Source organism: Saimiri boliviensis, chromosome 12 (genome assembly GCF_048565385.1).
Source record: "Saimiri boliviensis isolate mSaiBol1 chromosome 12, mSaiBol1.pri, whole genome shotgun sequence".
NCBI lineage: Eukaryota > Metazoa > Chordata > Mammalia > Primates > Cebidae > Saimiri > Saimiri boliviensis.
Genome location: NC_133460.1, coordinates 22,121,369 through 22,261,650, shown reverse-complemented (window position 1 = coordinate 22,261,650; position 140,282 = coordinate 22,121,369). Strand labels below are relative to the sequence as shown.

The 140,282-nt window shown below is 47.4% G+C and overlaps 7 protein-coding genes and 1 pseudogene across 27 annotated transcripts; 4 read left to right on the top strand and 4 right to left on the bottom strand.

The window, feature by feature from the left end:
- Positions 1-6,525: 6,525 nt before the first annotated feature.
- Positions 6,526-7,449, top strand: LOC101032318 (vomeronasal type-1 receptor 3-like). The gene has a single exon (XM_010340643.2). The coding sequence runs from the start codon at positions 6,526-6,528 to the stop codon at positions 7,447-7,449; it is 924 nt and encodes a 307-aa protein (XP_010338945.1).
- A 3,855-nt stretch (positions 7,450-11,304) lies between these two features.
- Positions 11,305-12,816, top strand: LOC101031792 (large ribosomal subunit protein uL10 pseudogene; annotated as a pseudogene).
- An 8,766-nt stretch (positions 12,817-21,582) lies between these two features.
- KRBOX5 (KRAB box domain containing 5) lies at positions 21,583-60,850 on the bottom strand. 5 transcript variants are annotated; one of them, XM_074382072.1, is made up of 9 exons: positions 60,712-60,811; positions 58,016-58,228; positions 55,335-55,480; positions 54,916-54,949; positions 47,677-54,480; positions 37,679-37,805; positions 37,081-37,176; positions 31,405-31,539; positions 21,583-30,863 (listed from the first exon to the last, which is right to left on the bottom strand). In XM_074382072.1, the coding sequence occupies exons 5-9, from the start codon at positions 47,710-47,712 to the stop codon at positions 29,599-29,601; spliced, it is 1,659 nt and encodes a 552-aa protein (XP_074238173.1). In that variant the 5' UTR covers positions 47,713-54,480; positions 54,916-54,949; positions 55,335-55,480; positions 58,016-58,228; positions 60,712-60,811; the 3' UTR covers positions 21,583-29,598. The 5 variants fall into 5 exon arrangements, with proteins under 5 accessions (XP_074238173.1, XP_074238172.1, XP_074238175.1 ...); XM_074382071.1 differs by lacking the exon at positions 54,916-54,949 and having other exon boundaries at positions 60,796-60,850; XM_074382074.1 differs by lacking the exon at positions 54,916-54,949 and having other exon boundaries at positions 40,347-54,480.
- A 13,390-nt stretch (positions 60,851-74,240) lies between these two features.
- Positions 74,241-88,785, top strand: LOC120367417 (clustered mitochondria protein homolog). Of its 13 annotated transcripts, none has more exons than XR_012512774.1 (7): positions 74,241-74,421; positions 76,816-77,031; positions 77,790-77,949; positions 78,106-80,832; positions 84,229-85,101; positions 87,450-87,584; positions 88,226-88,785. XR_012512774.1 is itself a non-coding variant. In XM_074382066.1 (7 exons), the coding sequence occupies exons 2-4, from the start codon at positions 77,011-77,013 to the stop codon at positions 80,247-80,249; spliced, it is 258 nt and encodes an 85-aa protein (XP_074238167.1). In that variant the 5' UTR covers positions 74,241-74,421; positions 76,816-77,010; the 3' UTR covers positions 80,250-80,322; positions 80,761-80,832; positions 84,229-85,101; positions 87,450-87,537. The 13 variants fall into 13 exon arrangements, 8 of the variants coding, with proteins under 8 accessions (XP_074238167.1, XP_074238170.1, XP_074238165.1 ...); XR_012512777.1 differs by lacking the exon at positions 77,790-77,949 and having other exon boundaries at positions 78,106-80,322; positions 80,761-80,829; positions 88,226-88,784; XR_012512776.1 differs by lacking the exon at positions 77,790-77,949 and having other exon boundaries at positions 78,106-80,322; positions 80,722-80,832; positions 88,226-88,783.
- Positions 86,923-87,856, bottom strand: AHSP (alpha hemoglobin stabilizing protein). Of its 2 annotated transcripts, none has more exons than XM_039478484.2 (3): positions 87,690-87,856; positions 87,490-87,564; positions 86,923-87,267 (listed from the first exon to the last, which is right to left on the bottom strand). In XM_039478484.2, the coding sequence occupies exons 2-3, from the start codon at positions 87,562-87,564 to the stop codon at positions 87,034-87,036; spliced, it is 309 nt and encodes a 102-aa protein (XP_039334418.2). In that variant the 5' UTR covers positions 87,690-87,856; the 3' UTR covers positions 86,923-87,033. The 2 variants fall into 2 exon arrangements, with proteins under 2 accessions (XP_039334418.2, XP_074238161.1); XM_074382060.1 differs by having other exon boundaries at positions 87,742-87,851.
- A 12,154-nt stretch (positions 88,786-100,939) lies between the features above and the next one.
- RUSF1 (RUS family member 1) lies at positions 100,940-119,907 on the top strand. The gene is made up of 13 exons (XM_003930029.4): positions 100,940-101,288; positions 101,464-101,578; positions 108,269-108,314; positions 109,431-109,463; positions 109,556-109,661; positions 111,982-112,083; positions 115,469-115,539; positions 115,618-115,802; positions 115,881-115,938; positions 116,367-116,437; positions 117,072-117,215; positions 117,323-117,400; positions 118,466-119,907. Exons 1-13 carry the CDS (start codon positions 100,989-100,991, stop codon positions 118,561-118,563), a joined length of 1,407 nt encoding a protein of 468 aa, XP_003930078.1. The 5' UTR covers positions 100,940-100,988; the 3' UTR covers positions 118,564-119,907.
- Positions 118,865-126,064, bottom strand: SLC5A2 (solute carrier family 5 member 2). Of its 2 annotated transcripts, XM_039477851.2 has the most exons (14): positions 125,925-126,064; positions 124,426-124,497; positions 124,246-124,350; positions 123,271-123,435; positions 122,888-122,993; positions 122,077-122,157; positions 121,712-121,941; positions 121,300-121,435; positions 120,947-121,054; positions 120,666-120,816; positions 120,382-120,550; positions 120,090-120,305; positions 119,170-119,296; positions 118,865-119,091 (listed from the first exon to the last, which is right to left on the bottom strand). In XM_039477851.2, the coding sequence occupies exons 1-14, from the start codon at positions 126,048-126,050 to the stop codon at positions 118,865-118,867; spliced, it is 2,019 nt and encodes a 672-aa protein (XP_039333785.1). In that variant the 5' UTR covers positions 126,051-126,064. The 2 variants fall into 2 exon arrangements, with proteins under 2 accessions (XP_039333785.1, XP_074238160.1); XM_074382059.1 differs by having other exon boundaries at positions 120,382-120,746; positions 124,246-124,497; positions 125,925-126,051.
- Positions 126,065-131,452: 5,388 nt separating this feature from the next.
- On the bottom strand, positions 131,453-137,546 carry TGFB1I1 (transforming growth factor beta 1 induced transcript 1). Of its 3 annotated transcripts, none has more exons than XM_003930030.4 (11): positions 137,480-137,546; positions 136,130-136,245; positions 135,952-136,004; positions 135,709-135,851; positions 135,446-135,533; positions 135,227-135,332; positions 134,925-135,119; positions 133,511-133,684; positions 133,170-133,251; positions 132,724-132,872; positions 131,453-132,099 (listed from the first exon to the last, which is right to left on the bottom strand). In XM_003930030.4, the coding sequence occupies exons 1-11, from the start codon at positions 137,490-137,492 to the stop codon at positions 131,833-131,835; spliced, it is 1,386 nt and encodes a 461-aa protein (XP_003930079.1). In that variant the 5' UTR covers positions 137,493-137,546; the 3' UTR covers positions 131,453-131,832. The 3 variants fall into 3 exon arrangements, with proteins under 3 accessions (XP_003930079.1, XP_010338952.1, XP_074238159.1); XM_010340650.3 differs by lacking the exon at positions 137,480-137,546 and adding an exon at positions 137,233-137,455; XM_074382058.1 differs by lacking the exon at positions 133,170-133,251 and having other exon boundaries at positions 131,904-132,099.
- Positions 137,547-140,282: the final 2,736 nt, after the last annotated feature.

Below are 140,282 nucleotides of genomic sequence, written 5' to 3'. Positions count from 1 at the left end.
CTTCAAACCATAGAAAAAGAGACCTAAGAAATGACACCCATCCTTCACCCAGGAGGTGAAGGCCTCCTGGCAAAAATCTTTCACCCTATGCTGTAGGTTAATAGGAGTGAACAAATGTTCTGTCTCTGACCGATTATGGAGCAACAAAGCTACCATTAAAATTCCTCATCCACATTGGCCCTTCATGTTTTATACCTCAAGGCATAAGCTGTCCATGTATAAGGTTGGCTTCAAAATACCCCACGAATAGGCCGAACATGGTGGCTCATGCCCGTAATCTCAGCACTTTAAGAGGCCGAGGCAGATGGATCACCTGAAGTCAAGAGATCAAGACCAACCTGGCCAACATGGTGAAACCCCATCTCTACTAAAAATACAAAAAATTAGCTGGGCATGGTGGTGGGTGCCTGTAATCTCAGCTGCCTGAGAGACTGAGGCAGGAGAATTGCTTGAACCCGGGTGGCAGAGGTTGCAGTGAGCCAAGATTGTGCCATTGCACTCCAGCCTAGGCAACAGAGCAAGATTCTGTCTCAAAAACAAAACAAAACAAACAACAAACTACCCCACAAATAACAGTAAGCCTTATGGGTTTACACAAAACTCCTCTTCCAGTTCTAATGCTCACAGAGGCATAAGCAAGGAAAAAATTAAGAGAGGCAAGAATCTTACCATAGCAGAGAGGTCTTGATCTGATCTTGAGAAAGCTGTCCACAACTACAGTATCATCTGCTTCTGGAGAGAAACTTTCCTGGTTAGCTGTACCTTAGTTCTCTACTGGGTGTGCAGTTTTAAAAGTCTGGAAGAATTACTCCTAAGCTGTGAGGTTATGGACCCAAGATTCAAGGTCCCAAGTTTTGTTACAGAGTGGTGGCAAAGACAGTCTTTCTCTGATGTTGTGTTCAGAAGACCCGGTGTCTGGGTTTTAGATTGTGAAGGGTTTGATTGTCCTCAGCTGGTGGCTCATGAACGCTTCCTTTGCCAGGTGAAAACACTCTGGCATAATACATTAAAGTTCTGCAGCATTTAGTCACATCAGCGTTTAGGAATGAAAGATGCATGAGGTTCTATTATTAGGGGCATAGGCCTTCCAGTGACTATTTCATAAGTAGTCAACTTACGTTTTCCATTGGAAGTGGATCTGATTGTCATCAATCTGCAATATCTTTGACCAAGGCAATACAATTAATTCGATTAGCTCTGACTAGTGCTATTGTCTCTGTAATAGCTTGTTTATCTGTTCTACAACTTGTTCAGTGAAACGAGCACTTCTTTCACTGGAGATTTCTCCAGAAATGTCCCATGAGAGAAATACATTTCCTAACCACCTTTTCGCTACTGTTGTAGCATCAGCCTTCTTGCATGGAAAACCCTTTACACAGCCAGAAAACATGCATTGAAAATGACAGTTGAATGACATTCCTCTGTAATTGTTCAAATGGCCCAAAGGTAGCAGAAATATATCTAAAGTTTTGATTGTCTTCTCAGGATTATGGGTTTAACATACCAAATATTGGCCACATACATTTGTTTTGGATTATTTTATTTCTTCCATGGAAGAGTCCTAAAGTGTAGAGCTATAATAAGGAAAGCTTTTAAGGACTCAGGAAGGACTGGGCAGCTGTCCACACTCTCCATGAATCCACACTTAACAGTGAATTTATATTCTCTTAAATGTCAGTCGTGTTTCTCCAAATCAGGTATTTGCGCTGTTTATTAAATGGGTTACCATTTGACTCAGATAATGAAGTTCATTCAAATTGCATATGTAAATGACTTCAATACTGGCCAAATCTGGCAGAGTATTTTCTTGATATTCAATTAATTCTTGTCCTGCTTGGGTTAGCAGTTTTATAAAATAGTCAAATCTCTTCATTAGAGTTCTGGAACTTCTTACCTGGTCCAAATGAAATGACTTTAAAATTATCAGAAAGTTGTATTCAAGAGTGCTTATCAGGGTTCGTTCTAGCCTTCCATAAACCTCCTCGAAGACACAATATTCTAGGATTTTACTGGCTTGTGAAGACTTTTCAAAAAGTTTGTAAGACTTAAGCAATTAGCTGTGGAAATGACTTAAAATAGTCGTAAAGACACAATGGACAAGAAAATTTGATTATTTCTGTGGCCTACAATTATTTTACATAGTAACCACAGTTATGACTTATAACCTATCAAGATATATGTTAAGAATCAGAATTTTAGAAATCTCATGAAAAGTTGGAACATATATTAATAACATGTCCATAAAATATAACTAGAATAAGATTAAACATGTATTATTAGATAATGCTTCCCACATAATTTAAAATAGCATTTAAAATGTGATTTTTGGGAAGGCTGTCAAGTATATTAAAGGCTTAAAACAATAGTTCAAAATAGAATCACAGGTCACTGAAAAATAATAGTCATTCATTTAGACAAAGTTATAATTAAAAGGTTTTTAAAAACTGAAATGGTTGTTTTTTCTTTTTTTTTTTTTTGTAGACAGAGTTTTACTCTTGTTGCCCAAGCTGGAGTGCGATGGCTTGATCTCTGCTTACCACAGCCTCTACCTCCTGGGTTCAAGCGATTCTCCTGCCTTAGCCTCCCAAGTAGCTGGGATTACAGGCATGCACCACCACGCCTGGCTAATTTTATATTTTCAGTAGAGACAGGTTTTCTCCATGTTGGTCAGGCTAGTCTCGAACTGCCAATCTCAGGTGATCCACCCACCTTAGCCTCCCAAAGTGCTGGGACTACAGGCATGAGCCACCACACCCGGACTTTTTTTTTTTTTTTCATTTCTAATTGTCTGTGGATTTTTTTGTTTATTTTTCAAAGCAATACATTTTTAAGGTCTTCAGAACACTAGCACATGGCATTATATTTGGGTCAAACTCAGCAAATACATTTCTTCAAAGGTTATTGACTTCTGAATATTGTTGAATTACACCCAATATTGTGAATGACACCCAAACATTTGATGTCATTATTTTTCATTTGTATAAATCTATTTTCATGTTTTCCAGAAATCTTTCCACGAATTTTTTACTAAATTTATTAGTCATAATTTTCTGTAGAATTCTGCCCATTTATTTTTGCATTGATGAACATAGTCACGTGACATTCTGATTCAATTAATGTGATTACTTTCATCAATGAATTTCTTAATATTGAATCATACTTCCCTTTATAACATAAAGGGTAATTGATTAGGCATTAATATACTGATGCAATGGTTTCTAACATGTAATATTTTTACTCTTAAATGTATATGTCCTGTTTGTCTCTAGTATTCTATCAGGCTAAATCTAGGCAAGGTTCTGGTGATAACCTTTACATACCCTTCCTAAAAACTTTTCAGGAAAGACTGACCTCTCTATAACTCTTGAGTAGTTTAAGTAACATTGGTTTATTGATTACCGTATTGGTAGAATTTCCCTCTCAACTACATAAACTTGGTGCTTGTGTGTGTGTGTGAGGAAATTCCTTATTAAATGTCTGGTTTTTTTTCTCTAAATATTGCTCAGTTTAGAGTCTGTCTATTGAGTTACATTTTGACAAAACATATATTCCAAACACACACACACACACACACACACACACGTATATATGCAATCTACACGTGCCTATCAATGTGCATTGAGTTACACAGGTGTCTCTATTTTCTTTGTCAATGTTGAACCTCACGTTCTTCCTGTCACTGTAATCTGTTGACAAATCCTTCTCAAGTTACTTGTGTGATCCCATTTCTCTATTTATAATTGAATGATAGTTCATCTAAAGAATTTGGGGAGTAACAGAAAATGTTTCAGTAAAAACACACCCCAGGAGGCAGAGAATCCAGCACCCACTGGGCTTCACTCTCTTCCCCTTCTGTCTCAGACTCCACAATTTCTGCTCCCTCCAGGAGAGCCCCTGTCTGCCTCAAAGGATCACAGAAAAACAGGCTCTCCAGGAACGGTCATCTCTCTGGAGGTGTTACAGGGAAGTTGTCATTGTTTTTGGTAATTGTAACGGGGACTAAGTTTTTCAAAAACATTTTTAATTCCCCAAGTCTATCATTGCTGCCACAGGTAAAGTATAATTGCAGTTCTGTGGGGAGATGACGTCACAGGATCCTGAGCCCATATCTCCAACCTGGCTGCCTCCCTCCACACACTCGCTGACTGTCCTGACAGTCACTGGTTGTACAGCCTGGCAGCAGGGAGGTGCCTGGTGGGTGTGTTACATTTTGGTCTATGAGGGAGCATCTATAAGGGGAGCAAGTGTATCAGGAGGTAGGATAAATGCTCTGGTGTGGAAAGGAGACTCCACTGGGCAAGGAACTGACCAGTGCCAAGGCCATGTGGGAAAAAGGAAATAACCGCTGGGTCATGAGCTAAGTGGTGGAGAGAGAGCAAAGTTCTAAGAACATGGTCAGTGCCCAACTGCAGCTTTAACTTAACGAAATCCTCATGCTTGTCATTGTTGGTTTTTAACACAAGAAGCCAAAAATCTGCTTTGATTTTTTTTTTCTTTGTTTTTTTATTTGAGATGGAGTCTTACACTGTCACCCAGGCTGGAGTCCAATGGCATGATCTCGGCTCACTGCAACCTTCACCTCCCGAGTTCAAGTGATTCTGGTGCTTCAGCCTCCCAAATAGCTGGGATTACAGGCACCTGCCACCACACCAGGCCAATTTTTTATATTATTAGTGGAGATGGGGTTTTGCCATGTTGGCCAAGATGGTCATGAAGTCCTGATCACAGGTGATCTGTCAGCCTTGCCTCTCAAAGTGCGGAGATTATAGGCCTGAGCCACCATGCCTGGCCCCCAAAATCTGTTTTTGTTGATTTTTCTTGTCTAAGATTTCCTTGCCCGTAAATGGGAATAATACGTTTTCTAAAAAAAAGTTTCCTAGAATAATTTGGAAATTAATCCACTAGTTGTTCTATCATTTCCACAAGTCGGAAAGATTTCCAGGATGAGTGGGAGCATTTCTACAGTTACTTCATGCCTGTGAGAATGTATAAGATGTCACTGATTAAATTATCTTGTTCTCAAAAGTATGAAACCTAGAGCTTTAGCGTACTCTGGACATATCAAGGACCTGGTGGAGCCTGTGATGTGAGGTGACAGGAAAGTCTGGTCTCTGCGAATGATGAAAAGACCATATTCTTTCATGACGTCATGGGAGGAGCAGTCAAGGAAAGCTATCTTGATGACTTTAGGTTTTCATATTGGAACAAAAATCATGGACTTCAGTAATTTTCAGAAGTAAATTATTTAGTAATATTTACCCTGTCTTCGAAAATGTTCTAAAGCCATTCTTAGGCTCAGTACTGACACTTAATTCAATGTTTCCTACCTCGAGTTTTCCTTTTACATGATATACGTATATCTTAATATATCAAATGATTCTGACATTGAAATAATTTTTCTTTTTGGGGGGATGGAGTCTTGCTCTGTCACCCAGGCTGGAGCACAGTGGTAGGATCTCAGCTCACTGCAGCCTCCACCTCCAGGGTTCAAGTGATTCTCCTGCCTCAGCCTCCCAAGTAGCTGGGACCACAGGCACATGCACCATCACGCCCGGCTAATTTTTGTGTTTTTAGTAGAGACGGAGTTCTGGCATGTTGGCCAGGCTTGTCTCAAACTCCTGACCTCAAGTGATCCATTCACCTCAGCCTCCCAAAGTGCTGGGATTACAGGCGAGGGCTGCATGTCTGGCCTGAAAAAAATGTCATTTGATATTTTTGTATTCATAAACCAGTACCAAATTTTGCTGTAATTAATGACAACCTGGTTCTCTGTTGCAGTGTTTTGTCTCCTACTCACGTCCCTTGTCCCCTTGCTTAGCAACAGACATTTTTCTATATCCTCTTAGTTAAGATGGGAAAGAATCTTCTTTTTGAATTTCAACGTGAAATCATTAATGCATTCAATAAATTTCATTTGGTCTTGTAGGATATTATTCTTTTAGGATTATATTAAATCAATGTCTTTATACTCTACTTGGATTTCTGAATCATTATAAGTGATAATTGTTCATAAAATAAGCAATTAGATTTAAATGAGAAATTGCCATAATCAAAAAATTTTTTTAAAAAAAATATAGGTTTAAAGAAAGTGACAAAATAAACAAAACTTATGAAGCATTAGAAAATCATAGCTATGTCCAAGGGTGAGACACACAGTGATTAAGCACATTGTCCAATTTTGATTCCACGTCTTATAAAGAAATTACTTTAGAAAAGTCATCAAGCTTCCTTGTGTAAGATCTCCTTACCTGTAAAATGGAAATAATAAAGCACTTATACCACAGAATTACTGTAAAAGTTATATGTAAAACAGTAACAGAGTACTCTTCTCATGGGGCTGTATATGTTTTTTTTTTAGAGCAAAACTCTTATTTAAAAAACAGGGTCTAATAAGAAAACGTCTAAGTTGGAAACAATGGTAAGTGGACCATAGTGGATTTTATTTGCAAAAGTGAAACAGACTTCATGTTTCCTCGCAGGGTTGTCTCACTTTGAATGTAATTACCAGTCACTGAAAGATGACAAATGGCCTCCAGGGATTTGGCAATAGGCATGATCTTCCTATCTCAGATGATAGTCGGATGCCTGGGGAATTTCTTTCTTCTTCACCACTATAGTTTCCTTTGTTTCACCAGAGGTGTGTTACAGTCCACAGATCTGATTCTCAAGCACCTGACGGTAGCCAACTCCTTGGTCTTACTCTCTAAAGGAATCCCACAGACAATGGTTGCTTTTGGATTGAAAGATTCCCTGAGTGATGCTGGATGCAAACTTGTGTTTTATGTTCACAGAGTGGGCAGGGGTGTGTGCATTGGCAACACCTGCCTCCTGAGTATCTTCCAGGCCGTCACCATCAGCCCCAGAGAACTCAGGTGTGCACAGCTCAAACTACATGCTCCCAAATACACCGGGTCCTTCAACATCCTGGTCCTGTGCTGGATTCTGAACATGCTGGTAAATGTTGCTGTTGCTGTACATGTGACTGGCAAGTGGAACAGCGTAAATGGCACAAAGGCCAGTGATTATGGATATTGTTCCGGAAGAGGTGGAATTCCACATTTATCATACATTGTCTTGTTATCATTCCTTGATGTTTTGTGTTTGGGACTCACGACTGTGGCCAGTGGCTCCATGGTTTTGATCCTGCACAGGCACAAGCGGCAGGTCCAGCGCATTCGTGGGACCAACCTCTCCCCGAGAGCCTCCCCTGAGTCCAGAGTCACCCAGAGTGTCCTGGTCCTGGTGAGCACTTTTGTGTTGTTTTACTCGCTCTCCTCCATCTTTACATTACACATGTCTCTTTTTCCTAATCCCAGTTGGTGGCTGGTGAACACCTCTGCACTGATCACTGCCTGTTTTCCCACAGTCAGCCCCTTTGTGCTCATGAGCCGCGATCCCAGGATACCCAGGCTGGGCTCTGCCTGCTGTGGGAGGAATACAGTTTCCTAAGCTGGGCAGATAGTTCTCTGATTTATGTGGATTGTCTTCTTTCTGTACAATGAGTGACCATTGATTGATTTCTTCCTGCAGAAGATTAGGAACCACATTTCAGCAGTCAATTGCAAAGTGTGTGTAAGATCCAGAGTCTCTCTTTGCCCTTAAAGGATTTTTCATATATCGTAAACCACAGTTACTGATTAAATGTTTTGCAAAAAGCTTTCATATTCATTTGGTTAATGTAGCAATGGAGAAGTTTAGAGGCAAATTAAGCATTAAAAGTGGATCTCTGGTAATTTGGAACAATGGTAGCTTTAAATTAATTAATAAAAAAATGACATGGAATTAACTGGGCACAGAAGAGTAACATAAGTTTAATGAAATAAAGAAGCTTAAGTGATGATCAATGAAGGTGAGAAGAAAGTCATACTTCATACTCCTTTTTTTGTTTTGAATTAATCTTTATTTTTTCCCATTTTCAAGTTGTAGAATTTTCTTTTTGTCCTTGATAATTATACTTTATTTTAATGAAACTAGTCTTTGGTTATTAAAAAAAAAATTCTGTCCCTCCATAATGTTCCTGATTCGTTCAGAAGATCCTATGTTCATGCTCCTTATATTTTTACGAATATTTCCTCTCTTTAGTTTTGCACAGCATTCTCTCCTACTTCACCTGAAAGTCCAGCCTTTTAATCCAGAGTAATTGTATCCAATTTGGTATTTATCTCACACATTCTGCTGTTTATATGTTTTTGTAATTTATACTTAATATTTTGAGTTTAAAATGTTTGCTATTTATATGATGCTACTGTTGTTTCTTCTGTTTCTGAATGAAATCTATGTTTTTGAATAAAAGAAAATAAAAGTTTTGAATAAAAACTTTTCGAAAAGGTAAGAAGGAAAAACAGCAGTTCTACCACCAGTAGAATCTGGGACAGAGCTGGAGGGAAAATAATGTATCAGGCCCCTCAGGATGTTAAAGACCAGGTTTGGTCATTTTACTTTAAATTCTTTTTTTCTTTAATGAATGCGAGCTTTTCTTTTGTTGCAATACCAAAAGGTCATACTTCTAAAAGCAGCTACAAGTAATCTTTTTCTATGAAAATGATGTGACTTGGTGCCACAGCTGAACTTTCCCTAATAGCAGCAGTATCGTCAGTCCCTGGCAGAAAAGAAATGTTAATTTTTGGCATCCCATGGGCTCCTATTGAAGCAACTTCATAAAGCACGCAGATAACTATTCTGCTGAAGTTTCAAACAAGTACAAATGATCACTGTGCTTGAAGATCTTGTACCTTTCAAAATATACACAAATGATGGCAAATTCACAAATAATAGCAGGTCCTTGATTTGCAATAAAATCATAAGGCAGAGGGTTGGCAGTGAAAAGAAAAATGTTTAGAATGGAAAAAAAAATTACAAAATGGTATTAGCATTCACAAAAAAGATCATGCGGAGATCAAATCCATGTTGATTAAAACATTGAAAGTTCAGCTACAATCCAAAGAACTCTGTCCATGAGTCCAAAGGCATGCATGCCAGCTGATGGAAATGCGGGATTCCTCTGACAATATCTTCTCCAGAGCTGAACAGTAATGTCTCACTGGAATAATCGCGAAAGGGTCAACGAGCTGCCACCACACTTCTTTTTTGTGATTCAAAATAAAAGAAGCACAATCACAGCATCAGAGGCGTTGGAACCAGACCGACCCCATCTTCCATGAGGGCTAGTAAAATGAGGTTGGACTTGCTGGGCTGCATTCCTGGAAAGTTAGAGTTTCTAGTTTCTGGATGTTTATGGTTAAGGGAACAAATTAGTAATGTTTCTTAAACATACTCAGACTTGGGCGTGTCCAGATATCCCGATATCTGGAGAACAAAGGCATTTCTAATTTTGCTTTAAAGATAATAATATTGATTCTTGCAAAATATAGTAATTAAAGAAATTAATCCTGTATCACAAACCCTTGTAGCAAAGCACATCTCCCCAAGATCTTTTTTATCCTCTATACATACAAGCGTGGTACCGAGATGGGCACCTTCCTCCTCTTACTCTCGGGAACGCCCTGATTGGTCTATGAGGTAGCTGTTCTTTTACCACGGTGCTTTCTTAATAAAGTTGTTTTTGCTTCACACTGTAGACTCACCCTGAATTCTTTCTTGTGTGAGATCTAAGAGCCTTCCCTTGGGGTCTTAGGACAAAAGAAATTACAGAAGAGTGGACAGAGAAAATACAGAAATTCACAATAGCCACCAGTTACGGTGGGTCACGCCTGTAATAGCCCTTTGGGAGGCCGAGGCGAGCAGATCATTTGAGGTCAGGAGTTCGAGACCAGCCTGGCTAACATGGGGAAACCCTGTCTCTACTAAAAATACAAAAATTAGCTGGGCATGGTGGTGTGTACCTGTAATCCCAGCTATTTGGAAGGCTGAGGCAGGAGTCACTTGAACCTGGTAGGCGGAGGTTGCAGTGAGCCAAGATTGTGCCACTGCACTCCAGCCTGGGTGACAGAGGGATACTTCAGCTCACACACACACACAAAAGAGGGGAATTCACAATGACCTGGTGGAAGGAGCAGGGCTATCCTGCCTTCGTGTGCTCGAGCTGTGTCTACATCTGCACGTTGGCAGCATTCAGCCTCCACAGCCTCCACAGCCTCCCCTGGGCAGCATTTGGTTCTGAATGGAGCTAACGGAATTCATGCCATTCAAAGATCTCCTGGGCTGTGTGCACAGGTTGTTGGCACTCCCATCCTGCTTCAAGTAATCCGCCCTCGGCTTTTAGGCTGAGGCTGTTCTGCAATACAGAAACACAACCAGAATCCACTCATACTTACAGTCAAGTTATAGAAGAGTACCAGGGAAGGTTCCAAAGCTCAACTCAGGAAGTTCCACAGAATACTCTCCTCGATATGGTGAATATCCACTGAAGCCAAGATGAAATTTTATTTTTCACTGTGTTTTTGTTCCTGGAAGTCAAGTGTCTTACACAGTCTGAAAAGAAAATTCAGGCCAGGTGAGGTGGATGACTCATGCCTGGAATCCCAGCACTTTGGGAAGTCGAGGCAGGCAGATCACCTGTGGTCAGCAGTTTGAGACCAGCCTGGCCAACGTGGCGAAACCCCCTCTACTAAAAATACAAAAATTAGCTGGGTGTGGTGGCAGGTGCCTGTCATCTCAGCTACTCAGAAGGCTGAGGCAGGAGAATCGCTTGAACCTGGGAAGTGGAGGTTGCAGTGAGCCAAGATCATGCCACTGCACTCCAGCCTGGGTGACAGAGCGCGACTCGGTCCGCCCCTCCCCCCCAAAAAAAGAAAGAAAGAAAAAAGGAAAATTCCAATTGTGATTGTTTCCTTTCTTTGCTTCTGGTTCTACAGAGACACTCTCTTTTCTGAACCACCAGGAAGGTATAAAAATTGTCCACACCCAGAGCCTATAACCGGTAGTCACTCCTCATCAGTGGAGTCACACATGCAGCTACTTCTGGGTTGAGAACCTTCCATGTTATGCAAACAGATGACTCTCCAGACTCACTGTCAGGAGTTATTGTTTGCAGATTTCTTCTCATTTGGGCTGGAGGCTTCACTCAAAATTTCACACACTGAAAACTGGCCCTCTGGTCACCTTGTCTGAGCCCCGGCTGGCGTGGCAGCCCCTCTCTGCCCTGCCCTGCGCTCCTGCCCCACAGGCCTGCAGCTGTGCTCCCCACCCAGGCTAGCACGAGGGTGAGGGCAGCAGCGGGCATTTTACCTTAAATTCTAAAAAGAAAGTTAGTTCTGTGAAATCTGTGATATTTTTGTGGGAGGAGAGTCGTACATCTCAAACTTGTTAAGGTAAAAATGCACGCGGTGGTGTGGGTGGAGCGAAATGAGCACAGGACTGCAGGAAGAAGTTTTCATTAGAATTCGACTCCCAGCTGAGGATTATGAGCCTCATCAAGAAAACTGCCGAATTTTCGGGACCCTGTGAGGGTAGAATATGCTGTATTAGCAAAAATCTCAATTAGCCTGTTCAGAAGAAATAGGGTGACCTTGGGAAGTGAAGCTGTGCTGGAACCAGTCACCGTCCGAGGAGGAGCCTAAGCCAGGGACCCTGGGGAGACTTATACTTCCATTTTTCTTTTTTTGTTTTATTCTATTTTATTTTTCTTTTCTTCTTTTCTTTATTTTTTCCTTTCCTTTCCCTTTCCTCCTTTCCCCTCCCTTCCCTCTCCTTCCCTTTCCTTTCTTCTTTTCTGATGGAGTCTCCATCTGTGGCCAGGCTGGAGTGCAGTGGTGCAATCTGGGCTCCACCTCCCGGGTTCAAGCAATTCTCCTGCCTCAGCCTCCCGAGTAGCTGGCATTACAGATGTGCACCACCTTGTATTTTTAATAGAGACGAGGTATTACCCTGTTGTTCAGAATGATCTCGGCCTCCTGACCTCGTGATCCACCAGCATCGGCCATCCTAAGTGCTGGGATTACAGGCACAAGCCACCGTGCCGGGCCTATGCTTCCATTTTTCTATGGAGTTGGTGGTAATTGCTGCCTTGAAATAGTCAAGGGAGCCAGTTTGAAAGAATCATAAAACAAACAGGGTAGTCATGTGGCTGAAGTGAAAAATTTCCACCGACGTTTTCTTATTATTGCTAGCTAAAGCAGGGAAAATGTATTGAAAATTCAAAAAGTTGAAAAATACAATGCAGAAGTTTGGCCTAATGGACATATATTGAACCTGGGCTATGAATCACATTATTCAGCAATATGGAACAATTGAAATAATGTAATCACAGAGGGAGTTTGTATTCCAGGGGCACCATTGAAATCCTGAGTGATGTGCAGCTGGTCAAGACTGGAGACAAAGTGGGAGCCAGTGAAGCCACGCTGCTGAACATGCTCAACATCTCTCCCTTCTCCTTTGGGCTGGTCATCCAGCAGGTGTTCGACAATGGCAGCATCTACAACCCTGAAGTGCTTGACATCACAGAGGAAACTCTGCACTCTCGCTTCCTGGAGGGCGTCCGCAACGTTGCCAGTGTCTGTCTGCAGATTGGCTACCCAACTGTTGCATCAGTACCCCATTCCATCATCACTGGGTACAAACGAGTCCTGGCCTTGTCGGTGGAGACAGATTACACCTTCCCACTTGCTGAAAAGGTCAAGGCCTTCTTGGCTGATCCATCTGCCTTTGCGGCGGCTGCCCCTGTGGCTGCTGCCACCATGGCTGCTCCTGCTGCTGCTGCTGCAGCCCCAGCTAAGGTTGAAGCCAAGGAAGAGTCGGAGGAGTCGGACGAGGATATGGGATTTGGTCTATTTGACTAATCACCAGAAAGCAACCAATTTAGCCAGCTTTATTTGCAAAACAAGGAAATAAAGTCTTCTTTAAAAAGTCAAAAAAAAATATTTTAACGAATGTAAAATATTTTAATCATAGAGATTAACCTTGCTACTAACAATATTTTGAAGTAGTTTTTGAAGCAATTTTAAATACTAAACCTAAACACTGAGCAATATTACTAATTAATATTTAGAACTTTTCAGATGAAAAGACAGTAACAATTCTTCGTATTCAAGTTGTGCACTGTATATGCTCAAAAGTAGTTAGAATTAGATGGCTAAAAATTCAAATACTGCAATAGAAGATGCCTGACAACATGTGTTTTTGACGTCAAACTCTGAAGCTAAATTTCAAAAAGAAGCTTAGCCTTGGCCAGGGGAGGTGGCTTATGCCTGTAATCCCAGCACTTTTGGAGACCAAGGCAGGTGGATCACCTGAGGTCAGGAGTTCAAGACCAGCCTGGCCGACATGGTGAAACCCCATCTCTACTAAAAATACAAAAATTAGTCAGGCATGGTGGTGGGTGCCTGTAATCCCAACGGAGACAGGAAAATCACTTGAACCTGGAGACAGGAGAATCGCTTGAACGGGGGAAGAGGAGGTTACAGTGAAACCAGATTTCGCCACTGCTCTCCAGTTTGGCCAACATAGCAAAACTCTGTCCCCACCAAAATTAAAGAAGCTTAGCCTAATGTGTTATCATAAAATATAATGTAGGTAAAAAATTTAGAGCTAAACTCCCTCTCAAAAACAAAACAAAACAAAACTTAGCCAGGCATGGTGCTACATGCCTGAAGTCCCAGCTAATTGGGAGGCTGAGACAAGAGGATCACTTGAGCCCAGGAGGTCAAGGCTGTCTTGGCGACAGAGTCTCAAACAACAAAAAAAATCACTAATCCATTTGTGTTCTCTCTTTGTGTTTTAATTGATGATAGCTATTTTTTTAAGTTGGAATTCTTGCACAGGCCATGACTGTACAGCTAAATGAAATTTTAACAAACTGAACCCCTCTCTGCATGTACAACATAGGTTGCAAAACAGAACATCGTCAGACCTCAGCCACCTCTTCGTGCCCTTCCCAGTCACTACCCCAGGAGTAACCATGACTCAGACTCCTAACAGTACAGCTCACCTGTAGTTTCAACTGTTTTTTAGCTTATATACATGGAATCATATAGCATGGCTTTGTTTGTATGTAGATTTTGAATTCTACCTGTTTGGAAACTTACCTGTATGGGTGCATGTTACTGTCATTCATTCATTAGAATGGGTGATAGAATTATTAGATTGGTTGCAGTTTGTTGTTGTTGTTGTTGTTGTTGTTTTTGAGACGGAGTTTCGCTCTTGTTACCCAGGCTGGAGTGCAATGGCGCGATCTCGGCTCACCGCAACCTCCGCCTCCTGGGTTCAGGCAATTCTCCTGCCTCAGCCTCCTGAGTAGCTGGGATTACAGGCATGCGCCACCATGCCCAGCTAATTTTTTGTATTTTTTAGTAGAGACAGGGTTTCACCATGTTGACCAGGTTGGTCTTGATCTCTTGACCTCGTGATCCACCCGCCTCGGCCTCCCAAAGTGCTGAGATTACAGGCTTGAGCCACCGTGCCTGGCAAAATATACATCCTTTTCATCAGCACATGGAACATTTCCAAGAGAGACAACATGTTAGGCCACAAAACAAGTCCTAAAAAATTTACAACAATCAAAATTATATCAACTTGAAACAATCAAATTATCTCAGATCATAGTGGAATAAAGCTAGAAACCAATGTCAAGAGGAACTTTGGAAGCTACATAAATATATGAAAATTCCTGATCAATCACTGGGTTGATAACAAAAATTAAGACAAATTATTTTTTTTTAATGAATGCAAACAAAAACATAATATACCAAAACCCGTGAGGTAAAGCAAAAACAGTGCTAACAGGGAAGTTTATACCATTAAATTTTACATCAAAAAGGGAAAACAATCACAAGTTAACATCCTAACATTACAACTTTGGTTACTATTAACAGAAAGAGAATAAACCAAACCTAAAGTTAGCAGAAGAAAAGAAATAACAAAAATCAGGGCAGAACTAAAGGAAATAGGGACCAGAAAATAAAAAGGAAAAAATAAACAAAAATTTCATTCTTTTAAAAGAAAATTGATAAATCACTAGCTAGACTAACCAGAAAATATCCAAATACACATAATCACAAATGAAAAAAGAGACCTTACAACTGATACCACAGAAATGCAAAAGATCCTCAGAGGCTATCACGAAAAACTGCACATGCACAAACACAGACGAAATTGATAAATTCCTGGAATTGCTTAACCTATCAGGATTGAACTAGAAAGAAGTACAACTCCTGAACAACCAATAATGAGTAGCATGATTGAATTAGTCAAAACAAACAAAAACCCCCAAAACCAAAAACAAAACAACCCCCCTCCCCATCAAACTTCAAATAACAACAGCAAAAAGCTCAGGACCAGATAGATTCACAGCTGAATTCTACCAAACACACAAGAAGAAGTAATGCTAATTCTCCTGAAACTATTCCCAAAAAAATCAAGGAGAAGGGAATTCTCCCTAACTCATTCTACAAGGCCAGTGTCACCCTGATACCAAAATCAGACAAGGACTCACAAACTACAGACCAATATACTTCAACAGATGCAAAAATCCTCAACAAAATACTAGAAAATTAAACCCAATAGCACATAAAAAAGATGATGCATTGTGATCAGGTGGGACTCATACCAGAGATGCAAGGAATAGTTTGATATACACAAAGCAATAAATGTGATACATCACATAAACAGAATTAAGGACAAAATGATACGATTATCTCAACAGATGGAGAAAAAGCCTTCGATAAAATTCAGCATTGCTTCATTTAAAAATCCGAAACAAACCAGTTTTAAAAGCAACATTTCTCAGCGTAATAAGCCCATATATAACAAACTCACAGCCAACATCATACTTACTGGGGAGAAGTTGAAAGCATTTCCCTTAAAAACTGGATCATGACAAACTGGATCATCACCACTGTTACTCAACATAGTACTGGAAATCCTTGCTAGCATAATCAGGCAAGAGAAGTGGCCATACTGGCCAAAACAATCTATAGATTCAATGTAATCCTTATCCAATTCGCGATGTCCTTTTATTCAGAATTAGAAAAGAAGTCCTAAACTTCATATGGAACCAAAAAAAAAAAAGATCCTGATATGGAACCAAAATAGCCAAAGAAGTTCTAAACAAAAAGAACAATGCCAGAGGCTTCAAATTATCCAACTTCAAATGATACTATGAGGCTACAGTAATCAAAACAACGTGGTACTAGTATAAAAATAGACATAGATCAACAGAACAGAATAAAGAGCTATGAAACAAAGTCACATCCAATCAACCATCCAAACAACCAATCTTTGACAAAGTCAACAAAAATGTACGCTGGGGAAATGACACCCTCCCTATTCAATAATGGTGCTGGGAAAATAGAATAGCCATATGGAGAAGAATAAAACTGGAACTAGACCTCTCACCATATATAAAAATTAACTCAAGATGGATTAAAGATGTAAACATAAGACCTGAAACTATAAAAATTCTGGAAGAAAGAAAACCTATGACAAACTCTTCTAGACATTGGCAAAGAATTTATGACAAAACTCTCAGAGTCAAACACAACAAAAACAGAAGTAGACCTGATTAAACTAAAAAGTTTCTGCACAGCAAAAGAAATACAGTAACTAGACAACCCACAGAAGAAAACACTGCAAACTATGCATATGACAAAGGGCTGATATCCAGAATTTATAAGGAACTCAAACAACTCAACAAGAGGAAAACAAGTGACCCCATTAAAAAGTGGGCAAAGGACATAACAGATAGACATTTTCCAAAACAACATATGCCAGTGGCCAATAAACATATGAAAAGATCCTAAATATCATTAATCATCAGAGAAATACAAATGAAAACCACAATGAGATATCATCTTACATGAGTCAGAATGGCTATTATTAAAATATCTAAAAGCAACAGATGTTGGTGAGACTGCAGAGAGAAGGGAACGCTTATACACTGCTGGTGGAAATGTAAATTAGTACCTTTATGGAAAACATTATGGAGAGTTCTCAACTAAAAATAGAACTACCATTAGCTGCAGCAAACCCACTTCTAGGTATATAGCCAAAAGGAGATAATCATCATATTAAAAAGATATCTGCAATCTACGTTTATTGCAGCACTATTCACAATAGTCAAGATATGAAAGCAACCTAAGTGTTCATTAACAGATGAATGTATAAATAATGTGGTACACGTACAAAAATGGGCTACTATTCAGGTGTAAAAAAGAATAAAGTTCTGTCATTTGCAGCAACATGGATGGAACCAGAAGGCATCACATTATGTAAAATAAGCCAGGTACAGAAAGACAAATTTGGCAGGTTCTCACTTATTTGTGGTAGCTAAAAATTAAAACAATTGAACTCATGGAGATAGAGAGTAGAATGGTGTTTGCCAGAGGCTGAGAAGCCCGCCCATCCCATAATCCACTGATGGTTACCAGTGGGTGGGAGAGTGGGGATAATTGATGTGTACAAAAAAAAAAAAGAAACAATAACATATAGTATTTGCTAGCACAGCAGGGTGACTATAATAAAAAATAATGTAATTGTACATTTAAAAATAACTTAAAGAGCATAATTGAAGTGTTTATAACACAAGGAAGAAATGCTTGAGATAATGAATCGCCATTTATCCCTATGTGATTATTACACATCATATATCTGTATCAAAATATTTCATATATCTTATAGACATATAACACCTACTATGTTTACCCACAAAAATTAAAAATTAAAAAATTAAATATGGTACACATATACCACAAAATACTCAGCGGTAAAAAAAAAGAGAAATCATGTCTTTGTAGCAACATGGATGAAACTGGAAGCCACTTTCCTTAGTGAAATAACTCAAGAAGAGAACGTTCAATACTGTTTGATCTCATAAGTAGGTGCTAAACAATGGGTACTTACTGACTTATAGAGTGAAATAACAGTCACTGAATCCACAAGAGGTCGGACGGTGGAAGGAGAGTGAAAGCTGAAAAATGATTGGGCAGAAATTTCGCTATTCGGGTGATGGGTACACTAAAAGCCCAGACATCACCACTATGCAATGTATGCATGGAAGAAACTGGCACCTGTGGCTGAGTGCAGTGGCTCACGCCTGTAATCACACCACTTTCGGAGGATGACGTGGGTGGATCACCTGAGGTCAGGAGTTCAAGACCAATCTGACATAATCATGACAAAATTATGACATAATCATGACATAATTATGACATAGATAGGAAGTTTCATTAATAAACATGCATTTATGGTAAAGTGATTTTAACAAGGGGCCAAGAAATTTCTGAGTCAAGAAAAGTCTTTTCAACAAATGATACTGGAAAATTGGATACTGGTCTGCAAAATAATGACACTGGACTCCTAACTCAAATCACATATGAAAAACCAACCAACCAACCAATGAACAAAAGTTAAACAGATCATACACTTAACTGTAAGTGCTGAAACTAAAAAATTCTTAGGAGGAATATTAAATTTTTGTAACCTTGCATTAGGTAACAATATTTTAGATTTTACACCAATGAATAATCAAAAAGAGAAAACTATGCTTCACCAAATTTAAAATGTTTTCCTCTTCAAATACCATGAAAACATAAAAATGGAGGTCACTGAATGAGAGAAATCTGAGATGAGCACAGAACTGAATCACAATCTTCACCAGCACAGAAAGGATTCACCACTGTGGGAAACAGCCTCACTTATGGAATATCATGAAGACAAGGGAGGACAGTTTCTGACCTGGTGGGTTTATTATGATATATTTTTTTAAATTTTTATTGCATTTTAGCTTTTGAGGTACATGTGAAGAACATGCAAGATGATATGTTTTATAAGACTAAAAGTTATAGACAAATGTTAGAAGAGCCTGAATCCCTCCTTTTCCTCTAGAAACCACCCAATTTAGAGTAATGGTGGGAGGTCTGGAAGAGCAGTGGAGCTGACTGCTACATAGAATACTTGGAGAAAGTTAAAACAACAAACACAGGGACAACATGCAAAGATACTCATGGCCTATTGTAAAGTAAAAACAATGAAAAAGTGTTTTCTCTGTTATTTTTAGAAGTATGTGGACAGGGACTTTGCACCTAGCCACGTCAGGTGCACTGGGGACTAATGGAGGCCAGATTCCTTTGGGAATGGGATTATTGGCCACTAAACTGGCAAAATATAGGACAGAGCCCACGGGAGTCTCTGTACTAGGTTTGGGCCCTGGGCCCACCCTGGTCATCTCAGGCTATTGTCTGTGTTGACCCTTCTGTGCTCACTCTCATGCTTGCCCAGCAGTGACCCATGGTTGATAACGTGTTGCTACTGTCTTTTGTCCAAGGAGATAGAGTTGGACCTACCAAACAGCTCTTCACTGATCTCCTGCATGGAATTCTGCAAATAGAGTACCCAGCAAATTGATTGAGAGGTTTTAGTGGGCTGCTTGGCTGTTCCCACAAGGAAATACTCTGATTAAAGTGATACATTCTAGGTCAGAAACAGAGGAGCATCTCCATGAACTTCCAGCCACGGCAAAAACCACATGACAGCTTGAGGGCTCAGAATCAAATCTGAGCAAACAAGCTTAATCCCCAATACTCACCTTCCCATCCTGCCAGTCATGACCTGGGGTACGAATGCAGTAGAGTTCCAGCACCTAACAAGGAGTTCTGCTCCTTCCCAGGAAGAGCCTCACCTCACCTTCTGCTCCCCACCCCTACACACATATATGGTGATGAGGAGAGGGGATGAGGTTGTCCAGATGGGATCTCGAGGACTGGCATGGAAAGGGCTACCCTGTGGTTACTTTGGGGTACCTCTTCCCAAATGGCCTGAAGCATGGATGTTGAGAGATCAAGAGCTGAGGCAAATTCTGCATCTTTAGAAAAGACTCTCACTGAAGCAAGAGCTTTGAAAAGTTGGGATATAGCAGAACATCTTGCTCTCTTGACAGTCTCTGGTTAACTAAGCTTGATAGGAGACTGTCTTCAGAAATCTCAGTGCCTGGTTATCAAAGTTCTAAGTTCTGTTGGGGTCTTTCACCAAGGAAGTGAGGCTACTTCTTCAAGTTTTCATCATTCTCTTACTAAGACCTACCCAAAGGCTTCTCTCGGATGCTGACTGCTCATCTTCCTTCCCCATGTTATTTTATTACCTGCACACAATTATGCAAACACAGACCCCTCTCCCCCAGCCTCTGAGAAGACTCAGTGAAGCCTGGACTATAGGTTGAGGACAGCTAGGTCAGAACCTCCTTTTAATACATTGACCAGTTATGTCATCCTAGATATGTCATTGTGCTTCTCAGGGAATCCATACTCTCCCAACCTGTGCAATGGAGATCATGGTAATTACCCAGTTCTAAGAGAACTCATCAGGAGTTACCTAATTCTAAGGGAACTCATCAGGGGTATGTGAATTAATACAAGGGGTCATGAGTTGGTATCACATGTAGCTAATGTATAAACACAGAGATGGAAAACTTACATGTGGTGGGACAATTCAGACACGCCTGGGGTTTATCAGTTGCATGTTGGGAAAATTGCTTCCCCTCCTAGTCTCATTTTTCAAGATCCAGCATAAGGGAGTTGAAATTAAATAAACTTTTGATATTGTCATTCTGAGGCAATTAACCTTCCAAGGTCTTCTCGTTCTATTTAGAATCAGGTCCATTTGTCTCCCCTTGGCCTCTGTGTTGAGCAGTCTACATGATGGTTCACGAAGATCCCCATTTTCCAGTATTCACACCCTTTGTAACCAGTAAGTGGTTAGTTACTCACCTCTAAGCAAAAGAACATAACTAAAGATATAGAATGCCCCTTCCAAGATTTAATTACTAAAATATTGTCAGTTACCTCTTACTTTCTCTCTCTGGTGCCCTTAATTCCTTCCTTCTTTACCCCACCCCTCGTGGCATATACTTTTCTATGTAGAAGGAAGCTCCAATGATTTGAACTTCTCTACTTACAGGCCTGTGTGACAAAGAATGGAGGGAATACCCTGAACAACAGAAAGGAACCTAGGCCTGATTCCAAACTGAATGATGCCACAACTAATCAGTTTGAGCTCTGGAAACCTATCCTTCCCCAGTTAAGCCATAGTTGAGACCACAGCTCATGAGAAACTTTGAGGTACAAACCTAAACTAGATTTTCTAGGCAGTTGGCATAAAAGACTCAGGAAGTATAATGTAGGTGAATGAAGTTTGGGGACAATCAGTGAATAACCCAAAGCTTCATCTGTTGTAGGACTGAGAATATAACTAAAACTTCATTGAGTCAAAAAAGCTATTCCATCTAAAGGAAAACAGTGAAGCATGCCATTTGACATTGAATTTTATCAATATGACACATTAGCCTACCTCATCTTTTTAATAAACATTTAGAGAGCATAGGAAAATAAATGTGAATAACATACACAAAATAGTTCAGTAAATGAAGAATAGTATGAACAAATAGAAATTAGATGAAGCAGAGTGGTTAGTACTTAGAAGCCCCTACAATGTGCTAGGGATTATTCTAAGCCATTTACACATGGACTTAATTCCTGAAATGTGTATAATACAGAAATTCATGAAAAATAACAAAATGACCCATTTACAATCATATAACATTAAGACCACAATAAAAATAAAATGTTTTGGTGTACAGCAATTAAATGAACATAAACATGCTAAATAAGTTTATTAAAGTTTGATGGGTACATCTGTCACCAGTAAAGAGAAGACATACGTTATATTCCAATACCAGAAGAGAGAGGAAAAAAAAAGGTGAAGTGTATACCTAACAATGTCACGAATTTTATAGCAGAATGTCATGAATTTCTGATAGCAGAAATTCAACAGGTCCCTATTTTCTAGGCAACTAGAATGACACTAGAAATTACAAATTATAACCAACAAGTACTACCTACCCACACACAAATTTCCCTTGTCTCTTTTAATTTATAGAATAAGTGTAAAATCCAAATCGATTCTTTTGTAAATTCAGAAACATGCTGAAAAGGATACAGAGTGATTAAAGCCAAAAGACCTGAATTCAGGTAAATAATATTATCAATAATATTATCAATATTAACTTAATGTTATCGAAAAACAGTAATTCTGTTTTTCGATACAGTCTGGCTGTATCTAGATCAATTCTGTTCATTGGCATGAAGTACATAGTTTCAGAAGTGTGCGAAAAACAAATTTTTAAGTATCAAAAAAAAAAAACAAAACACTACTGTTTAGAATTCCTATTACCACATGGTATATTTGAGAGGAATGTTCTGAATGAAGATATCTCATGAGATATCTCATAAGATGCTGCTGTATGCGGCACGATGTCTACTGATATATTTTACTCATGTACACTTTGGATACTTATGCTTTTAGGAAAAAATGCTATATATTATTAAATATTTTAATATAGGCAACTGAAAAATCCTCAAGAAGTAACAAGAAACTTTAAGTTGCTGAATGGAGTTAAAGGAAAGTATAAGAACTTGACAGGAGCAGAAGTAAATAAAGAGAATGAGCCAGAGACAAACTAGGAAAAAATGCTTCCTTCAGATACTGACTGATCACAAGGATGTCAAATCTGAAATCTGTGTGTATGTTCATCTTGTTCCCAGGGAAAATGGAAGAAACAGTGGAAATCATATGACTACAGACACCTCAGATACGGTATCTCCCAAAAGTGAAAACCAAAGGAAAAACTGAGTGACGTAATATAGAAGAAATATCAGAAGAAAAAATATGCGACAGCTTTGCACATTGGAATAATATTTAAAACGTTTAAATGAATACAATGAAAAGTAGACAATCAATATCTATTTTTGTGGAAAGAACAAGAAACTAAAGTCTAAAAGCCACATTAAAATATAAATAATATAAAATTGAGTTACTAGACAAGGTATAGGGTCACCACTAAATTAAACAGAGACGATAAGAGGATTAGTGAACTAGAATAATGAGCAGAATAAATATATCCAACCACAGCTGAAATAAAATGTCATAACATATGTTAATTTTAATTAAAGACTAGCATGAGGAGCAAAACATGCCTAATTGTTGCACTAGAACAATGAGTATGAATTGGCCACAGCAAATAAAGCCAGTCAGATCCAAGGATTGGATAAACAGAATCTTTCCCTCCTTGGGAGTAGCTAAAAGTGCACATTTCAAAGGGCATGGATAGAGAGGGGAATAAATTGTTCCCCTTCCTGCAATCAGTATCATTATGCCTTTTCTTGCATAACTGCTCCAAGTCCAGTAACTAGTCTATTAAGAGGCTTGGATGGGACTCAGGGTCAACTCTGCCTGACTCCAAACCCGTGAACTCCATGAGCCCTTGAGGTTCTGAAGAGTGCCACTTCTGCAACAGAAGCAGGATTCCTTAGACATTCTCATCCATCTATTACTCTTCACTATTGGGAATAATCTCCTTTGGACAATGCTTCTGACGCAACTTGGAAGGTCTTCAAATAATCTGAGAAAGTGTCTGAGAACTGAGCTTTGGACGTCAAGGCCCAACATTATTCATTTCTTATCAACAGAGAAATCGGAAAACATATAAGAACACACTCCACATCTTTGCAAATTCTCACATTTGCAAATTCTTTTCATTTTAGTATGTTCCAGTTATTTATGCTTTCAACAAAGACTAAATCAAATTACTGAGCCTGAAATAGCCTCTTACTTTAAAGGCAAGTAATATAAAAAACAGATCAGTAGACAGACATTCCCTACTGCTGCAATTTCCAAGACTCCAAATACAGGAGTAGTCATAGGGCAAATACCTGCAGCACACATAGATATCACACACAGCTAACGCATTCCTCACCCTGAAACAGTGGGTCTCACCCCTGACTCCACATTAGAGTCACATGCAGGGGTTTTACAAGTCCTAAAATCTAAATTGCAACAGACCAATAAAATCAAAATCCCTGGAGTAGGATCCAGACATCAGTATTATTTAAAGTTCTCCGGGTGATTACAGAGTGTAGCCAAGCCCCCAAAGTACTGCTTTAAGCCAAATGTTTTTGGTGTACTAGTTGCAAATTGTCTCTTGAATGAATATAAAATGTTTACCCCTGAGCTGCCGCCTTTCAGTCATACCTGTATTAAATCTACTCATCTTTTGCAGGAACTGACCTTTGCTACTCCTTTTGTTCCTGATCAACATGCTCCACGTGTACTGAGTGCAGACTGTGCCCAGGGTCCTGTGCTAGGTGTCCTGGCCTTCAGAGCATCACTGCGGGGAAAAGACTTTGCTGGGAAAAGTTTCATCTCAAAAAATCAAAACCATGCCACTTACCAAATTAAGGCAAAAATGGAAAGACCCAAGAGGTGTCCAAAAGATCAGGACATTGATACTTTAGAATATTCAAACCCATCTGATAATGCCATAAGAGATCGTGTTCCACTTCAGGACAAAAGAAAACACTGACAATATTCTGATAGTGAGCTAGGATTGTTGTGCAAATATGTAATATTTAACTTTTTTATTGCTATACAACATGCATACAGAAACATTCATGTAACAGAGACTTTACATAACTGAGGAGTGGAAGCAGCTTTACTCCTGCCCAGAAAATAACTTTCTCTCTCCCTCCCTGTCCAAAGGTAAACAAGATACTGAGCTAACGTTGTAAATGAATATTGTACATTTATACAAACGCTATTAACACTTAAAAATCAAATGGGATATAGATCTGTTACCCAACTTCAGCTTCTAATCATGTACCACTTCTGCTTCATCTATACTTTAACCCTTTCCCTATCCCCACCTGCTTAACTTTTTAAAGATATTTTTTGTGAAGATGTACGTACATTGCAAGGCATAAACCTTAAATGGAACTTTTAGACAAGTAAATAGACCCATATACACTTCACCCTTTTCAAAGCAATACTTTTATCATCCTCAGAAAATTTACTTGTCTTCTGTCCCAGGTAATTTTTTTTTCTCAAGCAGAGATTATCTCTGTGTTGATTTCTTTCACCATAGGATTATTTTGCCTGAAATATAAAATATACAAATACATAAAGTACAATTTTGTGTCCAACTTTTCTCTCATTGAGCAGGTTTATGAATTTTATCCAGAATGTGTGCTTGTTTTTTTGTATCCTGAGCTGTATTTTGTTCTAAATGCTATAAAATTAGTTCATTTTCTTACTGATGGACATTTCGGTTGTTTCTTGTTTGGGGCTATCATGACTAAAAGATAAATATATTCTTGTGCAAATATATATTTTATATTTGATTCCTTTATTAGCGTTTATGTTACACTTCTTTGCATTTTTTAGTGGTTGCTGCAGGGAATAAAATATGAATCTTTAACATATCGACCAAATCTACCTTTAGAGTTAATACTATACTGTCTTAAATATAAAACATAAAAACTTTGCTACAGAACAGTTCCATTTACCTTCCTATTCCTTGTGTTACAAATTTTACGACTACAAATTATAAATCCTACAATAGTGTTATAATTTGTTTCAAATAGTCACAAGTCTAAGAAATTAAGAAAAAAGGTATTAATATTAGACAGTAGATACTTAAAATATGCAAATACATTCTTTCTTTTTTGATACAGATTTCTGCTCGTGTCACCTGGGCTGTAGTGTAATGGTGCGATCTCAGCTCATGGCAACCTTCACCTCCCAGGTTCAAGCGATTCTCCTGCCTCAGCCTCCCAACTAGCTGGGATTACAGGCACCTGCTGCCACGCCTGGTTAATTTTTGTATTTTTAGTAGAGATGGGTTCTCCCCATGTTGGCCAGGCTGGTCTCAAACTCCTGACCTCAGGTGACCCACCTGCCTCAGCCTTCCAAAATGCTGGGATTACAGGCATGCACCATCGCAACTGGCCCAAATATATTCTTTAGTGTTTAAGTTTTTCCTGAAATGTTTGAATTCCTCAGGGAATCTTGCCTACAGTAATTATTACTGTGATGTTCTAGTGTTGATTTATTTTGCATTATGTAACTACATTGATTTGTATTTTGAATACTTTAAGATTTTCTTCCTTCTTTCCTTATGTATTTAATCTCTTTTATATCAGTAGAGATGTGTGAATATTACTTTATTCTCTGGGCCATAATCCAAAGCTATCATTATTTGTTGCTCATATTGTTACAGTTTGGACCATTGGGAGGTCTTTCAGGTTGACTCCCTTTGACAAGTCCCCATCAATTTTATTTAGCACTTTTTCTTTGTGGCTTTAAAAGATACTCTAGCTCAACTTGTATTTTCCAGTGTCAGCCCTAGAATCATCCATTTTTACATGCAGCCTTGGTTCCTTTTAATGAATGGTGTTTAGAAACCGAGACAGTAGATCTAGGTACATTCATTGATACTGGATGTCACTGCTTCTTGGCACTCAAGAGTTTAGAACTCTTATTTATCTCTGAATATTCTATCTATCATCTATCTATCTATGTATCTATCTATCCATCCATCCATCCATGCATCCAGGTATGTTAGACATGGGTTCATCTATCCATCTTTCTATCTCCCTACCTACCTACCTACCCACCCACCCATCCATCAATCCATCTATTCAGATATATTAAACATGGGTTCATTCTGATGCTTCTAACTTTAGGTTAGGACCCCAAGATTCATTCTAGCATTCACCCTTTAACTTTTGTGAACTACACTGAAAACAGCCTCCATATATTATATAATAATGTAAAATAGTTTCAAAATATCTAATTCATATCCTTGTGGGAAAATAAAATATTACTCAGTATAATACAATGTTTGTGTAGTCTTACAGCATTAAATCAAAATAGTTTTCAAAGTGACTTAGATCTGGAACTTTTATCCCCATCCTCTTCAGAAGGGTTATGTCTACAGGTAGATGACAGATCATTTGTCTCTTTGTTTTTAGACAGAGTCTCATTCTGTCGCTCAGGCTGGAGTGCAGTGGTGCAAACCTGGCTCACTGCAACCTTCATCTCCTGGGTTCAAGCAATTCTCCTGCTTTAGCCTCTTCAGTAGCAGGGATTACAGGTGTGCACCACTACACCCAGCTAATTTTTGTATTTGCAGTAGAGACAAGGTGTCACCATGTTGGCCAGGCTGGTCTCAAACTCCTGACCTCAAATGATCCTCCCACCTCAGCCTTCCAAAGTGCTGGGATTACAGGTGTGAGCCACCATGCCCGGCCAGATGTCAGTTAATTTGTAATACAATGAGATTCATTTGTCATTGTGTGCATTACATATGAATTTCACCAGCATCCTGGTTAATTTTTTTAAATTTGCATTAGGTAAAATTTACTTTGTGGTGTACAGTTCATTGGGTTTTGACAATTGTGTAGTCACATATCTACTTCCACAGTACCAGACTAAACTGTTTAATTATTCTCCAATTTTTTTCTTGTTGTTGCCCTTTGTAATCAATACCTATTTTCCTCCCATTCTTTGGCAACCAATAATAATTTTTCCATCCCTCTAATCTTTTATGCAATGTCATATAATAGAATCATATATATAGCCTTGTTGATCAATAGTCTTAATTTAGAGAAATGTATTTAAGATTCATACATGTAGTAGTGGAGATCAATAGTTTGTTCTTTTTTATTAACAACACAATTCTTTCATATAGACGTATCTCAGTTTATTATCCATTCACCTACTGAGGGACATAATATTTATTTCCAGCATTTTGCAAATATGAATATACTGGCAAATATCCACCAACAGGTGTTAATCACTAGTTTTCAGTTTTGTATAATAAATGCCTAGGGTTGGGATATCTAGTTCAAATAATAAGTTTATGACTAACTTTATTAAAAAAAGGTTAAACTGTTTTCCAAAGTTACTATGTCATTTTGTATTCCTAATTTGAGTTGCTCCAAGTCCTAATGAGCACTTGGTATTCACATAATTCCAATTTTGTTACCATTTTTACAAGTGTGTGATATCTCACTGTGGCTTGATCTCATTTTTTTAAAGAATTCTGCTGAATACAGAATCTTGTATTGATATTAGGTTTTCCTATCTGAACTTAAAAAATGTAATCATCATTTACAATTATTACTTTTTATGATATATTAATATTGCACTTATATCATTTCTCTATTTATGTAATCTGTTGCTTTGTCCTGGTCGTTTTCAAGATTTTTTATTCATCTTTCACACTACTTTTACTGCAACTAAATGGTCAGAATTTTGTATTGTAACTAAGTAGATCAATGTAGAGTTACTAATGTCTTCAGATTAATATCAAAGCACCATTAATTTTGTTTTTGTTTTTGTTTTTGAGATGGAGTCTCACTCCATCACTCAGGCTGGAGTGCAGTGGTGTGATCTTGGTTCACTGCAACTTCTGCTTCCCAAGTTCAAGCAATTCTCCTTCCTCAGCCTCCTCAGTAGCTGGGATTACAGATGTGCACCACCATGCCCAGCTACTTTTTGTATTTTTAGTAGAGAGATGAGGTTTCACCGTGTTGGCTAGGCTGGTCTCGAACTCCCAACATCAGGTAATCTACCCACTCAGCCTCCCAAAATGCTGACATTACTGGCATGAGCCACTGTACCTGGCCAACAATTATAAGAAAATCATATCATTATTCTTACATAAATCATAGGCAAGAAAAAAGGATTTGTGTGGGATGGTCTGAACCCAGAAGACATTAGATTTACGAGGGAAAAATTCAGTGTACAACAGAGAAACTGACTTTGCTTTGAGAATTTGCGAGGTTTCTAGTTTGGTAGTAAATCAACAGTTCTCACATTTCCGGTTGTGATCCATGATTTTCTTTTCCATTTGAAGACAGGTACACACACATGCATTTCTGCCTGTATAACACCTTTTTCTATCTTGATACATCTGTATATTCCATTCAATGCAAGTTAAGGCCAAGAAAAACCTCTACATGTTCAATTGCACTGAAAAAGGGCATATGCAAAGAAAAATATTTAATAAAATTTCATTAACAGTGATTCAGGATTTTAAAAGTATGGATTTTAGGTATACTCCCATATAATCTTTATTATAACTGTCATAGTACACCAGTAGCTACAAAAAGCAGAAATATAATACAGTAACAGAAAAAATACAATATAGTTACTATGAGAATATTATCAATATTATTGGAAGTTTAAGTCCTCTGAAAAATTTATATTAAGTATATTCATGATCTTTCAGATATGAATTTTCACTTTTCTCTGGTATCTGTGAAGACGTTATTTTTAACATGTCAAATAATATTCAAAATTACTACTATATTGTACTACAGAAGTATGTCAGTATTTTAAATAACTGATCAGTTTTTTTCTACTTAAGGAACAACTGATGTAATAAATAATTTCAGAATATTCCACTTAATAATGCCCTAAATACATACTTATGCTTACACACATTACTGTTTTATAATTCAAACACAAAGAGCATCTTTCTTTAGATTTTCTTCATGCATTTTACATCTGCCATTAAACTTCCATGAAAATAAATTGATGCTAATGATGTTCACCTATCATAGAAGGACTTCTCATAGCTCTGATGCAGAAAAAAATAGACTATATGTTTTTATATAAACGCTAGACCTTAAGGTATAACACCTAATTTGAGAATTGAATTATTGTTTGCTTTAAACAAATCTCAAATGTTTTCAATACAAATAATGTGCTGACTGCATAATAATTTAATCTGTAAAGTCTGTTTTCCTATAAACTCTATGGTGATTCTTAAGTTCTCAATTTTAGATAAAACTCTTTCCACATTTATTACAACTACAGAGGTTCTCTAGTATGAATTCTCTTATGTCGAGTAAGAGTTGAACATCGATTAAATAATTTGCCACATTTTTTACACTGGTAAGGTTTCTCTCCAGTATGAATCATCTGATGTCGTCTAAGGTTTGAAGACCGGTTAAAGGAGATGCCACAATCCTTACATATATATGGTTTCATTCCAGTATGAATTATCTGATGCGCAACAAGACGTGAGGAACGAGAGAAAGATTTGCTACATGCTTTACATTTGTAAAGTTTTACTCCAGTATGAATTCTCTGATGTTTAGTAAGTGATGAACTACAGTTAAAGGCTTTGCCACATTCTTTACATATGTAGGGTTTCTCTCCAGTGTGAATTCTTTGATGTTGAGTAAGGCGTGAACTGCAATTAAAGGCTTTGCCACATTCCTTGCATTTATATGGTTTTTCTCCAGTATGGATTCTCTGGTGGACAATAAGACTTGAGGAACGGGAAAAAGATTTGCTACATGATTTACATGTGTAAAGTTTTTCTCCGGTATGAATTCTCTGATGTTTAGTTAGATACGACCTACAGTTAAAGGCTTTGCTGCATTCTTTACATTTGTAGGGTTTCTCTCCAGTATGAATTCTCTTGTGTTGAGCAAGGGCTGAAGACTCTTTAAATGATTTACCACATTCTTTACATTTGTAAGGTTTCTCTCCAGTATGAATTCTCTGATGCACAAGAAGATTTGAAGAATGAGTAAAACATTTGCTACATGCTTTACATTTGTAAAGTTTTTCTCCCGTGTGAATTCGCTGATGTCTCGTAAAATAAGAACTAGAATTGAAGGCTTTGCCACATTCCTTACATTTGTAGGGTTTCTCTCCAGTATGAATTCTTTGATGTTGAGTAAGGTGTGAACTATGGTTAAAGGCTTTGCTACATTCTTTACATTTGTAAGGTTTCTCTTCATCATGGATTATCTTGTGTTTTCTTAGACTTGAGAATTTACTAAGAATTTTCTCACCATTATTATATTTGTGTGACTTTTCTCCAGTGTGGATTCTCTGAGGCTGAGTATCTTTTGATGACTGGATAAAAGTTTCTACACACTTTTTACATTTGGCAGACTTCTCCTGAACATGGATACTCTGATGAATATGGTTGGTATATTCATGAAAGACTTTCTCACATTTTTCACATTTGTAATGGTTCTGTAGGAAATGAGTTTTCTGATGTCTTCTAGGGCTTATGCCTCGGCTTACTGTTGTATCAGATTTATTGTACTGATTATTCTCTGCAATACAAATATTCTGGTAATTATTCATGGTAGAGTCCTGTTTAAAGGCTAAGTTTTATTATATGTGTGATTTTTTCCCAAATTATCTATTCCCTGACATTGATTAAGCAATGATGAATGAATGAAGACCTTCCTATATTGATCACAGGCAGAACAAGGTGTTATTTGTTGGTGAAACAAACTTTTAACAAAGGACCCATCAAATTGATTGTATTTAGAAATCACCTCTTCATTTTTAAATCTCTCCTTTTCAAAAATATTTGACTGATAATTTACTCCGGTTCTATATTTTAATTGATTCACATGATTATTTGAAACATGGACTAAGTCACTATTCAGATTTCCTTTCAAAGAAAAGGTATGTTTCAAAAATTGATGTTGAGATTTAGTTACAGAAACACATGGTTTAGAAAAAACAACTGACATAGATTGAGTTTTTTCACGTTTTTGACCTCTTGTACACTGATGTTTTTGTTATAGGTAGTTGTCCTACATTTTGTATGTCCATTATAACAGCCGTTGTGACCTTCACACTTACCGTCACTTTCACACTCTTTCCTTAAGTGTAAATTCTGAAGGCCACAGCTCCCATATCCATCTAACATCACTTTTTGGAAAGATGCTTCTATGTGCTTCTTTCTCAAGAAGTCTTGAGTATCACGAGAAAACACATCTGAAAGATACCAAAAGTTTTGAAAATTCCAACATCTAAATTTAGGTGAAAATCCTTTATAAATCTAATATACAAAATTATACCAAGTTGAGAACACCATGATAGTTGAATCAAAAACTTGAGGTCCCTTTGTTTTCTCAGTTGATATGTTAACTTAAATACAACAGAGTAACTAAAGCCAGTTGAGTTTGCAGCACCTAGGTAAACTCAAAGCCAAGAATGGTCACACTTAGAAGAAAGAAACTTTGTTGTATTTGTGCACCATAGCACAATGCAGTTATACAAAAACTTTCATATTCTGTTTTACCCTCAGGGAAAAAAAAAGAAAAAGGAGTGAAACATATGCCCAAAGTTCTGGGTTGTTCTGGGGCTGTCTAAAGACTGGTCATTGCTTCCTTTAATATGTGATGCTGAAGAAAATGGTGATAAACTTGAAATGACATGTCAGGTCAACAGAGAACAAAGACGAATGCTTATTACAACAACAGAGAGACACTCACCAAAGGGAGAGATTAAAGGCTCTTAAGAGAAAAAATGCAAATCTTTTTAATAGGAAAATACACACACGTAGTCCAGAAAAGACACATCCTGACAACAGTTCGAAAAATCTCCCAGAATGACTAGAATGCCTAATGGGTATCAGTTTTCCAATATACAAATTCATTCCATAAAAGATGGAATAGGTAGCTCTCTTAATTGATCAAAATGCCAATAAAACCACAAGGCATCAAAGTAACCAAAAACAAGGCCCAATCAAAGGACCAATATTAAAGTGAATCTAAAGAAGCAGAAATCTATTAACTAACATATTAATATGCAAGTGAAGCTAGAGAAATAGAAATCTATTAACTAATTACAAAATAATTTAAAGTATCTTTGTCTTACAGACAAGGTCTTGCACTGTCACCAGGCCAGAGTGCAATCATAGCTCACTGGAACCTTGAATTCCTGGCCTAAAGCAGTCATCTCACCTCACTTCCCCAAGTGGCTAGGACTACAGGAGGGCACCATCACATCAGAATAACGTTTTTAACTATTTTTCAGACAGGATCTTGCTAAGTCACCCAGGCTGGTCAAGGATTCCTGGTCCCAAGGAATCCTACAGCTTCAGACTCTCAATATGCTGGGATAACACCAGCAACTGCACCTGGCATTCTCTCTCATTTAAAAAATGAGGACATTAAGACAAAAACCATACAAAATGACAAGGATATACTACATACTGATAAAGGGTTCAATTTAACAAGAATACTTAAATATGCTAAACACCTATCCACAAAACTTGGGAGCACCAAGATTCATAAAACAAGTACTTCTAGACCTGAGAAAAAAATTAGCGATATAATAACAGTGGGGTACTTCAACACCCCATGGACATCACTACATCATTGAGGTTGAAAATGAACAAAGAAATTTTGGACATCAATTCCACATGGCCAACTAGACCTAATAGGCATCTACAGAATAGACCAATTAGACCTAACAGACATCTACAGAACTCCACCACCCACCAACCACAGACCACACACATCTTTCATATGCACATAATGTTGAAAAGCTAGAGGAAATTGATAAATTCCTAGAAACACACAATCTCCAAAGATTGAATAAGGAAGAAACTGAAACCCTGAACAAACCAGTATCAAGTTCTGATATTGAATCAGTAATAAAAAACCTACCAACCATAAAAAAGCCCTGGACAAGATGGATTCACAGCTGAATTATACCAGAAGTATAAGGAAGAGCTAATATCAATTCTACTGAAACAATTCCAAAAAAATAAGGAAAGGGGAATCCTCTCCTCTCATCCTTGAGGCCAATATCATTCTGTTACCAAAATCTGGCAAAGACACAATGAACAAAGAAAACTACAGGACAATATCTCTGATGAACATGGACACAAAAATCCTCAACAAAATAACAGCAAACAAAATCCAGCAGCACACCCAAAGTTAATTTACCACAATCAACTAGGCTTTATTCTTGGAAAGTAATGATGCCCTAATGTATGGAAATCAATAAATGCAATTCACCACATAGAATTAATACTTAAAAAGCTCGACACAGTGGCTCACACCTGTAATCTCAGCACTTTGGAAGGCCAAGGTGGGCAGATCACCTGAGGCCAGGAGTTTGAGACCAGCTTGGCCAACGTGGTGAAACCCTGTCTCTACCAAAAATACAAAAATTAACTGGGTGTTGGTGGCATATGCCTCTAGTCACAGGTACTCAAGAGGCTTAGGCATGAGAATCTCTTGAACCCGGGAGGCGGAGGTTGCAGTGAGCACTCCAGCCTAGGGGACAGAGTGGGGTTTTCACCATGTTGGCCAGGCTGGTCTTGAACTCCTGGCCTCAAGTGATCCACCTGCTTTGGTCTTCCAGAGTGCTGGGGTTACAGGTATGAGTCACTGCATCTGGCCTTCAAAGTTCTATAAAACCACAAAAGACTCCAAATAGCCAACACAATCATAAGAAAGAAGAATAAAGCTGAAGGCGTCACACGTCTTCATTCCAAACTATTACAAAGCTATACTAACCATGACTATTACACTGACCTAAAAAGACACATAGACCAATGGGACAGAATAAGGAAACCAAAAATAAACCCATGTGTATACACTTAGCAATCTTTGACAAGGGCACCAAGATACACAAAGGGAAAAGTACAGTCTCTTCAATAAATGATGCTGGAAAAGGTGAATATTTATTCATGAGCAAAAAGATGAAACTGAACATTTATGCCATATATAAAAATGAACTGAAAAAGAATTAACATTTCAATGTAAAACCAGAATCTGTATAATTTTTAGAAGAAACATAGGGAACAAGCTCTTTGACATCAGACTTGGTATTGATTTTTTAAATTTCACACCAGAAAAGCACAATCAACAAAATCAAAAAACAAAAACAAGTGGGACTCTATCAAACTAAAAGTGTCTGCACAGCAAAGGAAACAAAGAACAACATGAAAAAGCAACCTAAGGACCGGCCTAAGGACTGGGAGAAACTCTAATCAGAGTTTCATATCCAAAATACGTAAGAATCTCACACAACTCAATTGCCAAAAAAAGTCAATCTGACTTAAAAATATGCAAAGGACCTGATTAGAAATTTTTCCAAGGATGACATACAAGTGACAAACAGGTTTAAGAAAGGTGCTCAACATAATTAATCATCAGGGAAATGCACATCAAACCTCAATGAGACATCACCTCACATTTACAGAGAGATACCACAATGAGATATCACCTCATGAGATATCACCTCATACTGTTAGAATGGCTATGATCAAAGACACAAGAGATCACAAATGTCGGTGACTGTGGAGAAAAGGAAACCTGATACACTGTTGTGGAAATGTAAATTGATCCAGCCATTATGGGAAAAAGGATGGAAGCTCCTCAAAAAATTAAAAATAGAAGTACCATATGAACCTTCAATCACATTTCTAAGTATATACCTAAAAGAAACACAATCTGGCAGGCGCAGTAGCTCATGCCTATAATCCCAGCACTTTGGGAGGCCAAGGCAGGCAGATCACTTGAGGCCAGGAGTTTGAGATCAGCCTGGCCAACATGGGGAAACTCCGTCTCTACTAAAAATAGAAAAAAATTGCCGGGCGCGGTGGCTCACGCCTGTAATCCCAGCACTTTGGGAGGCCGAGGCGGGTGGATCACGAGGTCAAGAGATCGAGACCATCCTGGTCAACATGGTGAAACCCCATCTCTACTAAAAATACTAAAAATTAGCTGGGCGTGGTGGCCCGTGCCTGTAATCCCAGCTACTCAGGAGGCTGAGGCAGGAGAATTGCCTGAACCCGGAAGGCGGAGGTTGCGGTGAGCCGAGATCGCGCCATTGCACTCCAGCCTGGGCAACAAGAGCGAAACTCTGTCTCAAAAAAAAAAAAAAAAAAAAAAAAAAAAATAGAAAAAAATTACCCAGGCGAGGTGACACACGCATGATCCCAGTTACTCAGGAGGCTGAGGCACCAAAATCGCTTGAACCCGGGAAGCAGAGGTTATAATAAGCCAAGATGGCACCACTGCACTCCAGCCTGGGCAACAAAGTGAGACTCCATCTCAAAAATAAATAAAATCGGTATGTTAAGGAGATATCTGTAACCCTATGTTGATAGCTGATTACTCAAAATATATAGTGGAATGTTATTCAGCATAATGAAGAAGGTAATCCTGCCATTTCTGACAACAAGGATGAATGAACCAGGTGGACATTATGGTAAATGAGTAAGATAAAGAAACACAAATACTGTATAACATCAGTTATTTGTGGAATCTTAAAAAGTTGAACTCATAGTAGCAAAATGTAGAACAATAGGTCCCTATAGCTGAGAGGTGGTAAAAATAGGGATACTCTGGTCAAAGAGTACAAACTTTCATTTAAAAGATAAACAAATTCTGGGGATCTGATGTATAGCACTGTGAATACAGTTTACAATACTCTTGTATACTTGAGATTTGCTAACACAGTAGATTTTAAATGTCCTCTCCACAAAAACCTGGCAACTATATGAGATGATTAATGCCTTAATTAATTCCATTGTATTAATCATTATACAACATGTACATATATAAAATCAAATTATCAGGATGTAGCCCTTAAATATATATAATTTACAAGTGTGGGGAAAAAAATCCATATGAAAGAAGGAAGCAAAAGAAAAAAGAAAAGAAAAAGAAAGAAAATGAACATAAAGAATATATTATCACCAACCTTCACACTTAACTAGACAAAACTATAAAATACTATTAACTTATAAGGTTAAGAGTTGAGAGGTTACTATATACTGGGCAACGTTCCAAGCTCCCCAAAGACATTCATTTAGTTAAGAATTCTACATAATAAGTAACATATTAAATGATTTTATATCTGTGGAATTTGTGCAAGTAGAGCTTATATTTCTAATCTGAGTCTAGGCTAGGAAAGATGAAAAGTTGAAGTGAAATACATGATCAGTTTTTTTTTATATTTAGGAAGATGCTTCGTGCTCTAATGAAATTACTGAGTCTCAATTTTTGTAGGATCATCTTGGAAACCACTGTAGGATTAGAAATTCAAATATCAGAAAATACGTGACATCTGTCCACAGAATGCCTGGAACTTCTTAAAAAAAAAAAAAAATCCCACTGTCCATCACTGCCCTCACACACTTCTGACATGAGGCAAGGCAAAAACAGAACTTTAAAAGTGGTTTCACATAGAGGCAGAAATATGTACAGACTTTCCCAGAGCCCCCAAATCAATGGAAGAGCAGTCAGGTTACACAGGCCCTCACAGGCCAAGGGAAGCACTTTGGCTGTCACTGTGAAATTTGATGGTGGATTACAGAAGGTGAAGGAAAATCATTAGATAATTTCAGAGCATGAGACAGAAGATGTCCCTCTGTGACAGCAAGAGAAATAAACTCAGGCATCTAAAAAATCACTTCCACTGGAGAACTTCCCAATCCACACGTCAATGTCTGGTTCTTTCCTGACCTCTGGACCTCTCACCCATGTCATCTATTCATTCACTCCCGCCTACCTGGCTGGCTGGCTACTGTCTCCGCACTCTTCACATTCCAGGGCTCTTTCCTTTGCTCCAAAAAGGTGATCAGGTCCGGCTTAGAGACAGTAAGACCTGTTTTATTAGAAAAAGTCACATGACTCTTTATTAGACTCTTTATTAGAAAAAGTCACATGCTGGGAGTTCTTTAATTGCCAACTCAGTAGGGTACTCAATAAAGAGGGAACATTATAGAGGATTCTAGAAAATTACTTCCCCAAATACTGTTTCCTGTCAGCTTCTTTAAAATATTCAGGAAGCATTTTCAATATGGGAATCCTGAGCTTCACTTCCAAGTATGACTGAATCAAAAATAAGGAGAAGGAACTGGATTTTAAATTGTAGGCAATTAGAGTTTACACGACTCAATTTCTAGAATCACCACTAAACTAGAGTGAAGTTTGTACATCACCTCAAGAAAGAAGGCAAATGCCAAGATCAAACATTAGGAAATTTTTTTCTCCAACAAACCCATAATTTTTTTTTCCTTAAGCTCCCAAGAGACATTCTACAAAAGGAAAGAAATAAAACCCTTAGTTATTAGATATTAGATATTACAAAGACAAGTGATCCTCACCCAGACAAACCAGGTTTCTGTAGTTCTCTAACATCACATCCCCATATAAATTCTTCTGATTTGAGTCCAAGTGTTCCCACTCCTCCAGAGAGAATTCTATGGCCACATCCCTGAATGTCAACAGTCCCTGAAATAAAAATAAATAATACACTGACCCAAGAGGAAATAAGAGAATTAAGAGAACTGACTCTGATTTATATGAGTGACCTGAAATAATAAGATACTTTTAAACACAGTAATATTTTCTAATGTATTCTCTAACTCTGTGGAAAGAGAATGACATGAGATCCACAAAACCAATGTAGATACTATGCCTATATGGAATATAAAATATAAAACTAAGGCATCAGGGCTGGGCATGGTGGCTCATGCCTATAATCCCAGCACTATGCGATGTCAAGGTGGGTGGATCACCTGACATCAGGAGTTTGAGACCAGCCTGGCCAACGTGATGAAACCCTGTCTCTACTAAAAATACAAAAAATTAGCCAGACATGACGGCGGGCTCCTATAATCCAAGCTATTCAGAAGGCTGAGGCAGAAGAATCACTTAAACCCAGAGGTGGAGGTTGCAATGAGCCAAGATCGCATCATTGCACTCCAGCCTGGGCAACAAGAGCAAAACTCCGTCTCAAAAAACAAAAACAAACAAACAAAAGAACCAAAAAACTAAGGGCTCAACACAGGAATATACATTTTTGAGAGCTTTATTTACATCATCCACAATCAGTTGTGTGTAATCTTCAGGTGGAAAAGTCATGTAGGCATACTTCTCAAAGTCTATTGTATTCAAAAATAAACTGGAGAACTTGGTCAAATGCAGACTCTGATTCAGAAGATCTGGGGTTGGGACTGAGTTTCTGCATTTTTTTTTCTTTTTTTTTTCCTTTTTATTGCATTTTAGGCTTGGGGGTACATGTGAAGAACATGCAAGATTGTTGCATAGGTGCACACATGGCAGTGTGATTTGCTGCCTTCCTCCCCATCACCTATATCTGGCATTTCTCCCCATGCTATCTCTCCCCAACTCCCCACCCCCTGCTGTCCCTCCCCTATTTCCCCTTGACAGACCCCAGTGTGTGATGCTCCCCTCCCTGTGTCCATGTGTTCTCATTGTTCAACACCCGCCTATGAGTGAGAATATGTGGTGTTTGGTTTTCTGCTCTTGTGTCAGTTTGCCAAGAATGATGGTTTCCAGGTTCACCCATGATCCTACAAAGGACACAAACTCATCGTTTTTGATGGCTGCATAGTATTCCATGGTGTATATGTGCCACAATTTCCCTGTCCTGTCTATCATCAATGGGCATTTGGGTTGGTTCCAGGTCTTTGCTATTGTAAACAGTGCTGCAGTGAACAGTGAACATTCGTGTGCATGTGCCCTTACAGTAGAATGATTTATAATCTTTGGATACATACCCAGTAATGGGATTGCTGGGTCAAATGGAATTTCTATTTCTAGGTCCTTGAGGAATCACCACACTGTCTTCCACAATGGTTGAACTAATTTACACTCCTACCAACGTGTAAAAGTGTTCCTATTTCTCCACATCCTCTCCAGCATCTGCTGTCTCCAGATTTTTTAATGATCATCATTCTAACTAGCATGAGATGGTATCTCAATGCAGTTTTGATTTGCATTTCTCTAATGACCAGAGTTTCTGCATTTTTAACAAGCTCACCAGTGATACCAATGCCTCAGGTCCAGAGGCCACACTTTTGAATAGCAGAGAGGTAGAACACTGAGGAAACAATTCAGGGATGTTGTGGAATTGAGAGTTTTATGAAATTTACAGGATGTAACATAATAGCAGGAGTAGTAGAATCTTTCTTGAACATTTACTATATACTAGATGTCATCCTAGCAGTTTTTCATGTATTGATAAAGCCATAAAAGTAATCTATGTGAGAAATAATAGTCTTCTTCCTCTTACATAAAAATATCTTGCCAACCCTCCCTGACTCAAGCCTGAAAAAAACTTTTTTGCCAAATAGCTAGTACATAGTAGAACTTGTATTTTACCCCAGTATCTAACTTAGCATTCATTTTAAAGGGACATGCAGGTCAACGTGCAGAGACAACCATAAAAGCATGTTCAGAGCAGGTGTCATAACAGAGAAGAATGATGAGAGCAGGAAGGCAGCAACACAAACTGATCAAATGCTGCTGACGTCATACGCACACACGTACACAGAAACGGTAACTATACATACCTGATAAGTGACAGGACATTTCTTAATAAAATTAGGTAATATTTTAAATCGTGTTAAAAATATAAAACTTTTCGTGAATGATCCCTTTTTCTGTTTCTTAAACTATGAAGACCAATGCATACAATGATAGAAATTAAAAGAAGAGCTTGTGTTTCTTTTTTTTTTTTTTTTGAACGGAGTTTCGCTCTTGTTGCCCAGGCTGGAGTGCGATGGCGCGATCTCGGCTCACCGCAACCTCCGCCTCCTGGGTTCGGGCAATTCTCCTTTTTTCCCCCCGAGTTTTTGTTTTATTTATTCTATGTGCTATGTTATATTTTAGAATTTTAAGACAATAGATGTTAATTACATGTTAATTGTTATCTTCCTCTGAAAATACAGAGAATAAGGAGAGTATGCTGTGACATGAGTAGAATAAAATGGAAACCTACAGAAACAGGCTTGTTTCAGAACTTACAGTTTCAAAAACTGGGATCTATAGTCAACAAATGTGACAGCCTCTCCAAAACAACCTACAAGCAAAGGGAAACTAAAAAAAAAAAAAAAAAAAAAAAAAAAAAAAAAAAAAAAAAAATGTGAGTCTCCGGATTAAACAAGATGGTTTATATGCATCTCTCAGTAAATCTTCCCTCCTAGATACTCATTAACAACAAAAGAGAAATATAACTAAATAGTCAAGGAATCTGGCCGAGAGCACCTGAACCACGTGAATGAAGTTAGCATCAGCTGTAATGAGTCGAATTGGTATCAGTGCTGACTCACAGATGGACCAATAATCACTACTGTGATATTAGTAGGGGAAAAAAGTAAATCCTAATCTGAACTTAATAAACAGAACCTGTGGGGGAAGATACAGGTGGCCATATTTTTTCAAACTGGCCGTGTGACCCTACTTAGAAGCCTGGGCTGAGACCTACTTAGCTAAGCATTGTCTCTCAAGTTTCACATGCATACACATCATTTGGTATTCTAGGGCCTGTGCTAAGTAACGTGATTCTGCAGGTTTGGAAAGGTTCCATGAGGTGGCTTCTTTAAGACTCATTATCAACAGCACGCAGCTAGAGGAAGTGAGCATAGCACACACAGTGTGTCTGCTGTGATATTCTAATCACAATACAAATACTTTTCATTCACAGCGAGGACCACCAACTACTGTCCTGAAAAATCACATCCTTTGCCAGCCATTTAAAGTCTACAGAAGGCTGGAAAAAACAGTAACATCTTAGTCAGCATTTGGAAAACAGCATGGATACCTGCATTAAAGCAGTGTTTCTGAGCTTGTACTATGTGCTCATCGTATGTACTGTGCTGGGAACATCACATGGTGTGAGTTAAGCCACATAAACCCCTGGGATGTGGGTACTGAGTATCCCATAATTCCCAGCAGGATTTAGATCATGGCCCCAGCCTTTCCACTTCTTCTGTTTCCCTGTCACTATAAAAGCTAACTATACATGGACGGGAGGGATACGGAAAGGAAGGGTGAAGTTTAGTTCATGAGGATTTCTCACTGCTGTCTTTTCGTTGACTTTATTACAACTTGTGGAGCAACTACTGGATCCAAAGGAATGGAAAAAATGTTGCCAGGTGGGATGTCTCTAGAAGCACTATTTTCAATGAAAAAAAAAAATTCAGGCCCCCATATTGTCCTTTGTTCCCATTTATCTGCTTTGTGGTTTGGGGAAAATGTGAGCACCAGCTCTGGAGAACCAGTAAGAGCAACCACTCAGAGTCTGATCTCCAACAAACGGTTCTGTGAGCGTAGGCTCCACGGTGGGACCAGACCTGAACCAAGCTCAGAAGAGGATGGATTTGGGCAGGGCTGGGACACAGCAAGGCTAGGGGCAGGGGGCAGGCCCTAGGCTTCCCATCTCTATGTTGCTGGTTTATTTTCAGTCCTGTCTTTCCTAAGCCTGACCACAAGAACTTGACTCCCAGAGTTTTTCTGATTTTAACTGTTTCATTCTTAACTATTTTGTAAATACATTAACAAGCAATTTAATCAAAACGCATAGGGCTTTCTGAGAATATTACATTAAAAACCAAGTTAAGAGAAAATCAATAGAAATAATCATAACTCTTCTGTCCATGGGCAGCCCTTCAGGTGGTGACATCAGAACTCACAATGTGAACATAATGGCAATGTCCCAAATCAAGCCTAAGTTCCCTGTACACGTCTATTCTTGCTCCTGACCACATGATGCTGAATTTGGCCATTATCCTTCTGCTCTACACTGAAAGTTGCTGGATGGTAGGGACTATGGCTGCTGCATCTGTTTTTCCAATGGACACATGAAATGGAAGCAACTGGTTTACTTGTCAGTCTGAGTCTCCAGACCTCCTCTCTGTTCTTCACCCACATATTAGAAAACTGGAGCAAAGCCCATTTGGACACCAAATAAAGAGATTCCTTCTGTAAGTGGAGGGACAAATCCTGGATGCCTCATTCCTTTCCCTCTCAGATGGGAAGATTAGATCCTATGGTCAGCCTGAACTCAGCCTGCACAGGACATCACCATATGTGTCTCAAGGATTCCCAGGTATTGGTGAAAGAGTCCCTGGTGATCCCGTGCTGATGCCCCAATAGTGATTTGGGCAGGAGAGACTCAGGTGACTCTGACAGAAAGTGGAACTGCCCCAGTGGAGCCACAGATCCTGGATCCAGGTGTAATATTACCTATACCTACCTGATGAGCTAACTCTTGGGTACGAGAGAGGACAAGATGATCCTACTCCAGTAACACAGCTCACAGGAAGGTGTAGCTTCATTCATGGCTCTGGACAGTTGTGGCCCTGCCCTCCCTCTGCTAAGGTGTTGCTTTACACTCACAGATTCTGTCACCAGATTCTGCTTAGACCAGAAGACCCTCACAAGAACTGCAGCACCTCACTGGATAAGATCTGGATAACTTGAAGGAACCCACACAAAATGTAGGACTTTACAAGGTCTACGGCAATCTCTCATAATGCAGAAAATGTCCCCTGGATTTTCTATACATCCTCGGTCCAGAGTGTGGCCATGAGGATTTGTCTTGAGGATCCCAGGTGGAGACCAGCCTTTATGTGCAGACTCCAGGTGGAATCAACCTGGCTCTGCATTCTTGGGTGTTGCTGTGAAGACAGAAAAACTCGAAGAGACAGCCCCTCAGGAGGGCTGCTCTCACACATCCTGAAGAACCCCAGGAGCTGGGTCCAATATTTGGAGCTGCAGATTTAGGTGCTGGAGGGACAGGGAAGTGGCAGGCACCCTCTGCACATTCGTGGGCATTTGGGCAAGAGGATGAGGGGAATGTTGAGAGTCTCAGGTCTATTCAATGCACATGTGTGCCTGGTTGGATTCTAGGGCCAATGGTCTCTGAATCAGTTTCAAGACTGAAGAGGCCAGAGGCATGGAAAGACAGAGCTGGAATAGCTAAATGATGCCCCGAGAAATATTTTTGTAGAAATCTGTCTGAATCATTGTAGAAAGAATTAAAGATTCCAAACAAGCAGAGAGACCATTCTGTCTGCAGATGTGGGGGACAATGGACAGTTTGCTGCTCAACTCTGTTTGTGACTGGAAGTCTTACAGGGAAAGGCCCCTCTAGCATGAGGCCTGGTAGGCATCTTATGTTTCATAATGTTTGGGGAAATATAATAAATACAGAATCACTAGAAAAACTATCCACAATGGTAGAAAAAAAGAAAACTGTTTTATTACACAATCAGAGCAGAATGTGAAAGATATTACAGGCAATCTGCTAAGAAACTGGAAAACACCCACTCATGAAAATTCACTATAATTAGTACTCAAGTGGAAGACCAGGCAGCACCCTTTGTCAGAGTTCAAGCTAAATTCACTTAGGAATTGGGAGGCCATTTTTTAATTGGCTATATTTAAAGGAAAAATCAACTTCATGTCTTAGTGACAGGTAAATTTGCCACCTGGAGCAAGAACCTGAAGGTAGATGCCTGCTCTCCTAGAGACACTGCGAGATATGGCTCTACCTTCTTTGCTGCTTACATCAATGATTCCCAGTTCCTAGAGAAAGAATGTCCTGCATCAAACAGTCTGGCAGCCTGGCACAGTGGCTCACCCTGTAATCCCAGCACTTTGGGAGGCTGAGGAGGCCATATCACCTGGGGTCAGGAGTTTGAGACCAGCCTGAACAACATGGTGAAACTTCCTGTCTGATAAAAATACAAAACTTAGCCCAGCACGGTGGCTGGCACCTATAATCCCAGGTACCTGGGAGGCTGAGGCAGGAGAACCGCTTGAACCTGGGAGGTGGAGGTTGCAGTGAGCCGAGATGATACCACTGCACTCCAGGCTGGGCAACACAGAAAGACTCAAAAAAAAGGCCAACAAAAGACAAAAGGTCTGTTTAGCTGTTAGAATGATTTAGAAGTATTTCTAAAACTTACATATAAAAATTTTCTAAAGTAAATGCTTCAAGAAAAGGAAGGAGAGAAACATGTCTTCCCTTATTTTCAAGGGTTAATCTCATATTTCTAATTTGTCTTTGTTCTTAAAACTGGGAGATCTAGGGGCCTAATCTTGAATTCATGGACATGTGAATTCTAGCAGGCGCTAGATTCAGGCACCTGAGGGTTGGCCTTGGACACACTGTGTGCACCTGAAAAGGGGTTTGTGGGTCAGATATGGTGGCTCACACCTGTAATCCCAGCACTTTGGGAGGCAGAGGCGGGTGGATCACTTGAGCCCAGGAGTTCGTGATGAGCCTGAGCAACATAGTGAGACCCTGGTCTCTACAAAAATTAGCCAGGTGTGGGAGCACACACCTGTAGTCACAGCGATTCAGGAGGCTGAGGTGGGAGGATCACATGAGCCTGGGGAGGTTGAGGCTGCATGATCAGGCCACTGCACTCCAGCCTGGGGGACAGAGTGACACCCTGTCAAGGTTTGTGGGGAAGTAAAAGGCAGAAGGGAAGGTGCTACTAAGAACTCACGCATGGCAGGCAGTGCAGAATTGGTGGAAGGACTGGTTTGTGCCACAGATACTGGCCCAGGTGGTGCAATGCTCTGACTTATTCCTGTGTCCATGCAGGCAGAGATTATGACTGGGTGGTCCAGAAGCCTTGGTTGATGGAGGGACTGAGTGTGGGTTGCTCCTCCAGTTTCAGGGTCTGGGAGCAACCATAAGCCAGAAGTGCTCTAGGCACTTGTGTGGGAATTTGGGCAGGAAACTCTAGGAGCACAGGTGCTATGGGCACAATTTCCTGAGGGTCATGTCTTGTCCTGGAAGGGGCATGTGTTCAGGAGTGGATGGAATTATGTGGTGGCAGCACAGTGGGGGCAGGGCTCTGTTCTCAGAACTTCTTCCCTTTCTGTTCTCAGTTGCCTCTCCCTGGGAGGAGCCATGGAATCACAGGACTCTGTGTAGGGTGACAGCCTGTGTGCAGGGGAATAGAGCCTCCCTTCTGGAGACACCCAGAGTCTCTCTCCAGCGTGGGTCCCTGTGTTGTCTTTTTTCTGACACTAAATGTGCAGAGTTTGCTGAACACCAGCCAATTCCCCAACACCAACTGGTTGTCCAACAACTCAATTCTGACACCCCCAGAGGCAGCACAGACCCCACAAGGTCAGAGTTCAGTGCAACGACACTGCCCCCACTACAGATGCCAGTCACAATCCCCAGGATCCATCTATACTTCAGAGCTACTGCCTATAAATTGGGGCCTCCCATAATCCCCCACTCAAGTTCATTCATTTTATACAAGGACTCACAGAACTCAGACTGTAATTGCATTGGCCAGTTTATTATAAAAGATACAACTCAGCCAAATGGAAGACATGTATGGGCAAGAGAAAGCGATGGGGAAAGATGGGGTGGACGGGTAGCTCTGGTAAGCAGCTGTGAGGAAAGAAATTCCCCTTCCTTTGTGTTCTCCAAGGGCAGCTTACTGCAAAGAATCACTCTTCCCTTTATGACTTAAATGATGTTCCCTGTTTTAGGTATCACAAAGCCACAGACTCTATTTCCTCTTTTTTCCCCCTCATAAGCAATTAAAGAGTTTTGTCTTTGGTGGTCAGAATAAAATATGTGTTAACCAAACTTGCTTAAGTTTCTCTCTTTCGCCAGGTCCCTGAACTTTGTCCCACGCACAGCCTGAGCCAACAGTCAACCCCTCTTTATGCCCCTCCTAAGAACAGGCTGACTTAGGGTGAAACATTCTCTGACCTGAGATCGGATTTTGCTCCAGAGTTGTGCCCTTCCCCTCCCAACTTTAATCATATTTGTTCCTCTCTATGAAAGAAAGGTCTTTTCTGCCTAAACTGTGAGATCCACAAAAATCTTACAGTTGGTGCTTTCCTCCTCATGCAATACTCCTTTAGAATTAAGGAACTTCTTACCTAAATCCAGATGCTTTATTTGACGAAGTCAAGAAACAGCCCCAGGACACTAACAATTCCACCCTCAGAAAGAGCCTCCCAACCTCCCTTCCAGCCCAATCTCAACCACATCTGCCTGCAAATCCCCTGCTTTCCAAAACTCTGCAGCTTCTCCCAGTACAAAGGGCTCCCTCCATGGCTGCTGTGAACCTCAGGGACACCTGAAGGGGACACTCCCTAGGAGGAACTAACTGGGCCTCAGTGACCTCCTTTTGCAGGCTCAAAGAAGACTGAGGTCTACAGCTTCCCAGTCAGGGTTATTCCACGTACCCGCTTCTCCCTTCGCGGGCTCTGTCCCTCGGGTGCATGGAGGTGGGCTGCCTTCTTCCATCTCTTTAGCTCTCCTCAAGCATCTAGTGAGCTCTAAAACCTACCCCAGGATAGCAAACGTCAGGCCCTCCTACACTTTCCGGGCACTGCACACCTTCTGGAGAGTGCTGCCAATCCCACGTCAACTGAAGGGACAGGGCAGGTGCCCAGCAGTCAGATGTTCAATGACCTAACAGGAAAATAGTAAAATCACTCAAACACAGTTTCTATAGAAAGGAAGGAAACTGTACTGCACTTACACTTTACGCCTCAACAGGAAAAGCTGAAATACCTCTTTCAGACAATAAACATGTCATTTAATTACTTCCATAACAGCAGACCATTTAGTATACGTGAACACTTCTAGGGGTTGCTAAGTCCTGTCTCACAAAATTTGCCATTAAACTCGACATCCAGATAGCTGCAGAATATGGAGCACAGGTATCCACTGCCACAATTCCTCCACTCTGCGAAAGAGAGGACCTGATGTTCTAATGAATGTTTGTAATCGGCCAATTAATCCAGCGCACTTTCTGTGGAAATGTATTCGTTTTCTACAGCCATAGTGGAAGAGAGATTGTCCCTATTCCTTTTCGCTGGCAGCATTCAAAAGCTAAGCCCTGGGATTTTGAAATCGCTGCTACAGAGGACCCCAAACCGCAAACCACGGTGGCAGGCTTCCCATTTCACCAATCGCTGTTTGCCCAAACACACCCTTTAACGCCTCAAGGGTGACTCTCTATAATTTGTAAAAGGAGCGACTAGGGACCCCACGGGGCACAGTTTCTTCCCACACACGAATCACACCCGCACCGGGGTCTCCCCTACAACCCTTCAGTCCTCACGGCACAATCTGGGGAGACGCGGGGCTGCAGCGCGGAGCTGCCCGGAGACCGCTCCGGCCAGGGCCGGGGTTGCCCCGCGGGGTTGGGACGGGACGCTCGGGGTCCCGGCTGCTGGCCCAGTAGCCACCGTGCAGCGGAGGGGACCGAGGGCCGAGTTGCGCCCGCGGGGACTCGAGCTGACGGCGGGAAGGCCCGGTGCCCCCATAGCGGGTTCCCGCCGCTTCCGACCGCCCAGCTACCTCCTCTGCGGATACCCGACGCGGCACATTCACCATTTCCCAGTTTCCGGGAAGTCCTGGCGTCTTAGCTATGGATCTCCAGGTGCCTGCAGCTCACAGGGTAACAGAGGATCTGTTTATTCTCACACCGCGAAGCCTCCTGGGTCTCCCGGATCGAAGGACTCGGAACCAGGGTGAGGCGACCCAAGATCTGACTGCAGCCAACAAAGGCCCCAGCCAGATACCGGAAGCCGCCCCTGCTCTCAGGCTGCTCCTGATTGGACGACCTCCACCCCAGCGCCCCTGGTTGGGTAAAGCTCCGTGCCCCGCCCCTCATTAGTTCATCTTTTTTTGAACAGGACACAGGCTCTTTGAGGTGCGGTCGCCTGCCGTGGGTATTACAGCTAATTTGGGAGTGTGCTAGGGCTTGAAATGCACTTGCTTTCCCTTACCTGGTTTTGCTTGTATAAAGAGTCTTATTAGCTAATTAAGCTTAACAAGGAGGGGATTTGGACAGCTTTAAAACAACTTTAATGTTTTAATAACACAGGAAAGACCCACATCCCATCCCTTAGCACCTCTCTCACCACACTTTACCGCACGGCTCAGGACACAACTGTGAAGACTGCAGATGGAACTGCTGGGGTTTGGGGAGCATGCAGGAGGCTTCAATGGCCAAGGCACTGGTGGTTTCCCTTGGGTGTCACTTAAAATCTTAAAAAAGTCAGGGACATCTTTTTTTCCACTTGGCTCAGGGAAACTAACAGGCATGAGGATTGTAGTTTCTTTTTTCTGAATTTCCAGGCAATAAAGGACTATCCAAACATCCCAAAAGACATTCAATTATAGATGAGGCTGACGGCCTTCCTGCTCTGGAGAGGGATGGCGTGGCAACAGCCACCAGCCGCAGTGAGATGAGACAGCGCCACTGCAATGAGCCTTTAATTTACCCTCTTGTAGACAGGGCACCTCCACACACCCACTTCTTACTTCGCAGGCTCTGTCCCTCAGGTACATTATGGTGGGCTGACTTCTTCCCATCTCATTAGCGCTCTACAGGCATCTAGTGAGCTCTAAAACCTACCCCAGAATGGCAAACGTCAGGTCCTCCTCCACTCTCCCGGCACTCATGCCATCTAGGGAATGCTGCCAACCCCACCTCAACTGAAGGGACAGGGGCACATGCCCAGTCAGATGTTCACTGACGTATAAGGTCCAGCATGTGGGCCGGGCGCGGTGGCTCACGCCTATAATCCCAGCACTTTGGGATCACGAGGTCAAGAGATTGAGACCATCCTGGCCAGCATGGTGAAACCCCGTCTCTACTAAAAATACAAAAATTAGCTGGGCGCGGTGGTGGGCGCCTGCAATCCCAGCTACTCGGGAGGCTGAGGAAAGAGAATTGCTTGAACCCAGGAGGCGGAGGTTGCAGTGAGCCGAGGCCGCGCCACTGCACTCCAGCCTGGCGCCTGGTGATGAAGTGAGATTCTGCCTAAAAAAAAAAAAAAAAAAAAAAAAAAAATGTCCAGCAAGCCCAGGGCCTGGCCCCACAGCCTAGCACCCCTCCCCAACCTGGCCTTCACTCCAGCCTTTTTTCTTCTGTCACCAATGATGGGATGTTCACCTGTGCCACAATCCCATGAGTCTAGTGACAGCCAGGTAAACCCCAACTGAGTGCCTGTGACTCCATCCTCTTACCTCCCACTCAGGTGACAGTACAAGCATAACCTTCAGTGTGTCCTAATTTATACAGATTCCTCTCCTAGTAACCTGACAACAGCCCTCACAATCCAATGAGACTGGGACAGCAGGTTCCAAAACCTCACTTTATTCCAATGTGAAATGAAGACATGGTGGTTCAAAAATGAGAAAAAGTTCCTCATCAGCTGTGGGGGTGCTCCACTTGCCAGCTATGTCCACCCCCTCTGAAACAAGGTGTCTGGTGACACTACAGCCATAAGCAGCTCTCTGCCAAGCCCCAGGCAGAGGTCACAGCCTAATGTGGCTCCCTCAGGCTCACAGGGTAGTAATCTCCTCCCCCAGTCCAGGCTCCAATAGCAGGCACAGACAGGGGAAGAGAGGGTGCAGTCCTGGCCTGTGGGGTCCCCTGCCACCCCCAGAGCTAGTCTCTACAGAAGGTGCTGTGTGGCCAGGAGCGGGGCTCCACAGAGAGGTGACAACCCCTCCTGTGTCTGTAACCTTTCCCCAGGATCCGTGATTGGGCCCTGGTTCCCCAGATCCCTTACCCACCCCACCCTCCCTGTGTCAGGCAGCTCAGGTTAAAATGGGGAGAATGATATATTCAAACTGCAGACCCCAAAGTTATGTCCATCTGGGGTGCGGGGGGGGGGCAGTCAGAGCCTGTGGCAGCACCTCGTTAGGCCTGAGGGCAAACAGGCCAGGGCTGGGCACAGGGACATCTAGGGGACCACCACTGACAAACCCATCCCCCTTGGCCTACAGCTACTGCCAGGCCAATCATGATTAATAAAACTACTGCAGACTTCATCCTGCCACAAAACTAAAGTGCACCCCAAACCCCAGCCCTGCCACAGGGCCCCGGCTCCCCATCTTTTTCGGCTTACGACGTAAAACATTAAGCCAGGTTGGGCCTGGGAGTTGTGGCAGTAAAAGCAGCAGCCATAATGTCAACCATGCAGATGAGCTGAGAAATCCCATCTGCACGTCATCCACTCAACTGTCTCAGGGCAATGTACAGACTGGGAAGGACAGATCAATACTCACGCCCTCCACATCCCTGCTGGAAGATGGGGAGGCTGAGGGAAATATGGGGAGCCTGAGGGAAAGATGAGGAGCCCAAGGGGTCCCTCGGCTAGGAACTGAAGACTGTACACTCCATTCACCAGTCTTCAATTAGGCCTTTGCATTGCATATTCACTAAACCAGTGCAAAAGCATCGTTTAGGAGGGCATGCAAGCTGGCATCCCAGGAGGATGGTAGGGGTGCAACATGGAAGAGGGGCTCGCCTCCTCTTCTGATCTGCAAGCCTGCCCCCTTCTCCTGGAGTCTGCATCACCGATAACAGGGCCGCTGACTGTCCCTCTGTCTCTCCCTCTTGACCCCTGCAAGCTCGAGGGAGAAGGTTCCTTGGCAGCCACAGGACCCACCTCTGGGCCAGCTGACTCAGCCTCAATGGCCATAGGCTCCTCAGCCCTAGCTCTGTTTTCTTGATTTTGAGACAGGGGTTCACTCTATCACTCAGGCTGCAGTGCAGTGGCATAGTCATGGCTCACTGCAGCCTGGATCTCTCCAAGCGATCCTCCCACCTCAGACTGCGAAGTAGCTGCACCTACAGGTCACACCACCACACCAGGCTAATTTTTGCACTTTTTTGTAGATGGGGTTTCATCATGCTGCCTGGGCTGGTCTCCAACCCTTGAGCTCAAGTGATCCGTCCGCCTTGACCTCCCAGAATGCCCTATCCCTGTTTTAATGGACTCCTGGAACTGGTGGTGCTGCACCACCTCTGTCTTCAGATTCTCCTAGTCTTCTGACAGGAGAGGAGGTGGTTGACAGACTGGGCCAGGGCCCGCGGCCCACCTCTAGCTTGGTTAAACTCCCACTTGAGACAGAACAGGGTCTGTGCCATATTCAGTGAGACGTGTGGAACAAGTGCTTCCCTCCCAAAAGCAAAAAGATCCCTAATTGTTGGCAGTCAGGATTCCATGCACGTGACTCAGCCTAGGGCCCGGCTGCCTCTCACTCTCACACCCAGTTCCAATCGCTGCACTCTGTGGCATCCCCACTACCAGATTAGGTATAGACAATGGGTATGGGGCAGGGCTGCTGACATCCCTGGCTGACCAAACCCCTTTCCCACAATGAGGGAAGACAAGGCGGGAGGTGAGGGCCTCCCAAAGGCAGCACTGCTTGTGTCAGCACCGCAGGAGTCCTCAGGGCCTGCTCCTAAGGCACACTTTGCACTGGAGCAAGAGGCAGCTGGGGAAGGAATAAAGCCACTCCTTAGGAACTGAAATGGAAGATCATCAAGAAGTATTGTTAAATGAAGTAAACAATAACCTTCATCCGTGGCCTGCCACAATTTCAAAGGAAAAAAGGGAGAGAAGATCACATGTGGTATTTCTAGAAGCATTCACAAGGAACTTCTCACCACTGGTTGCACTTTTCAATTTTGGGCTATGTCAGCATATTACATATCTTAAAAATCCAAAGGCTAACTTCTAAGTAGCAAGCTGTGGAGGGGCCTCAGCAGAGAGGAATGAGGAGGATGTCACTGATGACCTGGAGCTGCTGTAAGATGCTGACCATGTTGGGAGCTGTGAACCGAGGGGCTGTGGGGATGAGCTGAGTGAGGCTCATCCTAGTTGGGCTGGGTGGGAGCTGGGCTCCACCCAAGGACACACCTGGAGGAGCAGGACGCTGGCATTGCAGCCGACAGGTAGATTCCATTCACGGTGCCCTGCTGGGCCATGGCCTCCTGGGCCAAGTCCTTGAGGTTCTCACACAAAAACAGGGGAGAGAGCAGAGGCAGGAAAAGATCAGCTGCCCACAGGTGCAGTTCAGCCCACCAGCCCTGGCACAGCCCACCTGGGCCTAATAGATGCTGTCAGCTTCCTTCTCCTGCTGCAAGGCCGACCAGAACTCAGCTTTGCTCCCACAGACCCAAACAAGGTGGTGGCTGCCAGATCTCTCCAGAAAGGAATAAGACAGCCAGAGTAGGGAGGTGACAGATAGGGGGGACCCATCAGGCCAGGACTCTCAACAGAGACAGGAATGCCTCTGGCTTCTGAAAAAGAGCTACTTGTCTGTAGGACATTTAACATGGTCAACTCCTAAGCGCGAAACAGCAGCAGCAGCAACACTTGGGGACTGTGACCTTCACAACCACCCAGCAACTTCCAAATGCTCCTAAGGAGAACAGCATAGCTCAGCTGGGCCACTGGTTTGACTGCTCGATAGTTTGCAACCGACTCAAAGGCAGGGCGGGTCGGGGATGGGGAAGGGGCTCTAGTTAGTGTGGCCAGAGGGAGCCCTGCTTCATGGTGCAGAGCTTCTCTCCTCAATGATACAGCCCCAGAACCACCCAGGGTGCCCGTGCCCCCAACAGGGTGCAGCAGCTGCAGCTCCAACCTCACAGGGCTGCTCCTCACCTGTGTTCCACGAAGGCATCCCCCAGCTCCTGGCACAAGCAACAGAAGCTGTGCCTGTAGGTGCAGAAGGTGGCATGGGAGCACCCCTCCAGCAGCTCCTTGGGAGTACAGTAAGGAAGCTGAGGTCAGGGGGAGGGGGCTCAGCAGGTAGAGAACACAGTGGCACCTGTCATTGCCAGTGACGCCTTTGCCTTCACCTAGAAGAGCTCCGCCTCATCATAGCGGTTGAGCACACAGAGTCACAAAGTCTTGAGCAGCTAACTCGTGCTCCAGCAGCCCCAGGCACCACGGGGGCCACACCACTGTCTTGCAAGGTCAGTGAAGCTACAGATGACACTCTGCTCCTGGTCCCACTCCAGGATGCCAGGGATGAAGGGAACCTGACCCAAAAGCCGCAATCATCCATCTCCACCATGACCAGCGTGTACAGACCCTCCAGGTCCGCTGCACTGCGCAACTGCTCACCATTCAGGTCACTGGTGAATGCTATGGAGGCCGCCACGTCCCCAGCAAAGTCCTTGTGGTGGCCACTAACAACAAAGCCCAGGCTGAAGACGAAGTGGCTTCAGACGAACACCTGCAGCTTGGTCTCCTCACTGGGACTGATGGCCATGACGATGGCCCCCTGACTACCATGGTGGGGGGGGGGGTCCCATGTGGCTGCCACCCTGAACCTGCTGTGTGTCTGGGAGGGGCTGAGACTGGGAAGGTGAGAGGCCACGCCCACAAAAGCCTCAGGCTACATCCACCTGGCCCAGCTCACCGAGATGGGGGAGGCAGCCAGGCCTGCCTTGGGAGCCAGGGACTCTTGCCTCGGTTTCCTTATATTTAGTGAAGGGCAAGAAAACCATTTTTTGAAAAAACTAAACACTTAAGGAGGCGCAGAGCCTAGTGGCTAACAAGGAGTGCGAGGGCTGGGGCAGGTTTGGGATCCCCCAGTCATGCGCCTGGCGAACCTGGGCAGGTAACTTCAGACCGTTTCTCATCTACACAACAATGACAAAAAGTACTGATATTTACAAGGGGACCAGAAGATTATAGGAAATTATGCTTATAAAGCGCTTGGAATCATCTTGGTAAAGTCAGTACCCAAGAAATTACTTCTTCCATGATCACCTCTAGGCAGGAAGTTTAGGAGAGATGTTTTTTAAACAATTATTTTGTCTTCATTTCTCTCAGAAACAGCATTAATGACGTTTAAACCCCAACAAGCTGAAAGTGCTATGTCAATGAGCCCCTGCCCTAGAAGGGCCATGCTGGGCACCGTGTGCTCAGGGAAGGGCCCCATGGCACTCAGTGGAGGGTGGGAAGCTAGATGGCTCTGGCCACTCAGCCCAGATAGCAGGCAGAGGCTTCTCCTCCCAGGGACCCAAAGTCTCAAACAGGCCAGAGAAAGGTGCTGGGATGGTCTGCCAGGAAGCAGAAGTCTAGAAGGCCTTCAGGGCACCTGACAGGGCTGGGAGTATGCCAGCTTCCCTCGCTTCCCTCCTGTGCACAAGAAAACCTTCTTGTGGAGACAGGTGGGAGGAGGGAAGACAGGAGGAGACAGGTGGGCCTGTGGCTGTGACGCTGTCACTCACTCACCAGGGGCTTCAGGCCCCTTGAACATGGCTCTTTCTTGCAGCAGCTGCTCAGGACGGTTCTTGTTGGGCACCTCCCTCACTGTCTGCAGCTCCTCCTTCCAGTTCTGGGGCTGCGGAGGGACAAGGGAGGGAGACATGGGCTCAGCCTGTGAACTGCATCCTGCTCTGGGAAGTCCCTTCTGCTCCCTGCCCACGTACAGCCCCAGATTCCCCAATGAGCAGAACCGGATGGAGCCTCAGGGAAGTGCACAGAACCCCACCTGGCACCCAGGAAGGAAGGGGGTTCCCAGTGAGGGCAGGGTCAGGCCGCAGGCCCCTATGCAGGACTGTGCTCCTCACAGCCCAGCCTCCCGGTGCAGGCGACTCTCCACGCATGCAGTCCATAGTGTGCTCCGTCACAGGGGCCATCCAGCTGCATGCCTGGAATGGGGTGACCCCCTTTGGAATGGGTGGTGCTAGACCCAACGGCAGGCAGGGGAAAGAGAGATGGGGCCGCCCACCCATCTCAGGGCCCTGCCACAAGCTCTTTCTTCACAGAGGCCCACCTGCTCTGGGTTCTCCTGCCCTGGAGACACTGCCCTGAAAAGTGAGTCAGAAGCACATGGGCGCTGCTCTCAGGTTGCTCTCTCCAGAGCTGGCTCACAGCTCCCTAGAGGCAGACTTGGCCACTGGGGTCCTGGGAGCAGTTTATTTGGGCAGAGACATTGAGTTCAGGCTAGCCGAATCATCCCAGACCCCCATGTGACATGAGCCAGGGCAAAAGCAGATGGAGCAAAGGCTTCCCCTTCCCCTGCAGCAGGGCACAATGTTCTGTAAAATGCAGTCAGATGTAGTGGAGCAGCTCCCCTGGGAATGGCTTAGGAAGCAGGGGCCGGTGGACTTGGGGTTGAATTGACAGGCTGGGGACCTGCAAGGAGAGGATGAACCCCGAGTGGGTGCCCCTCATGGGCTGGCAGGGACTCACCGGTTATGGAAAAAGCCCCGTGTGGATGTGGTGATGCTGCCTCACTGGTCCTCGGCTGTGATCACAAACAGGTACACGAGGTCCTGGTGTGTCTTGCAGTTCCCAGGGCACAGGTTCCAGCTGCTCATGGTGGGCACTTTCAGGCACTGCAGGAATGGCCAAGCATGAATGGGCCAGGCCTCCTGGTGTGTGGTCTTCCACCCCCACAGCACCCCCCAGGAACCCTCTTCCTTGCTCCTCCCTGGAGTCCCACCTTTCAGTCACGGTTCTGGGGCTGCAGGGGTCACAGTGGCTGTTCCCAGCTCCCTAGCAGGATGTACCTGAGTGGTGTGCAGCCAATGGGGTACATCTCTAAGCCTTTCTGCTCCTGCCATCTGAGATACCCGAGGCTGGTGGTCAGCACATGGGCACCCAGGGCCAGCTGCCTCTAACTGTGGCCCTGCTCTGGGTTCCTCAGGCCCAGGCCCCTCCAGGTGGAAATGGCCTGGCCCTCGGGCCCCTTAACCAGCCTCTGGCCTCCTTGCTCCCTGCCCCTCTCCCGTCTGCCCCAACTCTGGTCCCAATGCCTCTGCCCCTCCCAGGTCAATGTCAGTGAAGACACTCAGGAAGGACAAGGAGCTGCATCACCCGGGTCTGGGCTCCTGAGCAGTCTCAGACGCGGCACTCGTCCCCACCGGCCTCGTGCACTGTGCAGGGCTCTGGCAGGAACAGGGGAGGGGCGGGTGTGACCAGGGCCCTGCACCCTGGAGCAAGACACCCAGCTCAGAACATAGTTGGCAAGGGAGCTTCATGGATGATTTTAATTTTCAACTTGAGGCTTCCATTTTCAAATTCCGTCATGAATACATAAGCTAGAGTTTTGGTTTCAATACACAAATGTACGTGCACACACACACACCATGGCTTGCTGGGGGCGGGAATCCATGCTTGCAAAGACCCTCCTGCCAGTTACTTCTGAAGCACTCATAGACCTCGGGAAGCCCACAAGGCCTCCTGCTTTCTGTTTACCAGTGTCAGGTGGGCAGGGCCTGTGGTGCTGTGGGGCCTCTGCAGCCTCCCCCTGCTCTCCTGGGGCAGCCTTCATGCAGGGGTAACCTGAGAACTTCCTAGGGCTGCCACATTCAGCCGCCCCCATTGAGTATCATGGGTTTTAATGGTCATTCTTTTGGGGGAGGGGAGAGGTGGTGATGAACTGTGGGCCACCTTTAGCTACACACTTTTGCCACAATTGCTCTTAATAAGTACTCAGGCCCTGGGAACTGGAGTACTTTGCCCCAGGGAACCTAAGTCTTTGGGAGCTTTTATTTGATAACCGAGCCAGGCTCCCCACACCAGCTGATGGTGCTGCTTGGAGCCGACTTCCGCACTAAGGACTGTGAAACTTTTTACTTTCTTTAGGAGACTAAGCATTCATCTTTTCAGAATTTAACTGGGCTGATTCCAAACCCTAGCTTGGTACTGTCTGACTTTCTTTTCAGAATTTCAACTGCTCTTCCACATCTGGGCCATGAAGGTAGAGTGCAGGTGTGATGGCCTGGAAAGCAGACCAGTGCTCCAGTCCAGCCTCCACGTGCTCATCTGCCACACAGAGACCCAGCTGGGGCAGTGAAGTGTGGCCCCACCCTGCTTGCAGGGGCCCTCCCTGGGCAGGCTGCCCAACTTCCGGACCAAGCTGGAGCACCAAGCTCGCCTGCGGCCCTGCCATGCCGTGCAGCTCTGAGGAGTGGTCCAGCGTGTTGCCGCCCAGGTGCAGTGAGAAGTGAGGCAGGGGCATGGGTACTCATGGCCCAGGAACACTAGTGGATCTCCTGCACCATCTCCTGTGGGGACACCTGCCAGGGAGAAGGGCCGGACCACCCTGGTGAGAGGCTACATGGTAGGGAGTAAAGACACACCCCTTCCCCAGCCCAAAACACCTGGGTCCCCAGAATAAACGTCTCAAATACTCAGTTTCCCACTTTTTGGCTTTTACATTCCAGGCCCTGTACATATACAGCATACCCATCACCATCTGTGTGCTTAAGTGCAGGACAGAGCCTGGATCCACTGACTCTTCCCATAGCCTAAGAGCAACCCCAGAGAAGAGGAGAGGGAGATGGAAGAAAGCAGGGAGAGGGGGTGCGGGGGGAATGGCAGCCTTGCTCTTGCCTAGTGCCAAGGGCTGAGCAGCCCAGGGCAAACGGCCTTTTCCTTCCTGAAGGAGTACTCCAGGGCCCAAGCCTGTGAGTAGAGAGGACATGAGAGGGCCTTGCCCGGCTCCCCACCAAGTTACCAGCTTGCAAGTCCTCTGGGTTGGCTCTGTCCTTGGAGAACACCCAATACGACTCCCGAACCCCCATGTTGCAGATGGCAAGGTTGTGGCCCAGAGAGGTGACTTGCCTGAGGACACAGAGCAAGAGGCTGGGACATCCTGAGACCTGACACTCCTGACTCCTCTCCCTGAACAAGGCTGGTAGGCCCAGCTGCTAGCTGTCCCCTTGTAGTAAGGCAGTGACCTGAACCCGGACTCCATTCCCAAGTCCACCATGCTAGCAGAGTGAACCCCGGCAGGGCCCAGAGCCCTCCGTTTCCTGCCTACAGCACGGGGCCAGGAGGAGCCAGGGCAAGGCTGGGCTTCCCCCGACCCTCATCCTCCCCAGCAGGCTCAGGCCCTGGTCCCCAGCTCCCCTCCTCCACTGTACCCGCAGGGAGAAGGGCTCGATCCCGGGGCCAGGATCTCCACAGAAAAGCCCGAATCCTGAATGGTGACTTCCTATTTGGTGGTGGCATCCCCTGGCTTGGCCTCATCCAGTCTGTGTTCCTGGGGCGGCTCAGCCTCCTCCTTCCTCCTTCACGCTCCTGCTCCTTCACGCTCTCCAGGCAGTTCCCATTCAAGTACATGAGTGATGGTGGCTCTGAGGGCGACAAGAAAGGCACTGAGTCGGATGCACCTCGATGGTGAGGGAGGGCTGTCCACCTCACCCCTTCTGGGTGGGCATGAGTCGTATGGAACGGTGCCCATGTGCCCTCCTGGGCCTCGGCCCCACAGTCCCAGCTCACCCTCAGCATACCTGCAAGTCACCACCTTCTCCCTTCCACATCCCACGCCTCCCTCCTCCACTGCTCCTGGACCTACGACAGTCTGGCTTCCACCTAAGCTCATGCCCAAATCACTCTCCCCACATCACCAGGGCCACCCTCAGGGCCAAGCCCCAGGGGTTTCTCCAGCCCAGACACATCCCTCTACTCAGCAGCACCCCAGGCCATGGCTCACTGCTTCCTCCTCCTCCTCCCTGACCAATGCTACACCCTCATCCCCCCTTCTCCAGCTCCATCCTCTTCCACCAGTCCTGAGCTGGGAGGTGTTGGGCTCCAGCCTCTCCTCATTCGCACCTCACCCTCTCCCATGGCTTCAAAGGTCCTCCCATTTCCCAGCTCTCATAGCCAAGCCTGGCCTCAATCAGGCTTCTCAGACCAAGGAGACAGCTGCCTCCTGGGCATCAACATATGACTATCCCTTCAGTGTCACAGAAGACTCATCCTGCAGGGATGAAACTCATCTTCCTCCACAAGCCGGTCTCTGCTCTGTGAAGGCCCCCCATTCCTTATGAAGTCACCCACCCTCATTCTTCCATCTCGTATTTCAACAGTGCCACTTGAAACCCTTCTAAGAAGCACACTTCTCACAAAACCAAGCTGCCTTTTTTTTTTTTTTTTTTGAGACGGAGTCTTGCTCTGTTTCCCAGGCTGGAATGTAGTGGCATGATCTAGACTCACTGCAAACTCTGCCTCCTGGGTTCAAGCAATTCTCCTGTCTCAGCTCCCAAGTAGCTGGGATAGGCACATGCAGCCACCATGCTTGGCTAGTTTTTGTATCTTCAGTAGAGACAGCGTTTCATCATGTTGGCCAGGTTGGTCTCAAACTCCTGACCTCAGATGATCCGCCTGCCTCGGCCTTCCAAAGTGCTGGGATTACAGGCGTGAGCCACCGGGCCCAGTCAAAATCAAGCTCATTAAGCCAGTGCTCTCAGGCACCAGCCTAAAGGCAACCCCAGCTCCTGCCGCTCCTCCACTGAGGTCTACATTCCCCAAATCACAGAAGCCTGAGAATGCCTGACACCTGCCTCTCACCTTTGTGCTTTTCCATGCTGCCCCTGACATCCCATTCTGTCGGACAAACACTGACTCAGCCTTCAAGGCCCAGGTGAAAGTGACTACAGGTGAACTATTGCTGCCCACCTGCCGCCCATCCTCCTTCCCAGAGATCAGTGAAGCCCCAGGAGGAGGGAACTACTCTTCTGATCTGTCCACAGCCTTGATCTCCAAAGTTTGGATGTGGATAGAGTAGAATAAAGGCAAACTTTTTATTTTGCAATTTGGCCTTGGCCCTAATGGTCAGGCTGCATCTGCTTGAAATCTACAATAAAGAGCAAATAGTTGACAATGTTGTGAATTACAGGGGAAGCCGGTAGTTGAGAATCAGGGGAAGGAAGTGAAAATTTAGAATTTTACTGCAAGCCGTAGAAGAATTAGGTTGGGGGAACAGGGTGGTGGATTGGAGACCCTGCTTGCCATACATTTGGAAAATGCAGGGAAAAATCAGTCCCCCTGTGGAGTGTTAAAATAATTAAATGGGAGGCACTTACACTGAGATGGCTGTAGTGCCCTGGGTTTCTACCTAAGAAAACCAAAACGTAACTCATTGCATTTCTTGTAAATAACTTAAAGGAAAACCAAACAGTTTTAACCAACCACAAACCACCAATTAACCTTTGATTACATAACCAGGAAATTTTCGCCTGGACAGTTCAAATAAGGGGACTAAAAAACTGTAGCCAATCAATTACTGAATTGGGTTTGCTTCCTCATGTACCTTATAAAACCCATTCCTTCAAGCCCCTCCGGTGGACCCCAAACCACAATCCAAGGTTATGGCTTCCCGATTCACAAATCGTTATTTGCTCGAATAAAATCTTTAACGTTTTAAACAAACCCGAGTTTAATTTTTAACACAAGAAAGAAGGGTCAGGGACCCCACGGACCACACCTCCTCCTAAGCCCTAACCCCGCACGCCAAGCCGGGTTTCACCCTTAAGGACCGTCCCGTCATCGCCGCACAACGTGGGGATGCGCGGGGCTGCCCCGGGCTCCAGACAGGGCCGAGGTCGCCACGTAGAGATGGGACCGGACGGGACGCCCGGGTTCCCAGCTGCCGGCCCAGCAGCACCGTAGGACCTTGGAGACTCCGGGTCCAGACTCCAGAGCTGCCCCGGGGAGGGCCGGGTCCCCACCGGTTCCCCACCGGTTCCCGCCCGCCCCCTGCCGCGTCTCGGGAAGCTGGGCCCCGCAGACCACCAATTCTCGGCTTCAGGAGCGCCCAGGTAACCTCTCTACGGACCTTCGAGTACCTGCAGGTCGCATGGCAAAGGAGGCTGCGGAACACCGGGCGAAAGGGCAGCCGAGACCAAACACGGAAGCTCACCTGTGAAAGGAAGCAATCCAGCCGAGAACGCAGGAACTGCTCCCCCTCTTCCGGCTGCGCGCCTGATTGGACAGGCTCGACCACGGAGCCGCTGATTGGATAGGGCTCCAGGCCCCGCCCTCTCGCGCCCCAAGTGACGGCAGATGCTATCCCAGGTGTGGCTGAAGGAGGCATGAATGAATGATTGTTGTCTGCAGCCCTTTTCAGGCTGGGCTGACTTCCTTTGTTGGGCCCTGGAGCTGCCAGGAACTTTGGCATTTAACCTTACACATAGGATTACATCAGTTTATGAGTATGTCTGTAATATTTAAAATTGGAAATTACATAATAACGATTCTTTTAAAATTTCAGATTTCATTAACTTCATGGCCTCTGGTCCCTTGAGGAGGCAGCGTGAGATTTGATAAGGGAGGGAGTCCTCTATGTCAGAAATACCCCATAGGAATAAAATGTGAGCCGCATGTGATGTTTACAGTAGTCTAGTGGCATCATGAAAGGAAAAAGGTGAAATTGATGGTAATACTTAAACCCAATATATCAAAAATATTATCACTTAAATATGTGAGCAATAAAAAATTATCAATGAAGGTGTTTGGGTACTAAATCTTCTAAAGTCACTCTGTATTTAAATCTCTAGCACATCTCAATTCCAACCAGCCCCATCCAAAGAGCTCAGCAGCCCAACGTGGGCAGTGGCTGCCGCATTTAAGAGCAGCTCTGAGGGCCCTGGTGAGTCTAACCTCAGGGAGGTCGAGGGCCTGGATGCCCTTTCCTGCCAGAGGTGAGGGAACACCCTCATCCAGCCCATCTCTCTGCTTGCACCCATGGGTGGGAGAGGGCCCAGTGAGAGAGCTGGGGCTGAAGTCAGGAGGTGTCCACAGGTCGATACTGCTGCCCACCTGCTGCTGGGCGGAGTTTCTCACCCTTCCAAAGGCCAGACAGTGAACAAAGAGCGTAGGCCTTCAGGAAGAGAAACCTGCCTTCAGATCTGTCCACAGACTTGACCTCCAAAGTTTGAATGTGGAAGGAATAAAGGCAAACTTTTTATTTTGCAATTTGCCCTTCACCCTGCTGGTTAGGCTATGGTTGGCTGTTTCCTCCTGTGGTGTGGGGACTGTGTGAGTTTAAGCACCAAGCATGTCAACATGCACTTCTGTGTAACTTATCCCCATCTAACAAGAGGCCCGGCTTTAAATAAAGAGAAAAGGAAATCAATATATACATAGTGCCTTCTGTTTGTCAGGTAACCAGTAGTAACCAACCTGTCATTTGAATCCTGGAATCCTGACTGCACAGGTGTATGTATCAGTTAGCTACTGCTGCATAAAAAACTACCCTAGACCTTATTAGCGCATGATTGGGATGGTCAGTCATTTATGCTGGACTCAACTGGGTCATTCTTCTGGTCTCGGCTGGGCTCCTTCAGGCATGTGTGGTCAGCTGCTGGTTGACTAAGTGACTCCGCTTCTGGGGGTGAGCTGGCTGTCAACGAGGGCACCTTGGTTTTCCTCCCCATGGGAGCTCATCCTCCAGCAGGCTGACATGTGCTTGTTCTCATGGAGATGGCAAGTTCTAAAAGAAAAAGCAGAAGCATTCAAGGCCTTTTGTCCCTAGACCCCAAACTGTCACACTGCCATATTCGTAGCTTCCTATTGCCTAGAACGAATAAGGCCAGTCCAGATCCAAGTATCAGGAAACAGATTCTGCCTCTCTGCTGGAGCAGCTGTAAAGGCATATTCCAAAGGGCATGGATACCAGACGGGATGCAGAATTGCTGCCATCTTGGCAATCTGTATCATTCTGCCTTTTCTTACAGCAAGGTTTACATAACTGTTCCAAGTCAAGGAACTTGTCCGAAGTACTACAGCTACTAAGTGGCTGGACTGCGACTCAGGATCAACTTTGCCTGACTCCAAAGCCCAGGCACCTCCATAGACCTGACAATTCAAGCAGCTTCCCTAGGCCTTTGAGATCCTGAAAAGTGACTCTTCCGTAGTAGAATAAAGGTTCTTTTGAGTTGCTCATCCTTCTAGCACGATTGGGAATAATCTCCACCAGAGAATGCTTCTGAAATGTCTTGGAAACATACAGAATATTTTGGCAGAATGGCTGATGACTGAGTTTAAAAAATAAAGGCATAACTTTTCATTTCTAATCATAGGAGAGATGAAAGCACATATAATGCACTGAACATGCATGCAAATTATTTTCATCCCCGTTCAGTATTTGTAGGCTGCTTATGATTTTTAATACAGACTAAAACTACTGTTCCTGAAAGAGACTTTTACTCTGAAAATCAGAGACACAAAGGTAGATCTGCTGAGAAGACATTTCCTCCTGCTTCAATTTAGCCCAACACCTGAGTACATCTTAAAGTCAGCCTTTAATTTCTAACAAGTCAAGCTGTTTGCCAAGACCCCAATCAGATCACATGAGTGCTTCAGCTACTGCATCGTCCCAGAAGGTTGATCAGAGAGATGGAAGCTCTGGGGGTGGAGTGGTGAGATGATTTTCACTAGCAGGTGGGCAGCCATAGGTCCATAGGTGGGGTGTTTTGGGGTCCTGATATTTATGACACAATTAACGTGCATATTACTAAAAGTAAATTATAGAACATTACAAATAATAAATCTACATATAAACTGAATATATCAGCAGTTGTAATTTTTTTTGAGATGGAGTCTCACTCTGTCACCCAGGCTGGAGTGCAGTGGTGGGATCTCAGCTTGCTGCAACCTCTGCCTCCTGGATTCAAGCAATTCTCCTGCCTTAGCCTCCCGAGTAACTGGGATTACAGGTGTGCACCACCGTGCCTGACTAATTTTTGTATTTTTAGTACAGACAGAGTTTCACCATGTTGGCCAGGCTGGTCTCAAAATCCTGACCTCAAATGATCCACCCGCCTCAGCCTCCCAAAGTGATGGGATTACGGGCATGAGCCACTACACCTGGCCAGCAATTACAATTAGTGTTATTCATCATTTTTCTAGGTGTGATCATTATTATTACCGCAATTAAAAATGGTAGTTGTAGTTGCTGCTGCTGCTGTTGCTATAAAGACGGTGATAAAAAACATCAAGGAAGACTCTGCTGCCTCCTCCACCTGAGGCCACAGGGGCTGCTGGCTTGCTAGTTTGCGGCATACTCTGGGCATCTTTCATGGAGTTGAAGCTGAAGAAGAGCCTTCAGGCTCCTCTATGACAGAAAGAGCCTAAGACAAAGCCAAGAGCAGTAATCCTGTGAACTTGAAGGTGGCAGGTAGGATGGTCCTGGGGTGCAGTTGATGGTGAAGAGGCACACAGCACTTAGTGAATGAGTGGAAGCCTTTGGTGAAAGGCAGAGTTTGTCCAGGATGCTGATCAAATTCTACTTTCACTGATTGGTTCTCCTGGGAGCCAATCAGTGAAATAGACACATTTGCACAGCTGGAAATGGAGGACAAAGATACAGCCGATGTGTTCCAGAAGCAGACAAGAGTGTCTACTGAGAACACACCTGCTGCTTTACCCTAGAACTTTGTTCCTACAGGCCAAGCAGACATTCTCATGGGGAAAACTGCAGTATGGTTCCACCATGTCTGACTGCTCCAGTATCCCTTTCTCTATTCTTCACTTTCCCCTTCCTCGTTCCGTTACTGTACATCAATTATCGAGTGTAGCTGCACAAGCATACTGATGATTTTGTTTGCTTGCTTGCTTGATTGTACTGAATGACCAGCAGTTTGTGTTGAGTGATTTCCAATGGACGCCAGGCAAGGGAAAACACCTGATTCTGAAAAAAAAAAAAAGACTCCCTTTCTCCACCAGGGGACGCTCACTTACCTCTTATCTCCGTATTTCAGGACTTTAACAGCAACAAAATAATGATCCTTAAGGCTTGGTGCAGGGAAAAGAAAAAACCGTAACAATCTTTGCATACATTGTTCGATTGGAGAATTTTATTTTTTTCAATAGTCTGTTGCAAAACTAAGGACAATTTTCTAACTTTTAAAATGTTGCTGTTACCCATAGGGCAAAGCTGTCCTTACACAGGACTAAGTGACACTTAAAAGAACAGAGTGAATCCCAGATATGTTCCTCTTTAAATCCAGCATCTGGTTGTTTAAACACACATCTCGTGTAAAATGAATAAATATATATACACATATATTTATTTATTTAATATTTATATATTTATTTATTTAAATGTATATAAATAGAAACGGGAAGTGAAGTTTCTCTAGCCACCAAGTGTGTCGGTTGGACTGAAAATGAGAAGAAGGGGTTTCCGTCTGCAATAAAATTGAAGTCCTCAAGGAGCCTGGGAATTGGCCACACCCTCTGAGACTAGCTCCCTCCTCTTTTGCCTGGGGCAGGGTGCCCTGTGAGAGTTCCACGTCCTGCTCCAGAAGGTACATGAAGGGTGGGAAGTTGTCTGCCTCACACTCAAGTAGACACCTTTGGCCCACAGCCTTCTGGAAAGTATTACTGGATTCTCTGTAAGCTGCCAGAAAAGTCATATAGGTGAATTGTTCTTAGGGGTCAGTCCATGGGAGACACCCAGCCACATTGCACCCTGGAGAGAAGGCAACACATCTAATGCAACTGCAAACTACAATGAAGCTCTTAATCTCTTTTTTCTTTCTTTCTATTTTATTTTATTTATTTATTTTTCGAGACAGAGTCTCTCTCTGCCACCCAGGCTGGTTTATGGTGGCATGATCTCGGCTCACTGCAACCTCCACCCCCCAGGTTCAAGTGATTCTCCTGCCTCAGCCTCCTGAGTAGCTGGGACTACAGGTGCACACCACCATGCCCAGCTAATTTTTGTATTTTTAGTAGAGACGGGCTTTCAACATGTTGGCCAAGATGGTCTTGATCTCTTGACCTCATGGACCATCCACCTCGGCCTCCCAAAGTGCTGGGATTACATGCATGAGTCATGGCATCTGATCTTTTAAAGACAATTCTGTATCATGAACCTGAATGGACAGGCCATACTCTGGGACTAAGAGGCAGGCCTGGCAGACGTTCTTCAATGCCCTGCAGGCTTGGCACACTCCAGTCTTCTTGAAATGCATGTGGATCCCAGGATACCAGCAAAACACTGTGAATGGCCTGGAATAGATTTTTCTGGTTTTGTCTCATACTTTTATTTGGTCATTCAGATATATGGGTTTTCTCCAAGACATGTCTGACATAGAATGGAGAAGTTTGCATCTTCCCAATTTTGCATATTTTTAGGTATTGGGACCAAGAAAAGTCACCATCTTGAGAAGCAGCATTAGCATTTGAAGTGGGTGCCAGCACTGCTACACTTCCGTCAGCCCAGCTCTTCTTCGTGCCCCTGTTCTTGGACCCTGGACAATTGCCTTTGACACTATGGTTCCTCTTTCTTGACTCAAAGTGAAACTCTCTTCCAAGGAATCCCCATTCTTGTAGGAAGGTCTGGATTTCCTGATGTCTCCAAGGACTGGCCTGGAAGAGACAGAGAAATGTGAGTGCACCTTGAAACTACTCACAGTGTATGTTTGAGTGGTTTTCAAAGATCCCCTCTATGCCTTCAAGCCCTAAGTATGCTCTTGTACCTGTTGGTAGGAGATTATGAAACCTTAAACAACAAGGGCAAGAACTAGGATCACTAGGAGAAGTAACACCTCATTCTTAAACTCGTGCACATGTTAGGAAGCACGTCTGGATATTTATCATGCTCAGTAATGGATAAAGGCACCTGAAAAGTGAATGACTGAAAGGATCTTCAGGCTGAGTATTTCTTATTTCTAGCCTGGAAGGGTTCTTCCTTTGTTTCAGGCACAGCGATCTTCTCTGAGAAAAGACCGTGGGTCACCTCATCAGGGATTGCTTGGCAAAAGCTCCACATATAATGAGTCATATATCCATCATCTATAGATCTGTGTTTGTTCCCCAGAATAAAAACTCAGGTCTACCAAGAGTGACTGAGGCTAGAACAGAAAGATTGTGGGTTGGTGGGAGAAGAGCGCTAATTCAGAAAATTAAAGAAAAAAGTATTCTAACATGAGACCATCTCTGTATTTATGCCTTACCTATGAATTGATTAAATATGGGAAATCATGGTAGTGAAAATAATTATCTAAAACTCTAACTACCAGGAAATGAACTACAATATTTGTGTCACTGTAAAGTAATAGAGAATTATCTCAGTCCAAAATTAATAATGAAGAATTTCAAAATCACTTTAGAGCTTTGCTTTCTGTATATGTGGAAGAACAAAGTCCAGACTCCCTCTGGCATCAGAGAAGTAGAAATCCAGATCCCCTATGAAACCCAAATGTGCCCAGACCCTGGAAAGTATCTGATAGGAACACAGGACAGTGACCTGGAGGCTGAATCCAAGGTAGGCGATCCCCTGGATACCCCAGCTCAGAGCCTGTAGAGAGCGTCCAGGAGGCAGCGCAGGGAGGGAGGATCCGGGCAGAGCTCAGAGTTGAGGAAACAGGGTTGAGAATATTAGGAGAAAGGCGACTGGGAGACACAGGGCTGAGTACTTGAGAGGGGGAGGGAGTGGCTGAACTAGAGGTAAGACTGGAGAGTAGAAGATTGGGGGTCATTGAACCATTGGCAGATACAAGGGTAATTACAAATTAAACAAATTTGTCCCAGTGAAAAAGGGAAAAGGAACCCTGCCTTTTTCTTTCAGAGCATTTTTTTTAAAAAAAATTCTCCTTATGAGTTTCTTCTCTGTCCCTTTGTGATGTATGGAAATCTCTTCAAAAGTTTAGTAGCCTCTTGCCAGCTTCCAAGCAGGACTATCTTTTCCAAAGGCCTGGGAGCCATCCCTCTGAAATGGAATCATTAAGGGGGAGGGTTTCTATGAGAGCATGGGAGCCCAACTTCCACCAGTGCCCATCTCTAACTTACTAACCTACTCCTGCCATAAACTAGGAGACACTGATCTTGTTGTAAATGCAATTAGTGAGCACAGTGGCTACCTTTGAGGGACATGTGAAAACAGCGCTGTCAAGTCACTTCCTTGAGGACTGGTGACTGTTTACCTTGGGAGCATGCGTGCACTGGTTGTAACTGCCTGGCTATGCACAAGTGTGGGATTTCCTTCTTTCTTACAAAGCCCTAAGTTATTGCCTCTTTTGTGCATCAAAATATGGTTTATAGTTTTTTAGGTATATACCCAGTAATGGGATTGCTGGGTCAAATGGAATTTCTCTTTCTAGATCCTTGAGGAATCACCACACTGTCTTCCACAATGGTTGAACTAATTTACACTCCCACCAACAGTGTAAAAGTGTTCCTATTTCTCCACATCCTCTCCAGCATCTGTTGTCTCCACATGCTTTAATGATCACCATTTTAACTGGTGTGAGATGGTATCTCAATGTGGTTTTGATTTGCATTTCTCTAATGACCAGTGATGATGAACATTTTTTCATATGTTTGTTGGCTGCATAAATGTCTTCTTTTGAGCAGTGTCTGTTCACATCCTTTGCCCACTTTTAGATGGAGGTATTTGTTTTTTTCTTGTAAATTTGTTTAAGTTCTTTGTAGATTCTGGATATTAGCCCTTCGTTAGATGGGCAGATTGCAAAAATTTTCCAAGGTAAAAAAACGAAAACTTCTATCTGTATTTAATGAATAATTAATACCAATCCTTCACAAAACGTTTCAACAATTGAAGAGGGAGAAACGTTTTTCTATTTGTTCCATGAAGCCAGTGTACCATGATACCAGAGCCAGACAAAATCATGGCAGAGAAAGAAGACTATGGACCAACATGCCATATATATATAGACTCATAAATCCTCAGAAAACACTAGAAAACGAAAACCAACAACATAATCGCACAAAATAAAGATATGAAAGGAGATCTACAAAGCAAATGGTGAGCAAAAAAAAAAAGAAAGCAGGGGCTGCAATTTTAGTCTCTGATAAAATTGTGTTGAGCCACTTTCAAAGCCATCCTTGGTCCCATGAGGCCCATGGGCTGCGGGTTGGACAAGCTTGCTGTAGCCAATTGGGATGATGTACTCAGAGCAGGTTTCATCCAATCACCGCATGAAAGCACAGATATGCCATCCACAGCATAATTATGGCTTGGTTTTAGATTTTTTTTCTTCTTAAAATAAAGTGAGTTTTTCAGGTTCCTTTGTTCTTTCGGCTTTGTCCTCTGTGAGGAAGATGTTCTGTTTCCGTGAACGGAACTTCCATTTGACTTTCCACATTTTGTTTACAGTCTTCCCCTGTCACACCCCTCCAGCTTGTCATGTGGCGCAGTCCTTTTCTGAGCTCATGCACTTCTCAGCTCAACCTGACAATGGCAGTCATGAACACATGTGCCAACCACTTCCAGCCTGTTCACTTTTCCTTCAAATGATAAAGAGGACATCCCATTTCCTGGCTCTCAGATTTTGGCAGTAGATAGAGCTTTACTGTATTTTGGGTCGGGCGTGGTGGCTCAGGCCTGTAATCCCAGCACTTTGGGAGGCTGAGGTAGGAAGATCACCTGAGGTCAAGAGATCAAGACCAGCCTGGCCAACATGGTGAAACTCTGTCTGTATTAAAAATACAAAAGTTAGCTGGGCATCATGGTGGGTACCTGTAATCCCAGCTACTTGGGAAGCTGAGGCAGGAGACTTGCTTGAACCCAGGAGGTAGAGGTTGCAGTAAGCTGAGATCATGCCACTGCACACAAGCCTGGGTGGCAGAGCAAGACTCTGTCTCAAAAAAAAAAAAAAAGAGCTTTACTGTAGTTTGCAGTTGCATTAGATGTGTTGCCCTCTGACCAGGGTGCAATGTGGCTTGGTATCACCCATGGACTGACCCCCAAGAACAATTCACCTATATGACTTTTCTGGCAGCTTACAGGGACTCTAGGAATACCTTCCAGAGGGCCCTGGGGAAGGGACATCTGCCTGAGTGTGAGACAGACAACCTCCCACCCTCCATGTACCTCCTGGGAAAGGACACGGAAATCTCACAGGGCACCCTGCCCTGGGCAGAAGAGGAGAGGGTTAGTCTGAGAGCGTGTGGACAGTTCCCAGGCTTCTGGAGGACTTCAAATTTATTGCTGATGGAACCCCCTTCTTCCTCATTTCAGTCCAACCGGCACACTTGGTGGCTAGAGAAACTTTACTTCCCGTTTCTATTTATATACATTTTAAAATATATATATACATATATATTTGTTTACTTTACATGAGCTATGTGATTAAACGACCAGATCCTGGATTTGAAGAGGAACATATCTGGGATTCATTCTGTTCTTTTAAGTGTCACTTGGTCCTGTGTAAGGACAGCTTTGCCCTATGGGTAACAGCAACATTGTAAGTTATAAAATTGTCCTTAGTTTTGCAATAGACTATTGAAAAAAACAAAATTCTCCAATCGAACAATGTATGCAAAGATTGTTACGGTTTTTTCTTCTCTCTGCACTAACTCTTAAGGATCATTATTTTGTTGCTGTTCAAGTCCTGAAATATAGAAATAAGAGGTAAGTGAGCGTCCCCTGGTGGAGAAAGGGAGTCTTTTTTTTTCAGAATCAGGTGTTTTCCCTTGCCTGGCGTCCATTGGAAATCACTCAACACAAACTGCTGGTCATTCAGTACAATCAAGCAAGCAAGCAAACAAAATCATCAGTATGCTTGTGCAGCTACACTCGATAATTGATGTACAGTAACGGAACGAGGAAGGGGAAAGTGAAGAATAGAGAAAGGGATACTGGAGCAGTCAGACATGGTGGAACCATATTGCGGTTTTCACCATGAGAACGTCTGCTTGGCCTGTAGGAACAGAGTTCTAGTGTCAAGCAGTGAGTGTGTCCTCAGTAGACACTCCTGTCTGCTTCTGGAACACATTAACTGTATCTTTGTCCTCCATTTCCAGCTGTGCAAATGTGTCTATTTCACTGATTGGCTCCCAGGAGAACCAATCAGTGAAAGTGGAATCTGATCAGCATCCTGGACAAACTCTGCCTTTCACCAAAGGCTTCCACTCATTCACTAAGTGCTGTGTGCCTCTTCACCATCAACTGCACCCCAGGACCATCCTACCTGCCACCTTCAAATTCACAGGATTACTGCTCTTGGCCTTGACTTGGGCTCTTTCTGCCGTAGCGGAGCCTGAAAGCTCATCTTCAGCTGCAGCTTGAAGAAAGAGAGGTCCAGAGTGTGCAGCAAAATAGCAAGCCAGCAGCACCCAGTGCCACAGGTGGAGGAAGCAGCAGAGCCTAACTTGACATTTTTATCACCATCTCTACAGCAACAGCAGCAGCAGCAACCACAATTACTATTTGTAATTGTGGGAATAATGATCACACTTAGAATAATGATGAATAACAATAATTGTCATTGCTAGCCAGGTGCAGTGGCTCACACCCGTAATCCCAACACTTTCAGAGGCCGAGGTGTGTGGATTATTTGAGGCTAGGATTTTGAGACCAGCCTGGCCAACATGGTGAAACTCTGTCTCTACTAAAAACACAAAAATTAGCCAGGCGTGGTGGTACACACCTGTTATCCCAGCTACTTGGGAGGCTAAGGCAGGAGAATTGCTTGAACCCAGGAGGTGGAAGTTGCAGTGAGCCGAGATCATGCCACTGTACTCCAGCCTGGCTGACAGAGCGAGACTCTGTCTCAAAAACAAGCAAACAAAAAAAATTGTAATTGCTGACATGTTCAGTTTATATGCAAATTTATTATTTGTAATGTTCTATAATTTACTTTTAGTAAATATACACGTTAATTGTGTCATAAATATCAGGACCCCAAAACACCCCACCTAATGAATGGACCTATGGACCTATGGCTGCCCACCTGCTAGTGCAGATCTTCTCACCACTCCACCTAGAGCTTCAATTTCTCTGGTCAACCTTCTGGGACGATGAAGTAGCTGAAGCACTCATATGATCTGATTGAGATCTTGGCAAACAGCTTGACTTGTTAGAAATCAAAGGTTCACTTTAAGACGTACTCAGATGTTGGGCTAAATTGAGGCAGGAAGAAACGTCTTCTGAGCAGATCTACCTTTGTGTCTCTGGTTTTCAGAGTAACAAGTTGTTTCAGGAACAGTAGTTTGCTTTAGTTTGTGTTAAAACTCAAAAGCAGCCTACAAATACTGAATGGGGATGAAAATAATTTGCACGCATGTTCAGTGCATTATATGTGCTTTCACATCTCTCCTATGATAAGAAATGAAAAGTTATGCCTTGATTTTTTAAACTCAGTCGTCAGCCATTCTGCCAAAATATTCAATGTTTCCAAGACATTGCAGAAGCATTCTCTGGTGGAGATTATTCCCAATTGTGAAACATACTAGAAGCATGCACATCTCAAAAGAACCTTTATTCTACTGCAGAAGAGTCACTTTTCAGGACCTCACAGGCCTAGGGAAGCTGCTTGAATTGTCAGGTCTATGGAGGTGCCTGGGCTTTGGAGTCAGGCAAAGTTGATACTGAGTCACAGTCCAGCCACTTAGTAGCTGTAGTGCTTTGGATGAGTTCCTTGACTTGGAACAGTTATATAAACCTTGTTGTAAGAAAAGGCAGAATGATACAGATTGCCAAGATGGCAGCAATTCTGCATCCCCTCTGGTATCCATGCCCTTCGGAATATGCCTTTACAGCTGCTCCAGCAGAGAGGCAGAATCTGTTTCCCGACACTTGGATCTGGACTGGCCTTATTTGTTCTAGGCCAGGCATCTCCAAACTTTTTACACAGAGGGCCAGTTCACTGTCCCTCAGACCGTTGGAGGGCAGCCACATACTGTGCTCCTCTCACTGACCACCAATGAAAGAGGTGCCTCTTTCTGAAGTGTGGCGAGTGTCCGGATAAATGGCCTCAGGGGGCCGCATGCGGCCCGTGGGCCGTAGTTTGGGGATGCCTGTTCTAGGCAATAGGAAGCTATGAATATGGCAGTGTGACAGTTTGGGGTCTAGGAATGAAAGTCATCGAATGTTTCTTCTTTTTCTTTTACAACTTGCCATCTCCATGAGAACAAGCCCATGTCAGCCTGCTGGAGGATGAGCTCCCATGGGGAGGAAAACCAAGGTGCCCTCGTTGACAGCCAGCTCACCCCCAGAAGCAGAGTCACTTAGTCAACCAGCAGCTGACCACACATGCCTGAAGGAGCCCAGCCGAGACCACAAGAATGGCCCAGTTGAGTCCAGCATAAATGACTGATCATCCCAATCATGAGCTAATAAGGTTCAGGGTAGTTTTTTTATGCAGCAATAGCTAACTGATACATACACCTGTGCGGTCAGGATCCCAGGATTCTAACAACAGGTTGGTTACTACCGGTTACCTGTCAAACAGGCACTGTATAGGTACTGATTTCCTTTTCCCTTTATTTAAAGCCGGGCCTCTTGTTAGATGGGGAGAAGTTATACAGAAGTGCATGCTTGGTGCCTAAACTCACACAGTCCCCACACCACAGGAGGAAACAACCAGCCATAGCCTAACCAGCAGGGTGAAGGGCAAATTGCAAAATAAAAAGTTTGCCTTTATTCCCTCCGCATTCAAACTTTGGAGGTCAAGGCTGTGGACAGATCTGAAGGCAGGTTTCTCTTCCTGAAGCCCTACACTCTTCGTTCACTGTCTGGCCTTTAGAAGGGTGAGAGACCCTGGCTCAGCAGCAGGTGGGCAGCAGTGGGCGACCTGTGGACACCTCCTGACTTCAGCCCCCACTCTCTCACTGGGCCCTCTCCCACCCTTGGGTGCAAGGAGAGAGATGGGCAGGATGAGGGTGTTCCCTCACCTCTGGCAGGAAAGGGGGTCCAGACCCTCAACCTCCCTGAGGTTAGACATGCCAGGGCCCTCAGAGCTGCTCCTCAGTGTGGCAGCCACTGCCCACCTTGGGCTGCTGAGCTCTTTGGATGGGGCTGGTTGGAACTGAGATGTGCTAGAGATTTAAATACAGAGTGACTTTAGAAGATTTAGTACCCAAACACCTTCATTGATAATTTTATATTGCTCATATATTTAAGTGATAATATTTTGGATCTATTTGGTTAAAGTATTACCATCCCCTGTTTTCCTTTCATGATGCCACTATACTGTAAATGTCACATGCGGCTCACATTTTGTTCCTATGGGACGTTTCTGACTTAGAGGACTCCCTTCCTTATCAAATCTCATGCTGTCTCCTCAAGTGACCAGAGACCATGAAGGTCATGAAATCCGAATTTTTAGAAGAATCGTTGTTATATAATTTCCAATTTTAAATATTACGTATATTACTCATAAATTGATATAACCTTATGGGTAGGGTTAAATACCAATGTTCCTGGCAGCTCCAGGGCCCAGCACAGGAAGTCAGCCCGCCTGGAAAGGGCAGCAGACAGCAATCATTCATTCAGTCCTCATTCAGCCACACTGGGATCGCATCTCCTGTCACTCAGGGGGCGAGAGGGCAGGGTCTGGAGCCCTATCCAATCAGCGGCTCCGTAGTCGAGCCTGTCCCATCAGGCGCGCAGCCGGCAAAGGGGAAGCACTTCCTGAGTTCTGGGCTGGACTTTTCCTCTGGCAGGTGCGCGTACCTGTTTGGTCCGTCCCAGCTGCTCTTTCTCCTTCATTCGGCAGCCTCCTTTGCCCTGTGTCCTGCAGGTACTGGAGGGTCCCTAGAGAGGATATCGGGGCGCTCCTGAAGCCGAGAGACGGTGAGTCTGCGGGGCCGAGCTTCCCGGGACGCTGTAGGGGGCCGGCTGGAACCCGCGAGGACCGGGCCCTCCCCCGGGCAGCTCTGGAGTCTCCCGGGTCTCACGGTGCGGCTGGGCCGGCAGCTGGGACCCCGGGCGTCCCGTCCCGTCCCATCTCTGAGTGGCGACCTCGGCCCTGCCCGGAGCCGTCTCTGGGCAGACCCGTGCCTGCAGCCCCGCGTCTCCCCACTTTGTGCGGTGATGACGGGAGGGTCCTTGAGGGAGAAACCTGGCTTGCAGTGCGGGGTTCGGGCTAGGGAGGAGCTGTGGTCCCTGGGGTACCTGGTCCTTCCTTTCTTTTGTAAAAGTTAAACTGATGTTTGGTTAAAACGTTAAAGACTGTGAGCAAATAACAATTCGTGATTCCGGAAGCCACAGCCACGGACTGTGGTTTGGGTCCACCGGAGGGGCTTGAAGGAACGGGTTTTATAAGGTGCATGAGGAAGCAAACCCAATTCAGTAATTGATTGGCTACAGTTATGTAGTCCCCTTATTTGAACTGTCCAGGCGAAAATTTCCTGGTTATGTAATCAAAGGTTAATTGGTGGTTTGTGGTTAATTAAGAATATTTTGTTTTCCTTTAGTTATTTATAAGAAATGCATGAGTTACGTTTTGGTTTTCTTAGGTAGAAACACAGGGCACTACAGCCATTTCAACGTAAGTGCCTCCCATTTAATTATTTTAACACTCCACAGGGGGACTGATTTTCCCTGCATTTGGATGGCAAGTAGGGTCTCAAATCCACTATCCTGTTCCCCCAACCTAATTCTTCTACGGCTTGCAGTAAAATTCTAAATTTTCACTTCCTTCCCCTGATTCTCAACTACCGGCTTCCCCTCTGTAATTCACAACATTGTCAACTATTTGTTCTTTATTGTGGATTTCAATCAAATGCAGCCTGACCATTAGAGCCAAGGCCAAATTGCAAAATAAAAAGTTTGCCTTTATTCCACTCCATTCACATCTAAACTTTGGAGGTCAAGGCTGTGGACAGATCAGAAGAGTAGTTCCCTCCTCCTGGGGCTTCACTGATCTCTGGGAAGGAGGATGGGTGGCAGGTGGGCAGCAATAGTTCACTGTAGCCACTTTCACCTAGGCCTTGAAGGCTGAGTCAGTGTTTGTCCGACAGAATGGGATGTCAGGGGCAGCATGGAAAAGCACAGAGGTGAGAGGGCAGGTGTCAGGCATTCTCAGGCTTCTGTGATTTGGGGAATGTAGACCTTAGTGGAGGAGCGGCAGGACCTGGGATTGCCTTTAGGCTGGTGCCTGAGAGCACTGGCTTAATCAGCTTGATGTTGGCCAGGCACGGTGGCTGACTCTTGTAATCTCAGCACTTTGGGAGGCCGAGGCAGGCAAATCATTTGAGGTCAAGAGTTCAAGACCAGCTTGGCCAACATGGTGAAACTCCTTCTCTACTAAAAATATAAAAACTAGCCAAGCATGGTGGCTGCGCGTGCCTACCCCAGCTACTGCTATTTGGGAGCTGAGACGGGAGGATCGCTTGAACACAGGAGGTGGAGGTTGCAGAGTGTAAATCATGCCGCTACACTCACCCTGGGTGACAGAGCAAGATGCTGTCTCAAAAAATAAAAATGAAGGCAGCTTGATTTTGTGAGCAGTGCACTTCTTAAAAGGGTTCCAGGTAGCACCTTTGAAGTAGGAGATGGGAGATTGAAGGTGGGCGACTTCATAAGGAGTGGGGGGCCTTTGCAGAGCAGAGACCAGATTGTGGAGGAAGATGAATTTCATCCCTGCAGGATGAGTCTTTGATGATACTGAAGGGAGAGTCACATGTTGATGCCCAGGAGGCAGCTGTCTCCTTGGTCTGAGAAGCCTGATTGAGGCCAGGCTTGGCTATGAGAGCTGGGAAATGGGAGGACCTATGAAGCCATGGGAGAGGGTGAGGTGAGAATGAGAGGCTGGGACCCCCAGCTCAGGACTGGTGGAAGAGAATGGAGTTGGAGAAGGGGGGATGAGGGTGTAGCATTGGTCAGGAAGAGGAGGCAATGAGCCATGGCCTGGGGTGCTGCTGAGTGGACTGATGCCACTGAGCTGGAGAAGCCCTTGAGGCCTGGTGATGTTGGGAGAGTGCTTTGGGCATGAGCTTAGGTGGAAGCCAGACTGTGGTGGGTCCAGGAGCAGTGGAGGGGGGAGGCACGGGATGTGGAAGGGAGAAGGTGGCAGCCTGCAGGCGCACTGAGCTGGGACTGTGGGGCTGAGGCTCGGGAGGGCACGAGTCATAGGCACGGGGACACTGTTCCATACAACTCATACTCACCCAGGAGGGGTGAGGCAGACAGCCTTCCCTCAGCAGCGAGGCGCATCTGACTCAGTGCCTTTCTTGTCACCCCCAGAGCCACCATCACTCATGTTCTTGAATGGGAACTGCCTGGAGAGCATGAAGAAGGAGTCGGAGCCTGAAAGAGGAAGGAGGAGGCTGAGCCGTCCCAGGAACACGGGCTGGATGAGGCCAAGCCAGGAGATGACACCACCAAATAGGAAGTCACCATTCAGGATTCAGGCTTTTCTCTGGAGATCCCGGCCCCAGGATGGAGCCCTTCTCCCTGCGGGTACAATGGAGGAGGGGAGCTGGGGACCAGGGCCTGAGCCTGCTGGGGAGGAAGAGGGTGGCAAGCCCAGCCTTGCTCCGGCTCCTCCTGGCCCTATGCTGTAGGCAGGAAATGGAGGGCTCTGGGCTCTGCCTGGGTCACTTTGCTAGCGTGGTGGACCAGGGAATGGAGTACGGGTTCAGGTCACTGCCTTATTGCTAGAGGACAGCTGGCAGCTGGGCCTACGAGCCCTATTCAGGGAGAGGAGTGAGGGGTATCAGGTCCCAGGATGCCCCAGTCTTGCTCTGTGTCCTCAGGCAAGTCACCTCTCTCTCGGCCACGACCTTACCATCTGTCACATGTGGGTGGTGGTGGTATTGGGTGTTCTCCAGGGACAGAGCCAACCCAGAGGACTTGCAAGCTGGTAACTTGGTGGGGAGCCGGGCAAGGCCCTCTCATATCCTCTCCACTCACAGGCTTGGGCCCTGGAGCACCCCTTCAGGAAGGAAAAGGCCATTTGCCCTGGGCTGCTCAGCCCTTGGCACTAGGCAAGGGCAAGAGCAAGGCTGCCGTTCTCCCCACTTCTTTCTGCTATCTCTCCCTCCTCTGCTCCGGGGTTGCTCTTAGGCTGTGGGAAGAGTCAGTGGAGCCAGGCTCTGTCCTGCACTTAAGCACACAGGTGGCAGGGCCCTGAGATGGGTGGGCGGCCCCATCTCCCTTTCCCCTGCCTGCCATCGGGTCTAGCACCACCCATTCCAAAGGGGGTCACCCTATTCCAGGCATGCAGCTGGATGGCCCCTGTGACGGAGCACACTATGGACTGCATGCGTGGAGAGTCGCCTGCACCGGGAGGCTGGGCTGTGAGGAGCACAGTCCTGCATAGGGGCCTGCGGCCTGACCCTGCCCTCACTGGGAACCCCCTTCCTTCCTGGGTGCCAGGTGGGGTTCTGTGCACTTCCCTGAGGCTCCATCCGGTTCTGCTCATTGGGGAATCTGGGGCTGTACGTGGGGAGGGAGCAGAAGGGACTTCCCAGAGCAGGATGCAGTTCACAGGCTGAGCCCATGTCTCCCTCTTTGGTCCCTCTGCACCCCCAGAACTGGAAGGAGGAGCTGCAGACAGTGAGGGAGGTGCCCAACAAGAACCGACCTGAGCAGCTGCTGCAAGAAAGAGCCATGTTCAAGGGGCCCGAAACCCCTGGTGAGTGAGTGACAGCGGCATAGCCTCAGGGCCACCTGCCTCCTGCTGGAAGGTTTTCTTGTGCACAGGAGGGAATCGAGGGAGGCTGGCACAGTCCCAGCCCTGTCAGGTGCCCTGAAGGCCTTCTAGTCTTCTGCTTCCTGGCAGACCATCCCAGCACCTTTCTCTGGCCTGTTTGAGACTTTGGGTCCCTGGCAGGAGAAGCCTCTGCCTGCTATCTGGGCTGAGTGACCAGAGCCAACCAGCTTCCCACCTTCTACTGAGTGCCATGGGGCCCTTCCCTGAGCACACGGTGCCCAGCATGGCCCTTCTAGGGCAAGAGCTCATTGACGTAGCACTTTCAGCTTGTTGGGGTTTAAACGTCATTAATGCTGTTTCTGAGAGGAATGAAGACAAAATAATTGTTTAAAAAATGTCTCTCCTAAACTTTCTGCCTAGAGATGATCATGGAAGAAGTAATTTCTTGGGTACTAACTTTACCAGGATGATTCCAAGCGCTTTATAAACATAATTTCCTATAATCTTCTGGTCCCCTTGTAAATATCAGTACTTTTTGTCTTTGTTGTGTAGATGAGAAACGGTCTGAAGTTACCTGCCCAGGTTCGCCAGGCGCATGACTGGGGGATCCCAAACCTGCCCCAGCCCTCGCACTCCTTGTTAGCCACTAGGCTCTGCGCCTCCTTAAGTGTTTAGTTTTTTCAAAAAATGGTTTTCTTGCCCTTCACTAAATATAAGGAAACCGAGGCAAGAGTCCCTGGCTCCCAAGGCAGGCCTGGCTGCCTCCCCCATCTCGGTGAGCTGGGCCAGGTGGATGTAGCCTGAGGCTTTTGTGGGCGTGGCCTCTCACCTTCCCAGTCTCGGCCCCTCCCAGACACACAGCAGGTTCAGGGTGGCAGCCACATGGGACCCCCCCCCCACCATGGTAGTCAGGGGGGCATCGTCATGGCCATCAGTCCCAGTGAGGAGACCAAGCTGCAGGTGTTCATCTGAAGCCACTTCGTCTTCAGCCTGGGCTTTGTTGTTAGTGGCCACCACAAGGACTTTGCTGTGGACGTGGCGGCCTCCATAGCATTCACCAGTGACCTGAATGGTGAGCAGTTGCGCAGTGCAGCGGACCTGGAGGGTCTGTACACGCTGGTCACGGTGGAGATGGATGATTGCGGCTTTTGAGTCAGGTTCCCTTCATCCCTGGCATCCTGGAGTGGGACCAGGAGCAGAGTGTCATCTGTAGCTTCACTGACCTTGCAAGACAGTGGTGTGGCCCCCGTGGTGCCTGGAGCTGCTAGAGCACAAGTTAGCTGCTCAAGACTTTGTGACACTGTGTGCTCAACCGCTATGATGAGGAGACGGAGCTCTTCTCCTCAGTGAGGGCAAGGGTGTCACTGGCAATGACAGGTGCCACTGTGTTCTCTATCTGCTGAGCCCCCTTCCGCTGACCTCAGCTTTCTGCCTGTGCCCCACAAGGAGCTGCAAGAGGAGTGCTCCCATGGTGGTGTCCCCTGCACCCATAGGCTCAAATGCCTTTGTGGAGCACAGGTGAGGAGCAGCCCTGTGAGATTGGAGCTGCAGCCAGCTGCACCCAGCTGGGGGCACAAGTGCCCTGGGTTGTTCTGGGGCTGGGTCGTTGAGGAGAGAAGCTCTGCACAGTGAAGCAGGGCTCGTTCTGACCACACTCACTAGAGTCCCTTCCCATCAGGCTCCCAGATTCAGGATCTGGAGCTTTGTGTTGGTTGCAAGCTATTGAGCAGTCAAATCAGCGGCCCAGCTGAGCTGTGCTATTCTTAGGAGCATCTGGAAGTCACTGGGTGATTGTGAAGGTCACAGTCCCCGAGTGTTGCTGCTACCAGTTTTTCATGCTTAGGAGTTGACCGTTGTAAATGTCGTACACACAAGTATCTCTTTTTCAGAAGCCAGTGGCATTCCTCTCTCTGTTGAGAGTCCTGGCCTGATGGGTCCACCTATTCCTCACCTCCATACTCTGGCTGTCTTCTTCATTTCTGGGGAGATCTGGCAGCCACCACTTCGTTGCTTGGGTCTGTGAGAACAAAGCTGAGTTCTGGTCGGCCTTGTAGCAGAAGGAAGCCAACACCATCTACACCATCTATTAGGCCCAGGTGGGCTGTGCCAGGACTGGGGGCTTTTGGGTCAGGTTCCCTTCATCCCTGGCATCCTGGAGTAGGAACCTTTGGCCACTGAGCTTGAGCCAACGGGGCCAGTGGAATTAAGCTCCCTGCCCTGTGGCTGCCAAGGAACCTTCTTCCTTGAGCTTGCAGGGGTCAAGAGGGAAGAGAGACAGATGGATAGTCAGCGGCCCTGTTAACAGTGATGCGGACTCCAGGAGAAGGGGAAGGCCCCTCTGCCATGTTCCACCTCTACCATCCTCCTGGGACCCCAGCCTGAATGCCCCACTAAAAGATGCCTTTGCACTGATTCAGAGAATATGCAATGCAAAGGCCCAATTGAAGTCCCATGAATGGTTAAGGGGCCCCTCAGGCTCCCCATTTTTCCCTCAGGCTCTCCATACTCCCCTCAGCCTCCTGATCTTCCAGCAGGGGTGTGGAGTACATCCGTGGCCAAGAATATTGATCTGTCCTTCCCAGCCTGTACATCGCGCCAAGACAGTGGTGAGTGGATGACATGCAGGTGGGATTTCTCAGCTCATCTGCATGGTTGACATTGTGGCTGCTGCTTTTACTGCCACAACTCCCAGGCCCAACCTGGCTCAATGTCTAAGTCGTAAGCCAAAAAAGATGGGGAGCCAGAGCTCTGCGGCAGGGCTGGGGGTTGGGGTTCACTTTAGTTTTGTGGCAGGTTGAAGTCTGCAGTGGTTTTATTTATCATGATTGGCCTGGTGGTAGCTCCAGACTGATGGGGATGGGTTTGTTGTCAGTGGTGGTCCCCTAGATGTCCCTGTGCCCAGCCCTGGCCTGTTTGCCCTCAAGCCCAGCAGGAGGTGCTGCCACAGGCTCCGACTGGCCTCTGTGCTCCCTGTAGCCCAGATGGATATAACTTTGGGGTCTGCAGTTTGAATATATCATTCTCCCCATTTTAACCTGAGCTGCCTGACACAGGGAGGGTGGGGTGGGTAAGGGATCTGGGCAACCAGGGCCCAATCATGGATCCTGGGGAAAGGTTACAGACACAGGAGGGGTTGTCACCTCTCTGTGGAGCCCCGCTCCTGGCCACACAGCACCTTCTGCAGAGACTAGCTCTGGGGGTGGCAGGGGACCCCACAGGCCACGGTTGCACCCTCTCTCCACCTGTCTGTGCCTGCTGTCAAAGCCCAGACTGAGGGAGGAGATTCTACCCTATAAGCCCTAGGGAGTCACATTCAGCTGTGACCTCTGCCTGGGGCTTGGCAGAGAGCTGCCTATGGCTGTAGTGTCACCAGACACCTTGTTTCAGAGGGGGTAGACATAGCTGGCAAGTGGAGCACCCCCACGGCTGATGAGGAACTTTTTCTCATTTTTGAACCACCATGTCTTCATTTCACATTGGAATAAAGTGAGGTTTTGGAACCTGCTGCCCCAGTCTCATTGGATTGTGAGGGCTGTGGTCACGTTACTAAGAGAGGAATCTGTATAAATTAGGTCAAATTCAAGGTTATGCTTGTACTGTCACCTGAGTGGGAGGTAAGAGAGTGGAGTCACAGGCACTCAGCTGGGGTTTACCTGGCCCAGTCACTAGACTCATGGAATTGTGGCACAGGTGAACATCCTATCATTGGTGAGAGAAAAAAAAAGGCTGGAGTGAAGGCCAGGTGGGGGAGGGGTGCCAGGTTGTGCGGCCAGGCCCTAGGCATGCTGGACCTTTTAGGTCACTGAACATTTGACTGGGCACATGCCCCTGTCCCTTCAGTTGAGGTGGGATTGGCAGCACTCCCCAGACAGCATGAGTGCCAGGAGAGAGGAGGAGGACCTGACCCTTGTCATCCTGGAGTAGGTTTTAGAGCTCACTAGATGCTTGTGGAGAGCTAATGAGATGGGAAGAAGGCAGCCCGCCTCCATGGACCTGAGGAACAGAGCCTGCGAAGTGAGAAGTGGGTGTGTGGAGGTGGCCTGTCTACAAGTGGGCAAGTTTAAGGCTCATTGCAGTGGCGCTATTGTTGGGAACGGGTTTATAAAGTCGGGAAGAATCCACAATGAGACAGTAGATCAGTCAGCAAGACTAGTTTTACTTCCTGCAGGAAGGGTGCAACTTGCTGGCAGTCTTGACACGAGAGCATATCTGAACAAGGGAGACAGGGACATTTATAACTTTCATAACATAATCGCCCTACTGCTGTGTCCAGTTTCCACTGGCCAGAACAGGACCTCACATTCTATGCTTGACTCGATTGGCTAAAATCTTGGAAATTTTCTAAAGAGGTAAAGGCAGAAGAGAACAAAGGAAAAGAGAAAGTAACGAGGAATGCTTAGAGAAGTGATAACATTTTCAAATAAGGAAGGGGAATAAGCTATGACTTAAGACTTGCCTGGGCTTGTCAAAAATCTTCAAGAAGCTGCAAAAGAAAAATGCTGAATAGAGTTAAAGGAAAATATGAGCACTTCACAGGGGCAGAAGTAAAGAAAGAGAACGATGCAGAGAAGAAAAACTAAGAAGCAAGTGTTCCCGGCATGCTGCCAGATCAGAGGCTGTTAAAGCTTTGTGGGCTGTTCGCCTCACCTGGTGAAAATGTAATAAAGAAATCACATGACCAGAGGCATCCCTGATGTGATATTTCCCAAACTGAGAACCAAAATAAAAACTATGAAAGACACAAGGAAATAAGGAGGAAGTATCTCAAGAAAGTATGAGCAAAGCTTTGTATGCCGGAATTACGTTTAAAACATTTAAATAAATATAATTTAAAAAGAAAAGACATATTCATTTTATGGAAAGAACAAGACACTATGAAGTTTAAAGGCGTATTTGAAAAAGAGTCAAATGGAATACAAACGAGAGAAAAAATATCAGGCTAGTAGTGTATGGGTTAACCATTAAACAGATGGCAAGAGGACTAGGGAACTGGACTATTAAGCAGAACAAATACAGTCACATACAGTAGAGAGGCAAATTTTATGAAAGATGAGTATGGTTATACACAGATGAGGACCAGAAGGAGTGAAACACACCCGTTTCAGCCAAGTACGATGGCGAGCACCTGTAATCCCAGCACTTTGGGAGGCTGAGGCGGGCGGATAGCTCAGGAGTTCAAGACCAGATTGGGTAACATGGTGAAACCCCATCTCTACTAAAAATAGAAAAATTAGCTTGGTGTGAGTGATGTCGAGCGCCTGTAGTCCCAACTACTCAGGAGGCTGAGGCAGGAGAATCGTTTGAATCCAGGAGGCAGAGGTTGCAGTGAGCCGAGATCACCCCATTGCACTCCAGCCTGGGTGACAGAAGGGAAGGGGACGGGCAGGGGAGGGAGGGGGGACTAATATCCAGAATTTATAAGAAATTCAAACAATTCAACAAAAATAAATAAATAATTCTGTTTAAAAATGTAAAAAGCACATGAATAGACATTTTCAAAAGAAGACATACAGATAGCCAGCAGGCATATGAAAAATACTCAACATTGCTGATCATCAGAGAACTCCAAGCTAAAACCACAATGAGAAATCATCTTACATTAAGTCAGAACAGCTATTATTAAAAAGACAAAAAATAACGGCTATTGGTGAGGATACAGAGAAAGGAGAATCCTTATACACTGTTGGTAAGAATGTAAATTAGTGCAACCTCATGGAAAACAGTATGGAGATTTCTCAAATAACTGAAAATAGAACTACCATTCAATCCAGCAATCCCACTATCTGGTATCTACACAAAAGAAAGGAAATCATTATATCAAAAAGATACCTGTCCTTGTATGTTTATTGCAGCACTGTTCACAATAGCAAAGATATGGAATCAATCAAAGCATCCATCAATGGATTACTGGATAAAGAAAATGTCACACACACACACACACACACACACACACACGGATTACTACGCAGTCATAAAAAAGAATGAAATTCTGTCTTTTGTAGGAACATGGATGGAACTGTGGACCATCATCTTAAGTGAAATAAGTTAAGACACAGAAAGATAAGTATTGCATGTTCTAACATATAAGTAGAGGCTAAATAATGTGTACACGTGGATGTAGGGTATGGGAAGATAGACAGTGGAGACTTGTAACGGTGGAGGGGTGGGAGGGGGTGGGTGATGAAACAGTATTTCCTGTGTACAGTGTGTGCTATTTGGATAATGGATATCCTAAAAGTCCTGACTTCACCACTACGCAATTTATGCATATAACAATTATACCTATACCCCCTAAATTTATACAAATAAAAACTTTTTTACCTGCCAAGATATAATCAAGAAGAAAGAGGAAGCATGAGCAGACCACTAACAAATAAAGAAATTGAAGTAGCAATTAAAACCCCTCAAGAGGCTGGGTGCAGTGGCTCCACGCCTGTAATCTCCACACTTTGGGAGGCTGAGGCAGGAGGATTATCTGAGGGCAGGAGTTTGAGACCAGCCTTGCCAACATGGCGAAACCCCGTCTCTACTAAAAATACAAAATTATCTGGGCCTGGTGGTGGCTGCCTGTAATCCTAGCTACTTGGATCCCTGAGGCACACACCACCGCCCAATTTTACTTCAGGTAGATTTACAACCAGACCCTTTGGTGATAGCAATGTGAGAACAGGAAGTGCAGGTTCAGATTTTTCTGTCCTAAAAATATTTTTTGCAGCTTCTCAATTGCACAGGCTTATGGAATGGTCGGAATGGAGTTTCCGTGTTGAACTTCCCAGGAAGAATCTTTTCTACCTTGTACCTGTAATTGGTCATTTTTCCTCCGGCATCTGAGAAGAGGTTAGCTCAACAGCTCCCATAGCTGGGTAGATCTAAAGGTATGGAAAGTTCCTCTTCATGAATTGAGCCAAAATGGCTTCTGATATTCTTTTCAGCTAAGCTGAAAGATAAACACAGTGGTCCCTCCGTATCTGTGAGTTGCGCATCTGCGGATTCAACCCACCACAGATGAAAAATATTTGGGGGAAAAATGGATGGTGCCTCTGTACGGAACATGTACAGACTTTTTTTCTTGTCGCTATTCCCTAAATAATAGAGTGTAACAACTATTTACTTAGCACTGACGTTTTAGTCAGTATTATAAGTAATCTACAGATGATGCGAAGTCCACGAGAGGATGTGTGTGGGTTACATGCGGTCACTTCGCCGTTCCACATAAGGCGCTGGAGCGATGATCTGTGACTCTCCTAAGGTTCCCCAGGCACTGTCCTCCACCCACGCACACCTGGCCAGGTCTTTCCTGCAATGGTGAGGCTGCCGGCTACTGTCCCGCCTGAACGGGCCGTGGTCCCAGTCACAGACTGAGATTTCCTGAGAAAGAGGACGAAGGAGAAGGCCGCAGCCTCTGCCTGGACCACCGATCCCACCCCAGAGGTGCTCGCCGCCTGCTTCCCTGGGAGGCGCCACTCTCCCACGCTGGGTCTGGGGCCGACCACACCCCAGGGTTGGAAGCTCCGCTGGGGACACTGAGCTAGTTCCCTTTCACCCTGATCAGGGCTGCAGAGACCCACAAAACAACAGCTGGTTCACAGGTCCCAGAGGCTGGAACCAGTAACAATCCCTCTGAGCCCAAACTTTTCCCGCGTTAGAGAGAACACGGAAAAGGCCCAAGGCGGCGCCTCCAGGTTCCCGCGCACGCCCGGGGCCGCGTCTGATTAGTGGGCGGCGCCTCCTCGCTGCGCGCCCCGCCTTGCTCACCCACACCCCGGGTGCCCCCGCCCCCAGGCATCCCCGATCTCCGCCCACCCTCGCCCAGCACCCGCACCCTCCCTGCGCAACCTCCTGCCTGGCTCCCCGCACCCACACCACGGGCACACCCGCCCCCCCCCCCCCGCGCGCCCCCGCCCCGCGCACCCTCCCCTCTGCGCCTGGAGGCTTTTACTGGAGACTCCGCCGCGGGTCTAACACCTTCCTTTCGTTTTTAGAAAGCTTATGAGCCTGGCCCGGCCCTGGTTCCGCCCAGAACCCTAAAATAAAGAGGCTTCGAGTCTAGAGGTCTGGGAGAAAGGGCGCCTAGACCGGGAATTGACCGGAGAAATTTGGGGCAGGGGGATTCAACCCACCACAGGGGGAAGGCGGGCTCCTCTGTTTCCCAATCCTGGTATCTGCCAGGGATGTTGGACCCAAAGGGAAGGGGCCCGCCCGCCTGAAACAAGGGGCGCGCTGAAGGGTTCCCAGGATCCCTTCCAGCTCTAAGTTCCTGCGATGCTCGGGGCTCCGAGGAGGTATTCTTTGATAGTGAGTCCGAAGATCCCAGAATGTTGTTTGAACTGGGGCTACGGACAGGGGATTGAAAAGTTGAGGCAGGGGACCTGACGCAGGATGAACAAGACCGGGAGACTTCCAACAGCTTCCTCCTCGACAAGCAGGTCAACGGACCACGTCTGGGGGGCTTCTATCCCCCTTTCCTGTTTCTGCCACCCCCTCTCCGGCGCAGGCGACCGCCTCTCTAGTCCCCGCCTTCCTGGCCTTCGTTCAGCCTGTTTTAGTTTAGGATCGATGCCCGGTGGTCACTCAAAGCTGCTAACCTCCAGTCTAAGGCATTAAGCCTCCAAAAGCATATCTAAGACGGAGGGCAGAAGGAAAGGGACCGACTGCCTCCGCAAGTCAGGACAGACCATGGAAAACAAGCCAGGAAGTCCAACAAAACCAGCATTGCTCTTTATTGAGGTGTCGGGGTAGAGCAAGAGCATAGCCTGAGGACAGGAAGGTCTGAGAGTGTCTCAGAGAGGAGGGTCTGGGTCCCTGGGCTAGGAGGAGGGCGGTGGGTGACTCGGGAGCTCACGAGACTTCAGGAAGTCCCTGTACTTGGCCAGGAAAGGGTTGATCAGAGTGTTCAGCTCTTGCCGAAGCTCCTGCAGAGCCTTGTCTCGCTCTTGGGGCTCCCCGGTCACCTGCTGCCGGTAATAGTTGATGTAGAAGTTCATCCAGTCCTCCACCACAATCACCATGTCTTCTTCAGAGATGAGAGGGTCATTGAAGACCTGGGGGGTGGCGAGGGAGAATATGGTCAGCAATGGAATTCAGAAAACCCAGAATAGTCCGGCAACACCAGCTCTCACATCCTCTTTCCTCTGTGTTGTATCCCGCGTCTCTTGCTGTTTCCACCAGTACTTCATCCGCTCCAATTAGCCTCTTTTTTCTGCCCTCATCCTCCACCCCCCAGCCTCCAGGCCAGTCCTTTGAAGGGGAAAGCCTGGACTCACCTGCTGATTCAGCAGAACATTAAACTCCTTCCGTCCTGCAGAAATGAGATCCTTATTGGCCTTAAGAAGAGCCATCTGCCTGGATAGAGAAAAAGGTAGAGTTGACATATTACTTTCCCTCCTCACTGAGTGTTTCCCCCAATCCACTCCCTCCCCTTAAAAATCCCTCCTCCCCTGCAGGGCCACCTCCTTTCCAAAACCTTTCACATCCTGCTCTGCTATGAGGTCATGATTTTCCCAGGTTAGTTTCACCTTCAGCTCTAGCAGGCTGTGTACGTCTCACCCACGCTCTTGAGGGTGCGTGAATCTCTTTGTGCCAAGCTATAGATGTAGGCAAGGAGTCGAATGTCAGCCTAAGACAGAAACGCCCTGCAACTAGGTCCTGAAGGAGGGTGATAGGTCATTCTGGGGAGTAGAAGAAGGGAGAGGCTTCCCTGAAGTTAGACAGATAACAAGGCAAAAAAAAAAAGATAAATGAGGAGACCCAGAAAATGCAAGAGCCAAACCAGGACATGTCCTTGCCCTTTGCCCCATGTCTCAGTATCCAGGGTCGAAATGCTATGGAAATTGACATTTACTGTTACATGACAGAGGCTTTTGTGTAATTACAATGATGCAATGGCAACTATTCTCCTAATTCAGAGATGATTAATAACAGCTTGCATTACATTTATTCATTTGTGCCAAACACTGTTTCAAACATGTATAAAAATTTATCCTATAAAATTCTTTTTAGACACATTTTGCAGATAAGCCATCTGTAAGCGCGTGGATCAAATTCCACCAGGCTGCGCTCCACAAGAATGGAAATGAATAGCTGGGCATGGTGGTGTGTGCCTGTAGTCCCAGCTACTTGGGAGGCTGAAGCAGGAGAATTGCTTGAACCCAGGAGACAGAGGTGGCAGTGAGCTGAGATCATGCCACAGCACTCCAGCCCGGGTGACAGGGTGAGGCTCCATCTCAAAAAATAATAATAAAAAACAAAGAATGGAGATGCATTTGTGTTGTTTATTACCATGTCAATAGGTACCCAATAAAGCAGAAATACTGCTTCTTTTTAAATATTTTTCCTAGTATTTTCCATTTTCAGTAGATGTTTCTGAGATTTCAAAATCCCTACATACTAATTGAAATAAAACAATACAGAAATGTACACTGAAAAGTTGAATCATTTTTGCCCCCTTTAATGTAACCAATATTAAACATGTGTATATTTCCTGTCACTTTTTCTTCCATTCAAAACCCAACATTCATGGGTGCCTATGCACTCATAAAGGTTTGCTGATTTGCCTTTTTGGTTGTAGCAATTTTAAATTAACATACAGCAAAATTGACTTCGTTTTGGTGTTCAGTTTATTACTTTTTTTTTTTTTAAATGGATTTTCGCTGTTGTTACCCAGACTGGAGTGCAATGGCACCATCTCGGCTAACCGCAACCTCCACCTCCTGGATTCAAGCAATTCTCCTGCCTCAGCCTCCCAAGTAGCTGGGACTACAGGCGTGCACCACCATGCCCAGCTCATTTTTTGTATTTTTTAGTAGAGACAGGGTTCCACCATGTTGACCAGGATGGTCTCGATCTCTTGACCTCGTGATCCACCCGCCTCGGCCTCCCAAAGTGCTGGGATTATAGGCGCAAGCCACTGTGCCTGGCCCTTACTAATTTTTTTTTGAGAGGGAGTCTCACTCTGCCACCTAGGCTGGAATGCAGTGGCACGATCTCGGCTCACTGCAACCTTTGCCTGTCTCATCCTAGATGAGTCACTGAAGGAAGGGTTGAATGTGAGATTACAAAAGCACATGTTCTAAAGAACTGTAGAAAACCAGGATCACAAACCCATTCTGCAACAGAAAAATAAAGCACTGCTGATTTACAGAGGAATTCACAATAGATGATGTCTCTTAAATTAAGAAACCTAATAGGAACTCCCTCATCGAGGCAGGCTCTAACAAGAAATTAGCCAGAGCCAGAGGGAGGAAAAAAGAACTGATATGGTAACTGTTTAGACCTCCAGGAATGTCTCTCCTTCCACGGAGAGGACTGCAGTGAAGACCTCAACCATCAGGGAAAGAAGAACCTGTCCAGAAATCTGATTGGAATTGACGACACAAATCCCACTCTCAGGCAAAGCAAAACCCTGACTTTCTCATGGCAGTACCAGGTTAGAATCAGAGCAAAAAGCAGGTTGTAGATTTCATGTTACATAGTTTGGCCATGGTTTCCCCTGTGAACACTTTGCGAGGGAGGTGAGAGCTGAGGTTAGGTGGAAACTTGGTCTTATTTCCTGGAGATGTGACATTTTGGGGGCCTGTTCCTGCTGTAACTAGCACAGCAATCAGGACCTGCAGCCACCAGAGGGGCCCAGGGCTAGGGAGGAAACAGGGTCCTTGCGCTTCCGAAGGTCAGTGTAGGAGGGAGGAGCTTTCTCTGGGTCCATTCAGGAGAGACTTGTCCTTTCCCCCTCTCCTGCCCCACCCCGCGGGCCACTTTCCTGTCCCCTGACTCCCACTTGACTGTTTTCATTGATTGGAGCTTAGCTCAGAAAATGAAGGGAGTTGAAGTTACGAGTTATGGGAGGGGGGATTTAGGTTTGGGAGGACTCCTTGATTGGCACTACCAGCCACATCTGCAGCCACATGAGGGTCCCAAAGGTGTGGTAGGGGACAGTGTGACTGGCCAAGAACCAGGGTCTCCCAGGGACTCACAGACACCTGCTCCACACATCCTGAGGGTGCTGAGGGAGACCCAGCCAAGATCAGCTGTGCTCCTGGGTAGACAAGAGCATGCCCTGCGGGGACCCAGCCCACTCAGGAAGGATGCCCAGAGTGGCTGAGTGTGCACCTCCCTCTTCTGCCTCTCCTTCTCCATTGCAAAACACTGGGGCTCAGAAGTTACAGCTGCCAGACTCCAGAACGGCCCTCCTCCCCAGCAGTGGGGGTAGGGTAGGGGGCCTCAGATCAAATTCAAGAAAAATCTTCCAGCCACGTGGTATAGAACCAAAGCTAAAGAGGCTGCCCTAATAATACACAGCAGCAGCTCCTTACAGACAGGCTTAGACTGACAGGATCTCAGAATGCAAATCTCCACAGTTGAAAGGACGCCTGCCCTAACAGAAGACTGCACTTCTTTAAGCAAATACAGGTTTATCCCAGTAGATAAACTGGGATCATCTGGCCCATTATTTAAAAGTACCTCTGTATGTTCAAATTATGTTAGTGGAATAAAAGTCATGACATGAACATTTTCCTTGGAAAGAAACATCCCGCAAATGGCTCCTGCAGCCTAAAACATCCTCTGGAACTTCCTTGAGGCCATGCACATCATGGCTGCTAAAACTACGATGAGAACCAAGTCTCATTTTTCTACAGGTAGATGGTACAATCGGAGACAAAGGCCTGGGCAGCCCCATTGCACGTTTCAGGAGGAAAGGTAACATCAGCTAGGGGATTAGACTTTCCTCCAGATATTCTTTCCTTTAAACTAATTGTCTTCAAATTCTTTGTCCCTTCTCCCTAGAGAATCTTTGTGTATACCCCCACACAGGTTTTGTAGACACTTATTTTTGCATCATATGTTTAAATTATAGCAAAGGATTTTAATTGTGGCGGGATCCAGACACATTAAAACAAACCACACCTCACTCTTTCGGATGTGTCCAACACAATGTTACTGGGGTGGTGATTTGGCCCTGACCACTATATAATTTTAAAAAAACCAGACAAGTCCTTCGTTAGCGGCTGCGAGTTTTACATCATGCCTTTTACTTCTTGAACTTGCATTTCTGTTCCACTACCCCCACTTAACTTCCTTATCCTAAGGTAACTCACGCTTTTATGCTTCTCAGGGTTCTGTTCAGTCCCATTCTACTTACTTGCAACTTCTCTCATTTTCTGTCTCTTTCTATCTGTTGGTGTCTCTGTTTCACTCTCTCTCCGTATAGATAGATGGATAGATAGCTCTGACATATACATATATATTCAAGAGGAAATTTATGTATATATAACATATATATGCATATTTAGTAAAACTCAGTTCACCAGAGTGAATGTTTCCAATTGTAATAAATATTTGTGAAACAGAAATTCCAATTGTATTGGAAATAAACCTCTAATCAGATGGATGGCATAGAATTGGGGGAATTACTGAAGGATCCCTATTCTGAAGGTCTGAGACAATACCCCTTGTAAATTTCAGGCAGGTGAGATTGGCAAGTGGGAGAAGGAAGGAGGCGTGAGAAGGGCCCGGGGGCAGGAACTCCCCTAGACACAGTTCCTGGGTCTAGTTGATTTTGAGAATGAGTGAGAATGGACTCCAAAGATCTGGAATTGGATTCTCTAAACCTTCCCAGGTCCACATACCCACTGGAAGAGGTTTTCCTGCTCATCTTGAGACCATGGTGCTCTGACCGCTGGGGCCTTTGAAATACTTGGATTAATAGGAGACAGCTGAATTCACACCACTGCTTCTTCTCTGGGGAACTCCACCCCACACTGCTGAGCAGAGGAGAATGAAAAGGTTAAATAACATGGAGTGTCAATTCAGACATGGTTTGGCCTCATAGAAGCCATCCTGTGACTGTCAGGAGTCCCCGCCACTGAAAACCCCTAATCCTGATCAAGGAAACCAAGCTTCAAGGGACAGGGGAAGCTGGAGACAGGCGAGATGCAGGGGGGTTGTTACTAAAGACATGATCGGGCATGCACTGCCCACGTCTCTTGGCGTGGACCTGGTTGACAGTAGACAGCAGTGGTGTAACCGACCGCAGAGCGGACAGATTGTCCAAGGTGAGCAGCCACTGCGGAATGAGCTTGGCTTGGCTCCTGCGCTCTGGCGAGGTGGGTCTCAGTCGGAACTCCCACAAGGGTGGACCCTGGAGGCAGCATCCAGGCTGGAGGATTTGGGGTCATCTTGGGGGAAAACTGAGCTAAGGTTCCCACAGGGGCCATTTAAAGTGTGGGCTGGTGGCATGAGGCCCCAGCCTTCTCCGGCCTTAAAAATATATTTTTTTTTATGAAACAAAACTTATTTAATTGACATGATAAAAATTTTGTGATGGAGAAAGATGTAGATTAGTATTTAGAAGACCGCTCTGTGCACCTGAACCCTCCTCACTGGACGTGGCTGGCAACTCTGAACACTGTGAGAATGAGGGACAGAAGCCCTGCACTTGGCTCTTGGCTCTTTGTAGAAACATAAAAAATGGAAGGGAAATACCTCCTGTGTGTGTTTTGAGAACTCTTCCTCTTCTCTCATGTTTGATAGGGATAATAACCTTGTCCAGGTATAAGAGGCACAGTTACCAACAGCACCCTCCTCAGCCTCTCACACGGGTCCTTCTCTGGCCCTCAAACCTCGTTCTGGCCTCGACTCACCCTCCCAAAAACATTACCAACCATGTTCCTCCCACCTAAGGTATTCCAAGCTCTTGTTCACCTTGGTCATGTTAAAAACAAAACAAAACAAAAAAAAAACTTTAGGCAAATTAGGTTGAACAGGATTTAATTGAGCAAAGAATGACTTGCAAACCAGGCAGCTCCCTTAACCGGAATGGTTCAGAGAGACTCCGTGCTGCTGTGTGGTCAGAGAGGATTTATGGACAGAATAAAGCAAGTGACATACAGAAACAGGTACTACAGGAGTGGGGTACAGAACAGCTGCATTGGTTACAATTGGCATTTATCTTATTTGAACATGGTTTGAACAGTTGGCCAAAGCCCAGTGATGGGTAGAAGTCGTCTGTTCATATACTGTCCAGCACCCCCAAGCAGTTTCTCTCTCCCTGGACTGTTCACAGACTGTTATCACCTGTGGGCTTGGATAGGAGGGGTCCCAGGATAGTCTCACACCAGGCAAGTCACCAACCAAAGAAATGACTGAAACAGTATGTGACTTTTTAGTGGCTCAGATGCAGGTGATAAAGTGTTACCGAAGGCAGTCACATCTCAGCTCACCAGAAAACAAGCTGTGGGCTCTTAGAACAGGTTACAATATGTATTGTGCCAGAAAAAAATGTTCTCCATCAGACAATAGCCAAAGCTGCTCTGTTCAAATGCTGACTATCCTCGCACTTGTGGAAACACCATCTCTGTGGCAACAAAACACATCAGAAGACAAAGGCTCAGCTACACATTTATGGGCTGTGGTCTCCAATTGTGATCCACAATTCTACTTTTGCCACTGCTGTCTTATTGTAAAGAACATTTTCACATATTTTATTCTATTTTAAAATTTGTATTCTACTCATTTCTATTTATATTCATGAATCAGCAGTCCACTATTTTAATTCCTACGTTTTACTTATTTATTTTTTTCCCGCAGAGTCTTGCTTTGTCACCCAGGCTGGAGTGCAGTGGCGCGATCTTGGCTCACTGCAACCTCTGCTTCCCCGGGTCAAGCGATTCTCCTGCCTTAGCCTCCCAAGTAGCTGGGATTATAGGCGCCTGCCAAGGCCCAGCTAATTTTTGTATTTTTGGTAGAGACAGGGTTTCACCATGTTGGCCAGATGGGTCTCAGACTCCTGTCCTCAGATGATCCGCCTGCCTCAGCTTCCCAAAGTACTGGGATTACAGGCATGAGCCACCGCATGGGGTCCCCACGTTTTAATAATATATAACAGGGGAAGTCACTCTTCTTTTTTTATTTCAAATTGTTCATGGATTTTCTTGTTCACTTTTCATAGCAATACATTTTTTAAATCTTCAGAATTCAAGTGTATGGTATTTAGGTCAACTCAACATATAAATTTCTTCAAAGATTATTTGACGTCTCAAGATTGTTGAATTTTCCTACCCAAACATTTGGAGTCATTATTTTTCATTTGTATAAGTCTATTCTCGTGTTTTTCAGAAATCTTTCCACCAATTTCTTACTAAATGTATTAAACATATTTTTCTGTAGAATTCTGCCCATTTCTTTTTGCATTGATGAACATAGTCACATGACATTCATTCTATTAATGTGATTAATTTCATCAATGAATTTCTTAATATTGAATCATACTTCCCTTTATAAGATAAAGGATAATTGATTAGGCATTAGTATACTGATGCAATATTTTCTCATGTTAATATTCTTATTCTTAAATGTATATGCCCCATTTGTCTATAGTATTCTACATGGCTAAATCTAGGCAAGATTCTGTTATCGTCTTTATATAACAAAAACTATTTCAGGAAAGATGGACCACTCTATAACTCTTGAGTAGGTTAACTAGCATTGGTTTATTGATTACTCTATTGATAGAATTTCCCTCTCAGAAATTCCCTCTCAACTACATAAACTTGGTGCTCATGTGTGTGTGAGGAAATTCCTTATTAAATGTCTTCATTTCTTCTATGAATATTGCTCAGTTTAGAGTCTATCTCTATTGAGTTACATTTTGATAAAACATATATTCCAAACATATGTATATATGCAATCTACACGTGCATATCAACGTGCGTTGAATTACACAGGTGTCTCTATTTTCTTTGTCAATGTTGAACCTCACGTTCTTCCTGGCACTGTAACCTGTTGACAAATCCTTCTCAAGTTACTTGTGTGATCCCATTTCTCTATTTATAATTGAATGATAGTTCACCTAAAGAATCTGGGGAGTAACAGAAAATGTTTCAGTAAAAACACACCCCAGGAGGCAGAGAATCCAGCACCCACTGGGCTTCGCTCTCTTCTCCTTCTGTCTCAGACTCCACAATTTCTGCTCCCTCCAGGAGAGCCCCTGTCTGCCTCAAAGGATCATGGAAAAGCAGAGCCTCTCGAGGCGCGGTCGTCTCTCTGGAGGTGCTGCAGGGAAGTTGTCATTGTTTTTGGTGATTAAAACCGGGACAAAGTTTTTCAAAAATATTTTCAATTCCCCGGGTGTATACTGTCAATGCTGCCCCAGGTGAAAGTGTAATTGCAGTTCTGTGGGGAGATGAGGTCACAGGATCTTGAGGCCAAATCTTGGACCAGGCCGCCTCCCTCCACACACTCGCTGGCTGTCCTGACAGCCTGGCAGCAGGGAGGCGCCTGGTGGGTGTGTTACATTTTGGTCTATGAGGGAGCATCGACAAGGGGAGCAAGTGTATCAGGAGGAGGGATAAATGCTGTGGTGTGGAAAGGAGACTCCACTGGGCAAGGAACTGACCAGTGCCACGGCCATGTGGGGAAAGGAAATAACTGCTGGGTCATGGACTAAGTGGTGGAGAGAGAGCAAAGTTCCAAGAACGTGGCCAGTCCCCAGCTGTGGCTCACTTAACTTAACAAAATCCTTGTGCTTGTCATTGCTGGTTTTTGATGCAAGAGGCCAAAAATTTGTTGTTTTATTTTTTTCTTTATTTGAAACTGGGTCAGGCCCTGTTGCCCAGGTTGGAGTACAGTGGCATGATTTCAGCTCACTGCAACCTCCGCCTCCCAGGTTCAGGCGATTCTCCTGCCTCAGCCTCCTGATCAGCTGGGACTACAGGTGCCCACCACCATTCGAGACTAATTTTTTTTTGTATTATTAGCAGAGAAAATGTTGGCCTCCATGTTGGCCAGGATGGTCCCAATCTCCTGACCTCGTGATCCACCCACCTCAGCCTCCCAAAGTGCTGGGATTACAGCAGTGAGCCAGCGTACCATTTGTATTTTTAGTAGAGACGGAGTTTCATTATGCTGGTCAGGCTGGTCTTGAACTCCTGACCTCAGGTGATCCGCCTCAACCTCCCAAAATGCTGAGATTACAGATATGAGCCACTGCGCCCAGCCTCCCCATCCCTTTCAAAAAACAAAAATTCATTATTTCCACAAATTAGCATTTAGCACCTACCTTGTGCCAGGCGTGGATACAAGGCCCTGGAAAGAGACTAGTGCTCCTGGATCTTATGATCAGTAGGGGAAGTGACAGGATGAGTGGCAGGCAGGGGAGAGGTCTGAGAGATCGCGCAGGGCCGGAGCTGCAGAGCTTTGCTTGCTCTGACAAAAAGTTTGGGTTTCATTTTCAAGTATGGAGGAAAGTCATTGAAGGCTTTGGAGGAGAATGTCGCAATCTCCTTCCATAAAAGTAATGAGAAGCCACTGTGAGGTGTTTTTGTTGTTGCTGTTTTTGAGACAGCGCCTCGTTCTGTCGCCCAGGCTGGAGTGCAATGGGGCAACCTCAGCTCACTGCAACCTCTGCCTCCCAGGTTCAGGCGATTCTCCTGCCTCAGCTTCCCAAGTAGCTGGGATTGAGGTGCGCGCCACCACACCCAGCTAATTTTTGTATTTTCAGTAGAGACGGGGTTTCACCATGTTGGCCAGGCTGTTCTCAAACTCCTGACCTCAAGCCATCCACCCATCTCAGCCTCCCAAAGTGCTGGGATCACAGGCATTGAGCCACCATGTAAACCAGGAAGTTGGAAGCTGTGTGGAGAGTGACTATAGGAGGCAGGATTAGAACTGGGGAAATCAACTAGGGAAAAGTCAAGGGGCTGAGAGCCTGGAGTATTCTGCCTGGTGCTTGACATACAGGTGATCTTTGAACAACACAGGTTTGAACTGGGCCGGTCCACTTATAATGCAGATTTCTTTCAACCAAGTACAGATCAAAAATACAGTAATGGCTACATGTGGTAGCATGCACCTGTAATTCCAGCTACTCAGGAGGCGAGGTGGTAGGATCGCTTGAGCCCATGACGTTGAGCCTGCAGTGAGCCATGATCATAGCCCTGCATCCCAGCCTGGGTGATAGAAGGAAACTCCATCTCCAAAAAGAGGAAAGGAAGAAGGAAGAAAGGAGAAGAAGGGAGGGGAGGGGAAGGGAGAGGAGGGGAGAGAAAGGGAGGGAAGATACCAAGATTTTTTTTTTTTAATACAGTTAAAAAATAAAAGGAAAAAAAAATACAGTAGGCCAGGCACAGTGGCTCATGCCTGTAATCCCAGCATTTGGGGAGGCTGAGGCGAGTGGATCTTGTGAGGTCAGGAGTTCGAGACCAGCATGGCCAACATGGTGAAACTCTGTCTCTACTAAAAATACAAAAATTAGCTGGGCATGGTGGCGCACACCTGTAATCTCAGCTACTTGGGAGGTTCAGGTAGGAGAATTGCTTGAACTTGGGAGGTGGAGGTTGCAGTGACCGAGATTGTGCCACTGCACTCCAGCCTGGGCAACAAGAGTGAAATTCCATTTCAAAAAAAACAATAGCAAATACAGTAATGGAGAGATGCAAAATTCACATATATGCAGAGTCAACTGCAAGACGAGTGTGTGCAGGTTATGGTATACTCCAGGGTTCTGGAACCAATTCCCCAAGTGTAACAAGAGACAACTGCAGTGTGAGATGTCAGGATTTAGGCACAGGCTCTCAAGAGACCTCCAGAGAAAGAGGAACTATCACTCATCTCTTCTTCAAGACACCTATCTGCACACTCAGGTCACAGGGACCTGTACGATGGGTCCTTGCCCTCAGGCGCTTACAGTCCTCTTGGGAAGACAGGACATCAGTACCTAACAAGCAAATACAGACTGGCCCCAGACAGCATACACTGAGGGCTAAGTAAATGCTACAACGAACAGGGGCTGTCATGGTCTCTGATTGTGGGGAGGTCAAGGCGGACAGTGGTGATCAGCAGAGCTGCAGTGGGTTCATAAATAATGTGACCGCCTATTCCCGTATGCCCAAGACAGCTCTACTTCAGACCCGTTTTCCCAACACAATTATTATTAGTGCTTCCTTTACTGACACTCTGAAAAGTCCTGGTTTGGACAATATATTATACAGTGACACTAGTCATGAGGGCCACCTGTCATGGAGTCAAGGGCCTCGCATTTGAACACTTGACATTATCTGTGAATAACAACAAACACTTAAACAGTATGCACTATGTACTAAATAAGAGTTTTGCGCATATGGCATGACTCTTTTTCTGTTTTGTTTTGAGATGGAGTCTCGCTCTGTCACCAAGCTGGAGTGCAGTAGCATGATTTTGGCTCACTGCAACCTCCCCACTCCGGACATGTGGCTCCTTCTTTCCCCATTGTAATCAAGTTAATTCTTACTCTAGAGCTCAGCTAAATACACACTTCCTCAAAAAAAAAAAAAAAAAAAAAGTTTCCCAGCTGGCCTCAGTGGCTCATGCCTATAATTCTAGCATTTTGGGAGACTGAGGCAGGAGGCCTGGGTAATACATAGAGAGAGACTCCATCTTAAATTTTTGTTAAAAAATTTCCCTTGGCCGAGCACAGTGGCTCACACCTGTAATCCCAGCACTTTGGAAGGCCAGGCGGGCAGATCAGTCGAGGCTAGGAGCTGGAGACCAGCCTGGCCAACATGGTGAAACTCATCTCTACTAAAAATATAAAAATTAGCTTGTGTACAAAAATACAAAAGAATACAAAAATGCTCGTAATCCCAGCTACTCGAGAGGCTGAGGCAGGTGAATCACTTGAACCCGGGAGGTGGAGGCTGCAGTGAGCTGAGACTGCGCTGCTGCACTCCAGCCTGGATGAGAGAAGGAGAGTCTGTCTCAAAAAAAAAGTTTCCCTTGATTCCATTGATTACCTCAATTCTCCTTTTAAAATCCCTCATATTAAGTAGCATGTACCCCCTACAGCAATTGAAATAGTTCCAACTTTGCATTTATTTGTATAATTTGATCAATATCCTTCCCTAACATAAGTTCCAGAAGACCCAGACCCATGTCTTTTTTGCTCACTATCCCAATGAGCACATAATAGGTAGCAACAGATATTTGTGGAAGAAACCGGCAAGCCATTGGCAAAAAAAGAGATAACAAACACGGAGTTAACGACAACTATACGGTTCAGGCAATTGTTCTGCCTCAGCCTCTCCGGTAGCTGGGATTATGGGCACGCACCACCATGCCCAGCTAATTTTTGTATTTTTAGTAGAGATGGGGTTTCACCATGTTGGCCAGGCTAGTCTTGAACTCCTGACCTCAAGTGATCCACCTGCCTCAGCCTCCCAAAGTCCTGGAATTACAGGCGTGAGCCACCACACTCAGCCCGAGGATCACTTTTGAGGCCAGGAGTTTGAGACCAGCCTGGGTAACATAGGGTTTAAATAAACGCTATTTTAAGTACTTAGTCTTCAAACCTTGTTTTATTTTTGTCCTCTAGTCAAACCAGTACCAGTACCTGAATATAGAAAACATTACAGAAATGTTGTGACTATGCTGTTTGTATTTTGAAACCCGAAATTTAAAAGGACTGTTCAAGTTTATCTGAGCCTGAGAGAGACTGTGTTTGTGTCAGATAAGACGAGGTCGGGTAGGAGGGCCTTCCAGGGTTACCACGAGGAAGGTGATTCTGGGAGAATCTGAAGTTTCAAGTGAACAGCTGTCGGTTGGGATCAAACTGTGCCGGTCCAAGAATGCCAGGCTAAGAAGCCAGGATATTTTATTTTCTGATAAAAAGAGGATGCTTTTTGGGCAAATTTCTACTCTGGAGTGAATACGGTGCACTAGATGGGAAGGAGAAGAAGAGAAACGGAAAGAGGAAAAGGTGAGTTCAAGGGACAGAGACGCTCCCCTCCCCGCATGGTTTCATGGTCTCGTCTTGCCTCCTCGTTCCCTTGTTTTCTGACATCATTGCAACCCCTTGATTTTTCTCATCCCTCGGATTCCTTAGCATCCTTTCAAAAGTAATGTTCCTGCAGTCTCGCAAAAGGCTGAAGGACGGAGAATTTCTAGTCCAGGCCACGGCAGCTCAGAAGAGAAAAAAGAAAAAGAAAACAAAAAACCAAGCAGCGCCGGGCGCGGTGGCTCAAGCCTGTAATCCCAGCACTTTGGGAGGCCGAGGCGGGTGGATCACGAGGTCGAGAGATCGAGACCATCCTGGTCAACATGGTGAAACCCCGTCTCTACTAAAAATACAAAAAATTAGCTGGGCATGGTGGCGCGTGCCTGTAATCCCAGCTACTCAGGAGGCTGAGGCAGGAGAATTGCCTGAACCCAGGAGGCGGAGGTTGCGGTGAGCCGAGATCGCGCCATTGCACTCCAGCCTGGGTAACAAGAGTGAAACTCCGTCTCAAAACAAACAAACAAACAAACAAAACAAGCAGCTTCACAGGGCCTCATCTGGTCCAATTTCTTATCATCATGCATTTATTCACTCATAAATATCTTTTGAGCACCTACTATGTGTTGGGTAGATGTAGGGATAAAATCAGGGTTAAAAATACACTCGCTGGCCTCACAGCAAAAAAAAGAACCCGAGGCCCAGAGAGGGACACTGACTTGCCCAAAGTCACACAGCTAAAACTTCTGTGGCTGAACCGGGTCTCGAACACAACTGGCGGACCAAAGGGAGCCCGTGGCCCAGCTGCAAAATACTACAAAACCCCAGGGCCCGGCCGATGCCGGGGTGTCCGAGGCGGCGCGGAGGCCGCAGACAGCGGTAGCCGGTTTTCGAACTGCGCGGGGGAGGCGCCGGTGCGCGTTGGCGAAGGGTATCCCTCCGCAGCCGCCGTAGCTCCGCCGGAAGCGCCGCCTGCCACGGCCACCGAGTGGCAGGGGCGGGGCTGGGACCCAGGAGCTCGGTATGGCTGACGACGCGGGTCTACAGACCGCCCTGTGCTCCGAGCAGTTCGGCTCCGGGGAGGCACGGGGCTGCCGTGTAGCCGCGGACGGGAGCCTGCAGTGGGAGGTCCGGGGCTGGCGCTGGTGGGGGCTCTCCAGGGCCTTCACGGTCAAACCCGAAGGACGAGATGCGGGCGAAGTGGGGGCTCCCGGGGCCGCCTCACCACCCGTCTCCGGGCTCCAGGCCGTGTTCCTGCCGCAGGGCTTCCCTGATAGCGTCAGCCCGGACTATCTGCCCTACCAGCTGTGGGATTCCGTCCAGGTCAGCTCGGCCGTCCGGGGCAGGGGACAGTGCAGGCCACCCTTCCCTCCCCAGTCACAGACGGGTGACCGAGGCCCGGAGCCGGGGGGTCTGACATGCCCCAAACACCAAGAACCAGAAAAGAAGACGCCACGCTCCTGCGCCCGCTTCTCACAGTACCTGTTTTCTTCTCCAGGCCTTTGCTTCCAGCCTCTCCGGCTCCCTGGCCACCCAGGCAGTCTTGCTGGGCATAGGGGTGGGGAACGCAAAAGCCACCGTTTCAGCCGCCACGGCCACCTGGCTCGTGAAAGGTGAGCGGGACCTCTGGAGCCTCACGTATTGCTGCTCTCAGCCCTGCCTTCGCTGGACTCTGATGTGTGTGTATGTATGGTCTCATGGCCCATTAAGTAGAATTCAGGCAGGTCCCCCCAGTGCTTACAGCGGTGCTTTGTAACCCAATCTTACCGCCCACATCTGGAAGACCCTCATCCCACTCACCAGCCCAGCAGCCGCACTCCATTCTCCACTCAGACTTCTGAGTCTAAATCATCTGGATCCCAAATCCCATCCCCTCCCCTTTATTCCTATTTTCTGTGGAGGATTGCATGAGAATGCGATTGATTGAATAAACTGCCAGCTGCCTAGGATAGGGAAAATTGGTGAGCTCCAGGAAAAAAAAAAAAAAAAAAAAAAGCATATCCTTGGTCCTGAGTAGGAGAGAGGAGAGACTGGAAAGAATGGAAGGTATTTTGTAATGCCCTGTGATATCAGATGATGCTGTAAATAATAGAGTGACTATCTGCTGAGTGCGTACAGCTTTTTAAAAATTGTTTAAGAAAAAAAAAAAAAGATACAGTTTGGTACCACACCACCCAGACAGGGAAATAGAACAGAAAAGAGAAATTGTTACACGTTCTACAGGAGGGGGCCCCATGGCTTTTGCCACTATCCTTTGTCCTTCACTGTTGCTCCCAGGGGATATTTATTAGGCTAGTGCAAAGGTAATTGCAGGGTTTCTTTGTTGTTTTTGCCATTAAAGGTAATGGAAAACCCACAATTACATTAGCACCAACCTGATAAATGAGACCCAAGGGAAAGCTCATTCTACTGGTAGCATCAGTCTGGCCGCTTCTCTGGTAAGCCTCTCTGGATTTTTTGGAGAAACAGGAGCCTCCTTTACCATTAAGACTGAGCACACTGGCGCAGTGGCTCACCCTTTTAAGCCTAGCACTTTGGGAGGCTGAGGCAGCCTGGGCAACATAGGGAGACCCCATCTCGATTTTTTTTTTTTCCTTTTTTGACTGGAAGTCTTGCTCTGTCACCCAGGCTGGAATGCAGGAGTGCACTGGCACGGTCCCCGGCCACTGCAGCCTCTGCCTTTCAGGTTCAAGTGATTCTCCCACCCCAGCCTCTCAAATAGCTGGGATTACAAGTGCACACCACCATGCCCCGCTAACTTTTTTGTATTTTTAGTAGAGACAGGGTTTCACCATGTTTGCCAGCCTGGTCTCGAACTCCTGACCCCAGGTGATCCACCTGCCTCAGCTTCCCAAAGTGACTGGCATGAGCCATCGCACCCGGGCCAACAGGCCGTATTTTTGGAATGCATTTGGAGCTTGGGTCAGTAATTGGTGTTTTCATGTGATATCACCAACATGTGGCCCATACAGTTTGAATATCCCTTATGGGAAATGCTTGCAACCAGAAGTGTTTTGGATTTCAGAATTTTGTTTGGCTTTTGGAATATTTTCATATATATAGTGAGATTTGTTGGGAATGGGACTGAAGTCTAGATATGAAATTCGTTTATGTTTCATATATGCCTTACACACATGGCTTAAAGGCTGTTTTATGCAATGTTTTCAGTAGTGTGCATGAAACAAAATTTGTGTACATTGATCCATCAGAAAACAAAGATGTCACTATCTCAGCCACACATGTGGCAAATCTGGTTGTTTGGTGTCCCCATCATTCCTGACTCTGAATGTAGATGCTATCAAGAAGCAGTCCTTTTCTTATACCTTCACGAGTAAGTACTTAACAGTATAAAACATGACATACCACTTGACAGTGAGAAATTGTGTGTTCAGGGTAATTAAGCGACACAGCAGGTCACCAGAACACCTGTAGCAGCTTCTAAACCACAGCAGCAGCAACAAACATTAGCAGGCTCTCAGTCTTCAGCTACAATGCTGTTTTGATGAAAAGGTCACTGGACACCGTATTTTATTTTTTTAAGGTGATAAGAAATACTAGAAGCGGTTGAAGGACAGGAAGCATCCTCTAGGGATAAGGAAGCATTCTGCTGTGTGGCTTTTTAAAATGTTTCCTCCAGAGTCATCTGCCTCATGTCCATGGTTTCTGTCTTAGAGGTCTCTCTTGGATTCTATAAACTGCCTGATTTCTTGTTCTGTTATCAATGTAGGCTGCTCTAGGGCCTCAATAATCCCCTCACATATCCTCACCATGTTGTCTGTAGGCACTTTTTCTGCAGTGTTAACAACGTCATCTTCATTGTCACTGTTACCACAATTGCCTTGATTCAGAACAATTTGTGCTGTTTCACCATTGGCTGTTCCTACTGGTGGCATCATGTCCGCTGTCCAAAAGGTGTAGGTTTTGGAGCATTTCACGTTTTAGGTTTCTGGATTGGGAATGCTCAACCTTGGCCTGGGCAAAGTGGCTCATGCCTGTAATCCCAGCACTTTGTGGGGCCAAGGTGTGGTTATCAGTTGAGGTCAGGAGTTCCAAGACCAGCCTGCCCAACATGGTAAAACCCCATCTCTACTAAAAATACAAAAATGAGCTGGGCATGGGGTGTGTGCCTGTAATCCCAGCTACTAGCTAGGGAAGCTGAGGCAGGAAAATCACTTGAACCCAGGAGGTGGAGGTTGCGGTGAACCGAGATAGCACCACTGCACTCCAGCCTGGGCCACAGAGCAATACCCTATGTGAAAAAAAAAGGAATGCTCAACCTCTAGCTCAGGCAGGTTACTGAGAAAAATTAAGATCACTTAAAGATACAGGTGCGGTGACTCACACTTATAATCTCAGCACTTTGAGAGGCTGAGGCAGGCAGGTGGATCACTTGACATGTGGAGTTGTACACCAGCCTGTCCAACATGGTTTAACCCCATCTCTAACAAAAAATACCAAAATTGGCCAGCCGTGGTGCTAGGCGCCTGTAGTCCAGCCTGGATGACAGAGTGAGATCCTGTCTCAAAAAAAAAAAAAAAAAAGGATTAAAAAAAAAATCTACTTTAAAGGCTTGTTATTGATATTAAAAGAAACTCTCAATTAGAATTTTACAAGTTCGTTTTCATCAAACATGGGAAATTTTCATGCAGAGTTTTATTTGAGAAACTCACTTGGAATTTTTTGATGTGATCATTTTCAGTTACGTATCTCTCAGTGGAACATGATGCTAATTGTCGTGAGTAGCAATAGTAATAAAACTTGTTGCTACGCCTGTAATCCCAGCACTTTGGGAGGCAGAAGCGGGTGGATCACAAGGTCAAGAGATCGAGACCATCCTGGTCAACATGGTAAAACCCCGTCTCTACTGAAAATACAAAAAATCAGCTGGGCATGGTGATGCGTGCCTGTAATCCCAGCAACTCAGGAGGCTGAGGCAAGAGAATTGCCTGAACCCAGGAGGTAGAGGTTGCGGTGAGCCGAGATCGCGCCATTGCACTCCAGCCTGGGTAACAAGAGCGAAACTCATCTCAAAAAAAAAAAAAAAAAAAAAAAAAAAAAAAAAAAACTTGTTGCTAATATTTTGGCCACCTACCTTAAGCCACACATTTTGTACAGTTACATGTAATATGTGGCTTGATCTCTTCAGCAGCCATGTTAGTTAGCTACCATTATTCATTTTTTTCAGATGGAAAACAGAAGCCAAAGTGTGGTTAAGTAATTGTCCAAGGTCACTCAGGGCCAGGGTTTTGACCCAGGCAGACTTACTCCTGTGTCCCCTTCTTAACTACCACACTCTTATCAGCTAGGATTTTTCAAGTGGAGCCAAGTACAATTTGTGGACAGCTGATTCCTTACTAGGACTCTAGTGGACAGTATTGACTTTCAGATGATAGGGAGTATATATATCATTAGTCCTGTAAATGCCTCTGATGATCCATAGAAAGGTAGAAGAGGCTGCCTTTCTGTCTGGTGGCCCAAGGAGGGCATACACCTGAGTGGATACAAGTGTGTAGCCAAAGGCAAGAAAAATAGAATCTGGGTTGGGGATAGTGGCTGATGCCTATAATCCCAACACTTTGGGAGGTTGACGCAGGCGGATCACCTGAGGTCAGGAGTTCAAAAATACAAAAATTAGTCCCATTTCTACTAAAAATACCAAAATTAGCTCTATCTCTACTGAAAATACAAAAGTAGGTGTGGCATGCACCTGTAATCCCAGGTACTCAGGAGGCAGAGACAGGAGAACTGCTTGGACCCAGGAGATGGAGGTTACAGTGAACCAAGATCATGCCACTGCACTACAGCCTGGGCAACCGAGTGAGAGTCTGTCTCAAAAAAGAGTCTGGCCCAGTGGACTCCTCCTCAACAGGTAAACGTAATCTTGCCATGTTCACAGTCACTAAGTTGATCCCATGCCAGAATCTTGAATGGTACAATGATCATCCTACCTAGAATATAATGTACTTGAAGAGAAGAGGTTAAGGTGAGTGATGGGAGGCCTGTCAAACCACCCTATTGGGTGTTATTTACAGGGCCAGATAGGACAGAAATGGAGAAACGAAGCAGGCCCGATGGGAGTAGTTTGGACCCATGCTCTCCTTTAGTGAGGTAGCCCCAGTTGATGCTGGCCGTGAGAGAAGGCAGGCCCAGTGTGGCCATCCTTCAGGTTCTTCCAAAGAAGCTGGAAATCCATATTTTCTTATAAAATGTCCCAATTTTGTTCACCAATCTAATCAGAGCCTCAGTGAAGGGGAACGATCCCTACCAAGGCCACAGGATCACTGTGAAGATGAAAAGGCACAGGTACTTCAGGTGTGCACTGGAGCACTTAGTGGTCTCTCTCACGTCCAGGGTGGGGAAGCATGACTGTTCGAAGGCCTCAGTGCCCAAGAAGGCTCTGGAAAGCAAAGAGTGCATCTGCTCTCAGTGGAGAATGGGAGGGCTGGCCCGTGTCATTGCATTTATATTTTGTGGGAAGCTCCCAGCCCTCATTCCCATAACATAGTGTCCTTTCTCCTTACACCCCGATGTCAGGGTTAGTGCCCTCAAGATCAGGCAAGTCCAAGTCCTCTGCCTGGAGAATCTGTCCTCGCCTGTGCCCACTGTGTGAGTCCCAGGTGTCTGGTTCTAAAACATTACTGCCAGGCTTAATAGGTGCTACTCTCTGTATAATGAATGGTCCAAATTCACAAACTTGTTCTGTAAAGGGCCAGGTCTTATGCTTTGCAGGCCTTATGATAGTTGCAGCAACTCAGTTCTGCCGTAGTCTTGCAAAAACAGCCATAGACAATTTGTAAACAAATGGGCATGGCTGCATTTCAGTAAAATTTGATTTCCAAAACCAGGGAGTGGAAACAGTTTCCCAATCCCTGGTCTAAATCAGTGGACTTTTTTTGGTTTGTTTGTTTTTCTGAGATGGAGTTTCACTTGTATGGCCCAGGCTGGAGTACAATGGGGTGATCTCGGCTTACCACAGTCTCCACCTCCTGAGTTCAAGCGATTCTCCTGCCTCAGCCTCCCGAGTAGCTGGAATTACGGACATGCGCCACTACACCTGGCTAATTTTGTATTTTTAGTAAAGATGGTTTCTCCATGTTGGTCAGGCTGGTCTCAAACTCCCAACCTCAGGTGATCCACCCGGCCTAAGTCAGTGTATGTTATAATGATTGCTGTCTGCTCTTTGGCTGGATTTTGAGCCTGGAATCATCTCAGTCACTGTGGTCATGAAGTTCCTGGCAGAGAGAGTTAGGTAGCCAGAAAGCGTTTGTTGTGCAAATGAAGGTCCAAGGTCCCACTGATTTCAGAGACTTCTCTCACTCTGCCCGGCCTAAGGAGGCCTCTCCCTCTGCCCTGCAACCCCAGCTGCAGTTCAAATTTTTTTTTTTTTTTTTTTTTTTTTTTTTTTTTTTTTACTGAGACTGTTTTGCTCTGTCTTGCTTTGAGACTGTCTTGCTTTTTTTCTGAGACTGTCTTGCTCCAGGCTGCAGTGCAGTGGCGTGATCATAGCTTACTGCAGCGTTGATATACTGAGTTCAAGCCATTCTTCTGCCCTAGCCTCCCAAGTAGCTGGAACTACAGGCATGCTACCATGCCTGGCTGATTTCTTTCCTACCTTTTGTCTTGCTGTGTTGTCCAGGCTGGTCTTGAACTCCTGGCCTCAAGTGGTCCTTGGGCCCAAATCCCCTGTAATCCCAAAGTGCTGGGATTGTAGGCCTGAACCACCATACCCGGTCCAAATCCTTTTATTTATCCCATAATGACCACCTATGAGCCAGCTGCCCAGCCTAAGAGCTAGGATAGGTTAGCAATAACCTTTGAATTTCCACTTAAGATTTCCTGTCTTTTGAATAGTTTTACCAAATAGGTAAATGTTCCTAAGTGCTATGTCATTTAGTTTTAGTTTTAGAGCTTTATGAACTGTGCTGTGTGTGGTCTTCATGAGTTATTTTCATCTAAGAGTTGATTATGAGTATTCATCTATGAATGAGTGTCCCTAGGTGGTTATATTAGAATTTCTGTATTATGTCAACATTTGCATTATTCCCACGTTTTTTTTGCCTTTATGAACAATTCTGCAAAGAACGTTTCTTGTCCATGTCTCCTAGGGGACATTTGAGGAACTGCTATGTCCAGGCACTTCTGACTCCATCATGCAGCTGTAACTATCCACAGCTTCTAGTACCAGACTGAGTTCTTAAGGGCAGTGACTCAGGGTGAATTGGCCAATTCAGTGCCAGGGTCTGCCAGGTTCCACAGCTCCCACGCCTCTTCCTTGCTCCTTAACTGTGCCTTCTCTCCCCCAGATTCAACTGGCATGCTAGGCCGCATCGTCTTTGCCTGGTGGAAAGGGTGAGTGTCTTCCTGGCCAGCAGACTTCTGGCACCTCTCCCCAGTGGTGGTAGTAATAATAGGAATAGCATTGGCTTTAATTGTAGTTGTAAGGGTTCCATGAGGTGATCTATGCAAAGTGCTTAATGCATGTAGCATTGTGCATAGTAAGGGCTCAGTAAATACCAGCCACCATTAACAGCTGTAACTGTGCCCCCTGAGCCTCTGTAGGTTGTCTCTGATCTTTACAGCAACTCTGTAGGATGGGATTGGACATGTACATTCCATAAATGTGAAATATACCTAGATGAGAGAAGCCCAGACCATACACCTTGTAACTAGCAAGATGGCATTTGAGCCTAAGGCCTGTGCTTTCCATGGTATCCAGCGGTTCAGGATATCCTCCTGTGTGTCAGATACCTTCCCCCAAGAATGTTCCCATTCCCTCCAGGAGATCTCAAACTGAGACTCGGGCCTAATGCTACAAATACTGAGCTGGGCTGGGGCTGTAGTATCTCCTGCCAATGGGACCCTAGAGAAGTGGTTCCCAAGTGTTTGTGCGCAGGCCAGGGAGTCACTGTCTGATGAAAAGGTCAGGGGAGGCAGCCATCCACGGTGTTGTGTAGCAGAAATACCCTAAGCCTGGATGTCAAAGCCCAGCTCTCTCTCGGATTTTTCCCCCTACTCTGTGTAATCCAGGGAAATCATTTCCCCTGTCAGGGCTAGTTGTCTGTAACTTGCAGACAACTAAATGTAATGTAATTTCCAAAATATGTTCACTGTGTACCCTTACTCTAAAGCAAGAAGAAGAACAGGGACAGGCAGAGGAACCCAGGAAGAGCCTCCCTTCAAGGACAGCCAGAGGTTGGGGAGCAGCCACAAGACAGTCAGGGTTTTTCCTTGGTAAATCATGGGTTCGTAAGAGGGAGACACTAGCTGATCAGAGTCACTGAAGGTCCTCCCAGCTAATGGTGGCATTTTAGGTAGCAGTGACAGGGTGTGGGGACAGATGTCTGTCTGGGCGGTGTGGGTTTTCCTGAGCCCTTCAGACCTTACTGGGGTCCAGGACTCCCCACACTGCCCATAGGATGTGTTTCTCCTTAAATCCAAATTGCAACAACCTCTCCTTCCCAACAGGAGCAAACTGGACTGCAATGCCAAGCAGTGGAGGTGAGGAGGGGCGGGCACGGGGGAGGAGAGTCTTGTATTATGAAAGTCTCCTACCTCTGACCTCTAACCTTTAACCTCTGATCCCTCCCCAGGCTTTTTGCAGACATCCTCAATGACGTGGCCATGTTCCTTGAGATTATGGCTCCTGTATACCCAATCTGTTTCACCATGACTGTCTCCACCAGCAACCTGGCCAAGGTAGCCACCTGTGGGGCATCCATCTGCCCAAGACACCTGCCTTGGTAGTGTGGGGGTTCACCTGGGCTCTGTGTTGAAGCCACTTATAGAAGAGTGACAAAGTTCAGATGTTTCTGCTCGAACCCAACTATCTTTTCTGATCCTCCTCCAGCCAGACAGCGTCCAGGGCCTGAGACAGTGTAAAGCAATGTCTAGAGCTGGAGGACTAGGGCAGGAGCTCCGAGCTGAGAAGTGGAAGGGGCGGTCCAGTGTTGACATTTTGGGACCAGCTTTCTCGACTTCCCTTTGATTCTTTAAGTACAGTATTTATTGAGTGCCTACTGCATGTTTGGCACAGAATGTGTGCCCCCCTGGCTTGGAAAGGAAACTACATATAATTGCTCCAGTGTTTGTGGAGTTATAGATACAGGTATTACAAATAAGAAATATAGAGGCCTGCAAGAGGGTGAAGCGGGGATTCCAGCTTGGTCAGAGAGTGTAGGAAGAGCTCCCCCAAGCCTGGGTCCTGAAGAGGGAGGGTAAGGTGTAGGGCGGGTGTTCCAGGCAAAAGAAACAGGACAGCTCAAGGTCCGGAGGTGGGACAGAGACAGAGCAGCGACTGCACAGTGAGCTGGGGCACATGGGACACAGGCACATGCCTCCTCCATGCTGGGCTGCTGTCTGACAACCCTTGCAGGTTGGCCTCATCCAGATGAGGACACTCAGGCCTGGCATGGTTCAGTAAAGAGCATATCCTGTCAAAGTTCCTGGCCCAGAAGAGAGACTCAAGAAAACGAAGAACCATTCCAAGGCCCATCTGTTGTCTTAAAATCACATTAGGGGTGTGTTTCTTCAAAGGTCTTCAAAGGAGCTGGCATTTGGGGTGCAGTGGTTCCTTGTGGCAGAGGACATTTAGCTTGCATGGTGCAGACCTAAATGCTGTGAGCACCCCCAAACAGGGTAGGAAACCCCAGAGCAAAGCACAGCTGTAGCTGTGGCTGTGGCTGTGGACCAAGGGGTTGTGCCCTCTGGCTTTTGCTTCAAATTCTGCCTTTTGGGCCTTTTCATCTGTCCAGTAAGGGAATGGAACAGACCAGGAACTTCCCTCTTAAGACCTCTCTGTAGAGTTACCCTCTCGGCAGCCTCCATTCCCAGCTGCACCAAGAGAAGCCAACCTGGCTGTCATCCATGCTGCCACCACCATCACTGCCACCTCCTCTTCCCCTGTCACCTTCAGCTGAACCTTCAGTTCTGTTATTTTTCCCCCCTCAAAATCTCCAGTTCATTCTGTCTCCCTGTCACCACCCTCGCTGCTGAGAGAGCACCGTTACTTCCCAGGTAGCTTCCCTGCCGCTATCCTCTCGGAGTAGCCCAGGGATCCTTTCAAAGAGGAAAGCCATCAGGTCATTCTGCTGCCCCACTGCTCTTAGGGAAAGACCTTCACCCGGCTTGCCAGGTTCTGCATGGTCAGGCCGCTACCAGCCACAAAGTGCCAGCCTTACTTTGTCCCTTTGAATAGACTGTTTCCTCTCCCTGCATATTAACATGTATGTTTATGTATTGCCCATTGATCTATACCTTCCATGAGGGCAGGGCCTGGGTCTGACTTGTATCACAGCACCTAAGTCTATGTCTGGCATCTAAAAGAGCCTTCAGCCAGGGGCGGTGGCTCACGCCTGTAACCCAGCACTTTGGGAAGCTGGTGTGGGAAGATCTCTTGAGCTCAGGAGTTCTAGGCCAGCCTAGGTAACACGGGGAGACTCTGTCTCTATTCAAAAACTAAGGATAAATAAAAGTAATAGTAATAAGTAAAAGAGCTTTGATGAACTTGGGATGAATGCGGGAGACCAGTGACCCTCCTTGATGAGCTATATCCTGTGATCTAAGAGGGAGAGATCTGGGTGCCCTGGGAGGTCAGGGCCACCAACGTAGGATTTGACAGCTTTAACAGGGGCAAGAGGAGAGTAGAGGAATTACAGGAGGCAGATGGCAGCAGGAAGTTGGAAACTAGTCTGGGCCTCCCGCCAGCAATGGGGAGGATGTAGCCAAAGCAGGAGTTGGAGGGCCAGGAGTTCTGGGCTGAGAGCGATCTTTGGGCCTCCACCCTGGGGAAGGAAATTGAGCTGCTGTGGGGCTAGTCCCCAGAGTGGTAGTGGCGGGTAAGACTCATTTCCTAGAACAGGACAGGGGAGGTGAGCCTAGGGGGCGTCCAGGTGAGAACTAGATACCAAGGATGGCATTCAGGGTTGGGCCGGGGCCTGGTTTTCTCCAAGTGGTCTGAGTGCCTGCGTTGCCAGGGCATGTGTCTGTGCCAGCCTTCTCTCATCCCTTCCCCACCCAGTGCATCGTGAGTGTCGCTGGCGGGGCCACTCGAGCTGCCCTGACCGTGCACCAGGCCCGGAGGAACAACATGGCTGACGTGTCAGCAAAGGACAGCAGCCAGGTGAGCAGCAGGGCTGGAGGGAGGGCGTCGGGTAGGGAGAGGAGTGCCCTGGAGGGCCCAGGAACACACAGGAAGACATGTGGGTGCTCCCTGCTGACTCTCAAGACACGCAGGCAGGAGTAGGGGTTTGGGCCCTGGTGGCAGCAAGTCCGAGCTGATCTCAGGCTCTGCCCACCACCTGTGTAGTTGAGAGCAAGCCCTTGGCCTTGCCCTCTCCAGACCCTGCGTTGCGAGCTGGATATTCTGATCACATGAAGCCCCACATGTGAAAGCAGTTGGGAAGTCAGAGGCATGTGGGGTTGCTGGGGCCTCCACTCAACAGTTTAGCAGGCCTGCTGGCCCAGCCCCTCCACCCGCCCCAGGGAGCCTGGAGTCGGGGTAGGGACACCCCTAAGGCTGAACCCTGCATGGATTCCACCTCAGCAGACCCCGTGCTGAGCACTTAGGTGCACTGCATCACCAAACTCTCATGCCTGTCATCCTAGCACTTTGGGAGGCCAAGGTGGGAGAATCACTTGAGGCCAGGAGTTTGAAACCAGTCTGAGCAACCCATCAAGACCCCATCTCTACAAAATATATGAAAGAAACATTAGCCAGGTGTGGGGGTGCACACCTGTAGTCCCAGCCTCAAGCCTAGGAGGTGGAGGCTGCAGTGAGCCTTGATCATGCCACTGCACTCCAGCCCAGGTGATAGAGCAAGACCCTGTCTCAAAAACAAACTCTCACACCAACCCCGTGAGGTAGGTACCACTTTATCCCTGGTTTACAGATGAGGAAATGAAGGCCCAGGGAAGTCCCAGCAGTGTGAGATGGTTTTCTTTGACACTGAAGCAACTTAGAAACTGCTGTTCTCTGCATTCCTACTTTCTGGCCTTCTCTTCCATTGTTTGGCTCAATAATCTTAACCCAAGCTAATATTTATTAAGCACTAACCATGTGCCAAGTATTTCATTTCTGGGAACTCATTAATTCTCACAGTGAGCGTGTGCCGTAAATGCTCACGGTTGCCTTAGAACAGAGAAGGAAATAAAGTATGGAGAGGTCTCGTCTCCCTGGGAACCACTGGGCAAGTCCCTTCTCTCAGGAGACGCCCAGGCTCATTCTGCCCACCGTCCCTTCCAGACCTAAGTCCACAGGCTGTTAAAGAGCAAGGAGGAAGCACAGCCCAGGCCCCTCACCGCAGGACTCCCAGCTCCATGCCTGCTGTCCCTCACCTGCTCTCTCGCTGGCCCCCAGCCCTCTCCCTATCCCCAAGCCATTTTTCTCAAGGCCACAGGGCTTCCTCGGTCCACAGAGCTGGTGACATATCCAGGACTAACCTGGGAACATGTCAGTCCCATAGCAGCCCCCAGCTTTCTGCTGATTCAGCTTTGCTGTCACTGGATGTGGCCAGTGATTCTTCCCACCTAGGAGAGAGGAGGTCACTCTGCTCCTGAGCGCCTAAGGTCCCTGATCTCCAGTTTCCTGACACACCATAGGTTTTATTTCCACAGCACACGCCCTTGCCAGGAGGGCTGGGTGAGAAGAGCTCTCCAGCCTCACGTCCTCTCTGTGCCAGGACCAGTTCTCCCTAGGAGCCCAGTTAGTCAGGGGCACCAGTCCAGACTCCTCCCTCATGATGAGTTGGGGGCAGGTAGCCTGGGGTCTCTGTCCCTAGGGTGATCACAATCCAGCCATCAGAGTGTTCTCATCACATTGATACGCAAGGGAAGAGGTGTGGGTCTTGTTCCTTCCCAGGTGATTCCTTGACCCCTTTGCAAATTTATCTGCCCCTTATGGCATACCAAGGGAGCTTCAAGGGAGGGGAGCAGTCAGCTTTTTAAAATCAGTAAATAAAAGTTCTTCCGGCCGGGCGCGGTGGCTCAAGCCTGTAATCCCAGCACTTTGGGAGGCTGAGGCGGGTGGATCACGAGGTCGAGAGATCGAGACCATCCTGGTCAACATGGTGAAACCCCGTCTCTACTAAAGATACAAAAAAAAAAATTAGCTGGGCATGGTGGCACGTGCCTGTAATCCCAGCTACTCAGGAGGCTGAGGCAGGAGAATTGCCTGAACCCAGGAGGCGGAGGTTGCGGTGAGCCGAGATCGTGCCATTGCACTCCAGCCTGGGTAACAAGAGCGAAACTCCGTCTCAAAAAAAAAAAAAAAAAAAAAAAAAAAAGTTCTTCTGGCTCCTGCCTTTCATCCCAGCACGTTTGGGAAGCTGAGGGGAGGAACACTTGAGCCCAGGAGTTTCAAGATCAGCCTGGGCCATATAGCAAGACCCATCTTTACCAAAAATTGTAGTAATAATTAGTGGAGGTGTGGTGGCAGGATCCCTTGAGCTCAGGAGTTTGAGGTGGCCATGAGCTATGATTGCACCACTGTACTCCAGCCTGGGTGACAGAGCGAGACCCTATCTTTAAAAAAAAAAAAAAAGGACTCACGTTAGTGAGTGCCTGAGTGTGGAACTATTCTGGTGACTTGCAAAACAAAGAAGACATGTTCAAGGGTATTCTAAGGACATTGTACCTACCAGGTCAAAGAAGCAACTGACACATATATTTAGATAGGGTCTCACTGTGCCTCGCAGCCTGGAGTACAGTATTGCAATAATGGCTTACTACATCCTTGACCTCTTGGGCTCATCACCCTCCTGAGTAGCTGGGAATACGGGCACATGCCATCACACCCAGCTAGTTTTTTTGTTTTTTTGTATTTTGAAGAGTTGGAGTCTCACTATGTCACCCAGGCTGGCCTCGACCTCCCGAGCTCAAGCAATATTCCCACCTCAGCCTCTCACTATACCTGGCTAATTTTTAAATTTTTTTTTTTCTTCTTTGGAGATGGAGTCTTGCTCTATTGTCCCACTGGAGGGAAGTGGTGTGATCTCGGCTCACTACAACTTCTGCCTCCTGGGTTCAAGCAATTCTGAGTAGCTGGGACTACAGGCCTGTGCCACCATACCTGGCTAAGTTTTTGTATTTTAATAGAGACGGGGTCTCATTGTGTTCAGCCTAGGCTGGTCTTGAACTCCTGAGCTCAGGCAATCTGCCCACCTCAGCCTCCCAAATTGCTAGTATTACAGTAGGTGTGCACCACTGCACCCCATCAAATTTTAAAATGTTTTTGTAGAGAGGGTCCCACTACGTTGTTCAGGCTGGTCTTACTCCTGGACTCAAGTAATCTGCCTGCCTCAGCCTCCCAAAGTGCTGGTACTACAGGCATGAGTCACCTCAAGCTCACAAATGTCAGTTCACTCACCAAAAACTAAAAATTTACCCCCATTGCACTAGGGAGCCCTGGGAGGTTGTGGAGCAGGGAGGATGGGTTAAAAGGCACTTAGGGGTACTCAGTCTGGCCTGGAGGGCACCCTCCAACTCCTAGCCCCTCTGCCATTTTCCAGGAGACGCTGGTGAACCTGGCAGGGCTCCTGGTCAGCCTCCTGATGCTCCCTCTGGTATCAGGTTTCCCTGGGTAAGCCGGGAGCAGGGTGGGCAGGAGAGCCCCAGCTGGGCCTCTGCCCTCCTCGGCTACCTCACTCTCTCGCCCCAGCTTCAGCTTCGGATGTTTCTTCTTCCTCACTGCCCTCCACATCTACGCCAACTACCGTGCAGTCCGAGCCCTGGTCATGGAGACCTTGAACGAAGGCCGGCTCCGGCTGGTCCTAAAGCACTACCTTCAGAGGGGAGAGGTGCTCGACCCCACCACAGCCAACCGCATGGAGCCGCTGTGGACAGGTGACCCCACCCCTGGTCTCGGGTTCTGTGCCTCAGCCTCTCCCACTGCCTAAGTGTCCTGACCCCAGCTTCCCACAGGTTTCTGGCCAACTCCGTCTCTATCCCTGGGGGTCCCCCTACACCGCTTGGTCTCCAGGTGAGTGGCCTGGCATCTCCCGCTCATCACCACCGCCACCCACACTCCCCAAACACGCCCCTCACTCCGGTTACATACTGGCCTCCCTGGCAAGGCCCTGCCTCTCTGCTCGGTTCTTCATTGCTGCTGAACAGGCCTGGGGTCATTGTGGGTGTGTGAGGGAGGAGAGGGTATAAAACATGAAGCCGATGTAAGGGATGTGTTTGGTGGGTGAGGGAAGGATGGGCAGATGGGGAGGATGGACATGACTGCAAACAGGAAGAAAGGATGGATTTGGGGGTGTGGGTAAGGCTGAGGGAGCGAGGAAGCGAGGGGGCCTGGGTGAAGCATAGATCATTTTGGTTCACCGTGGGTGGCTATTCAGTGGCTGGATGGGCACACCTGCCTTTGCTGTCCTCCACCCCCACTGCAATCTCCTCTTCCCCCAGTGTCTCTGAGCTGCAGCAGCTGGTTGAGGGGCACCAAGAACCCTACCTTCTCTGCTGGGACCAGTCACAAAGTGAGTGTGCCTTGTCCTCCCAGCCTAAGATGCACCCTCCTGGGTCAGCCTCTCCTCCAACCAGGGGCCCAAGCTCTGTGCAGTTCGGAGGCTGCCTGTTGTCCTGGGGGGTGCTCTAGACCATTCATATTATAGCCGCAATGCCCCAGTGAGATTCACTTCCCCCCCTCTGTAAAATGGAGCTAACAGTACCTGCCTTATTCCCTGCATTGTTTTTATGAGGGTCAAATAATGTGGCTGTCAAGTGCCTTATACATTGCAGCACTCATTAGTAAGACTGTGACCTTTGCTGTCTCTGGGAAACCATCCTTCTCTCCCATCCTGGGTTTCTCTTGGGTAAACATGTCGTTGAGTGTGCTGGGCTGCTGAAAAGGCATTTATTCTCACTAGCCATTAAAGAAATGCAAAATAGACCCAGCTCAGTGAGCTGCCGTGAAATTGTATTTGGAAATTGGTCAGTTTGGCCTGAGCACTGGGGAGCAACAGGAAATGAGTTGGAAAGGAAAAGGTGAGGGGCTGGCCTTCCATGCCAGGCTGGGGTCTCTGGGGAGAGACCAGGGAAGCAGGGTGACGGGATCGAGGGGATTTGGGAGGTGGCCTTTCCCTGACACCAGTCTGTCTCTGGTCTCTCCAGACCAGGTACAGGTAGTTCTGAACCAGAAGGCAGACCCCAAGACCGTCCTAAGGGCCGCCACACATGGGCTGATGCTTGGGGCCCTGCAGGGAGATGGACCCCTTCCAGCAGAACTGAAGGAGCTGAGGAACCGTGTGCGGGCAGGTAAGTGCCTCACGATCTAGACTGCTGATGCCTCGGGGCAGGGAGGAGAGAGGACAGGCTCTGTCATGCTGGAGGACACAGAGCTTCTGGTTCACCCCCATACCCAGGTCCTAAGAAAGAGAGCTGGGTCATCGTCAAGGAGACGCACCAAGTGTTGGACATGCTGTTCCCAAAGTTCTTGAAAGGTAACATTCCTCAGCCCATGGCTGCTTGGCCCCTGAAGCCTTGTCCCTGGGGGCCCTGCCTTCCCCCACCCTTCCACCTGAAATGTAAAACTTGGGTTCTTGGGCCCATTGCAGAGGCTAACACCTATAATTCTAGCCCCTTGGGAGGCCTAGGTGGGCAGACTGCTTGAGACCCTGCCTGGGCAACATGGTAAAACCTTGTCTCTACAAAAAATGCAAAAATTAGGCAGGTGTGGTTCCACGCCTGTGGTTATAGCTACTCAGGAGGCTAAGCTGGGAGGATCACCTGAACTGGGGGAGGTGGAGGCTGCAGTGAGCCGTGATTGTACCAGCCTGGGTGACAGGGTGAGACCCTCTCTCAAAAAAAAAAAAAAAAAGACTATGCTGGCACAGTGGCTCACACCGGTAATCTCAGCACTTTGGGAGGCTGAGATGGCCAGATCACTTGAACTCAGGAGTTCAAGGCCAGCCCAGGCAACATGGTGAAACCCTGTCCCTACAAAAAATACAAAACAATTAGCTGGGCGTGGTGGTACACACCTGTGGGACTGGCAGGAGGCTGAGATGGGAGCATCTCTTGAGCCTAGGAGGCAGAGGTTGCAGTGAGCCCAGATTGCACCACTGTACTCCAGCCTGGGTGACAGAGACCCCATCTCAAAAAAAAAAAAAAAGATGGGTTCTCCCTGCCATCTTGATTGAGTCCCTAAGTTTGGGACTCAGTTTCCCTGTCTCTAGGACAGAGAGCTTAGGATGGTCTCTGAAGCAGTGTCAGTGTGGACAGTCTGTGTAATCCCAGTTGGCATGTGGGAAATGGGAGGATGGAGCCGGGAGGCCCTCACATTGACGAGGACGTTTTATCTGGCACCTGTTCCATCCAGCGCTCTTTGGTGTGCCGTCTCAATGAATTCTTGCTGCAACCACGTGTGGTTTCAGCCTCCTTTTATGCCAGACTCACCCAGCAGAGGCAGTGGGAGCCCCAGTAGTGCACAAAGCCTGCACCCAGCCTGTACCTCTCCTTACCCTTGTCCCCAGCATTCCCGGCAGCACCCCATTCTCTCTCCCCAGGACTGCAGGATGCCGGCTGGAAGACCGAGAAGCACCAGCTAGAGGTGGACGAGTGGAGGGCCACATGGCTTCTGTCTCCCGAAAAGAAGGTCCTGTGAGCGGCCCAAATGGAGGCCCAAGCCCAGGACAGGAGCCTGGAGCAAGGACACTGGCCACAGCAGGAGGGAGGGAAAGGCAGCTTTATTTTTCCTTAGGGCAACTGCAGTAGGAGGTGGGCCAGGCCCGCATGGGAAGTGACTGTCATTCAGATGCAGTGGGCCCCAGGCAGAGGAAGGCCGAGAGAAGGGGAGCCAGGACCTTCTTACCCCACTGCCCCTGTCCCTTTTCTGGGGAGCAGAGCAGGCTCCTCACCCCCACTTCCTGTGGGGCTGTGGCTTATGGTGTCCAATACAGTTGGCTTTAGGCATAGAAACCCCAGAGGAACACAGCCACTGCCATCATGAGCAGGGCGTTGAGGTTGACCACACGGGCCCAGCTTGGGTCCTCGCTGATGTCCTCCAGCTGCCTGGCTGCTGCCACTGCCTCCTGCTGGGTAGGGGGCGGAGGACTGCCCTCCCCACCCCTGCTCATTCCACAAAACCAGAGCAGGCACTGGCGGAAGAGGCTAGGTGCTGGGGCCTGGGACTCTGGGGAAGATTAAGGCCCTGCAGTTAGTTTGCGGGAACTCAGCTCCCCCAGCTCCACCTCCCAGTGTGGTGCCCTACCATCCATCTCCATGGCAGGCTCTGGGCACCCATTCTGTACAGGGAGTGAGGAGCTCTCCTGCTCATCAGCATCGAGGTCCTCCCGTTCCTCCTTGCTGTGCCGGAGACTGAAGACCAGGCGGTGGAGCTAGGGAGGGTGGGAGCCCAGATGAGGTGGGGGTTCTGTCCCCCTACACCTGCATACCAGGTCATCACTGCCTGCCCTACCCACCTCTGTCCAGTCTGCACACCCAGCCTAGGTTCAGCTCTTGCCAACTCTACCCTACATGGTGGCTGCCCTGTGCCCTCTGTACAAACCCTGAGCCCCTGAGCTTGTGTTTAAAGTTGCTGGCCCTGTTCCCCCAGCTTCATCAGCTCAGGTCCCCTGCCTAAACCCAGATGGTATCACTTGCGACCCTAGTCTGGCATTCCTGCTCACGGTGTTGTGTGTCTGTGTGCTCCCACCCTTTCCTCCTGCTACGGGGAATCCCAGCCATCCTTCTAGGCCCGGATCTCTTGACCTGCCCCCACCCCACCCTGCCACCATCAGCCCTGCCTAGAGTCACCTGCCTTGCGGCAGCAAAACTAAACCTTTTTGTGGGCTTTCAAGATGGCATTGTGCCCCACCAGTCAGATCCTGTGTTTTGAGTCTCAAAGGCCATGCCAAGGATTGGCTTTGGGAGGCTTTAATCACCAATCCATCAACATCTTCAAGCTGCCTCCCCTAGGCCAGTTCAAATAAATGCATTTAAATAAAAATGTGCTTGGTCTGCAATTGCAACTGCAGCTGGACCCCCAGCCGGCTCCCAACCCTTAGTCTAGAAATGCAAGTCCTCCCCACTGGGCTCTCCAGAAAGCCAAGGACAGGTGCGGGTGCAAGTGGTTGCTGTGGCCCACAGTGCTTGTTTGGGACACCCGGCCATCCAGAGGCAGACACTCACGTGCTTGCGGGGTATGGGCGCGGTGCACAGCGAGACCGTGAGGGTGAGGAGGCCAGAGCAGAGGAACAGAACGATGGCGAAGTAGAGGTAGTGCACGCCGCAGAGGAAACCCGGGCAGGCAGAGGGCTGGACGCAGCTTCCGGAGCCGAAGGAGAACTCGGGGATCAGGCGTGCCAGGCCCATCAGCAGGCCCCCGATGAGTCCCCAGAAGGCGCCCTAGGAGGGAGACAGGTCAGCCTGCTCAGAATGTGCAAGCCCAGCCCGACTGTCGCCACCCGCGCATGTCGCTCACCTGCTCATTAACGCGCGGCACGAAGAGCGCCAGCACGAAGACTGCAGACACGGGAGGTGCCAGGTAGCTGGAGACCGCCTGGATGTAATCGAAGAGCTGCCCGCCCTGCGCCGCCTGCACCACGGGAAGCCAGGCCACCGACACTACCACGATGAACACCACCCAGAGCCTGCGGTGGGGGCCGTCGGATGGAACCCCGGAACCTGGGCTCCCCTGAACCCTGGGCGTGCGCGCTCCCCCACCCCGGACTGATGTGTAGGGGAGGAGGGGAGCCCAGGCCGCACCGTCCCACCAGCAGCAGCTCGCGGTTGCCGGCGCGGGGCCGCAGGCGCGTGTAGATGTCCATGGTGAAGAGCGTGCTGCTGCTGTTGAAGATGGAGGCCAGCGAGGACATGAGCGCGGCCAGCATGACCGCCAGCATGAGCCCGCGCAGACCTGCGGGCCGACGACAGCTATCTTGTCGGAGTCACCAGGGGCCAGGTCGGCTGCAGCTGCGCGAGGGACGACCCCTCCCAGCAGCGGGCTCCCCAGCGAGGTTGCGCCTGTGACCCGCGGCCGCCCTCACCTCTGGGCATGAGCTTCACGACGAGCCGCGGGTAGGCGATGTTGGAGCAGCCCACCTCCGTGCCGCACACGCGCCTGCACACCTCGGGCACCACGCACGCCACCTCGTCTGCCGGAGAGAGGCCACCGCGCGGCTAGGACGAGGCCTGGTCTGGGAATCCCAGGAGGTAGGGACTGGGAACCCTAGCAGAGGAGACGTGCGACCCCCGGAGGGAGGCGGGACTCCACTCCCAGACCCCGGAGTCTTAGGAGAGTGACGGAACTGGGAGACGGGCGCCCGGGCGCTGGCACAGGACAGGGGCTGGCCGGGGCCCAGGCCTCTCGGGCGGGGCGGGGCGGGGACGCGGACGTTACCTGGGTACAGAACGCGGCTGATCATGCCTGGCATGACCATGAGGAACATGGGCGTCAGCTTCAGGTACCCGCACAGAATGCAGCCCGCCTTGATGTGGGTCAGGCTCTTCCCGGCCAGGCAGCGCTGCACGATGACCTGCAGGAGGGGCATTCAGCTGCCCGCGTGCGGGCCTCTCCTCCGCCCCGCGCCGCGCCCCGTTCCGCTCTAATGTGTGCCCTGCCTCTGGCTCGGGAGTGCCCCAAGTTCGGCTGCGCGATTGGAGCAGGTTCCATCTGGTTTAGCGCCACTCTGGCGGGGTCCCGCCCCTCAGACCGCGCCTTCGACCATGGGGGAAAGGCGGGAAGGGGCTCGGGCTTCGCCCGCCTTGGCTTAGCCGGGACCTCGCTGCAGGCCTAGCCCTGTCCCCCGCACCTGGTCGCTGCACCAGTACCAGCCCGAGACGATCGTGAGCCCCAGGAGCAGCGCGGGCCACGGCAGGTCCCCCGTCACAGGGTGCCGGAGCAGGTGGTAGGAGTCGGGCCGGGGTCGATAGCAGGAGCTGGAGATGTTTCCCACAGCCGGATCCTCGGACACCGTCAGCGAAGTCGCTGCTCCCAGGTATTTGTTGAAGAGACCCGAATACCCGCCCACCTCATGGAAGGCTGCCGGGCAAGGCCGTCAGGGGACCGTCCTTAGGACCTTCATGCCGGCGACGCGCGACTGCCCGGCGCGCAGGCTAAGAGCTTCGCCGCCGCCACCGCGCCCTCCGCGCCCCTCCCCGGTGGGCGGGCCCCTACCGTAACCCATGAGGATGCAGGCGCCCCCTAGGATGACGAAGGTCTGCACCGTGTCCGTGTACATCAGCGCAGCCAGCCCTCCTGCAACAGGCCGGGGTCAGGGGACAGCCCAGCTGTTTATGTTGCAGACAGGCTGGCCCTAGCAGGAAGGTATCTTTGTGGGAATTTGAGAGAGTCCCCCTTTCTGGAGAATAAATTTCAAAATGATGGCCCATTCTCGGGACTCATGCACTCGGGGACCAGTAAGCAGGCCTTGGCAGGCAGAGTGTGGCTGAGTTTTAGGGCCAGGCACCCACTTGCAGGACCCCCACCAGCAGGCCTCTCTAGGCCCTAGTTTTTTCTGCCTCATCATAGGAGAGAGTGATTCTCTAAGGTCTTATACTCAATTCCATATCTTCCCAAGGTGGGGCACCTCAAGCCGGCCTTGGCATCAGGCCCTACCTGCTCTGGTCGGCATCTTACCTCAGGTGGGGTCCCTCTGAACCACACTGGGTTTGGCCAGAGATCTTACGGACTGGTCAGGTGAGCTCTCCCAGGTGTTCAAGGCAGGCAAGAGCTACTAAATCTTGCTTTTCTCCCAGTCCTCACTCAAGCCCAACATGGCTTCCTCTTTCTGAACTTCCAGTCAAAGTCCAAGAGACAGTGGAGAGGGAGGAAGCCTTTGCTTTCCAAAGGTTTAGTTCCTTCTGCCTGGACCACGCCACACTTCCAAACCTCTCCAGCCCACTTTCCTCTGGCGAATCCCTAAACCCTAGCCACAGCCGGCAGCTGTGTCCCAGGCCCACTCCCTTCCCTAAGCCCCTGCTGGCACCTGTCACCGTGTAAATCATGGTGATGCCCAGAAGTGCGATGACGGAGGCGTAGATGTTCCAGCCCAGAGCCTGCTGGATGAATACAGCTCCAGAGAACATGTCCACCTTGAGGGGAGGAGCAAGTTGCAGGTCAGGACCCAGGGCAGTGTCCTGGGCCACCTCCTGCCCAGGCCACCCCCTACTAGCCTCAAAGTTTCCCTCCATTTTTCCAGGTCCCAGCACTGTGGCTGGTGCCCTGGAGACATTCCTTGCAGGCTCTACCTCCATCGTCATGACCCTCGCAGCGGTTTCTCCTTGATCTCACGACCTCCAGGATTCTCTAGAGACCCCACTCGAGGCCCCGCCCTTCTAGGGCCCCATCCCGTCAGCCACGTGTGCTCACCGAGATCTTGGTGAAGATGTACAGGAAAAGGGAAAGCACAGACAGGTAGAGGCGGATGCGGCGGCCGCCGAAGCGCTTGCGCAGGTACTGTGGCATCGTGATGACCCCCGCCGTCAGGTAAACAGGCGCAAAGAGCCAGCCCAGTAGCAGCACCACGAAAAGCGCCTGCGGGGGCAGCACAGCCACTGAGGGTGGCTCTGCTCTCACCCCCGAGGATCTGACCTTCTCTTCGTGAAGGCGCTACTCCAAGCAAGTGGCCCTGGGAAGGGCCACACCTGGGGCCCAAAAGACAACTGCAGGTGATGGCCCTGGGGCCTGGGCACTAAGGAACAGAGCTGACACTGTCCTGGTCTTAAATGGAGCTCTCCCTGTCTCTCCAGGCCATCATTCCTGGCCTGTTTCTCCCAATGTTGTCCCTATGTTTCCCGTCTAGATATGAACCCCAGCGTAGACCCCTCAGACTGACCCCAGCCAAAGCCACCCAAACCATGTGCTCCCCAAGGCTCAGCTCAGAGGCCTCCTCCTCCAAGAATCCCTGAGCTCAAAGGCGATCCTCCAAGGGGAGCTGCAGTCCCAGAGCTTTGTCTCTGCTCCTCACTTCTGCAAAGGGCTTTAACTTGGCCCCGAATTCCTCGCAGACCACAGCTTCAGAGTGCATCCGAACAGGTGCTTCCCTGGCTTTGACGCTGCCCACCCCACTCAGAGACGAGCAGATGGAGGCTCCCAGAAGCAGTGGCTGGTGCAGGCTGGCTCAGATGGGTCAGCAGCAGGACCTAGTCCTGCCCCGACAGTGGTCATCCCTGCACCCCTCTGCCTCCCGGCTGGATGTGTGACCTCCACTCCCAGCCCAACCACACCCCTCTGTTCGGAAGTCCTACTGCCAGTCTCATTTCCCCCTTCCTGGAGCTTCCCCAAGGTGTGACCCTTCCAGGGCTTCTCGCTGGAGGTGGGATTATTGGGAAAAAGGGGCCTCACATTCCACTCGAATCCAGCCACAGCCAAGCCGCTTGCAGCGCCAGTCCCTGCCAGGCCCACAAAGTGGCCACTGCCGATGTTGCTGGCGAAGAGAGAGGCCCCAACCTGGGTGGCCAGAGGAGAGGGTGACCAGGGCTGCTTCTCCAGGCCCCGTCCCATTCCCGGCCCAGCCAGTCTCACCGGCCACCACACCATGCTGCGTCCAGCCAGGAAGTAGCCGCCCACGGTGCCTCTGTTGGTTCTGCACATGGACTGGGAGACAGAGGCGGGGGAGACCCGGGTTTGGGGTGCAGCCTTGGACCTCATTAGCCGCCTCAACACATTCCTCAGCCTTGTTTCAGGCTGAAGATTAACCTGCCAAGCTTCCCTGATCATTTGTACACCCCCAACTCCTTCCAGACACTCAGGCAAGCCAGGTTCTAATCCCAGTGTCCCATTCCCTAAATCTTTTCACATATTTTTCCTTTTTCTTTTTCTTTTCATTTTTTGAGACAGAGCCTTGTTCTGTTGCTCAGGCTGGAGTGCAGTGGTGTGATTTCGGCTCACTGCAACCTCCATCTCCCAGGTTCAAGCAATTCTCATGCCTTAGCCTCCCAAGTCGCTGGGATTATAGGCACGAACCACCATACCCAGCTATTTTTTTTTTTCTTTAATATATTTTAGTAGAGACAGGGTTTTACCATGTTGGCCAGGCTGGTCTCCAACTCCTGGCCTCAAGCAATTCACCCATCTCGGCCTCCCAAAGTACTGGGATTACAGGAATGAACCGTCACGCCCAGCCCACATCTTTTTTTTTTTTTCTTTTTAGAGACAACATCTCGCTCTGTCTCCCAGGCTGGAGTGCAATGGTGTGATCGTAGCTCACTGCAGCCTTGAACTCTTGGGCTCAGGCAGTCTTCCCACCTTGGCCTCTGAGTAGCTGTGACTACAGAAACACATGCCACCATGGCTGGCTAATTTTTCTCTTCTCTCTCTTCCTTCCCTCCCTCCCTCCCTCTTCCCTCCTTTCTTTCTTTTCCTTTCTTTCTCTCTCTCTCTCTCTCTCTCTCTCTCTGAAACAGGGTCTCATCCAGAGACAGTGGCTCACACCTATAATCCTAGCACTTTGGGAGGCAGAGGCAGGAGGATTGCTTGAGCCTAGGAGTTCGAGACCAGCCTGGGCAACACAGTGAGATCACCTACCCACTTAAAAATTAATACATTTGTTTAAATAAAAAAGAAATGTGGTTTCGCCATGTTGGCCAGGCTTGTAGCAAACTCCTGGCCTCAGTGATCCCCCTGCCTTGGCCTCCCAAGGTCATGGGATTACAGGTGTGAGCCACTAGTCTTATCCCAACTACTCAGGATTTATTGTGTGTGGATTTGGCCTGATCTTGCTGGGGCCCTTGAATATTTTCTGCAGGTCAGCCATAAGTGGCCAGGGGAATGAGAATCTATTTAGAATATCAACCCTGACAAAAATCCATGGACCCCTTCAGCTAGCACAGTCCTAAGGTGAGCATACAAGGAAGGAATGTTGGCTGGGCCTCCCTGAGGCCCTCCAAAGACCTGCTTGTCCCCAGGCCTGGGTTTGTCCTTCAAAGATCCAAGCATCCTTCCCCCACCTAGGGTCCTCCTGAGACTTTTCCCCCAGGCCCCAGAAGCCAGCAGCCCCCAGCAGCACCCCCTCAACTTCTCACCCACAAGCCAACGCCGATGACCAGCAGGAAATATGCAGCGATGACTAGGATGTCAGCAGGATTGCTGATCAGAGCCCTCTGGGCCCCCAGCTCTGGTGCCGAGCCTGCCTGCCTGTGCTCCTCCATTCTCCCCAGGATCTGCCCCATCCAGGGACAAGCCCCTGGATTCCCCCAGGGGAAGGATTAATGGTTACCTCAGGGGCACTGAGCCGACAAGCTCCCCAGCTTTGTTTAGCTGAATCAGGTCATATCAAGGCCGAAAGCTGGTCCTGGGGAGCTGGGCCCTTCCAGGTTCAAGGGCACTCCTTCCCAGGCCTTAGCCTCCACCCTCTCCCCAGTGCCCCAGGCTCAAAATCACCTCTTTTGCTCCCTAAAAATGCATCGTTTCCTTCTTGAGTAAGCCAGCTCCCCTGGATTTAACTAATCCAGAGGAATCATTTTCAAACCCAAGTCTGACGGGGTCACTCCACCCTCCTCAGGAACCCTCCGTAGCTCCCTATCATACTCAGGAGGAAGTACAAGCCCTTCAGCCTGATTTCCAACATCTGCCATGCCCCAAGTCTTCCTCATCCTTCCCCTGCTTCTCCAAACCATATCTACAGGACATCAGAAATCCCTTCGCACGACCTTAACCTACCCAGCCCAGATTTTTGCTTTTGGCTTTTTTGGCCTGGATGCTTTCATCCCCACCAAATCCTTCCACAAGCTGTGTCTTTTGTTTAGAGTGCTTCCCTGCCTCCCAAATGACAAACTCCTACTCAGCTTTCAGTACCCAGCCTTTGTCACCTCTTCAAGAAAGACTTCTCTGACTTATTTATTTATTTATTTATTTTTGAGACAGAGTCTCACTCTGTTGCCAGGCTGGAGTGCAGTGGTGCAATCTTGGCTCGCTGCAATCTCCGCCTCCCAGGTTCAAGCAATTCTCCTGCCTCAGCCTCCCAAGCAGCTGGGACTACCACCACTGTGCCGGGCTAATTTTTGTATTTTCAGTAGAGACGAGGTTTCACCATGTTGGCCAGGCTGGTCTCAATCTCCTGACCTCATGATCTGCCCCCCTCAGCCTCCCAAAGTGCTGGGATTACAGGCGTGAGCCATTGTGCCCATCCTTCTCTGACATTTTTGATGCAGTTCTGTGCACACTTCATGGTCCTTGCCTGGGTCCAGGTCTGCCTCCTCAGCAAACTAGAGAGTCCTCAAGAGCAGGATTGGCTGGGTGTGGGGGCTCATGCCTGCAATCCTAGCACTTCGGGAGGCTGAGGCAGGAGGAATCACTTGAGCTCAGAAGTTTGAAACCAGCCTGGGCAGAAGAGTCAGACCTCATCTCTCAAAAAATAAATAAAAATTTAAACGAGCAAGACTTATCTGATTCATCCCTGGAGTCTCATTGCTCAGCACAGGACTGGATTCAAGAAGAGAGAGGCTGGTTAATATCTGTATGTCTACCTTTCTAGAAGAATTGACCAGACTTGGATGTCAGGAGACAGTCAAAGGGAAGTCCTGCCTGATTATGGTAGCTATGGTCATCTGGAGATGGGGAACAGAGAAAAATAGTTCGGGGTTGGAGTGTAGTTGAAGGAGTACCTTGGATTGGGTTCCTCCAAAAGGAGACACTGAGATGAGATTTTGTGTACAGTGACTTTCCAGAGGAGGTGATTCCAGTATGGACGTTGAAGGAGTAGAGAAGAGAGACAAGAAGGCCCGGCACAGTGGTGCACGCCTGCATCTCAGCACTTTGGGAGGCCAAGGCAGGCAGATCACGAGGTCAAGAGATAAGGGACCATCCTGGCCAACATGGTGAAACCTTGCCTCTACCAAAAATACAAAAACTAGCTGAGCATGGTGGCGCGTGCCTGTAGTCCCAGCTTCTCAGGAGGCCCAGGCAGGAGAATTGCTTGAACCCAGGAGGCGGAGGTTGCAGTGAGCTGAGATTGTGCCACTGCACTCCAGCCTGGTGACAGAGCGAGACTCTGTCTCAAAAAAAAAAAAAAAAAAAAAAAAGGAGAAAAGCCAATAAAGCATGTGTTTTTTTCTTTTAAGACGGGGTCCCACTGTGTCGCCAAGGCTGGAGTATAGTAATGTGATCACAGCACACTGCAGCCTCGACTTCCTGGGCTCAAGGGATCCTTCCACCTCAGTTTTCCAAATAGCTGGAATTTACAGGCACACTAGGCTGATTTTTGTATTTTTTATAAAGATGGGGTTTCACTATGCTGCCCAGGCTGGTCTCAAAACTCCTGAACCAAACTGCCTCGGCCTCCCAAAGTGCTGGGATTACAGACGTGAGCCACTGCACCTGGCATGAGGGTGTGTTATTTAACAGGTTACCACCAAGAGCAGTTGGAGCCTGATCCCAAAAAGTGCACTCTGAGACACTGAGAAGAACACCCTGTAGCAGTGATCCCTCAGGGGCCAGGTGGTTGGGGTGTTTATTTCCCAATTTGTATCTGTCACTGGCTAAAAGCTGCAGAAACGCCCACACACACTTCAGGCCTGCTGGGAACACGGGGCACACTCCCTCCTCCTGAGAGCAGCCTCAGACAAGAAACCCCGGGAGGAGCTGCAAGTCAAGGTGTCTGGAAACTGTATATGATTCCAAGGTGGGCCATGCAGATATAAGGGTGAGGCACCCGCAATGTCTGCCTCAGGGGGTGATGAGTTTAAAGTGCCTGAAAGAAATCCAGCACCAAGTGTCAAAGGACACGTGTGTGTTGCAGACAGTTCAGATAAGGTCTCTTCACCACAGCCGTCATGTGACATCTCCCCCTCCTGCTCTCCCCATTGCTGGCTCCAATCCAGCCACAGTGGCCTTTTCTTTCTTCCAAGGCATCAGACTCTCTCCTCCCTGTCCTTTGCACCTGCTGCCTGTCTGCCGGGAATGCTCTCCTTGGCGCTTTGCACGGCTCCTTCTCAACTTTCGGCTTTTAGCCAAGACCTTACGTTTCACTACCTGGTGAAGGTGAACTCTTCCCACCTCCCCTAACTTAATTCTCTATTTCATCCTTTGTACTCTCTCTTTTTCCTTTCTTCCTGGTTCCTTCCTTCATTAGCAACCACATATGGAGACCAGCTATGTACTGGACCTTGTTCTAGAATCAAGGAGAAAATGGTCAGCAAAACAAACGCACTGCCTGCTCTCTGGAGCTTCTGTTCCGGTTGCAGAGTCAGATGGAAGCCGGGGCCAGGCACAGTGGCTCATGCCTGTAAACCCAGAAATTTGGGAGGCTGAGGCAGGGGAATCAACTGAAGTCAGGAGTGTGAGACCAGCTTGGCCAACATGCTGAAACTATGTTTTTAATAAAAATATAAAAATTAACCAGATGTGGTGGTGCATGCCTGTAATCCCAGGTACTTAGGAGGCTGGGGCAGGAGAATTGCTTGAACCCGGAGGTTCAACCTTGGGAGGCAGAACTGGCAGTGAGCCAACACTGTACCACTGCGCTCCAGCCTGGGCGACAGGGTGAGACTCTCTCTCAAAAAAACGAAAACAAAAACTTCTACTTGTAAGAGCACTGTGTGCTAGGAAGGAACTAGGGAGGGACCATCGCACGGAAACCAGGGAAGCGCTGGCTTTAGCTAGGCAGTTGGGAAGGTCCTACTCCTTCATCATACGTGTCACTTTTGTATTTGCCTGTCATCTGTCTCCCCTACTAGACCTCAGCTCCCTGAGGGCAAGGGGCATAGCTGCTTGGTTCCCCATTGTCTCCCCAGAGGCTGGCACAGGAGTGCTCGATAAATATCTGGTGAATGAATGAATGCCAATTTGGGCATCCTCAAGATAGAGAAGTGGTTACATGCCAGAGGGACATTCTTCGGGGACAATATGTGGAAGGGGAAGAGCAGGAGACCAGGGAAGACCACAGGAGAGGAGCCTCAGAGAGGAAGCGATCGGGGGGCCTGACAGAGGCTGGAGCTGAGGACACCTCACCTTTTCCTGGTGCCCATACATGGTCTCTGCAGCTGCTAGCTCTTCCTGATGAGCTGGAAAGGCCTCTGAGGACCCATCATTTCCAGCACCAGAGGTCCCTAGAGTCTGGTCCCAGGGGGTCACCCTGGGATATGGGGGCTTACAAGGAACCTGAACTTCTAAACACTTGAAACCCCTGGCCCCATCCTCCACACCTGAAAACCCCCGGCCCCATCCTCCACACCTGAAAACCCCTGGCCCCATCCTACCCTGCTGGGACTTGGCTCAGGTCCCAGATGTCAACTCCTCCAGGAAGCATCCCTTGACTCCCAGTCTGGGTTAGAAGCCACCTTCTGACTTCTACAGCTCCCAATGCTTCCCTCAGTCACACCCTGGCCACACCAAGTGTCATCTGCCCAAGTATTTGTCTTTTAAGCCTGGGGCTCCCCAGAGCAGTGAGCCTGACTCATCTCTGGACTCAGCACCACCCAGCACAGGGCTAGGCCAGGAGAAGCCTCAGGTGGTGACAGATTGACCAGTAATGGCTCTAGACAGGACGATTGTTCTGCCTTGACTGGGACACCTGGGGGTGGGAGTGAGAAAGGGTTACGTTGGGGCCATGATTACATGAAACATACAGGTGATCCGAGATGTTGTGGGCCAACAGTAAGAGGGAAGTTGCACCTTAGTGCCCAGAACCAAAAGGTGGGCACAGCTGGCACTCTGCATACAGCTCCACCCTTAAAGGCCCTTTAATAGGGGAAAAAATCTGGCAACCAAAGGCAGTGCAGGAAGGGGAACAGATTAAGTGCTTCTTTCTTTCTTTCTTTCTTTCTTTCTTTTTTTTTTTTTTTTTTTGAGACAGAGTCTTGCTCTGTCGCCCAGGCTGGAGTGCAGTCACATGATCTTGGCTCACCGCAACTTCTGCCTCCCGAGTTCAAGCAATTCTCCTGCCCCAGCCTACTGAGTAGCTGGGATTACAGGCGTGTGCCACCACGACCAGCTAATTTTTGTATTTTTAGTAGGGATGGGGTTTCACCATGTTGGCCAGGCTGGTCTCAAACTCCCGACCTCATGATCCCCCCACATACGCCTCCCAAAGTGCTGGAATTACAGAGGTGAGCCACCATAAGCGCTAATTTCAAGACTATAGGGAAAGACAGGCACAGTGGCTCACACCTGCACTCCCAGCACTTTGGGAGGCCAAGGTAGGAGACCGCTTGAGCCCAAAGGTTAGAGGTTGCAGTGAGCTGTGGCACCAATGCACTCCAGCCTGGGAGACAAAGTGAGACCTCATCTCTTAAAACAAAATAAAACAAACAAAAGAATAGAGCTGAAGAAGGATGAGGGCGGGAAGGTTCTGTGGGGTCCCAGTTGGAGCTCTTGTCCTGGCTCTGCCACTATCTGTACAGTCCTGTGCAGGTCGCCGCCCTTTCCAGGCTCAGGCTCATCTGACACTTGAAGTAGGAAGTGCAGAAGCGGCCACCCGCAAGGGCTGAGGCTGCAGATCCCGCTGCGGTCACGGTCACAGGGCAGTGGCCTAGAGACGGCCGGGGACAGAGCCAGCGCGGGGACAGGGCGTCAGGGCCAGGCTCCTGCGCGCATTCAGAGACAGCACCAGGGAGACGTGGAATGGGTGTGTTTATGTAGGTAGAAAAAGTGCACAGAACAGTGAGGGTACAGGGAGCAAGGACTTCCTGGCCTGGCCTCGGATTCGCTGGAATTGCAAGGACTTTCCCCTAGTCCGGGGGCTCCCTCAAGGGTGGGAATAGAATGGAGGCTCGCGCAGGAGCTCTCTGTGTGCGAACCACTTTGGGGGCGTGTGGGTTTAGGTCTGGCTGGGCCTTTTCAGAACTTGACCCCCTGAGGACTCAGGGTACCCTAGGGACGGGGCTCTCCATTGAGTGGGGCCTCACGATCGGAGATCAAGGCCGCGGGGTCTGGAGGACCTGGCTTTTCCGGGAGGGCGCGGCCTCCTGGGGAGGGGGCGAGCCGGGCGGGCTGTCAGCCGAAGAGCTTCAGGAAGCAGGGCTGGCAGTAGGGCTTGCCGGCGCGCTCCTGGAACGAGCCCTTGGTGAGCGGGCGCAGGCAGAAGGTGCATGTGAAGTGGTCCGGGTGGAAGCGGCGGCCCAGAGCCGACACGCAGCGGCCGGTCACGGGGAGGCCACAGGTGGCGCACAGCGAGCCACGCCGTGCGTGGAAGTGGTTCTCGCACAGTGGACGGCCCTCGTGCTCGAAAAAGCTGCCTCCCGAGAAAGGAGCGAAGCATTCCTGGGGAAGGGAGGCCGCGAAAGAGAACAGACAGGTCAGCGGCCAGAGCCCCAGCCAGACGACGCGCGTTACTATCGAATGAAGTACGGGGACCCCCGCAGCCGGCCCTAGACGAGAAGCCACCTGACCCTGCCCGGAAAACTCGCCCCACCCAAGGCACCTGGAGCGCCTCCCGTGACCCGCCCCTCCAAGGCCCCGCCCCACAGCCCTGCACCCTTGACCCGCCCTTCTCAAGGCTCCGCCCCACAGCGCGCACCTTTAACCCTCCCCTCCAAGGCCCCGCCCCCACAGCGCTGCACCCTTGACCCGCCCCTCCAAGGCCCCGCCCTACAGCCCTGCACCTTTGACCCGTCCCTCCAAGGCTCCACCTCACAGTCCTGTACCCTTACCGCTCCTCCAAGGCCACGCGTTAAGCCCTGTACCCTTGAGCCGCCCCCCAAGGCCCCGCCCTGGCAGCCCTGCACGCTTGACCCCCCACCCCGTTCAAGGCCCCGCCCCGCAGCCCTGCACCCTTGACACAAGCCCCGCCCCACAGCATACACCTTTAACCCGCCCCTCCAAGGCCCTGCCCCATAGCCCTGCACCCTTGACCTCCCCTCCAAGGCCCCGCCCCCTCGGGCGCACCCGGCAGACGAAGCAGTCTGGGTGCCAGAGCGCGCTGAGCGCCGAGATGTAGTTATCCAGGATGGGGCCCTGGCAGCCCTGGCAGCGCGGGGCGAAGAGCTGCAGGAAGTCCCGGCGGCAGTAGGGGCGGCCCTCGCGCTCGTGGAAACCTAGGAGCGGGAACCGAGTGGGCTGAAAGCAAAGGGTGCGAGCGGGACGGGGGACCCAGGAGACCTGAGATCTGAGGCCGAAGGAGGGGCAGTCCGAGGGAGCCGTGGGGAAGGAGGAGCCGGGTCTAGGCCAGGGCAGAGCGGGAGAGCTCGGGCCTGGAGCCTGTGAGAGAGAGGCAGGGCCAGAAGAGAGCAGGAGGAAAAGCAATGCCCGGAGGACTCCGGAGGTCAGAGGGGCCGGGGCGAGACGTCGAGGGGACCCGCAGCTTTTAAGGTGGGAGTCGAGTCCACTCTCACCCTCATCTCCGAAAGGCTCCCCGCAACTGACGCAGCAGAAATGCTCTGGGTGCCAGTGGGTGCCCAAGGCGGTCACCATCTTCTGCAGGGAGGGAGCGAACACTCAGCGCGGCCTCAGTGCCTTCGCGCCTTCCTCTCCCGCGCGGAACCCGGGTGACTGGCCTAAGGCTTGCGTGGGGGGTGGGGGGAAGGTCTAACTAGGAAGTTGGGGGCTGTAGACGTTGCCAAAGTGTAGGGGTGGAGTGGGGTAGTGCGAGTGGGGCGGGACCCATGCGGAGGAGGCCAGTCCCACAGCTTTCCGGGTGAGACCGGGAGGGCTTGGTGCGGCGGGCGGGGCTCACGTGTCGGATGGGTTGGTTGCAGAAGCCACATCTTGGGGAGAAGCGCTCGAAGTAGCACTCAGGGCAAAAGGGGGCTCCATCCTTCTCGAAGAAGCTGCTCCCTCCCAGGGCGGTGGAACAGCCTCCGCAAACGAAGTGCTCTGGGTGCCAGGCGCGGCCCAGAGCCGTCACCACCTGTGAGTGGGAGGTGAGGCGGGGTCAGAGAGGCTCTGACGGCCGCATGCTCAGTGAGGCAAGGTTTACACGACGTTTTTCGAGTCTCTGAGCTATCAGAATGAAGGATCCAGTGTTCAAGATCCTGCAGCCTGTAAGCGATGGAGATCCAGCTCCAGCTTCCAGCTTCGCTCCATTATTCATCTATACGTGGGGCACACTAGGCACAGCGCCTGGAGCCCACAATACGTTTAGGGGCCCATAAAAACGTTTTAATTTTTAAAAATCAGAGTAAGGCCAGACTGGGTGGCTCACACTTCTAATCTTTGGGAGGCTGAGGTGAGAGTATGGCTTGTGCCCAGGAGTTTGAGACCAGCCTGGACAACGTGGTGAAACCCCATCTCTACAATAAATAAATAAAATTAGCCAGGCGTGGTGGCTGGCACCTGTAGTCCCAGCTACTCAGAAGGCTGAAGTGGGAGGATTGCTTGAGCCCAGCAGATGGAGGCTGCAGTGAGACACAATTGCACCACTGCACTCCAGCCTGGGTCACAAAGTGAGACTTCGTCTCTAAATAAATAAATAAATAAGAGGGAGCGAGTGAAAAAATCAGATTTTAAAAATTCGGAATAAAAAAATTAACTGGAAGAAAATGCTTTAATATGTAATAATAACATATCTATCTTTACACTAACACAGGCATAAAAAACTATTTTAATGGACGAAGGGATTCATGAAGATTAAAGTGCCTATGATCCGCAAAAGTTACAATGTCACCCTGCTTTGCTGAGATGGGCAATCCTACACTGGGAGTCAGGTACTTAATCTAGAAGGAGGAACTAGGTTAACCGTTAGGCACAGCTGTTGTCAATCACATCTGTTCAGTCACTAAGCAAAGGACCAGTGACCCCAGTCCAGACTCTGATGGAGGAAGACAGCATCTTTGTAGATGTGTGAGAGATGGTGGGTGAAGCCACCAAGTGTTTTGTGAAGATCAGATGAGATGTGGGTTTGTAAAAGAGATGGCATAGTGCTTGGCACACAGTAGGACCACAATAAATGGTAACATGGTTGGAATTTTCACCCTACCACTAACCTGCTGTGTGGTTCAGAGCTACGGTTTCCTCATCCATAAAATATAAGCAACAATGATACCCACTTCCCAGAGTTACTTATTAAAAGGAACAGCATAAAGCCTGGCTCTCAGTAAAGATGGGTCTGTGACGGGTCTCTGCCTTGCTTCTCACAAGGCTCCACTTACTTGTCCAGCAATAGGTTTATTGCAGGAGCCGCAGAGGCCCTTGGCCTGGGTGGGAACGCCCCGGCGGCTGAGGTCAGACTGCAGCAGCCCCAGCATGGTGTCTAGGCTGCCCTTGCCAGTCGGCTCTGGTGGGGATGGGGAGCCCTCATTCGTGGAGCTCGCCACTGGTGGCTGGGTTGGCCCAGAGGCTGGAAGCTGCAGCAGGGAGGACAAGAGAGTTGACTCAGCAAGGCAGCAGATGTGGAAGGGTCTAGAAGGGGTTGAGGAGCTACAAATGGACACTGGCCCACTGCCCAACTCACGTGGTTCTGAACGCGGAAGTCAGAGAGTGAGGCCATCAGTCTATCCAACTCCAGAGTGGCCGAGGTGGCAGAAGGCTTTGGGAGGCCAGGAGACGGGCTGGAAGGGCTGTGAAGAACATGCTTGTGTTATCTCAGAGCCTCCCAGAGTAACGCTCTCTCTAGTGACTCTGACATCCAGGACCCATCTCTTCTCAGCCCTGACAATGACGTCAAACTCACAGGCTGGGTCTTTTCTTGTCTTCAGACTGGTCTTCCTTCTGCTCTCCTGAAGCCACCTTGCTAGATGGGAACTGGGACATGATTTCATCTGGAGAGAGGAGAGGAGGATGCTGCACATAGGACCACGCTCAACCCACTCTCCCACTTGAGGCTTTAGGTCCCTTTAACTGCTGCTCTGGGAAGTGTATTCCCCTTAAGTCTCTGCCCTGCTCTTCCTTCCCCTTCCCTCATCCAATCAAATCCTCTCTCAGTCACCCTGGTACCTGTGATGTTGAACTGGGTGGCATTAAGTTCCTGAAGCAACCGATCTAGCTCACAGAGTCCAGTACCCAAGACACCACTGGAAGAGGAGAATGGAGGGGCCGCCGGGGCTGCAGGCTTTGGGGACCGAGGCTTGCATACCGTGCTGGGAAGCAGAGTGGGAGCCTGGGTTCAGGGGTGGGGATTCCAGGCCTCCTCACCTGAGCTTCAGTTGGCCCCTATGCCCCACTTGCTAGGCTCCTCACCTGTACAGGTGGTCCTTGTCCCCCGAGGCTCCTGAAGACTCCCCAGATCCTGTCTACGGAGCAGAGACGAACAGGTGGGATGACAGGTCTGCACTCTGCCCCATTCAGGCTGAGATCCCCATAGCTTAGGCCGAGCTTGGCCCTAGTGGCTGCCCCAGTCCCCAACATCCGATCTCACCTGTGACTGGTGGCCATAGGGTGGGGGAGGGGTGAGAGGCTCCGCAGGGCGCTCTTTGGGAGCCCCTGACCTTGGCATGTGTGAGGTGGTGGTCTCCAGATCAGAGAGCAGGGCGTCTGCAGGGAGAAACCATCAGGGAGACAGACAAGGGCCATGATTAGATCAGAAGGTAAGCTTCCCAGTGGGCAGTACTACAGGACAGAAGCCAGTACTAAGACCAGAGGTCACAGGGCCACACCCAGGCAGAGCACTGATCGAAGGGTAGCAAGGAATATTTATGACCAGAACATCTCAGTTGCTGAGGCTGGGAGCCAAGCACAAACCCAGGCTCCTGATTCTTTGTTTTCCCCCCATCTTCTCTGATACAGTCAAAATGGGCTCTTCACTCAAGTCAAACTTGGCTCCCCTCCAAATTGCTCCATTGGCCCCATGCCTGACCCCAGCTTTCTGATTGGACGCTCTCTCTTCCACGCTCACTAACTCCTCCCGCTACCTACACAGACCCCGCCCAGCCTGGCCACGCCCAGGCCCCTGAGTCCCGCCCGGCGCTCCTTACTAGCGCTTCGCTGGAACCTGCCTTCTGATTGGCTGCTTCTCCGCGGTACCGCGTCAGTTACCCCTAACGAGCAGCGCCCTCTACCGCCGGGGGCAGGAAGCCCCTCTCTCCCGTAGAGCGCACAGCCTTCCAGCCCCAGGCTCGGCAAACCGGGAGGACTAGATACCTGTGTCCCCCTTCCGGACAAGACACCCACCTCCATCCCTGCAACCCCAGATCCGGGTCCTTTGAGCCCTTTCCCTTCCAGAACCCAGAAGTCCTGCCTTCAGTCTTCGTCTCTGAGCACCCGCGTGAAACCCTGAAGCCTTCGCGGGCTCCTCGGCCCTCCTGGCCTACTATTCTCATTCTTGCCTCAAGGACCTGACCCCACGGTGCTCAGGAGCCCGTAACTCCTCTCCCAAAACCCTGGCGCAGGCAGGCCCGCTTTTTTCTCCAAAACTTGATGCCAGACTTTCCCGTGCCGTCTACTTTCCCGATCCCCGGGCCGAGGCCCCTTTAACCCCTCCCTCCCCAGAGCCCCGCGCCCGGGCGCCCGCGGGCGCCGCACCTCCTGTTCATCCGCCGCAGCCTGGGATGGAGGAGCGGAGCGAGGAAAGAAGGGAGGGAGCGGCCGGCCCAGGAAAGGCAGGAAGGGAGAGGCAGGAAAGGGGACGTGGAGTTGGAAAGGAGGCGCGGGCAGAGGCGAAAAGCAGGAGCTAGAAGACAGGGATGGGGAGATGCGGGAGTGCGACGGCGGGGAGGCAGGTCTGGGCAGCGGTGAGGGGCCGCGGACCCGGGGATCCGGCCCCACTCACCCAGGTCCTCCATGGCGGGGCGCGGGCGGGTGGCGCGGGGCGAGCAGGGCGGGGGCCGTGTCCGGTGGGGGCGGGGGGCGGGGGACGTCCGGGAGCTGGAAGCCCGGCCGTGACCATGTAAGGAAGCCGGGACCCGCTGGGATAGGGATTGGGGGGGGGCGATGAACGGGGGAACCCGGGGTGGGGGCGTGGAAGGGAGGGAGCGCCCCGGCCCACCCGAGCTCAGCCCGCCGGCCTGCCGCGGAGGCGGCCACACCCCAGCCTTGGCCTTAGCTGCAGGGAGCCCCAGGCGGCCAGAGCCAGAGAGAAGTGGCTCCTCCAGACCAAGCCCTAGAGCAGCTGCCTAGGGAGACTTACAGACACAGACTGAGGCCCCCAAGCAGATACCCCGCAAAGCCAGCTCCTGAGTCCTAGACAGAGGCCCCCTCCCACCCATGCCATTCCTGGGAGACTTGTCCCAGATAGAATTTTTGGATTGGTAGCAGGAATGATGTTCTAAGGCTCAGTTAGACCGCAGGTTCAGAAACCTTCCCATCAGAGACCCTGACAGATAAATAGAGGCCCCAAGAGGCATATATACCAGACAAAAAACATATCTCAACGACGGGGACAGACACAGTGAACCCACCCACAGACTCCACAATAGGACCTTTCCTCCAAGACTTGGTCACAGACACAGGTAAACTCAAAGCCGGAGGCAAGCCCCTTGCAAATTAAGGAAAAACGCTCCTAGGCGAGCACCCCACAGCCAGCCTGCAAGACAAAGCCCTTCCCCAACACTGAGGTAGCCCAGGCCTGCTCCGAAACAGCCCTTTTCCAAGTTACTGATGAATTCAGGGCAGAAAACAAGACACAGTCTCCTGCTACAAAGTAGCAAGGCCTTCCCTGGATGAGACCCTGGGAAACAACGTGGAAACTAGAGGCTCTAGAGGTGGTTATGGACAGACAACTGTGCTGCAGCCACTCTCCTGGACAGATCTGAGCACTGGACTGTGGGTCTCAACTCAGGAGCAAATCAGAACAACCTGGGGAGCTTTTTTAAATGCCGGACAGGCGAGGTGGCTCACGCCTGTAATCCCAGCTACTTGGGAGGCTGAGGCAGGAGAATCACTTGAACTCAGGAAGCAGAGGTTGCAGTGAGCAGAGATTGCACCATTGCACTCCGGCCTGGGTGACCGTGAAATTCCAACTGAAAAAAAAAAAAAAAAAAAAAAAAAACCCAGATAATTAACGAGTTTTTGTGAGGATGTGGAGAGATTGGAACCCTCACACATGGCTGGTTGGAATGTAAACACAGAGTTACATGATCCAGCAATTTTACTTCTAGATATCCAGCAAAGAGAAATAAAAGCATATTCCACATAAAACTTGTGCATGAATATTCATAGCAGCATTATTCATAGTAGCCCCAGAGTCGACACAACCTGAATGTCTACCAACTGACGACTGAAAAAATAAAAGTGGCATATCCATGTCTTTGTTTTGTGCTGCATCATAGAATGCCTAAGACGAGTAATTTATAAAGAATAGAGCTTTCTTTCAGTTCTGGGGGCTAGAAAGTCCAAGGTCAAGGGGCCTGCATCTGGTGAGAGCCTTCTTTCTGCCTCATCTCATGGCAGAAAGCAGAAGGGCAACACGGAGCAAGAGATGGGGTGGGGTGGGGGCAGAACCCATCCATTTATCAACTGTCCACTCCCTTGATAACTAACCTGCTCACGCAATAATGCCATTAATCTTTCATGAGGGAAGAGCCCACATAACCTAATCAATTCTTAAAGTTCCCACCTCTCAACAGTTGCATTGGGGGTTAAGTTTCCAATACAAGAACTTTAGGGGACATGTTCAAGCCATAGCAATCTGTAAAGTGAAACTATTATTCCTAATAAAAAGAAAGAAAATGCCACCGTGTGGATGAACCTTGATAACATTATGCTATGTGAAAGAAGCCAGACACAAAGGATCACACATTATGATTCCATTTATATGACATGTCCAGAATAGGTCATATGTAGAGATAAGATGTAGATTAGTGGTTGTCTAAGGTTGGGGGAAAGGGAGTGTTACGGACTGAATGTTTGTGTCCCATTCCCCCAAATTTATACATTGAAGTTCAACCCCCAGTGTGACTATATTTGAAGACAGAGCCTGGCCGGGAGCGATGGCTCACGCCTGTAATCCCAGCACTTTGGGAGGCCAAGGCGGGTGTTTGAGACCAGCCTGACCAACATGGTGAAAACCTGTCTCTACTAAAAATACAAAAAAATCAGCCAGGCCTGGTGGGGACACCTGTAATCCCACCTACTTGGGAGGCTGAGGCAAGAGAATTGCTTGAACCCAGGAGGTGGAGGCTGCAGTGAGTCGAGATTGTGCCACTTCATTCCAGCCTGGGCAACAGAGCAAGACTCCAAAAATAAAAATAAAATAAAATACTGATGCCCAGTCCAATGTGAGCAAAAAGGGCCCAGGCATCAATGGTTCTTTTTTTCTTTCATTTTTTGTTGTTGAGACGGAGTCTCCTCTGTTGCCCAGGCTGGAGTGGTGCAATCTCAGCTCACTGCAAACTCCGCCTCCCGGGTTCAAGCAATTCTCCTTCCTCAGCCTCCCAGGTAGGTGGGACCACAGGCATGTGCTTCCAAACCCAGCTAATTTTTGTATTTTTAGTAGAAATGGGGTTTCACCATGTTGGTCAGAATGGTCTCAATCTCTTGACCTCGTGATCTGCCTGCCTTGACCACATGGATAGTTTTTCAAAGCTCTCTGTTTGGTTCTAATGCATAGCCTGAAAACCAGAGACCCGGACCAA

Excerpts from the sequence above, each read along its gene's own strand:
- LOC101032318 (XM_010340643.2), top strand. The coding sequence starts at position 6,526 with ATGGCCTCCAGGGATTTGGCAATAGGCATGATCTTCCTATCTCAGATG.
- KRBOX5 (XM_074382071.1), bottom strand. The coding sequence starts at position 47,712 with ATGGTGAATGTGCCGCGTCGGGTATCCGCAGAGGAG. Across the intron at positions 37,806-47,676 it reads GTCGGGTATCCGCAGAGGAG|GGACTGTTGACATTCAGGGA; the intron begins GTAGCTGGGCGG and ends TTTTTATTTCAG. Across the intron at positions 30,864-31,404 it reads GAAAGAGTGTGAAAGTGACG|AGAATAATCAGTACAATAAA; the intron begins GTAAGTGTGAAG and ends TTTGTATTGCAG.
- LOC120367417 (XM_074382062.1), top strand. The coding sequence starts at position 77,011 with ATGGAGCCCTTCTCCCTGCGG. Across the intron at positions 77,032-78,105 it reads TGGAGCCCTTCTCCCTGCGG|AACTGGAAGGAGGAGCTGCA; the intron begins GTACAATGGAGG and ends CTGCACCCCCAG. Across the intron at positions 78,209-80,721 it reads CAAGGGGCCCGAAACCCCTG|GCTCTCCATACTCCCCTCAG; the intron begins GTGAGTGAGTGA and ends TTTTTCCCTCAG.
- AHSP (XM_039478484.2), bottom strand. The coding sequence starts at position 87,564 with ATGGCTCTTCTTAAGGCCAATAAGGATCTCATTTCTGCAGGACGGAAG. Across the intron at positions 87,268-87,489 it reads ATGTTCTGCTGAATCAGCAG|GTCTTCAATGACCCTCTCAT; the intron begins GTGAGTCCAGGC and ends GCCACCCCCCAG.
- RUSF1 (XM_003930029.4), top strand. The coding sequence starts at position 100,989 with ATGGCTGACGACGCGGGTCTACAGACCGCCCTGTGCTCCGAGCAGTTC. Across the intron at positions 109,662-111,981 it reads CCACCAGCAACCTGGCCAAG|TGCATCGTGAGTGTCGCTGG; the intron begins GTAGCCACCTGT and ends TTCCCCACCCAG. Across the intron at positions 115,540-115,617 it reads CTGGTATCAGGTTTCCCTGG|CTTCAGCTTCGGATGTTTCT; the intron begins GTAAGCCGGGAG and ends CTCTCGCCCCAG.
- SLC5A2 (XM_074382059.1), bottom strand. The coding sequence starts at position 126,050 with ATGGAGGAGCACAGGCAGGCAGGCTCGGCACCAGAGCTGGGGGCCCAG. Across the intron at positions 121,436-121,711 it reads GGTACTGGTGCAGCGACCAG|GTCATCGTGCAGCGCTGCCT; the intron begins GTGCGGGGGACA and ends CCCCTCCTGCAG. Across the intron at positions 121,055-121,299 it reads CAGCCGCGTTCTGTACCCAG|ACGAGGTGGCGTGCGTGGTG; the intron begins GTAACGTCCGCG and ends TCTCTCCGGCAG.
- TGFB1I1 (XM_003930030.4), bottom strand. Across the intron at positions 133,252-133,510 it reads GCAACCAACCCATCCGACAC|AAGATGGTGACCGCCTTGGG; the intron begins GTGAGCCCCGCC and ends CCCTCCCTGCAG. Across the intron at positions 132,100-132,723 it reads CAGACTGCTTCGTCTGCCGG|GAATGCTTCGCTCCTTTCTC; the intron begins GTGCGCCCGAGG and ends TCCCTTCCCCAG.